This window comes from Amia ocellicauda, chromosome 1, assembly GCF_036373705.1.
Source record: "Amia ocellicauda isolate fAmiCal2 chromosome 1, fAmiCal2.hap1, whole genome shotgun sequence".
In the NCBI taxonomy this organism is placed as follows: domain Eukaryota; kingdom Metazoa; phylum Chordata; class Actinopteri; order Amiiformes; family Amiidae; genus Amia; species Amia ocellicauda.
The window spans coordinates 60,916,676-61,053,242 of NC_089850.1; the positions used below are offsets into that span (position 1 = coordinate 60,916,676).

The 136,567-nt window shown below is 46.3% G+C and overlaps 14 protein-coding genes across 14 annotated transcripts; 5 read left to right on the forward strand and 9 right to left on the reverse strand.

The window, feature by feature from the left end:
- Window positions 1–21,013: 21,013 nt before the first annotated feature.
- On the forward strand, window positions 21,014–21,553 carry LOC136756471 (histone H3). The gene has a single exon (XM_066712324.1). It carries the CDS (start codon window positions 21,054–21,056, stop codon window positions 21,462–21,464), a length of 411 nt encoding a protein of 136 aa, XP_066568421.1. The 5' UTR covers window positions 21,014–21,053; the 3' UTR covers window positions 21,465–21,553.
- A 745-nt stretch (window positions 21,554–22,298) lies between these two features.
- LOC136756616 (histone H2B) lies at window positions 22,299–22,750 on the reverse strand. Its single transcript, XM_066712334.1, has one exon. The coding sequence runs from the start codon at window positions 22,716–22,718 to the stop codon at window positions 22,344–22,346; it is 375 nt and encodes a 124-aa protein (XP_066568431.1). The 5' UTR covers window positions 22,719–22,750; the 3' UTR covers window positions 22,299–22,343.
- Window positions 22,751–23,757: 1,007 nt separating this feature from the next.
- Window positions 23,758–24,151, reverse strand: LOC136756746 (histone H4). The gene has a single exon (XM_066712343.1). The coding sequence runs from the start codon at window positions 24,118–24,120 to the stop codon at window positions 23,809–23,811; it is 312 nt and encodes a 103-aa protein (XP_066568440.1). The 5' UTR covers window positions 24,121–24,151; the 3' UTR covers window positions 23,758–23,808.
- A 7,881-nt stretch (window positions 24,152–32,032) lies between these two features.
- Window positions 32,033–32,426, forward strand: LOC136756762 (histone H4). Its single transcript, XM_066712344.1, has one exon. The coding sequence runs from the start codon at window positions 32,064–32,066 to the stop codon at window positions 32,373–32,375; it is 312 nt and encodes a 103-aa protein (XP_066568441.1). The 5' UTR covers window positions 32,033–32,063; the 3' UTR covers window positions 32,376–32,426.
- Window positions 32,427–33,421: 995 nt separating this feature from the next.
- Window positions 33,422–33,907, forward strand: LOC136756632 (histone H2B). Its single transcript, XM_066712335.1, has one exon. It carries the CDS (start codon window positions 33,478–33,480, stop codon window positions 33,850–33,852), a length of 375 nt encoding a protein of 124 aa, XP_066568432.1. The 5' UTR covers window positions 33,422–33,477; the 3' UTR covers window positions 33,853–33,907.
- Window positions 33,908–34,678: 771 nt separating this feature from the next.
- On the reverse strand, window positions 34,679–35,184 carry LOC136756455 (histone H3). Its single transcript, XM_066712323.1, has one exon. The coding sequence runs from the start codon at window positions 35,148–35,150 to the stop codon at window positions 34,740–34,742; it is 411 nt and encodes a 136-aa protein (XP_066568420.1). The 5' UTR covers window positions 35,151–35,184; the 3' UTR covers window positions 34,679–34,739.
- Window positions 35,185–36,098: 914 nt separating this feature from the next.
- On the reverse strand, window positions 36,099–36,567 carry LOC136756504 (histone H2A-like). Its single transcript, XM_066712326.1, has one exon. The coding sequence runs from the start codon at window positions 36,527–36,529 to the stop codon at window positions 36,146–36,148; it is 384 nt and encodes a 127-aa protein (XP_066568423.1). The 5' UTR covers window positions 36,530–36,567; the 3' UTR covers window positions 36,099–36,145.
- Window positions 36,568–37,572: 1,005 nt separating this feature from the next.
- Window positions 37,573–38,278, reverse strand: LOC136756300 (histone H1-like). Its single transcript, XM_066712312.1, has one exon. The coding sequence runs from the start codon at window positions 38,255–38,257 to the stop codon at window positions 37,628–37,630; it is 630 nt and encodes a 209-aa protein (XP_066568409.1). The 5' UTR covers window positions 38,258–38,278; the 3' UTR covers window positions 37,573–37,627.
- A 13,758-nt stretch (window positions 38,279–52,036) lies between these two features.
- LOC136756698 (histone H4) lies at window positions 52,037–52,426 on the forward strand. Its single transcript, XM_066712340.1, has one exon. The coding sequence runs from the start codon at window positions 52,063–52,065 to the stop codon at window positions 52,372–52,374; it is 312 nt and encodes a 103-aa protein (XP_066568437.1). The 5' UTR covers window positions 52,037–52,062; the 3' UTR covers window positions 52,375–52,426.
- A 922-nt stretch (window positions 52,427–53,348) lies between these two features.
- LOC136756359 (histone H2B) lies at window positions 53,349–53,789 on the forward strand. The gene has a single exon (XM_066712316.1). It carries the CDS (start codon window positions 53,364–53,366, stop codon window positions 53,736–53,738), a length of 375 nt encoding a protein of 124 aa, XP_066568413.1. The 5' UTR covers window positions 53,349–53,363; the 3' UTR covers window positions 53,739–53,789.
- A 721-nt stretch (window positions 53,790–54,510) lies between these two features.
- Window positions 54,511–55,035, reverse strand: LOC136756407 (histone H3). The gene has a single exon (XM_066712320.1). It carries the CDS (start codon window positions 54,979–54,981, stop codon window positions 54,571–54,573), a length of 411 nt encoding a protein of 136 aa, XP_066568417.1. The 5' UTR covers window positions 54,982–55,035; the 3' UTR covers window positions 54,511–54,570.
- Window positions 55,036–55,929: 894 nt separating this feature from the next.
- LOC136756520 (histone H2A-like) lies at window positions 55,930–56,403 on the reverse strand. Its single transcript, XM_066712327.1, has one exon. The coding sequence runs from the start codon at window positions 56,358–56,360 to the stop codon at window positions 55,977–55,979; it is 384 nt and encodes a 127-aa protein (XP_066568424.1). The 5' UTR covers window positions 56,361–56,403; the 3' UTR covers window positions 55,930–55,976.
- A 1,000-nt stretch (window positions 56,404–57,403) lies between these two features.
- Window positions 57,404–58,072, reverse strand: LOC136756317 (histone H1-like). The gene has a single exon (XM_066712313.1). The coding sequence runs from the start codon at window positions 58,047–58,049 to the stop codon at window positions 57,459–57,461; it is 591 nt and encodes a 196-aa protein (XP_066568410.1). The 5' UTR covers window positions 58,050–58,072; the 3' UTR covers window positions 57,404–57,458.
- An 18,416-nt stretch (window positions 58,073–76,488) lies between these two features.
- c1r (complement component 1, r subcomponent) lies at window positions 76,489–110,348 on the reverse strand. Its single transcript, XM_066712290.1, has 13 exons — window positions 109,962–110,348; window positions 107,807–108,020; window positions 106,703–106,886; window positions 106,013–106,150; window positions 105,575–105,768; window positions 104,295–104,442; window positions 97,458–97,576; window positions 91,357–91,435; window positions 91,050–91,184; window positions 86,081–86,155; window positions 84,241–84,461; window positions 83,891–84,105; window positions 76,489–77,071 (listed from the first exon to the last, which is right to left on the reverse strand). Exons 1-13 carry the CDS (start codon window positions 109,985–109,987, stop codon window positions 76,708–76,710), a joined length of 2,112 nt encoding a protein of 703 aa, XP_066568387.1. The 5' UTR covers window positions 109,988–110,348; the 3' UTR covers window positions 76,489–76,707.
- Between the last annotated feature and the right edge of the window lie 26,219 nt (window positions 110,349–136,567).

A 136,567-nucleotide genomic window follows, 5' to 3' on the forward strand; every position in this document is an offset into this window, starting at 1 on the left:
ATCGATAGACTCTTCACCACTCTACCGTAAATCTGCAAGCTTTCCCATTCACACCTTTCAAAACCCTGAGTCGGAGAGCCCGTTTCGCGTTCTCTTGGACCCTCTTGCAAGTCTTCTAGAGTCTTATCCACAAGACCCAGATCTCTCCAGGCCATCACCTTCAACCAGTCCTCATAAGAGTATTCAATTACCGTCTCAAAAGGTTCCAACGTACCCTCCTTCTCTCCCAAAGCAAAAAGCTCCACTCCAACATAGCTGGGGTCCCTTTTAAAGCGGTAACCCCGTTGAGCCCCCCAGAACAGCACCCAGGTGCGTTCAATCTTCAAATTGGTAAGTACAGGAACCCTTGCCCGGGCTTGCTTCTTGCGGGGTTTCATGTTGATGTTGCTGGACATGTTGAAGAAGCTGGATGTTTCAGATGCTGAGAATTAAAGAGGTATTGCCTAAAAGCAGCGCGGGTTCTTAAATAGAGAGGAGAGTTTCGGGGCGGTGCCTTCAGAGGGGTGGGGGTATTTATGGGTGGCCTTGTTGTTCAGGGTTTTATGGGTGTACACTTTCTGACGGATATGACGTAGGAATAATTAAAGAAATAACTCTACCTAAAACCACGCCCCCCAATTATGACGTAGGAATATTAATACGGTTAGGTCATACGTCATAACAAAAAAGGCAGCGCCAATAGGACCCTACTATCTACTGCAGTTTAATTATTGCTGCATAGTCTTTGTGTGCCATATTCAGTTTACTTATTTTAATAGCACAAACAAGTTGTTTCTATACAATTCCCTTTAAGAGACCAATACTGACACATTTCTTTCTTTTTATTATTATCACTTTTAAGCCTTCACTAGTCTCATAAGGAAACACATTTCTCTGTAAATATTTCTGTTATGTGCACATTTTAGTTCTTCAACTTATTGATAATGGCAAAAATTATTAAGGTTTAATTTAAAAAATAGACAGTTCTTTGTCTTTGGTTAAATCCCTCTCACTTTGTAACTTTTACTAGTAAGTCAAATTGAGATTTTAAAAGTTGGTACATGTGAGACAGAGTCAAGAAGGTTTCATTCAGACTGTAGATTGTTTATATACATGGGTATATTACTTTTGCTAGCCTAGTATACTACTGTAGCGTAAGGTACACTTCCTGGAATCTTGTAGAACTCAATTTCTGTAATAATTGGACGCAGACACCAATTCCAAAGATATAAATTGTCAAATTTATTCAAAACAAAGACTAAATGTAGCACTACACTAATTATACAAAAGGGAAAAACTGATTTTTTGATCTAGAGTTGAATTTTAATTAAAGACAAATCACTTCCGTGACCAAATCAAAGACCATGGGATCGCATATGATAACACAAATCGTTAAACAAAAAAGGTTATAAACACATTGACCACAATACCGGTTAGTAAGACGAAGGTGAGTCTCTCATTAGTATTGTTAGTCGGACATTAAATAACTACGCAGGTTAGTATTTAATGTCAGGTAACTTCTCGTTATATATATATCAGTCTCATTTACGTTTAGGTGCCGAGAAAGATCCTATCATTACTTGTTACCACAATTTCCCTTAACTGATTATTATTCAATGATTAAGGATAGGCAGGGCCACCTATAATCTGTTGTCTATTAATTTGTGTCAATTTCAGACTAAACAGTTCAACAGGAATGAGAAGATATTTCTCGGCGTTGACAGATTTTATTTCTAAAATTATCAACAAAACAGTTTAATACAACACACATTTATATTTAAGAAAACTAAATGATATTACACATTCTAGAGTTATGAATCACAGATTAACATTTCTAATTGATTTCTAAGATGGCATGAATCATGAACTCCAAACTGTTAAACTTATCTGAACTTCGTCGCAGAGAGGCCTCAGAGAGGTCCGTGTGGTTTGGAACAAAGGCAGTCCGGTTCGGCTTTGTCCAAGAACTTCCACTCAGTCGATGCACCTGGAAGTTGGGGTTTGTATGTAGAGTGTAGAGTCTTTTCCAAACAGATTTTCCACTGGTTTGAAGGCTCCAAGGTTGTGCACAAAATCTTCTTTGTAAGCAGGGTTCCACCGTAGTTACTTGAAGACAAAGTCTTTGAGGAAAGCAGGGCCCTGTTCATTCCAAGGGTCAAGTTTCTTAAGAGTCAATAGCTATTTAAATGACTGACACTTTCATATTCAGTCGACTTAGTCAATTGTCCAGCTGTAAAACTCCACTGATCAGGTGGGCACAGGCGGGCAGCGCAGTCTGTAAAGTTCTTTATTTAATAAAGTCCTTTAAAAGAATTCTTCGTACGGCTCAATCTCCTTCTCCCAGTTTAACTCTTCTGTTGCCGGCAAAGACTTGGTTGGTTTCTGGTTCCGGTTCTGGCAACAGAGCTACAGGTTGAGCTGTGGCAGTGAGTTTCTGCTTCAGGTGAGAGAGAGAGAAAGAAAGAGACTGTGCGCTGTTCTTTATAGTCTGTCAAATCAATAGGTGATTGGTTCTTGAATTTTTGAGATTGGATTTCGGTTTCAGCCCCCAGTGTCCTATTGGAGGGGGGCTTGATTTATGACTGATGTCAATCCATGCCATCTTTTGGAAATGCCGGTTGGCCCGGGTTCGTAGCTCTATGTCGGGATTTCGGATCTCGTCCACTTCAAAGAGTTTTTATCACCTACAGGCCCCTTTCTCCAGACATTTCACAGCAGGACTCCAAACCATTCGGCCTGAAATCTGGATTAATGGCAAAGCACAGCCCATAAACTGTCAACATAATCAACCCCAGGTAGAAATATAGCTGTCTAATTATTTTGAGCACTAATCTTACATTTCATAAAGAAAAGCATTTAATTCTATGCAATTGTTAGGTGTATACGTTACATATTCCAGTTAGTTCACTGTAATGACAGATATGAGAAGTTCATTTATTTAGCACACTCACAGAAAACCATTTATTTCTAAACAGTTACTAGATATCCAGTTTAGGCCTTCATCTTAGTTATTTGTAATAGCAAGAGTGCTTAAAATTATTAATTCAATGATATATCTTTGTTTCCCCCTTTTGTTTACTGCTCTCATAAAATAACATTTTATTCAAGCAATAACAGGGCAGCCTAAATATACAACATATCTTAAAGTACAAGGCAACTGAAAGCTGTGTACGGTCTCAATGCATTTGATGCTGAGGATTAATTCAACTGAAAATGGTCAAAACTGTTGACTTTTTATTGAATGTTAAATTTGACAGAGTCCTCTCTTAAGGACCTGTTGCCTGGGGGTGTTGCTGCTTTGGGTGTGTCCAGTGCCATTTCAGATAAGAGAGGCTCTGTGGGTCAAGCAGGACAGAGACCAGTCTCACAGTCTCTGCCTGCTCTGCATCTCCATTTCCCATCTTCACCGTATACAGCTGAACTATACTCTGCATCCTACACAAGAGCGCTCAGCTTCTGACACTGATGACAAGACGGGGCATGGCTCTGAGCCTGAAGAAAACCATGAGGTAATTCAAACTTATTTAATTTCTATACTGTGAAACAGACTGAAAGATGTTGCTGTTCTTAATGCTTGTCTTGTTTACTTATTTCATGTATTTGTGTACAATTTTGTGTTGACGAGTTCTACATCAACACGTATGTGAATTTCAATGTGAAGAGCCCGTGTCACGCAATGAGGGGCTGTAGTGTAGAGACCCTCATAAGAGTAGCAGATTTAACACTTTTTTAGTGAACTACTAATTTTTTCTATTTTAATAGAATACAAAACGTAGCAGAAAGTTGTATCAGATCAGACCACTGGACAGGAACACCCACCAAGACTGAGAATTCATGTTTCTGCCCTTGTGTTACAAGTCACCTACAAACTGTTGAAAGAGTGGATGAGGGTCTACAGCAGAGGTTCCCCATCCTGGAGTCGTGACAATGTCAGGGTGAGTTTTATTTAATATGTTTTTAAATTATTTATTTATTTATTTATTATTATTATTATCATTATTATTTGTTATTTTTTATATTATTTTGTAATTAAAAATATGATTGTTTAATATATTTTTGCATTATTATTACTGTTATTATTATTATTATTATTATTATTATTATTATATAGTATGTGTTATGTGTATATATTAATTTGTAATTAAAAATACGATACAATTATGTTTAACACCTTATAGTATAAGTATAAACCACATTAACGTACATAGTAATACAATGTTTATGATACAAAAAAGTGTCTAAAAGTTGCATAAATAGATTAATAGATTAATAATACCCCTATGCTACTGGTAAACCTTTAAGTTTACATCATATTTTTTGTAAGTGTTGGAATATGTTGAAGATGAGCCTATCTGTTTCTGTGTCCGTAAAATAAGCCATTTTACAAAACGTAGAGTTTGTAGTGATTTTTCAGAGTTTCAGGGTTTAGTAGAATGCAGACTTGAGTCATATAAATACAAGGCTGTGCTTATTTCTGTCTGCTTTGTGTGTTCCCTGAAGACTAATTGAATTGTCACTATTTAGTTTGCAGATTACTCCTAGAAGTTATATAAATCATTTTACAAGACTTAAAATTTGCAGTAAAATACCATTTGTGGTTATCATATCCTTGCAATGTGGTCCCTATTTCTGTGTTTTGTATGTGTTTCATGCTTGCAGTTATCACCATGTATTTGTAGGTTTGAAAAATAAGGTATTTCTATAGGAATAGAAACGTAAGTGTTTCTCACTTTATTTACAATAGATACCTGATGTACTTTGTTGCCAGAATCGGGTATAACTTTGAAAAAGAAGCCAACAGTGAAAGACTTAATAGAATATATATGGAATATATTGGAAATGTTATGGAATGACATTACTCCGTACAGGTTAGTGTGTCTCTCTGTCCAATGTTGGTTTTGTGAACCAGAAATTAATCATTACAAGTATCTGTACAACATCTTTTGGAGTCTTTTTCTACTTCTGACTATGTTCCATGTTGTAAAATGCTTGTTTGTCATAATAAAAGTCACCATCATGTGTGTGTTTGTGTGTGTGTGTGCGTGTGTGTGTGTATTTTATTAATTCAATACATTTGAGCATGAACAGATTATATTATATATACATATATTATGTATTATTTTATACATATGAATATTCACAAATACTGCTTCATTTTGTGTCTCTAAGAAAAGTGGTGTACATGTCTTTAGTGTCATAACAAGAAAACATACTGTGGACCAAGTTCCATAATTGGAAGGTTGTGGGTTCAAATCCTGTGTGGGGCAGTGCTGTTGTACCCTTGAGCAAGGTACTTCACTTAGATTGCTCCAGTAAAATACCCAGCTGTATAAATGGGTACAAATGTAAGTCATCCTGGATAAGAGTGTCTGCTAAATGACAAATAATGTAATATATATATACATAAATATATGTGTGTGTTTGCTAGTATATATATATATATATATATATATATTTATTATACATATATATGTAATGAAATGCAATATATTCTTAAATATGATATGTGTTAAGGCTACGTTTGAGCATTCACTAATGTAACAAAAATAATAAGTACGGCGCTGGTCAAAATATACTTATATAATTCTATACATTTTACACTGTTTCTATAAGAAAAGTGGTGTATTTGACTTTAGTTTCTCTTGATAAATATAAACTACAGATTTAGGTATATAGTGAGGGAAAAAAGTATTTGATCCCCTGCTGATTTTGTACGTTTGCCCACTGACAAATAAATGATCAGTGTATAATTTTAATGGTAGGTGTATATTTTAACAGTGACAGACAGAATAACAACAAAAAAATCCAGAAAAATGCATTTCAAAAAAGTTATAAATTGATTTGCATGTTAATGAGGGAAATAAGTATTTGACCCCTTCGACTTAGTACTTGGTGGCAAAACCCTTGTTGGCAATCACAGAGGTCAGACGTTTCTTGTAGTTGGCAAGCAGGTTTGCACACATCTCAGGAGGGATTTTGTCCCACTCCTCTTTGCAGATCCTCTCCAAGTCATTAAGGTTTCGAGGCTGACGTTTGACAACTCAACCTTCAGCTCCCTCCACAGATTTTCTATGGGATTAAGGTCTGGAGACTGGCTAGGCCACTCTAGGACCTTAATGTGCTTCTTCTTGAGCCACTCCTTTGTTGCCTTGGCTGTGTGTTTTGGGTCATTGTCATGCTGGAATACCCATCCACGACCCATTTTCAATGCCCTGGCTGAGGGAAGGAGGTTCTCACCCAAGATTTGATGGTACATGGCCCCATCCATTGTCCCTTTGATGCAGTGCAGTTGTCCTGTCCCCTTAGCAGAAAAACACCCCCAAAGCATAATGTTTCCACCTCCATGTTTGACGGTGGGGATGGTGTTCTTGGGGTCATTCCTCCTCCTCCAAACACGGCGAGTTGAGTTGATGCCAAAGAGCTCGATTTTGGTCTCATCTGACTACAACACTTACACCCAGTTCTCCTCTGAATCATTCAGATGTTCATTGGCAAACTTCAGACGGGCCTGTACATGTGCTTTCTTGAGCAGGGGGACCTTGCGGGCGCTGCAGGATTTCAGTCCTTCACGGCATAGTGTGTTACCAATTGCTTTCTTGGTGACTATGGTCCTAGCTGCCTTGAGATCATTAACAAGATCCTCCCATGTAGTTCTGGGCTGATTTCTCACCGTTCTCATGATCATTGAAAGTCCACGAGGTGAGATCTTGCATGAAGCCCCAGACTGAGGGAGACTGACAGTTATTTTGTGTTTGTTCCATTTGCGAATAATCGCACCACCTTCTCACCAAGCTGCTTGGCGATGGTCTTGTAGCCCATTCCAGCCTTGTGTAGGTCTACAATCTTGTCCCTGACATCCTTGGACAGCTCTTTGGTCTTGGCCATGGTGGAGAGTTTGGAATCTGATTGATTGATTGCTTCTGTGGACAGGTGTCTTTTATACAGGTAACGAGCTGAGATTAGGAGCACTCCCTTTAAGAGAGTGCTCCTAATCTCAGCTCGTTACCTGTATAAAAGACACCTGGGAGCCAGAAATCTTGCTGATTGATAGGGGATCAAATACTTATTTCCCTCATTAACATGCAAATCAATTTATAACTTTTTTGAAATGCGTTTTTTTTTGTTGTTATTCTGTCTCTCACTGTTAAAATACACCTACCATTAAAATTATAGACTGATCATTTCTTTGTCAGTGGGCAAACGTACAAAATCAGCAGGGGATCAAATACTTTTTTCCCTCACTGTATCTGTGGAAGATGAACAGCAGAGAGAGTTGGATGAACCCTCGCCTAGGGTCTCCAGCGAAGTGGATGGAAGGAATGGTGCTTTGTTACAGGATGAAACTGCCAATTCGAGGAGTCCCCAGGATAGCTGAAAGGAGACTGGCCAGAGTCTGGAAGATGTCCCTAGATGCTCACAGAGACACCACGAGCTGCCAAAGAGGCTGCAGTACTCTAAGATGGGTAAATCCCCTTTCCCTGGTTGTACAATCATTGCTTCAAGGGCTCAGTACAGCTTTTGCCGTATCATTGGAGGAGCCTGATTCTCTTGGGGATCCCTCTCTAGCAATGTATAGTGAATATCTTTCTGTGGTGACTTCACAGCCTATAGGATGCAGAGGGACCTGCATATCTTCAAGCCGGGGAGAGTGTAACCCGGGTAACCCAGGCTACCAGTAAAGGAATAAAGATATGAGTTAAAAGTTAGGAAAGTTAAGAGGGAAGGAGGAAAATTATTGTTTTAGAAGGACGGGAGAATCAACCAATAAGTAATAAAAACTCTTTGAAATGGACGAGAGCCGAAAACACAGAGCTACGAACCCGGGCCAACCGGCATTTCCAAAAGATGGCATGGATTGACATCAGTCATAAATCAAGCCCCCTCCAATAGGACACTGGGGGCTGAAACCGAAATCCAATCTCAGAAACTCAAGAACCAATCATCTATTGATCTGACAGGCGTATAAAGGGTAGCGCACAGCATCTCTCTTTCTCTCTCTCACCTGAACCAGTAACTTGCTGCCACAGCTCAACCTGTAGCTCTGTTGCCAGAACCGGAACCAGAAATCAACCAAGTCTTTGCCGGCAACAGAAGAGTTAAACTGGGAGAAGGAGATTGAGCCGTACGAAGAATTCTTTAAAGAACTTGATTCAGTTAAAGAACTTTAGAACCTGCGCATGCCTGCCTGTACCCATCTGATCAGTGGAGTTTTACAGCTGGACAATTGACTGCAATACGAAAGTGTTCAGTCATTTAAATAGCTATTGAGTCTTGAGAAACTTGACCCTTGGAACCAAACAGGGCCCTGCTTTCCTCAAAGACTTTGTCTTCAAGTAACTACGGTGGAAACCCTGCTTGCAAAGAAGATTTTGTGCACACCCTTGGGGCCTTCAAACCAGTGGAAAATCTATTTGGAAAAGACTCTGTTTCGCGAAACCCCAACTTCCAGGTGCATCGACTGAGTGGAAGTTCTTGGACAAAGCCGAACCAGACTGCCTTTGTTCCAAACCACACGGACCTCGTGCCATGTGCTGTTATCTGAGCCCGAAGCCAGAGAGGCCTCTCTGTGTTGAAGTTCAGATAAGTTTAATAGTTTGGAGTTTATCATTCATGACATTTGAGAAATCAATTAGAAATGTTAATCTGTGATTCATAACTCTAGAATGTGTAATATCATTTAGTTTTCTTAAATATAAATGTGTGTTGCATTAAACTGTTTTGTTTGACAATTTTAAAAATAAAACCTGTCAACGCCGAGAAATATCTTCTCATTCCTGTTTAACTGTTTTAGTCTGAAATTGACACACGTTAATAGACATTAGATTATTGGTGGCCCTGCCTATCCTTAATCATTGAATAATAATCAGTTAAGGGAAATTGTGGTAACAAGTAATGATAGGATCTTTCTCGGCACCTAAACGTTAATGAGACTGATATATATATATATATATATATATATATATATATATATATATATATATATATATATATATAACGAGAAGTTACCTGACATAAAAACTAACCTGCGTAGTTATTTGATGTCCGACTAACAATACTAATGAGAGACTCACCTTCGTCTTACTAACCGGTATTGTAGTCAACGTGTTTATAACCTTTTTTGTTTAACGATTTGTGTGTTATCATATGCGATCCCATGGTCTTTGATTTGGTCAGGAAGTGATTTGTCTTTGATTTGTTGATCTAGAGTTGAATTTTAATTAGTTTTTCCCTTTTGTATAATTAGTGTAGTGCTACATTTAGTCTTTGTTTTTAATAAATTTGAGAATGTATATCTTTGGAATTGGTGTCCCCGTCCAATTATTACAGAAATTGAGTTCTACAAGATTCCAGGATTCGTGATAAGGTGATACTATAAATTCACTTCTTTAATTGAAATTTATAAGTGTACCTTACGCTACAGTGATGACATCAGAGTTGATTTAAAAATTCCACTTCAGTAGTTGGACAACATCGATTTGCATGGGGGCAGGGGAATGTGATTTGATCTGATTTGGCTTGTTCTCTTGGCTAAGGGAATGACTGGAGCTGGGTCCAGACTATTAAACCCCCAAAAGTGTAAACGGCTCCCTGTATTGCCTGCGCAGAATTTTAAGAGCAAAGTCTAGCATGAGCTAGTTGGTTGTCCCGGATGTTGGAATGGATGTAGGTTTGTTAAGCTTCAGAAGGTGGAGCTGATCCGGTATTCCTTTGTGTGCAGCAGAAACAGAATTAATGGCCAGAAAATTGTTCAGCGTCAAACCCGATTTGTCAGAACCTGGCGGAGATGAAAGAGGAACCAGTGCTGGGTAATGACATGTCCTTTCTCGTCTATGAATAACGGGTTGGTGAGTGTGGCTCCTTGGGAGTGACAGAGTTGAAGGAAGGAGGTGAGAGGTTCGTAGTGGCTGGTTGCGGAATTTAATCTGAACAAATACATTAATGCACCATCTCCTAGTTGATCCTTTTTGATTCATTTGAGGTGAACAATTAAGGAATCTGTGGAATGAGGAAAAAGGTCTGCGACGCAAGCATGAATGGTTGGGTTGAAATGGGAAGTTTAGGCAATGAATTCTGAGCATCTCAGGAAACCAAAGAATGATATGACAAACATTTCATGGAGTGTCAGGTTAGTGGCAGGTGAGTGATATCTGACCTGACACTAGGCAAGTGCAAGGAAGTGCAGTTTCATTCTTTTGTAATCCTTTGAGAAGGAGGATAGCAGTGTGGAGTAGTGGTTAAGGTTCTGGAGGTAGAGGGTTGTGGGTTCAATCCCCAGGTGGGGGTCACTACTGTTATACACTTGAGCAAGGTACTTCACATAGATACATAAATGCCCAGTAAATGCCCAGCTGTATAAATGGGTACACATGTAAAAATAATGTGATATGTTGTAACAATTGTAAGTCACCCTGGATAAGGGTGTATGCTAAGAAATTGTGTAATAATAATTTGGCGTGAGATGAGCAGAATTGTTTCAACAGTTTCAATATGTGTAGTGATTGTGAACGTCCTTTATTGATGATGTGTACAATTGCTAAGCTGTCTGAATGTACGAGAACTAAGTTATGTCACCAGGATTAACCCCAAAGGAATGCAGCCACGACGAGAGGGTATAATTCACACAACGCAGAGGAGATGACCGAGGGAGGGAGCAGGGAAAGTTTGGGAGGCCAGGGGGCAGCAAACCATTTGCCCTGGTAATAGGCACCAAACCTGATGAAGGTTGAAAGGCTGTAAGTCCTCTGGTGACAGCAGGCAATCCGCATAGAAGAAGGTGAAGCTGTTCCATTGCTGCAGGAACAGCTGCCACAGGCGGAGTTTCATGATGCAATTGGCTGTGAGGGTGACATGATGATGGAGAGAGGGGACAGAAGAAGTGAGGGTGAGCAGAAGGGAAATGAAGACGCGACCCTGGTGAATGATACGGATTGCATAGTTTAAATGGCCAAGGAGGGAGAGCAGCTCTCGTTGGGTGCAGTGGCAAGACCAAGAGTAAGTGGACAGGTATAGAGAGATACGATCGATTTTCTCACAGGGGAGGGAAGCGCTGAAAGTAGATGAATACAGGACAATGCCTAGGAATTCCAGGTGCATGTCTGGTCAAAGGGTCTTTTGAGAGCTGAGGGGCACGCCGAGGGCAGAAAAGACAGACATTATGATGGAGCGAGTGGGGGGGGATCAAGGGGGGTGGATTAGAAGGAAATCATCAAGTAAGTGCAAAACGGAAGGGAGTGCATGATTATTGAGGAGGATCTAGCAGAGTGTCGAAAATCTTTGGGTTGCTGTGGCAACTGAAAGGCAGGCGGACTGAAGCTGATGCTGAAAAGATGCCATGAGTCGGGAGCATGGGGTAAAATTTTAAAGGCATTTGAAATGCCGGCCTTTGTCAGCCAGGCTGATGAGGAACCCCAAAACGAGTTCCTTGGAAAGGAGCGAGTCTACGGAATCGGGATCCAGATTGGCTGATTGCAGAAAGGAGGAAGAGGGAATGTAAACGAGGCTGGGTGAAAAAGGTTTTCAAAGACCAAATTGTACATTTTGTGACAAACAGTAAAGTGAAAGCTATCATTGTAGAGAGGTTCAATAGAACTATAAAATCGAAAATATGGAAATACTTTACATCCATGAACACTTTTAGATATCTTACAGACCTGCTTCATAGTTACAATCACACATTCCACAGAACTGTCAAGGAATGTCCAGTAGATGTCACCCCTGAAGATGCCCTGAGGGTATGGAAGACCATTTATAGGGCATTTTTCAAAAGCAGACCCTCAAAATTTAAGTTTAAAGAAGGTGATAATGTTAGGGTCTCGAAAATAAAGGGGGAATTTGAAAAGGGGTATGAGCAGACATTCACATATTAACTATTCATATTCAAATAATGTGTGCCTGGGGTATGCTGTCTTCTCTAAGACTGTTCCCCTGATACCAACTGTCTCACTGTGCTACTGTGCTGTGCCATAGTGCAACCCTGATACCAAGAGGAACAGAGTCTGATAAGAACCAGTTTTCTCCAGCAATTTGGGCTTGATACATCGTACAAACCCCCCTTATATTAAACATTACATATGCCTTAATTCTCCCTGGTTTGACTATATATGGGTCTTCCAGAGCAGTTGTCAGGCAGAAACCGAACTTGCACTCATCACGGGACAGACATGTGGGCCTGTTATCTGTCTCTCCTGTCTGCTCTGCATAAAAGTGCCTGTAGTTTGTAACTTCTCTAAGACTGTTCTTGAGATCGCCTCTTGAACCTCTTCCATGCACCTGCATGTATTAAAAACCTTTGGTTGGAAACATGTATCTCTCTCCAAGATTTCTTCGACATGTATAATGCTTAAATTGTACTTGCATTATTGCTCTTATGTTTTGTAAATCGCCCTGGAGTCTCCATTTTAAACTTTAACACTCCTCTCCACACTCTCTCTGTTAGTCAATGTTAATGTACTGTAATGTCCAGTCAGTCAGTGTTAATGTACTTTAGTGTGTTGGGAAAGTGTTGGGGGGTATTGCTTTAAGACTGTGCATTATGGGTTTGATTAAAAAAAAAAAAGTACTTCCCGGGGTTAAAAGGTGTTAGAATGAAGGCCATCTTGTAGTGAAACCGGTAGCATAAAAAAGTATTCATTACTTTTACACGTAACTCTGTAATTTGAATAATTGCACATTAAAGTTGACTTCTTCAGGGGAACTGACTGGCAGCGGATAGAACTGTAGTGTCCAGTCAGTCAGTGTTAATGTACTGTAGTGTCCAGTCAATCAGTCAGTGTGTGAGGAGAGAGAGAGAGGAGCATTTGCAACCTATCGTTATCTTTCAAGTTGGAAGCACTGCCGAAGGGGGAGGGGTTACTGTATAACAAAACCGTCGCAAGGGAGGAGGCAGCGAGCTGATAAGGGAGCCTGCCCCAATGTGTACCGCTAGGGGCCTTGGCAACACAACTCCAGACAGTAACCTCAGGGGCCCCTTAGGGCCACACCTGAGCCGCCCAGGAGCGAGGACTGTAGTCACGCTCTTACCGGGAACTGTCTAGAATCAGCACATACAAAGCGGGGCTACAGAGGTTAGCAAGCTCTACTAGTGTATCTAGGAGTCAGGCCGTATCTACTTGCACAATATCCAACGCGGGCAATCAAGCAACTTGTGTGGCCTCCACGCATTATCATGGCAGTGGACCCCTGATGCAATAGGAGCGGGGCCATAGACCCAATGAAAAAACAACAGAATACATAGCCGGCTAGTCAACAAAGTAGTCGAGCTGAACAACAATATATGATATGTATATATCATGTGACAGCAAGACCTTCGTGCTGTCAGCGCGCAGCACAGGGGCATCCAACTCAACTGAATAGTACAGGCCTCTTGCTCCACTAGCACAGCTAAGAGCGAGGCTGAACCAGCTCTATAATGTTATCACAAAAACGAAACTATATACATTGCGGTGCGCAGGAAATTTTTTATGCGCTTCCTGCACAACCACAGAAGTGGTGGCCGCCAGCCCTACTATCATAGCTAGGAGCAAGGTCACACCAGCTCGACTGTGTCATGACAAACGAACTATATACCTCATGGGGAGCAGAAGCCAGCTCATGCACCACACGTGGAACACAGGAGCAGTTGACACCTGCTGAATAGCACAGCTAATACAGGGCAACTACAGCTCCTACCTTGTGAATAAATGAACTATGTACACAGTGGGGCATGAGAGAAGCTCAAGTGCCTTCCGCTGGAGGACAACAGCAGCGGTCCCCTGCTCCATGAAATAACACAGCCAGAGCGGGCCAGACCTGCTGACCAAGGAACTATATACACAGAGAGGCAGCGAAACTCAAGCTCCAACAGCTGGGAACAGCGGCATACAATACAGGGATACACATTCAACTTGTAACCTAATTTATTAAAGTATTAGATACTGTTTTATTGGTAAAAGTATTTTACATTTCAAGGATAAAAACATTCAAACAAATTTTAATACTTGTGATTAAAATTTTTAAAAGTCAATTCTTAAAATCACTTACATTTTTTTAAATCTTAGTGATTTAACGTAAACAAAATACTAAACTTCAAATAAACAAGTGCACAAAACAACAAAACAAACGTGATTAAAGCAAACTGCTACCAACAAAAAAGTCAAATACATTGAAAATAACTGAAAATGCACCGGACAAAATAAAAAAACAATTAAAATGGTAAAAATAAAAAACAAACCAAAACGGTCCAATGCATTTAAAATTAAATCCAAACAGTCAATGTATTTGACAAAAAAAATAGAACAAAACAACTAAATCTTTAAAAACAATTAAAATTCATTTTTAAAAGTCATTTTTTAAAAGACAATCATTCATAAAATAGTTAAAAGATCTTGGACTCGGGCTCCAGCAGGGGGAGATAACCGTCCCCGGAGGTGGGTCCCATCATATTAGATACTATTTTATTGGATTTAGTATTTTCTTTTCATCAATAAAAACAATTCAATTTTTAATACTTGTGATTAAAAACATTGACATATTAATCCTTAAAATCACTTAAAAAATTTTAAAATCTTTGTGATTTTTAACAAAACTAAAACAATAAACTTTAAAATAAACGTGCTCAAATCAAATAAAGAAAACGTGATAAAAGCAAAAACTGCACACCAAAAAAGGAGTCAAATACATTGAAAATAACTGAAAATGCATTAAACAAATTAAAAAAAACAATTAAAAAGTAAAAATAAAAAACAAACAAAAAAGTCTAATGCATTTTAAATTAAACCCAAAACGGTCAATGTATTTGACAAAAAAATATAACAAAACTCTACCAAAAACCCTAAACAGTGTGATTTAAAAACAACTAAATCTTTAAAAACAATTAAGATTCATTATTTAAAATCTTCTTTTAAAAACAATCATTCTTAAAATCTTTAAAAGATCTTTAAAAGATCTTGGACTCGGGCTCCAGCAGGGGGAACTAACCGTCCCCGGAGGTGGGTCCCATCATGGGATCCTGAGCTCCCCCAGATCTTGTATGCGCCAGTTCTTAAAGGCTTCCTCCTTGCCCCTCTGATGGACCTCCAGATTGACGTAGTCTTTTACAAACACCATGCCCCTCCGCGCGATGACGATCGGGTCCAGCTCCTGCTTATTAAACAAACAGATGTTCCGTCCCTCCCACAGTGCCTGCTTCACTGCGCAGACGACACGCCACCAGCACCTCAGGGTTGATGTTGAAATTCCCCTTGCCGGACCGTATAGGATCTGCTGGGCGGTCGCCCGCGCAGGAACGGCGAACCTGTGGAGGAACGGAGAAAACAGGAGCCAGACCCTGTGGGCGGAGGGGCACTCACTAAAGATGTGAGCCTCCGTCTCCTTCCCCAAGCAACCCTTATAGGGGCAGGTGTCATAAGGAGCTATGCCCCTTCTGTGCATGAACACTCGGGTGGGGAGACACCGACTCACAGCCATCCAGGAGACATCTTTCTGCGTGTTCGTGAGGCAAACGTGCGTAGCGTTAGCCCAGATAAACCGGCAGGTTTCGGGAGGGAAATCTTCTATCCGGCTGGTCTCCTGGGCAGATCTCATCTGACTACAGATGGTCTTGTAATCCCAGGAGGCCAGCACGACTTTATGGAGGCCTACTTCGAGCGCAAAGGCTCGGAGCGCCCTGTAGAACGGTGGGGGATCCCACGAGTGCGGCCTGGTGTTATCCATGGCGCAGAGGCCGAATGGTCTCAGGCTGCTGGCAAAATAAAAGCGGTTCATGAAACTCACTTTCTTGCCAGCAGCCTGGATGTTCTTGACCACATAGGCCAGCCCCTGCGCCTTTATCAGCCGCACAACGTCCGGGACCCCCCTGCCTCCATCCAGGGTACCCTTCACCATCTGCACTCTTTTCAGCCTCTCCATTTTGCTCCCCCAGACAAACCGAAATATAATTCGGGTCACTAGTTTTGCGATAACCTTGTCTGGGGGGAAGATCATTCCTACGTAGAGGAGTATCGGGAAGAGGATGGCCTTTACGACCAGCACCTTACCAGCCATCGTCAAGGTCCTTGTGCTCCAGCCGTGGATCTTCCTTTGGACCTTTGCTATGGCCTCCTCCCAGCTCCGGGTGCCCGTGTTGGTCCCGTCGATCGTGATCCCCAGAACCTTGATAAACGGCTTCACAGGGAACACGGTCGGCGGGCCCCGGCCGACAGGCCATGCCCTGGAGAGGTAGACCTCGCTCTTGGCCTTGTTCACAGCGGCCCCCGTCGCCCTGCAGAAGCCGTCCAGCAGTTCCTCGACCCTGGCCACGGACGGAGCGTCCGTGCAGACCACGGCCACGTCGTCCATATAGGCCAGGGCCTTCAGTTGCTCTCCGCCGGAACCCGGGAGATGGAAACCTGTCACCCGGACGTCCCGGCGGATCGCCTGCATGAACGGCTCCAAGCAGAGGACGTACAGCAGGGCCGACAGGGGACAACCCTGCCGGACCCCCGACCTGACCGGAAATGGTTCGGTCAGGTGGCGGTTCACAAGGACCCTGCTGCTTAGGCCGCTGTAGATGATCTTCACCCACTTCCTCAGGCCAAGAGCGAGACCCATCCTCTCCATAACGAGCTGCAGGTATTCGTGGCCCACTCTGTCGAAGGCTTTCTCCTGGTCCAAGCTGATTAGGACCAGGGGAAGCCCTCTCTCGTTCGAGTAGGCCACGACATCCCTGAGCAGCATGGCGTTGTCGGCCGCCGATCTCCCCCGGGCACCACAGACCTGGTCGGGACCCACGACTTGAGGGAGTGGCCGCTGCAGCCGGAGCGTCAGTGCTTTGGCCAGTATCTTGTAGTCGGTGCACAGGAGGCTGACTGGCCGCCAGTTCCTCAGATCTTTTGGGTCTCCCTTCTTGTGAAGAAGGGAGAGGATACTTTTCTTCATCGAAGGGGCCAATCTGCCCTCTCTGTACATCGACCCCAGGACCTGGCCCAGATCTTCCTTAAGCACCTCCCAAAAGATCTTATAGAACTCAGCAGGGATCCCGTCGGGACCCGGTGTCCTTCCAGAGTTAAGACTCTTTATCACCTGGGAGAGTTCAGTGGTGGTGATCTCTGGATCCTCCTCCTCCTCCTCGTCCCCCTCATTGCGGGACACCAACAGGGACAGAAAGTGATGGATCAGATTTTGATCCACCACCTTCTGGTCGTACAACTCCCTGTAGAAATCCCGCACCACTGTCTCAACAGCCTCTCTGCCCTCCACCTCTTGCCCCGAGGAGTCGATCATGGAGGACATTGCAGGCCGCCTCTCCTTCGTTTTCTTGAAGAAGAAGCGGCTGCATTTCTCATCGTCCTCCATGATGCGGACCCTGGAAAGGACCTTGATCTTTTCTTGCTCCTCCCGATAGAGGGCGGAGAGACTCAGTTTGACCCGGGCCACCTCCTCAGCTAGGTCGAAGCCTCTGAGCTGTAAAAGACTCAGGCGCTGGAGGCGGGCGTTTAGATGGGAATATCTCGCCCGCCTCTCGCGAGCTTTCCGTTTCCCCAGCTGAATGAAGTAGCCCTTGGTTCTTTTCTTCATCATCTCCCACCACTCTATGGGAGAATCAAAAAGGTCCTTCAGGGTCCTCCACTCCTCGAGGCGTCTGCTAAAGGTCTTAATCACACGAGGGTCATCGAGCAGAGAGGTGTTGAGCTTCCAGACCCCAGGCCCCGACTCCCGTGTGCTCGGAATGAGCACCTCTGTCGTCAGGAGCCTGTGGTCTGAAAAGAAGACCGCCTCCGAAGACATGGCGGTCCTCTCCAGTGGCTTGCTGAGGAGGACGAGATCTATCCTGGAGAAGGAGGAGCCAGAAGAACTCACCCAGGTGAACAAGGGGACCAGGTCCCGACCTGCGTCGCAGAGTTCAAAGTCCTCCACGAACGCAGCGAGGTCCCTGCTGGATCTATCGTTACGGGGCTTACTCCGGTCTACATCCCTCAGAGCACAGTTGAAATCACCTGAAATGATAACTGGCAAGGTGCCGATCAGGAGCGGGCGTAGCTGAGGGAGAAAGAGGACTCTCTCTCTCTGGCTGGTGGGGGCATAGACATTGACCAGCCTCAATACAGCCCCCTTGTATTTAAAATCGAGGCTGGCCAGTCTGCCCGCCTCTATGACCTTAAATGTTTTAACTGTTAAGAAGGGGTTTTTCAGGAGTACGGCAATCCCGTCCGCTCGGGACACATTGGACCCTGACCAGAAGGATTCTCCTAGGGTCCAAGTGTCCCGGAGATCTTTATATTCTTTTTGGAACGGGATGCCGCACTCCTGCAAACAGATAATATCCGCCTTCATTCCAGCCAGAGAGTTTAAAACATCGGTCCTCTTTTTCACCTCAGCAATGCTCCTCACATTGATTGAAATAATGGTTAATGCCATAATGGCTGTGAGGGCAATTACCCGCTCCGTAACAATCATGTAAAGAAACCTTTCTCTTCCCCACTCCTCTCTTCTCCCTCACCTAGCTTAGCGCTAGCACCCATCATTTCAATCATTTGCCTCACCGCTTGATCCTCTAGGAAGACTATGGGGGGGGCTCGGCTCCCACCACCCGGTAAGGCGGGCAAAACTCCACTGGGCTCAGGGCCCGTGGTGCTGGAGGTTCTCCCTGGTTCCTTTGCGGCCGAGGCCCGACGAACAGATGGCAGGGCAGAGGCTTTATGTACAACTGGGGAGAAAACTGTGTAGACCCCGCTAGTTGTTCTTTTAACTAATGGTGGGGGAGGGGGTGGTCTCTCCCTTCCCGGCTGTCTGCCGCCGCAGGCCTCCTCCCCCAGCGCCAGTGACCTTGCCATCACGTCCCTGATGTCTTTCTGGGAAAGGACACTGGCGCCGACTCTCGTCTCCTGAGGACCTGCGGCTCTCCCACTACTGCCGGGAGGGCATACCTGACCCCTCCCCTGGGAGAGTCTCAGTTGTGGGGCAGGAGGAATGTTATTTCTAGGGGGCCTCTCCTCTACCAGGCTGCCCACTCGGGGCAGTGGAGAAGGCCCACCACTCTCCTCTCCGGAGTCAGAGTGGGGCGTATAAAAATTTGAGGGAGGGGACTCTGGAGCGGGGGAGGAGCCGGCAGGGGGGGGAGAATCTGCAGAATGAATCCTCTTTTTCATCATACCCTCCCTACCCATGCTCCTCTTCTCAGCCCTCCTTCTCTTCCCCGCTACCACTGTCCACTCTCCCTCTGCCTCCACTTCTGACCCAGAGTCAGAGAGGGAGCCTATGAGGCTCCTGAGGATTGTTTCCTCTCTACCCCCATCTTGGGGTATCACCTTTGGAGGAGCCTCCACTTGATTTTCTCTCTCTCCACCACCCCCGAGGGCCCGCGCCCTATTTGCATAGGAGGAGGGACAATTCCTAAAGAGGTGCCCTCCCCCACCGCACAGGTTGCAGGCCCTCTCCTGCTTGCAGGCCCTGGTCTGATGTTCCCCGCCGCAGACCTTGCACTTAACAACGGTACAGGCTGCGGCTAAATGACCCAGGGCCCCGCAGTTCCTACATAATTTGGGCATGCCATGATAAAAGACAAGCCCCCTATTTGCTCCTAAAACCACGGTGCTTGGTAGATGGCGTACTCCGCCGATGGCGGCCACTTCCACCTGCAGGCGCACCTGCCACCGCCGAGCACCGGTCCAGACCCCATCCTCATCATTAACTCTCCTACTTTCAGACAGGATCTCACAGTGTCTCCTCAGCCATACTTCTACGTCGTACTCTGCCACTGCTTCATTGTAAAACTGAATAGTTACAATTTTAATCTCTCTATCTGTCAGGGCGTCGACCACAAAGTCATTCAGGGGCATGCTGTCTTTTTTCTCCCTATACAGGTTCCAAAAACTCTCCAGCACTTGAGGGTTCTTAAAGCTCACCTCGAACACGTCCCTAGGTCCAGGCAGTTTTACCACACAGTTCAGCTCAGAAGGGGCAAAGCCCAGGCCCCTCTGCAGCACGGACCTGCTGAACTCCAGCCGGGTGAGGGCCGCGGTCTCGGCTCCAGCCTCACGGCTGAAGCGCACCGCATTATGGCGCCTCACACCGGCGGTTCGCTGGGCCATGCTGCACTATCCTACCTTGGAGAAGGGTCGGGAGGCTCTCAATCCGGAGGTCGGGGCAAGTCCACCTGGCTGGGGAGCAGCTTCCACCTCCGGGGCTCTTGCAGGGAGCGGGCCTTACGGGGAGAAGTCCGGGCCCTGGCTGCAGGAGGCCTCCCTCAGGGACGTTGCCGATCGGCCTGGTCGGTCCCTGGAATCCGAGGCCTCTCCTGGATCCTGGCTGGTGACGTCAGCGGGGAGCAGTCCTGGTCAGGCCGGGCTCCGGGTAGATGGTCGGCCGGGCTTCTGGATGGGACCCACTCCGTGAGGAGTCCTCCGACCCCTCTGGCTAGGTCCCCTGTCGCTCCCGGTCCGTCCCAATCTCCACTCGCCTCGGCCTCCGGACCGCTCCAAGGACCCAGGACTCTGCAGCTCTGTCAACCGGCACCTCCCCGTCTCGTCTGGTCTGGCCTGATGGATCAGCTCCCTGCAAGGAAAAAAGAAAGACTGTCAAGTACAGCTCAAAAAGCCCCCTGCTGGACAAAGGTTTCTCTCGCTATTGGAGGGAAACCCGAGTCCAAGATATAGAAATAGAACAAAACAACTAAATCTTTAAAAACAATTAAAATTCATTTTTAAAAGTCATTTTTTAAAAGACAATCATTCATAAAATAGTTAAAAGATCTTGGACTCGGGCTCCAGCAGGGGGAGATAACCGTCCCCGGAGGTGGGTCCCATCATATTAGATATGCGATAGTAATAGTCCCCATGCACTGATATCAGGCCGAATTAAACTAGTGTTGAAACGGCGGGAGGGAGAGAGCGAGGGGCAGTGAAACAGCCTGCTCGCTTAGGAGCTGTGGGGGGAGGAGACAGAACGCACTTACTAGCGCCTGAATTCAAAATGCCCAATCACTGCTTAGGATTCAAACTCTAACCAATCATCAGGCAGAATGAGGTTTAGCCAATAGCTCCAGGGTATTCCCTCTTTATAAAGCGTAGCGCCCGCTTTACTGTTTCATTTCTAGGTTGTTGCTTAGATATCGCTAAAGAATGGCCAGAACCAAGCAGACCGCGCGTAAGTCCACCGGCGGGAAGGCGCCGAGGAAGCAGCTGGCGACCAAAGCTGCCCGTAAGAGCGCCCCGGCCACCGGCGGAGTGAAGAAGCCTCACCGCTATAGGCCCGGCACTGTGGCTCTCCGGGAGATCCGCCGCTACCAGAAATCCACCGAGCTGCTGATCCGCAAGCTGCCCTTCCAGCGCCTGGTCCGAGAGATCGCCCAGGACTTCAAGACCGACCTGCGCTTCCAGAGCTCGGCCGTCATGGCTCTGCAGGAAGCCAGCGAGGCCTACCTGGTCGGCCTGTTCGAGGACACCAACCTGTGCGCCATCCACGCCAAGAGAGTCACCATCATGCCCAAGGACATCCAGCTGGCCCGCCGCATCCGCGGAGAGCGAGCCTAGACCCTGACACCCGAGGCAGTCACGCCCGGAGACACAACGGCTCTTTTCAGAGCCACACAAGTATTTCTTTAAAAGTAGATTCGCTTTTCCATTCCTGGTGCTTGGCTGTGTGGGTGCAAGCATAGACCTTTGGGGGGGAGAGTGCTTCCTTCCAACATTGTATTACTTCGGTCATGGTGCTCAATATGTCTATATTGAACGTGTAGATCCTATTTCACTCGAGTCATATTTGTACCCAGTTACTGAGAAACACATAAGCTAGATAGAGTGGGTTGTAATGGCTGTGACAAAAATGTACAAGGCCACTAGCGGCAATGCATATATTAACATTAAGTAGAACTAAATATGCAGATGAAAATAGTACTTTTGAAATTCAATCGTAAATCCTTAATCCTTAAAATGTGCTATATTACAATGGTAACATAAAATGGAAATTTGTGTCGGCTTAAATTGCGGCACACTTATACACACGCACAAATAAAACGATACAAACATAATTCCCAATTAAGTCCCTGTTAAACCAGCAACACACCCGCTCTCCCGTTAAAACACGGCTCAGGTTCTCGACACTTTGACCTCAAGGAGGATTCAACCTGCTGATGGAAAAATAACATGCATCTTTGTAACTACTTTTTAGTGCAAACGTAATTCAAATCGTCAACCAGTGATTGAAGCGATGAATTTAGAAGATGCCCGATTTCTCCTGACTGCGTGTTGATACAGACAAGTTAGAAATACTACGATTATCCTATAGTAATAAATAATACTATGGACTATTCCAGTTTAAAACCGGATAAAACCGAAACAGAACCAGAACCTCTTTCACAGACAGAGTGGGCGGCTCTTAAAAGAGCCTTTGGGTGTGGCGGTGGGTCCGGTCTACTTGGAGCTGGTGTACTTGGTGACGGCCTTGGTGCCCTCAGACACGGCGTGCTTGGCCAGCTCTCCGGGCAGCAGCAGCCGCACGGCGGTCTGGATCTCCCGGGAGGTGATGGTGGAGCGCTTGTTGTAGTGCGCCAGGCGGGAGGCCTCGCCGGCGATGCGCTCGAAGATGTCGTTGACGAACGAGTTCATGATGCCCATGGCCTTGGAAGAGATGCCGGTGTCCGGGTGCACCTGCTTCAGCACCTTGTACACGTAGATGGCGTAGCTCTCCTTCCTGGACTTTCGGCGCTTCTTACCGCCCTTCACCGCCGTCTTGGTCACGGCTTTCTTGGAGCCCTTCTTGGGCGCAGACTTGGCTGGTTCAGGCATGGTTTCAATTCACTGAGACTACAATGACACGAATACTTAAACCCCTATATTTATAGCAACCGTATGCAAATATGGTAGGTTTAAGATTGAAGACCGATTATTGGTTAGCGCCACTGGAATCATCATGATGGCCTCTGATTGGCTACACTTGTGCACCAATAGCAATTCTTGTGCCATTGTTAGCCAGACGGTGAGAGAAACTGGCTGAACAGAACCGGTTCAAACTGGTTCTCTGAAACACTTCTGTCGTAGAACAACAGTACAACACAATTCACGAAATAATTTGATATTTCGTAAGAAATGAACGATTTTAAAAACAATTCAAGCACTCAAGAGTAATCTATTGTGAAGATGTGTACCAACTGTCTCAGTTTTAAACTAATCGTAATATATAAGCAATATTACAAGCTTTGAAGTGGTCTAGCAAAAACATGTCCAATACATATATGCATTACATGTTTTCTTATTCAGGATTGATTGTCAGTCTTATCTCGACTTAATTGTAGGCGTCAAATAATTGTCACGGGGTTGTGAAGCGTAGAAACAGACGGGATTGTAATACATCCAAGTTAAACGTGGAGGAGAGAAGAGCGACACAACCGTCAGGATTAACGAGGAAGCAGAAATGTAGACGGGCTGACTGGCGAGCCACTAATCCCACACATTTATATTACATGCGGGTGGGTAGATGACAACTTAAACATTGTATGGTTGTCTGGTTTAAAACGAATTAACAGTAAGATGTCAATGCTCAATTAGCGTTTACATTTAGAAGCTGCATTATACTTCAAACACAATTTCAATACCCCTGTCCGTCTAGAGACCGACGTCTGTATAGACTTCCGTCTTAATCCTGGTGATCTCTTGGCAAATGTAGTCGCAAATACGCTTGAACATCATAGTGAAATAAAGAGAAAAGCCCTGATAGGAAGATAAGCTTAAAACTTTGAATAGTGCTGTATACAGAGTAGCGCACATGTAAATGTACAGCAGGCATCACAGAAGTCAAAACAGACAAGCTCCTTAGCAGAAAGTGTGGGCGGCCCTTAGAAGGGCCTTTGTGTTTCGAGATGACCGGGCAGATTGTCGCTTAGCCTCCGAAACCGTACAGAGTGCGGCCCTGGCGCTTCAGCGCGTACACCACATCCATAGCGGTCACGGTCTTCCTCTTGGCGTGCTCGGTGTAGGTGACGGCATCACGGATCACATTCTCCAGGAACACCTTCAGCACTCCGCGGGTCTCCTCATAGATCAGCCCAGAGATACGCTTGACTCCGCCACGGCGAGCCAGGCGGCGAATAGCGGGCTTAGTGATTCCCTGGATGTTATCACGCAGCACTTTACGATGACGCTTTGCGCCTCCTTTACCGAGTCCTTTTCCACCCTTTCCTCTTCCAGACATCGTAGCTTCAACCCCTCTATGTTTATACTAGAGAATGAATAGAAATCAGTTGCGTGTGTTGTGTATTTCTACCGTTCATGCGGACCTGATTGAAACAAAGCGAATGTCAAAACGCGGCTGCAGTCCAGAGCCTCGTTCTGAGTTTGAATTTTAACCCCTTTTCTGCCGATTTAAAGCCCACCTCCTTTTCTGAAGCGGTTCATACATTTACATTATGCAATTTATGTTGTGTTTTCCATTTTGGCTCAGTTACGATTATTATTATTATTATTATTATTATTATTATTATTATTATTATTATTATTATTATTATTATTATTATTAACACCACACACTGTCTCTCTCACACAGAGAAGCCCCCTGAGTGCCAACAGCCCACCCAAGAGGGAAGAGCCCAGATGCAGGACTACATAATAATATTGAGATCTTTCTGTTCTTCGTGCTGCCTGGAGGAGAGGCAGTCATTAAGCCTGGGCCTGAAGTCGTGAACCCCCACAGTTTATTGTCCGCAATATTCTGTTTGTGTCTTATGGACAGGGCCCAGCACCTTCTAAGAAGCGCCTCTCACATTAGATTGTGGACACTATTGCCATGGCCTATGAGTCCACTGGGAACCTGGTGCCTGAACACCTGGTGGCCCACTCGACTCGAGGCGTTGCCAAATCCTGGGCCTTTCAGAATAAGTTAACAGTTCTAAGCTGGCTTGGCCGGGACACGTACAAATTGAATGCTGTTGTGAAAAGCACAAAAACTTTTTCATATACTTCAGCGTGTAATCTTTTGTTGTTTTGTATTTGTATATACTGTTTGCTGTGTCGGTATAGGGGAATTGTTTTGGGATACTTATGTACATGCACAAATCTTGTATAACACACTTTGGGTTTACAACTATATATTCTGCAGTCCTTATCCTCCCTATCTTGAAGACTGGCGATCCCTTCGATCTTTTTTGGGAATCGTTACAGCAGACATCTGTGAGGCTGCAGCTTGGGCTTCGCTGCTCACATTTGTCCGAATCTACAGGTTGGATGCTTCAGGCTTTTCCGCATCCTGGATGGAGCTATTTTGAACTGAAGTGCGCAGTTCTCCCCCCCCCCCCCCCACACACACCTTGGGCAGTGTTTCCTTTTTCAGCAACCAATAATTTTTTTAATTGGGCTACTATTAAAGTGACTTTGGGCTATAGCTTGTAGCAGACATCTGGCAACCCTGTGACAGAGATCCAGGCCAGATTAATGCAGAGCAAAGCAAATTCTGCAACAACACTTGAAATCATTCACTCCCTGTTTCACAGATTAATGCTTTGTATTCTGTATTAATACACTGATCCCCTGCCCTCCAACAGCGGCCTCCCGCACTGGTTATAGGAGTCTGACGCTGCAGGGAGCAGTTTGGGCTTTTGTGTCGAGAGGTTTGCTCTTCAGCACAGTCATGTGTGAAATGTGTCAAAGCAACTTAAAATGCAGAGATTCACAGCTTCAAGTCACTGTGAAGCTTCAGGCACAGAGCAGAGAGAAACCAACTCCTGCAGGATGACAAAGGGGAGAACACTGCATGAAATTAATGGATTATAAACGAAGCACATTTGTAAACCTTAAGTTTACACAAGTTTAAGCGGTCATGGTAAAGTATTTGAAAACCTTATATTTACAATATAAGGTTTACATATAACTAACATGAATACTGTGGTAAAGTGTGTGGACTGGTGACACAAGGAAGGTATGTCAGCCGACGCCCGTCCAAAGTCCTATTCCCCTATGAGGCCTGCAGTTCCAGTATAGAGCCCTCTACAGGTACAACACAGGAGCGGTTAATTTGTGCTGTAAAGATGCTAAGGGGAGACCAAAGGAGGAAAGCAGGAGCTAGGACAGTGCTGAGTCGAGAAATCCATAGCTTGTAACCAGCCAACTGTAAATCTATACAATGGAGATATAGGTAAAGAGATATAGGCCAAGAGAAATCTGTTGGCCAAAGGAACAAAAACATCTCGCGTATTCATCTGAAAAGTGCAAATCCAATTGTGTTTTCATTTTTCTTTGTGATTTTCTATTTTTTGGGTGCACGTCCCAATGTTATTGTTGCTCTTGTAATGTGAATAGATTCAAGTAATGAATGAAAACAATATATTTGCTAAAATAAGTTTAACTTAAACTTTTATTTAAAGTAAGAACATGAAATAAACAGGAATTCTTAATTTCCGACTATGTCACTTATGGTATCAGGGCTATCCATGCATGAACTACATACATTTATGCACATATATTAAATGGACTAAAAAAAAGGCACCCTCTAACACCAACATATTTCATTTTTTGTATTTCTTATTTCGATTTTTGGGGATTTCATACTTAATAGACGCGCATGCAAAGGGTCTTGTCTTCACACATTGTGCATCTATTAGGACGAATACAGTATATTATATATAGGCCAAGTGTTTATTATGCATAGGTTTGGATCTGGGTGTGAATGTGAACAGTAAAGCAAGGACTGAACCACAGTACATGTTTTGTTTTTACAATGTTTATGCTATACACCAATCAGCCATAACATTATGACCACTGACAGGTGAAGTGAATAACACTGATAATCTCGTTATCATGGCACCTGTCAGTGGGTGGGATATATTAGGCAGCAAGTGAACATTTTGTCCTCAAAGTTGATGTGTTAGAAGCAGGAAAAATGGGCAAGTGTAAGGATCTGAGCGACTTTGACAAGGGCCAAATTGTGATGGCTAGACGACTGGGTCAGAGCATCTCCAAAACTGCAGCTCTTGTGGGGTGTTCCCGGTCTGCAGTGCTCAGTACCTATCAAAAGTGGTCCCAGGAAGGAAAAGTGGTGAACTGGCGACAGGGTCATGGGCGGCCAAGGCTCATTGATGCACGTGGGGAGCGAAAGGCTGGCCCGTGTGGTCCAATCCAACAGACGAGCTACTGTAGCTCAAATTGCTGAAAAAGTGAATGCTGGTTCTGATAAAGGTGTCAGAACACACAGTGCATCGCAGTTTGTTGCGTATGGGGCTGCGTAGCCACAGACCAGTCAGGGTGCCCATGCTGACCCCTGTCCACTGCCGAAAGTGACTACAATGGACACGTGAGCATCAGAACTGGACCACGGAGCAATGGAAGAAGGTGGCCTGGTCTGATGAATCATGAGTTCAAGGTGTTGACTTGGCCTCCAAATTCCCCAGATCTCAATCCAATCGAGCATCTGTGGGATGTGCTGGACAAACAAGTCCGATCCATGGAGGCCCCACCTCGCAACTTACAGGACTTAAAGGATCTGCTGCTAACGTCTTGGTGCCAGATACCACAGCACACCTTCAGAGGTCTAGTGGAGTCCATGCCTCGACAGGTCAGGGCTGTTTTGATGGCAAAAGGGGGACCTACACAATATTAGGCAGGTGGTCATAATGTTACGGCTGATCTGTGTATATGTAAACTTAAATTACAATACTTTTATTTATTTTCTTGTATTTATTTCTTAGCAGACACCCCTTAAGTCTTACACACTGTTCGCAGATGTATTTAAAATAACTTAAAATGTTTGCATAATAATGAACCTCACGCAAGACGTTATTTACATGGTTTACACTACATATGTAAACTTGTGTACCAACAGTAACATTTTTAAACAATGCTTAATTACATTTTTCTAATTATGAAAACTTTGTTTAAAATGTGTGCAATCATTACACTACCAGGCTATATAAGATTGTAATTTTACATGACTTCGATAACCTACTGTAATGATCTCAGGGATCCAATTGCAGGCTCACTACAATAATAAGATGAAAGACAGGCAAACAATCCGAGAAGGAGAAATCCAGAAGGCAAAAACAGGAACAGTCCAAGGGTCAATCGATTGAGCAAACAGGCTAGACAAAGCGATCCAAGCTAGATAATACAGGTAAGCTACAAAGACAAGCTAAATACTATTTATTTGGTAAAGTATTTTACATTTTCAAAATTAAAACATACAAAGGTTTTAATACTTAAGATTTGAATCTTTTTAAAATACAATTCTAAAATAATTTCTAAAACGTTTAAAATCCTTTAAAACAGGTGAATTCAAAGTGCATTAATAACAAAACAGTGTTAAATATGGCAAACTGCCAAAATAGCTATAATGGAAAACTAAACATCCAATGTTTTGTTTTTTATTTTGTCTAATGCATCTGTTTTAAAACACATTTCTAAAACAAAATGGTCTAATCCATCTTTTCTGTTATTTAAAACGGTCAACACACCAGACAAACCATAAACATAAAAAAGGAACAACTCAAAACCTTGTGCTTTAAAAACAATTAAAACAAAGACAATGATCAGTCTTCATTTTCAAAATTAAAAGCCAATACTTAAATATCAATCAATTCTGCAGAGGAGGCCCTCCCAGTCCTGATAGAGATGTTGTTCCTTTGCTTGCCAGTGCTGGTGCTTCACTCCGGACCGGCCCAGTTTCTGATATCCTGACTCCCTCCTCCGCAGGCCGTGGTCGCGCCTAGGTGCCGGCATCTTGGTTCCTCACAGACCTGCAGAGAGAGAGAGAGAGAGAGCCAGTCCGGGTGCACATGGGAAGCTTCACTCACATCTGTACTACTGAGACCAGCATGCCAGGTAGGGCTCTGCTCCTCAGGAGACAAGGAGCAGCCCTGAGGTAGGCGCCAAAAGACCCCCAGAACAGACATATTGCGGGGGGGGGGGGGCTTTCAGCCCCTCAGCTATCAATCTTCTTAACAAGAGGGAGGGGGGAGTAGGGGTATCTCTCTCTCGGCAGTCCGGTCAACTGCTCCTCCCTGGCCCTCGAACATCTATGCATTTTTCCACGGCTCCCTCCTCCAGGTATGGAACCCCTGGAGGATGAGACCGTGTGCCAGCCACTCCTTTGTCCCCCTTACCTCCACCGCTGGCTGAAGCCGCCGTGACATCTCCGAGGTGGGTAGAGGAGGCACCCTTCAATTGCGCTGGCAGTTTCACGATTCCTCTCCTGTTGGACCCCTGTGCCGATGTTCCTGGCTTTTGCTTTTCTTTCTATACGAGCCAGCACCTGATCTAGTTCACCCTCCAGCTGTAACGGTTGCAGGATTTTCTTCCTCACGACCGGTCCGTTGCAGCAGGAGGGAGGGCTGGCTCTCTCCTGCGAGGCGGTCTCGGCTACACTATCCTTTGGGCAGTTCCTTTGGAGTAGGGGGAGGTTCTGGAGCCAGGGCATATATCTGTTCTTCTACCTCTCCCTCCTCCTCCCGTGCCGGGCCTCCCTCCTGTTCCGACTCAGATTCCGGAATAGAGTTGCTAGTTAGTGAGAAGGGAGACCCGACTATTCGCATATGACTGGGGGCAGTTCTTATAAATGTGGCCTTCACAGCCACAGAGGTTGCAGAGTATCTTTTCTCTGCCGGCATGTGTCAGGTGACCTCCCTTACACTTGCCGCAGACCACCGCTGTGCCCTGGCAACAACGTGGTCTCGGCCCTGACACCGCCTGCAGAGTTTTGGCATCCCATCATAGTAGACCAGCCCTCTAGCTTCTCCGATCTGTATAGTACTGGGGAGGTGGCAGACCTTCTCTGGGTTCTCTGCACTCCGATCAACCGGATCCGGCACTGCCACGCTCCCCCCCACACACCGTCCCCATCTAGCACCTTATCTATTCTAGTGGAGAGCTCACTGAACCTCGAGAGCCAGACCTCCACGTCCTTGCCAGAGACCGTCTCACAGAAAAACTGCAGTCACTATTCTATAGCGTATGTCCGACAGAATTATCATCGAGAAACACGCCAGGTCCTTATACTTCTCTTCTATACACCTTATAGCACTCCTCTAGCAAGTAATGATTAACAAAACTTACCTGGAAGATGTCTCTTTGTGTGGCAGCTTCACCAGACAGTTTAGGTCTTTGGGAGCAAAGCCCATAACCTTATGCAATACTTCCCTATTGAACTGAAATCTCGACATCTGCTGGTCTCCTCCGTCTTCCCAGGTGAACTGCACTGCATTGACACAGAGGCGGCGACGGGTATGGAACTCCATTGCTGCTTAACTGTCTCCAGGGAGGCGGATGAAATACAGACGGAGTAGTTTCAGGACTGGTTGGTCTCCTCTGCTTCGCTCCGCAATTCCTGATCAGGGAGAGGCAAGATAAAGCAGAGAAAACAAATAACACAAAGCAAAGATAAACTAAACAAAAGAACAATAAACTAGAGGCAGGTGGGGATGATCCCAGCCTGATCCAGATGATGGAAGTTCAGTGTTCCCTCATTGAAGGAGGCCCACTCTGCTGGTCGGGGTTGCTAGGCCAGCCCGGCATAGTCCGCACACCGAGGCCCAGTCCTTGCCTGGTCTCCTGCTGGTGGTGGAGGTTCCAGTGGGCTTGTGTCAGTGAGGAGGTCTGACTGGCTTCAGTGCTCCAGTGGGCTACACTCCTCCCTCTGGGTCCTGGTCCAGGTCTCCCGAGGGGGTGCTGCCTTCCTGGTGCTAGGGAATGTGAGAGACAGGGTTTAGAATTAGTATTTAGTAGTAGAGAGACCTCTGGTGGTGAACTGAGGTAGGATCAGGTGAAGCCGTGAAACCTATGGTATATAGTGGCTGACTTAACATGTATGTGAATTTTGTATGTGTTAACATTAACCCCACTTTAAAACAAGGTGCCTAATTCAATATAAATATACTTAAGAGATAACGGAAGCCAGGAAAAAAGAGAATAGAATGGCCGAGTGGCTGAGGAACCTGAAAAGAGATTAACATAAAGTTATTTTTAATTGTGTTAGATGTAAACAAATGCAAATACAGTCTCTTACAGATTGTCTCAAAACACATTAATCACATAACAATCAATAATATCTATGAATAGCCAATTTAAGACTTCTTTATCTAATAAAAGTTAAACACAGAGGAACTGTCGACCCAGTGGATGGTGGGACTCTATAGGCTTTAGATTGTGTAGTGCATGTGGATAATTTAATAGATTGAAGAAGTTGAAAATACAACAATGGGGAAGGATGGATAATAAAATAATTGCAAGATTAGACTTATAAAGTAAAATTAAATAACAAAATGCATATACTGATATATTGTAAATTAAAAAGCAAATGTATATGGGATGCATTTATGCCTTAATTTGATCTTGATTAATTTGAATACTTTCTTATTCTTTAGTGCATCCCAGAAATATCTGAAAAAAGCTTGGTTCAAGACGATGTATATATTTGTGAAGCAGACGTTTACGCCTTCCATTATTCTGTAAACTGAGTGTGAAACAAAGTTTACAGTATGTAAACCTGCTGTACAAATACACATGGAGAGCTAAAAGGTAAGCAGATCGTTGTATACTCTGTGTAAACGTGTTGTTTACAAAGCAGTTTACACACTGTACATTTATTAAACTGTAGATTGCTTGAGTTTACGAAGTCTGTAGATTCCGTAAAGCTTTAAAATCATGCAGTGGAATATTGCGGACAATAAACTGTGGGGGTTCACGACTTCAGGCCCAGGCTTAATGACTGCCTCTCCTCCAGGCAGCACGAAGAACAGAAAGATCTCAATATTATTATGTAGTCCTGCATCTGGGCTCTTCCCTCTTGGGTGGGCTGTTGGCACTCAGGGGGCTTCTCTGTGTGAGAGAGACAGTGTGTGGTGTTAATAATAATAATAATAATAATAATAATAATAATAATAATAATAATAATAATAATAATCGTAACTGAGCCAAAATGGAAAACACAACATAAATTGCATAATGTAAATGTATGAACCGCTTCAGAAAAGGAGGTGGGCTTTAAATCGGCAGAAAAGGGGTTAAAATTCAAACTCAGAACGAGGCTCTGCACTGCAGCCGCGTTTTGACATTCGCTTTGTTTCAATCAGGTCCGCATGAACGGTAGAAATACACAACACACGCAACTGATTTCTATTCATTCTCTAGTATAAACATAGAGGGGTTGAAGCTACGATGTCTGGAAGAGGAAAGGGTGGAAAAGGACTCGGTAAAGGAGGCGCAAAGCGTCATCGTAAAGTGCTGCGTGATAACATCCAGGGAATCACCAAGCCCGCTATTCGCCGCCTGGCTCGCCGTGGCGGAGTCAAGCGTATCTCTGGGCTGATCTATGAGGAGACCCGCGGAGTGCTGAAGGTGTTCCTGGAGAATGTGATCCGTGATGCCGTCACCTACACCGAGCACGCCAAGAGGAAGACCGTGACCGCTATGGATGTGGTGTACGCGCTGAAGCGCCAGGGCCGCACTCTGTACGGTTTCGGAGGCTAAGCGACAATCTGCCCGGTCATCTCGAAACACAAAGGCCCTTCTAAGGGCCGCCCACACTTTCTGCTAAGGAGCTTGTCTGTTTTGACTTCTGTGATGCCTGCTGTACATTTACATGTGCGCTACTCTGTATACAGCACTATTCAAAGTTTTAAGCTTATCTTCCTATCAGGGCTTTTCTCTTTATTTCACTATGATGTTCAAGCGTATTTGCGACTACATTTGCCAAGAGATCACCAGGATTAAGACGGAAGTCTATACAGACGTCGGTCTCTAGACGGACAGGGGTATTGAAATTGTGTTTGAAGTATAATGCAGCTTCCAAATGTAAACGCTAATTGAGCATTGACATCTTACTGTTAATTCGTTTTAAACCAGACAACCATACAATGTTTAAGTTGTCATCTACCCACCCGCATGTAATATAAATGTGTGGGATTAGTGGCTCGCCAGTCAGCCCGTCTACATTTCTGCTTCCTCGTTAATCCTGACGGTTGTGTCGCTCTTCTCTCCTCCACGTTTAACATGGATGTATTACAATCCCGTCTGTTTCTACGCTTCACAACCCCGTGACAATTATTTGACGCCTACAATTAAGTCGAGATAAGACTGACAATCAATCCTGAATAAGAAAACATGTAATGCATATATGTATTGGACATGTTTTTGCTAGACCACTTCAAAGCTTGTAATATTGCTTATATATTACGATTAGTTTAAAACTGAGACAGTTGGTACACATCTTCACAATAGATTACTCTTGAGTGCTTGAATTGTTTTTAAAATCGTTCATTTCTTACGAAATATCAAATTATTTCGTGAATTGTGTTGTACTGTTGTTCTACGACAGAAGTGTTTCAGAGAACCAGTTTGAACCGGTTCTGTTCAGCCAGTTTCTCTCACCGTCTGGCTAACAATGGCACAAGAATTGCTATTGGTGCACAAGTGTAGCCAATCAGAGGCCATCATGATGATTCCAGTGGCGCTAACCAATAATCGGTCTTCAATCTTAAACCTACCATATTTGCATACGGTTGCTATAAATATAGGGGTTGTTGCGCGAGTTTAAGTATTCGTGTCATTGTAGTCTCAGTGAATTGAAACCATGCCTGAACCAGCCAAGTCTGCGCCCAAGAAGGGCTCCAAGAAAGCCGTGACCAAGACGGCGGTGAAGGGCGGTAAGAAGCGCCGAAAGTCCAGGAAGGAGAGCTACGCCATCTACGTGTACAAGGTGCTGAAGCAGGTGCACCCGGACACCGGCATCTCTTCCAAGGCCATGGGCATCATGAACTCGTTCGTCAACGACATCTTCGAGCGCATCGCCGGCGAGGCCTCCCGCCTGGCGCACTACAACAAGCGCTCCACCATCACCTCCCGGGAGATCCAGACCGCCGTGCGGCTGCTGCTGCCCGGAGAGCTGGCCAAGCACGCCGTGTCTGAGGGCACCAAGGCCGTCACCAAGTACACCAGCTCCAAGTAGACCGGACCCGCCGCCACCCCGCCACACCCAAAGGCTCTTTTAAGAGCCGCCCACTCTGTCTGTGAAAGAGGTTCTGGTTCTGTTTCGGTTTTATCCGGTTTTAAACTGGAATAGTCCATAGTATTATTTATTACTATAGGATAATCGTAGTATTTCTAACTTGTCTGTATCAACACGCAGTCAGGAGAAATCGGGCATCTTCTAAATTCATCGCTTCAATCACTGGTTGACGATTTGAATTACGTTTGCACTAAAAAGTAGTTACAAAGATGCATGTTATTTTTCCATCAGCAGGTTGAATCCTCCTTGAGGTCAAAGTGTCGAGAACCTGAGCCGTGTTTTAACGGGAGAGCGGGTGTGTTGCTGGTTTAACAGGGACTTAATTGGGAATTATGTTTGTATCGTTTTATTTGTGCGTGTGTATAAGTGTGCCGCAATTTAAGCCGACACAAATTTCCATTTTATGTTACCATTGTAATATAGCACATTTTAAGGATTAAGGATTTACGATTGAATTTCAAAAGTACTATTTTCATCTGCATATTTAGTTCTACTTAATGTTAATATATGCATTGCCGCTAGTGGCCTTGTACATTTTTGTCACAGCCATTACAACCCACTCTATCTAGCTTATGTGTTTCTCAGTAACTGGGTACAAATATGACTCGAGTGAAATAGGATCTACACGTTCAATATAGACATATTGAGCACCATGACCGAAGTAATACAATGTTGGAAGGAAGCACTCTCCCCCCCAAAGGTCTATGCTTGCACCCACACAGCCAAGCACCAGGAATGGAAAAGCGAATCTACTTTTAAAGAAATACTTGTGTGGCTCTGAAAAGAGCCGTTGTGTCTCCGGGCGTGACTGCCTCGGGTGTCAGGGTCTAGGCTCGCTCTCCGCGGATGCGGCGGGCCAGCTGGATGTCCTTGGGCATGATGGTGACTCTCTTGGCGTGGATGGCGCACAGGTTGGTGTCCTCGAACAGGCCGACCAGGTAGGCCTCGCTGGCCTCCTGCAGAGCCATGACGGCCGAGCTCTGGAAGCGCAGGTCGGTCTTGAAGTCCTGGGCGATCTCTCGGACCAGGCGCTGGAAGGGCAGCTTGCGGATCAGCAGCTCGGTGGATTTCTGGTAGCGGCGGATCTCCCGGAGAGCCACAGTGCCGGGCCTATAGCGGTGAGGCTTCTTCACTCCGCCGGTGGCCGGGGCGCTCTTACGGGCAGCTTTGGTCGCCAGCTGCTTCCTCGGCGCCTTCCCGCCGGTGGACTTACGCGCGGTCTGCTTGGTTCTGGCCATTCTTTAGCGATATCTAAGCAACAACCTAGAAATGAAACAGTAAAGCGGGCGCTACGCTTTATAAAGAGGGAATACCCTGGAGCTATTGGCTAAACCTCATTCTGCCTGATGATTGGTTAGAGTTTGAATCCTAAGCAGTGATTGGGCATTTTGAATTCAGGCGCTAGTAAGTGCGTTCTGTCTCCTCCCCCCACAGCTCCTAAGCGAGCAGGCTGTTTCACTGCCCCTCGCTCTCTCCCTCCCGCCGTTTCAACACTAGTTTAATTCGGCCTGATATCAGTGCATGGGGACTATTACTATCGCATATCTAATACTTTAATAAATGAGGTTACAAGTTGAATGTGTACCCCTGTATTTAAGACATGATCTTATTATAAACTATATTTCATTGTTCCGTTTAAGAAGTCACCTGGATTGTTTATTCCAATCCCTGTAGAAAGGTTATTAAGATTTAACAGCTAAAGATAATTGCTGCTGGCAGCGTGTGACGATGCAATAATGGGGGCTTCGTTGTGGTTGCACTCATTTCAACTGTGTACAGTTCATGAGGGCGATACGTGTGTGATTGCGCATTATGTTAATAAAATAAACGACAGGCTTTGAAATACGGAGTGGAGACGGCTTCAATAAGTGTGTATAGCCTGATCAATATAGGTCGAGCAAGTCGTGTAGTTACAGCACCACTCGCAGAACAGATGCAGTACATTTTAAACTGCTTATTTTGAATTAGTGTAACAATCACCGCATACATTATGTATTTAGTGCAATATATCGTGCTTTTCAAATGAGAAAGTAGCACTTGGCATAAAAGGGATCAGTAATTTAACTACCGAACTTACAACCCACTGTATCGATTTACACTAAATTACTTCACTTAAGTGCTTTCAACAGATGAATCTCGATTTCATAATCACTTCAAATGGAAGGCCGTGCCTCTAGGAAAGTGTGGGTGGCTCTTAAAAGAGCCGTTGGGGTTCGGTCACTCGGTGGGGTCTTTACTTCTTGGCGGGCTTCTCGGTCTTCTTGGGCAGCAGCACGGCCTGGATGTTGGGCAGCACGCCGCCCTGGGCGATGGTCACGCCGCCCAGCAGCTTGTTCAGCTCCTCGTCGTTGCGGACGGCGAGCTGCAGGTGCCGGGGGATGATGCGGGTCTTCTTGTTGTCCCGGGCGGCGTTGCCAGCCAGCTCCAGGATCTCGGCGGTCAGATACTCCAGCACAGCGGCCAGGTAGACCGGGGCTCCAGCACCGACCCGCTGAGCATAGTTTCCCTTCCGCAGCAGCCTGTGGACACGGCCGACTGGGAACTGCAGTCCAGCCCTGGAGGAGCGAGTCTTGGCCTTCGCTCTCTGCTTGCCACCGGTTTTGCCTCTTCCACTCATGATCGCACGGTCAGATACAGCAAGTATGGGATACAGAAGAACTACGCTGCCTGTGTTTTATAGACGCTCCTCTCCTTGGGATTGGTTCTTTCTTCCTCTTCCATCCGTCCACTCACAGAGCTGAATTGAGGCGCGCTCGACAGGAGCTGTAACCAATCCGCTCGCAGGTCTCAGATGTCTGTTTCCAGCGGGAGTAGGGGGCGGGAGCGGGTCTCCTGCGCTTTAGGATGAAGCAGCAGCTTTACTGTAGAGAGCAGGCGGAGCAGAGCCGTCAGCATTTCATTCACAACCAGTCAGTGATTTAGGGTCCCATTTGAACTGTATGCGAAATTGTACATGTCTGTTTGGACAGTAGTATTTCGATATGAATTGGGTATAATAGAATCATGTACCAATACTTGCTAACAATTTATATCTGTATAATCCCCAGCACTATTGTTGGTATGACTAAGGAACCCATCCTGACACATGAAATCAGTGAGGGTCGCAGACCCTTCATAACCGGTGCAGTTCAAACTTGCAGCTGCAGTTGCGCGTCTCTCATTTCAAGACAAACACCTGTCAGAGCAGCTCAACACGGGTAATGACGGTTCACTGAAGATGCGATGTGACGTCACATTTCATCCTGACATGCCGTGGAGTATTTTAGTATTGAATAATAATATAGGTCTGCATGATATTGCAATATTACATCGATCATCAGCATTTGGCTGCACAATTTCGGAGGGGGCACATTATGTTGACACTCATGTAAATAATGCTCTGTACCCTTGGGAAAACGCCGAAGCAGCCCCAGCGCACTGCGCTCGACCCCATGCCAACAGCCCGCCCTGTCAGTCAGCCGGCTGCGCTGTGACTCGCCCCGTCACCGAGAGAGAGACTGCTGCAGGAGCGGAGCAGGACACGCCGCCCCGTTCACACCACCGTGCTTCACAAGCCCTGTACACACGTTCACAACGTGGGGGGCTATGGCAAGGAACCTAATTCGTGGACAATTGAACAGACTGGATACAGAAATGGAAAAACGCTGTTAAGAAGTAGTGGTGGCTCTTAGAAGAGCCGTTGGGGTCGAGGCGGGTAGAGTCGGAGTCAATTCCTTCACTTCTTCTTCGGAGCCGCTTTCTTGGCTTTCGGCTTGACGGTTTTGGGCTTGGCGACCTTGGGCTTGGCCGCCTTGGCTTTCTTGGGGCTCTTGGTGGCCTTCTTGGGCGCCGCCGGCTTCTTAGCGGCTTTCTTGGGGCTCTTGGTCGCCTTCTTAGCCGCCGCGGGCTTCTTGGCTTTCTTGGGAGACTTCTTGGCGGCCGCTGGCTTCTTCGCTGCCGGCTTCTTGGGCTTCTTAGCCGCGGCGGGTTTCTTGGCCGCTGGCTTCTTGGGTGTAGAGGCGGCCTTCTTGGCGGGCTGCTTCTTCTTGGCCTCCGCCTGCTGCTTGTTGAGCTTGAAGGAGCCCGAAGCGCCGGTGCCCTTAACCTGCACCAGAGCGCCCTTGGTCACCAGGCTCTTGACTGCGACCTTGACGCGGGAGTTGTTCTTCTCCACGTCGTAGCCGCCGGCAGCCAGGGCTTTCTTGAGGGCGGCCAGGGAGACGCCAGTTCTCTCCTTGGAAGCGGACACGGCTTTGACGATCAGGTCTCCCACGCTGGGGCCGGCCTTCTTGGGCTTGGCGGCGGACTTCTTCTTGGGCGCCTTGGCCGGCGCGGCGGCGGGAGCTGGAGCCACTTCTTCTGCCATTTGTGTGTCTGTGTCGAGCGAGTCGGACTGTGGAGCCGCAGCGCAGAGGGGCGGAACTTATACAGCACATGAGAACCGTGTAGACTCAACCACAGGCGCGCAGCTTCTCCTGGGCGCACAGCCGCTCGGATTTGTGTTTTCTCCTGGCAGAAAAACGGCGAAAACTGGGCGAGAGAAGACGAGAAACTAGCTACACACGCTGTACTTGCAAAGAGGTCCCCCTGTTAGTCGGTCATAAATTGGGTTTCGATTATAACCATGAGGTGTTTTTCAACCAGAGTCCGAACACTTTCCAAAACTGCCTCCAAACGCAGGCGCCTCGATCGGACTTCCTCGTATTTTCCCCAATTAAAGTCACTAAAACCCTCCTTAAACATTGACAATGCCCCCTCGCTATGAAGCCGAGGCCCTGATGAATCAGCCGAAGCCGGTATAAAATCTGACACGATTACAATAGAGTAATGAAATGGCTGTTTGTGAAGTGCAGATAACACACGGCACAACTCGCCCGGACGGTCACATATACGACTCCTAAGATGAACACCTCTCTGCTACCACTGCGAGATACTGTATCATTTAGCAAACACATATGTAAAGAATGTGATTGAGAGTTGAACTGGTAAAGAATATAAACCAGTAGCGCATTAAACTGTATTTGTAGTACATTTAAACTGTTGCATTTGAACAGGATCGGCTTCTCCCAGACTGGCGTCGGTCTCAGTTCTGCGGTCCAACAGAAACGAGTCACACTATGTTTAAACCCAGCCAGCACGCCCGGGTTTTGTTGTTGTTGTTGTTTGTTTGTTTGTTTGTTTGTTTGTTTGTTTGAAATGCTGAAAATTAAGGTTAAAATCCAGTTGTGATAAATATAATAGAAATGACAAATGAATTGTCAAAACAGCAGAACCACACGCAACCGGGCCCCAAGTGGGTTGTAGCTGGTTAGGCTGGGCTCAGCTGGGGTTTAGATGTTTTTTTTACTGGGTTCTGTGGGTCCCAGTTGGGCTCTGTGTGGGTTCCCTTACTCAAAACTTTTTTTGTTTTCATGTAGATTTTTGATATACACTTTAGATGTTATGGTTAGATTTGTTACTTGTGTTCACCCAGTCATTATTTCGTATTTAGCATATGTAAGGTATATAGTATGTAGACTATAATGTTTAGCCTGATTCGCATTAATATTATTTAATAATGCCTCATATTTTAGTTTTATAGCATCATTTATAATATAGTTGTTTTATAGAACTTTTTCAAATGTGTTCCCATGTAGTCATATTCGATCGGTTTGATGAATTGAATTAGATTAAGTTGTTATTTAGTTAGTTGTTTTTTTAGTTCAGATAAATTATGTTTGATAGATCAATTATTAAAATATTATATGGTATAGATAGTTTTCAGTTAGATCAAAATTGACAGACTCCAGACTCTACATATTTTATAAATGTTTATTGGATTTAATTACCTATACTCATTGTATTAGAAAAATATTGAGATTAAGGTTCTACATTTGAACCTATGATTGACATGTACAACATATCCTTCCACAAATTAAGTGTAAAAATATCTGCATGTATCATAATCAAAACTGTAATAATAAAGTCATGTTCTTGTTATGAAAATAATAGTCTAAGCATAAACATTTTATTTGAAATATACAGTCACTTCTACACAACTAATATAATACTAGTAAAGATTGCAAGTACATCACTTTAGACAGGGGTTGCCTATATCTATAACTCTACAGACCTGTATCGGTCTTAACTCAGTTCGTACGTTTATATATCGAATATTACTTTATATGCCCATATAGCTTATTATACGCTGCCTATATGATATTCTTAATTACACAATTTACCTTAAACATATTGCCAACATTAATATTACTTCATCATCTTCCTTGGAATACTTTCTTATGTTTATTATTATTATTATTATTATTATTATTATTATTATTATTATTGTTATTATTATTATTATTATTATTAAACTGTCACATCGCTTGCACCTGTCGCGTCCAATGTGAATAGACCTTAACGGTTAATTTTTTCCTGGCACCAGGGGCGGACTGGCTGGGTCACAGGCCAGGATGCTAGTATACAAGCATAGGCCACTTTTCTGAAACAATCGCTAGAATATTGGAAATGAAAACCACATAGCTTACAAAAACCACCATAAACAAAACCAACACGAAGGCCTGCAACTCCCAAAGTCTTTTAAAGAAAATGTTTTGCTTCGGACAGTATTACACAAAAAAATATAATAATAATAACAATAATGCATACAGTACTCTCTTCTCTGGCATTAAACTGACTGCTGCAGAGTTGAGGTGCCTGACTGTTGCTGAGTTGAGTTGACTATGACTGCTACTGCTGCCTTTAAGGAGTCAGACTATGCATATTTCAACCATCAGATGAGTGAAGGTGAATATCTAAGTAGAGCAAACATTTCATAAATGAATGAATTTCAGAATTGAGAAATTGCGTTCACAAGAAATATGGGTAAATGACAAACTTAAAAGACATTTCAGTGCACGTTTCAGTTTCAGTGCAGATGGGAGCAGTGCAGTGCTCAACAGTATCTCTTACCTCTGACAGAGCAAAGCATAAAATAGAGGATAATGTCACACTGTCTATATAGATTGCAGCAATAGCATCGTAAATTCCAGCAAAAGCAAGCAAATCATTCCTCAAATCTGGACCACAACATTAGCCATGGTGGCAGTACCTTCAGACTTTCAGGCTGAAATAGAAAACCTGGCTCCACAAGTTCTTGTCATTTCTGGGATGTAACACTGAGGCATCCTTCATTAAGTCTGTGTGTGTCATAAACCTGTTCAACTGTAACAGTAGCCTTCTTGAATAGAACTTCTGGATAGTACAGAGCAGGGTTGGCCAACCCTTTTCCTGGAGAGCCACAATCCTGCAGGATTTCCTGGTCTCTCTAAATTACCAATCAATGGATACCTTGAACACAGGGACATTCAGCCTAATTAAGACCCACAATTGGCTCAATTAAGCAGTTAATCTGGATAGAACAAAACCTGTACACCCTGAGGCTCTCCAGGACCGGGGTTAGCCACCCCTAATTAGAAAGTTGAATAAATATGGAAAATCTCAAAATACATTGTGAACTGAATTATTATTATTTCATTATCAAATATTAAATACAAATCTTAAACATGTTTTGTAACAAAACCAAACCTAACGTTGCCAGAGCTGTGGTATATACAATAATACTAATTCCTGTACAGCCTTCAATACATTCTAATTGATTTAATGATGTTTGTATTAAGACTTCCTGTTTTCATAATGTAAAACATCAATAAGTCTGTACTATGTATTTTTAAAATGCATGTCTTAAACACTGTTACTCTCAATTATGTCATATTGTACTTGTTGCTGACAGGGAGTCAGATTGTTTCCGTTAGTAACGATGCAGTTTTCAGTTATCTTTCAAGTCGGAAGCACTGCCCAAGGGGGAGGGGATTCTGCACACTTCTGTAGGAACCCAATCGAAATGTCAGACTATCAAAGCTGCCATTGGCCCCTGTGCCCGTCACTCAAGACAGGTCCCTTCCTACTTCCTTTTTCAGATAACACTACATTACAGCAAGTCGGGCAAACTAAACTAGTTTATATTTTTCGGGAACAAGCAATCACTTCAGAAATTACACATAGGATCATTTTACAAGTTTTAAACATATCAACTAACATCCTAACTAAGTTTGTAAATGTATATTTTATTGAGCCTTAACTGTTGTTCCAAGTGTTTCCGTAAAAGGGTGAAGAGCTTGCTGCCTTTTCCACTTGTTGTGGTAGTCTGGCAATTATGTATTGTATAGCCTCTATAAAGTTCTTCAACTTTAATTGTTGACCACAGAAAATTATCTTCCATCTTGTACGCGTTCCCCAACTTAGTGAAGGCTGTGTATGCTGCTGATGTTGTGATGGGTTAGGTTTTATCTCGTGCAAAAGCACATAATAGGCTAGCACGGGCATCATTATCCAATCCATATATTTTCTGTTTTATATTGAATGTGTACTTTCATGTCCAAATCAGTATATATTTTTATATTCTAATAAATATTTATTTTACCATGATTCGTTGTTACTGTGTTATGTTGGTATTAATATAATAGAGCACACTTCATATATATATATAATGTATGTGTGTTATTGTAAATAAGGCAAGACAAAAAGACATAAGGCAAAGACAAATACCAGTATAGAAAATATAATTTATAAATAAAATGTATGACTTAATGTAATTGCTGGGCAAATATCTTAAATAAATACAGTAACATCAAAACACTAGATGATCTGTGAAAAATAGCATCCCCATGTATAAGATACGTGACTATGATTTGAGGAAAATGAACTGGGAGGTAGAAAATACGAGACTGATAGGAAAATATTGATGTAATGTTTATTTAATGAATGGCTTTTGTCAATTTACCACAGTTTCATGTGTTCCAGGTGCTTCTCTGGCTCTCCTCTCCTGTCCAACTTCCCATCTGCTATTCAAGCTTCCCAGTGATTTCGTAGATGTTGTCATGTGACTCCTTCTTACGCTCTGATTGGGTACGTGTCCAGGGCGATTTTATGAAAATAGGATTCTGCTCTATTGCTTGAAATCGGATGAATTTGCATTAAATTTGATTTCTTGCGATTTCACTGTGAAATTTCGAGGAAATCTTGGGCTGCATTCGGATTTTATGAAATCGGATTTCATGGAAATTTCATAATGTATCGTGGCCTTAGCATACACAGTGTGGGGCAAGTGGAGCAACTCTCACGCCGCCTGCGCTACATTGTGGCAGTGGACCCCTGATAGCTCCTCGCAGCACAGGAGGAATCTCACTCAACTGAACAGTACAGAGCAGCCAGCTCCACTGTGCTGTCATGATAACAATAAGATATATCGCAAGGTGCAGGAAGCAGATCACACATCCTCCACATAACATGGGAGCAGGTGCCATCTACTAGCACAGCTAAATGCAGGGCAACAGCAGGCTCTACTATTATAAAATGTATATACACAGCGGGATGCAGGATCCAGTTCATACGCCCTCCACACAACATGGGAGTGGCGGCCACTTGCTCCAATAAGTGGCCACACCAGCTCTACAATGTCATAACCAATTAACTATATACATATAGTTAAAATATATATTTTCCTTTCAGTCTCGTATTTCTTACTGCATCGACCGTGGCATACTGAGGGGAGATGCAGACCAAACCTACACTTTTCATGACCTGTCCATCTGGCTGCAGACCAAATCATGTGCCAAATATATTTCTGACCATGCAGCAGTCCTTTACAAAGGTGAGGGCTCAAAGCTGGATAAATGGGAGCAGCACTATACCTCCAAGAAATAGGAGCAACCATCCTTTGTCTATTACAATGCTGAAACAGCTCCAGCTGATTCAAGCTCACGCCCTTCAGCCTGTCAGTCATTGTACACCTAGACTAAAGACAAGCCAAAGTCATACTGCCCATTTTGTAACACCAATGAGCACTACCTCAATGCCTGTGCGGAATTCAAGAAGCTGTCCGCCGGGCAGATAAATAAGTGGATCAAAGAGAAGGAGCATTGCTGGCAATGCGGACGTTCACACTCACCTGAGGCCTGTACCCTGAAGAAGCCATGCAACATATGCAAAGAGCTTCACCTCACCATACTGCATGAGGCTGTCCAGAAAGAGAGCAGGTCAGTCCTAATGACTGTGGTTGAGTCTGACACCATCTACATTGACCAAACAAGCCGCCCACACAAGCTGTTACTGAAGGTGATGAAAGTGGTTCTTCACAACGCAGGCCAAACCTCAGAAACTTATGCCATCCTGGATGATGGGTCTGAGAGGACTGTCATTTTGACTCCAACTAGGTATGCAACTAGGTCAAAGCAGGATCATCAGGTTGTAGAACTACTGGAGGCAAAGACCATAAGAGTAGACATTAATGGAGTACAGCGTTACGCAACCCCATTACTTCGGACCCGAGACTTTCCACTCTTCCAAGGCACCAAGGAGGCAGTACTACCTCACCTAAGATGCATCGAGCGATGACTCATCAGAGATCCTGAACTTGCAGAGGTTCACAGTCTGCAGATACAGAAGTTAGTGGAAGCAGGATATGTCAAGATACTGACTGCAGAGGAAATTGAAACTTCTCAAGAGTCCTGGTATTTACCACACCACATCATGCAACACAATGGAAAGAATCGTCTAGTGTTCAACTGCTCATTCCAACATGACGGCCTGGTGCTCAACCATTATCTACTTCCAGGACCTACCCTTGGTCCATCACTGCTGGGAGTCTTGATCAGATACAGACAACATGTTGTTACAATTTGTGGGAATATCAAGGCAATGTTCCACCAGGTTCATCTCCTGCATGAAGAGAAGCCACTTCTCTGTTTTATATTATATTTATATGCTTATGTCTTTATAAACCTCCCTTTTGGTCTACGGGAGTTGCCTTTTGAGATACTTTTGGATTGGGGCCCCAACTTCTGTGGTGGGGATGCCGAGCTGAGAGAGTATTGAAGCCATGGAGCCTTCCCTCAAACAACTGCTTGCTGACCAGAAAGTGACTGAAAAACCTGAGGTCTTGTCAAATTTAAATACAATAAATGACATGTCAGCTCTGCATAAATATTCAAATGTATATGAATATGTATATATATTTCTTTGAATGGAATATGTAAAATGTTGTTGTATAGTTCTGTCTGTCTGTCTCTCTCCCCCTGCACACCCACTTTTCTCTTTGTCTGGTTTCACATGCAAAACACGTCGAACCACTCTCTCCTCCACAGTCCTTTCCGAATCCCAGAATGCTTTGCGGAGGAAACAGTGACGTCACCCTCGGTGATTGGTAACCCTACACTTCGGGAGATCAAGTCAGTAAAGAATTCTCTGCATGTGGTGCTTGGTGATCGCACAGTTACTGAACCTGTGCTGCGTACTGTTCTAATTGAGGTGGAGGAGATCCTTAACTCAAAACCACAGGGGTGCGTGTCTTCGGATGTTGCTGACCCTGATCCGATAATGCCCAATGTACATTTAAGGTGGTATTCCCCTCACATGACTTGCTTAGCCGACAGTGATGGCGCCATAGCCAGATCCTCGCTGACCTCTTCTGGGCCAAATTCGTGAGATTTTACCTTACAAATCTCCAGCTCCGCCAGAAGTGGCAGGCAGACTGCACGGATTTGACAGTTGGCCAGGTTGTCATGATCGATGATCCTCAGATACCTTGTGCACAGTGGCCAACTGGTAGGTTACAGAAGTCTATGAGGGATCAGATGGTCGTATCCGTGCTGCCAAGATTCAAGTTCAGGGCCGGAGTTATGTTCGTCCTGTGGCCAGACTGATTCGTCTCCCTTCCCACAAGAATGACAGTGAGGACATTGAGAAATAGTTTGTTATAGAAATTTAGGGGCAGCTGTGTCAGAAAGTCTGTTAGCTTGTGATATGTCGCCCTCTAGTGTTCATGTTTTGTTCATGCCGTTTCTGGAAATTTCCTTCGGTAGCCATTTTCTCCTGCAAACTTATAAACAACAAACCTCCTCTCCTTTCCATACCGTTTTTCTACACCATCCGTGCATCAATGCAGAGATGTAAGTTTCCGATTTTGTTCACGATTAATTCAGGATGAATTATATAATACTAAGATCAACATTTAACTGTATTTTTCATGTTCATAGTGAATGTAGCTCTTCAGTTAATGTTATTAATTAAGTTAATGCTGTTCCTCTGTGTATGTAAAGATATTGCTGATGCAGATCTTATTGTAAAAATATATATTTCTGTTTATTTACAGACCACGGTTCATTAACACGGGCAATTAAAATGAGCAATTAACAAAGGCAATTAACAGTAATTTGCAAGGAGAATGAATAAACATTCAGTTGTGGAATATTGTTTCTAGCGTCCAGTCATCTGATCGTGACTGCTGTCCTCAGGAACTTGTTTACTTTACCTTACGCTTACGAACTGGTGTACCTGCACCTACGTGCTAACGAGGTCCTCACCCTCTTTCACATGGGGCACAGGAAACAGTTCATTCACCTTTTGTGCAACATGGGAGTGATGGCCACTTGCAACATCAGCTCTACCAAACAAATAACATCACATTCGGCCTCTGTGCCATGGATAACATCAGTCCTTTGTACTGGTAGTTGGCCTCCACAAAGCCTCGCTGGTACAAGGTACAAGCAGAATACAAGATTTTCCTCACGAAACCTGCAGAAATATCTGGGCTAACGCTACACACGTTTGCCTCACAAATACAGAGAAAGATGTCTCCTGGATGGCTGTGAGTCGGTGTCTCCCCACCCGAGTGTTCATGTATAGAATGGGCTTGGCCCTGTTTGACACCTGCCTGGGAAGGCAGTGCCCCTGGGCTTGCAGGGTCTGGCTCTTGTTCTGTCCATTCCTCCACAGGTTTGCCGTACCTGGGCAGATGACTGCCCAGCAGATCCTGTATGAACCAGCCGTAGGACTGACTTCAGCTACTCTGAGGTGCTGGTGGCGTGTCGTCTGCGCGTTGAAACAGGCCCAGTTGGAGGGACGGAAAATCTGCTTGTTCAATAAGCAGGAGCTGGACCAAAGACGATCGCACAGAGGGCCATGGTCCTAGTACGAGATCATGTCAATCTGGAGATCCACCAGAGGGGCAAGGAGAAAGCCATGAAGAACTGGAAAATTCATCATCTGGGGGAGCTTAGAATCCCATGATGGGACCCCACCTCCGTGGTTGGATACTCCCCCTGCTGGAGCCCGAGTCCAAGAGCTTTATTTCTTTTACTGATTCATGATTGTTTTATAAAAACAATTTAAACTGTTTTTAAAACATTGAATTGTTAATTTGTATCCTGATTTGTTTTTGTTTTTTTGGTGGTTTTGTATTTTTATGATCTGGTGTATTGACCGTCATTCTTTCTTTAAATGCATTGGATTGTTTTGTTTGGTTTCTAGATGTTTCTTTTTTATGTTTTTGTTTATCCAGTGCATTAACCATTACGTTTTGCAATGCACCAGATTGTTTTCATTAACCTTAAGATTTTTTGAATATTCATTTTTTTGGCACTTGATATAATTTAATGTAATGTAATTATGGATTATTCCCCTGTCACTTGGTTTTGTTTTAAGTTCTGTAATGATTTATGTCAGGATTTTCAATGTTTTTTTTAGGATTTAAAAAAATAATAATCATAAGTATTACAGTTTTGAATGTTTTTATTTGTAATACTACATCCAATAAAACAGTATCTTCCATGATGGGATAAAAACTCTGTATACAGCGGGGCACGAGTAGATCGAGTGCCCTCCGCTGAGGACAGCAGCAGCAGTCCACTGCTCTACTAGCTCACAGCTAGAGCAGGGTCACAGACCTGCTGTCCAATAAACTACCCACAGAGCGAGGCAGCGAGATTCAGCCTGAGTGCCGTGCGCTGGGGACAGCGGCAACGTGCCCCCTGTTCCACTAGCACAGCTAGAACGGGGCCACAGACCTGCTGTCAAACTAACGACATACACTGTGGGGTACAAGAGCCAGCTCATGCACCTCCCATGTAACACAGGAGAAGTTGACACCTGCCAATTATAACTAAGGCTAAGGCAGCGCAACAGCAGCTCATACTGTTTTGGGATAAATGAACAATGTACACAGCAAGGCAGCGAGCTGAAAACAGCGGCAGTGGCCTTCCAGTCTACTAGCAGAACTAGGACTGGACCACAGTCCTGCTGTCTACTGTGTGGGGAAAATATAGAAATCCTATTCTGCCTTTGTCCTTGGTGTGCTGTTACTCCTCACTCGGTTATCAGCAGCTCACATTCCTTTCTTGCAACGTATTAACTGCAAAGTACATTCTAATGCAATTGGCAATGTAGAGGTTAATGATTATTATTCATGAGTAATAATCATAATATTGATAAGATGGGAAGGCGTAGTTTAGAATGCCAATGGAATCACTGCTAGTTATTAGAAATGACCATTCAGACACTGTTTGTAAAATGTTAAGGCCCCTTGAGGGTATGTCCCAGAGGGGGTATAAAAGCTTTGTTCTGTCTCAAAACTTTCGGGGAACAGTGTCATGCTGGCCTAAAATCCTTTGAGTTCTGTGTTGCGCTGTTCCTCCCGTGCACGTAATAAATTCTGACTAGAACTCCCGACTCCAAATCTTTCTTCCACCACACTACACATAGTATTTACAAAGCAGGTGAAGAGTCGAAGAAATCCGGAGAGATATATGTTTCCAAGCAAAGGTTTTTATTACATGCAGCTGCAAGGAAGAGGTTCAAGAGGCGATCTCAAGAACAGTCTTAGAGAAGTTACAAACTACAGGCACTTTTATGCAGACCAGACAGGAGAGAAAGATAATGACAGGTTGCGTATGCAACCCCGGTTATCTGAAAAAGGAAGCACTGCCCAAGGGGGTGGGGATTCTGCACACTTCCATAGGAACCTGATCGAAACGTCACTCTATCAAAGCTGCCATTGGCCCCTTTGCCTGTCACTCAGAACAGGTCCCTTCCCACTTCCTGTTCTATAAAACGTGACGTCAGCGCAGGTTCGTCCTGCTTCCTTTTTCAGATAATCGGGGTTGCATACGCAACCTATTGTTATCTTTCAAGTCGGAAGCACTGCCCAAGAGGGAGGGGTTACTGTAGAGCAAAACTGTCGCAAGGGAGGAGGCAGCGAGCTGATAAGGGAACCAGCCCCGAGGTGCACCGCTAGGGGGCCTCAGCAACACAACTCCAGACAGTAGTCTCAGGGGTCCCATAGGGCCGCACCTGAGCTGTCCAGTAGAGAGGACCGTAGTCACGCAATCAGCATATACAAAGCGGGGCTACAGAGGTTAACTCTTACGCCCTCCGCATACAAGAGCAAGGCCGGCTTCTCTACTAGTGCAGCTAGGAGCGAGGCCGTAATCTACTTGCACAATGTCTGGCGCGGGCAATCAAGCACTTGTGCGGCCTTCGTGCAATATCATGGCAGTGGACCCCTGATCCAATAGGAGCGGGGCCACAGACCCAATGAGAAAAATACAATATAATACATAGCTGGCTAGTCAACAGAGTAGCCGAGCTGAACAATATAAAAATATTTACATATCGCGTGACAGCAAGACCTTCATGTGGAACACAGGAGCAGTTCACACCTGTCGAATAGCGCAGCTAACGCAAGGCAACTACAGCTCTTACCGTGTGAATAAATTAACTATGTACACAGCGGGGCACTGGAGAACTCAAGTGCCCTCCACTGGATGACAACAGCAGCGGTTCCCTGCTCTATGGCGTAATACAGCCACAGCGGGCCACAGACCTGCTGACCAATATACAGAGCGGGGTACAGGCCAAATGCATGCACCCAGGTCCGGTTCAAGACATTTGGAGGCCCTAGGCAAAATTTATGTTGGAGGTCCCCCTATTGATTGGTGGACTGATTGGTGTGACTTAGATTTTTAGATTTTTAGAGATAGCAGACAAGCAGGAAGAGATGTGAGAGGGGATGAGAGGGTCAGAAGAGGGAGAAGACATCAGCATAAAAGTGGTAGGAGAAACCATGGGATGCGATGAGGGGGCCCAGGGAGCGAGTGTAGAGAGAGAACAGGAGGGGGCCCAGGACGGAGCCTTGAGGAGAGGCTGGGGGGTGAATGAAGAACCTCGCCATGTCACATGGTAGGTCCGGTCGCTGAGGTAAGAGTGATCGACGGTGTCAAATGCTGCGGAGAGATCAAGGAGGATGAGGACTGAGGAGAGGGAGAGCACAGCTGAGGGAGTCAGTGACTGCCAGGAGAGCCGTCTCAGTGGAGTGAGCTGTGCGGAAGTCGGATTTCAGAGGATCAAGGAGTGAGTGTTGGGACAGAAAGTCAGAGAGCTGACGGTGGACTGCCCGCTCGAGAGTGTTTGAGAGAAAGGGGAGTAGGCAGGACCGGTTCTAGACATTTGGAGACCCTAGGCAAAATTTTTGTTGGAGACCCCCCCTCTTGATAGATGGGCTGGTGTGCCCAATGCGGGTCAGGGCTCCCCACCCAGGATTCAAGACACGAACCACCAGCGCTCCACACCGCAGCGGCACCGACATAGTACAGTGTTAAACCCTCTACACTAACAGGCTGGGCTTCTTACCATGGCGGGATTGACACTATACTACTTTTAGTGAGGGGTTACGTCACTTTGTAACCAACTCATTATGACACGAATGAGCCCCGTAACACTCACGTATAGGGATGTTACGGTTATAGAGGCCCCACCTCCAACCCGAGGCCCTAGGCAATTGCATACAGGTAGTGCCAGCCCTGGGAGTAGGGAGACAGGGCAGTACAGTAGTTCTGAGGAGAGGTGGCATCATGGGTTGGTTTCTTGAGCAGTGGGATGACAGCAGCTTGTTTAAATGCAAGTGGAAACAGCCAGAGAGGAGGGAGCTGTTGAGGAGGGAGGAGATGAAGGAGAGAAGATCAGGAGCGGTTGCTTGGAAGAGGCGAGAAGGGAGAGGGTCCAGGGCACACGTTGTAGGTTTGTGACGTAGGAGGAGAGCAGAAACTTCAGCATCTGAGAGAGGTGAGAATTAAGAAAAGGAAGCTTGATCGGTGGGAGGTTTGGATATGATGGGAGAGGAGGGGGGACTGTTGAAAAGCCTGCGGATGTCTGCAATCTTGGAGGAGAAGAAGGAGGCGAAATCATCAGAAGTGAGAGATGAGGGAGGAGGAGGGGGCAAGGAAGGAGGAGAAGGTGGAGTAGAGTTTGCGGGGGTTGTTGACAGTGGATTTGAAGAGCGATTGGAAGTAAGACTTCTTGGCTGAGGTGAAAGAGGAGGAGAATGTGGACAGTAGAGAGCGGTAGACTTCGAGGGCAGCTGGGAGTTTGGTCCTTTTCCACCTCTGTTCGGAGGAAACGCAGACTAGTTCAGGTTGAATGGAGAACAGCAGAGAGCGAAGGCTGAGGAGGGGAGGGACGGGCAGGACGAGATGTGAGAGGACAGAGAGAGTCAAGGGAGGAGGTGAGTGAAGAGAACGAAGAGGAGGTAGCACAGTTGACAGATAGATGGGAAAAACAGTCAATGTAAGGTAAAAGAGTGAGGGCAGTGGAGGCAAGGGTGGAGGGGGAGACAGAGCGGAGATTACGGTGGAGGGTGACAGAGAGGGTGGGTGGAGCGGGGAGGGAGGGAGGGAAAGGGAGAAGGAGATGAGGCGGTGGTCGGAGATGTCCATGGGTGTCCCAGAGAGTGTCGAAGGGGAGCAGCCTCTAGAGAAGATGAGGTCTAGCTGGTGGCCCATGTGAGTGGGGGGAGACTTACAGGGGAGAATCATCTCTGGGCTCTGGGCCCAGGCCTAATGGCTGCCTCCCCTCTACACAGTGGATCAGAGACCAGCAGCAGGAAGAGCACAAAGATCTCATATTATATAGTCCTGTATCTTGGCTCTTCCCTCATGGAGGGGCTGTGGTCACTCAGGGCTCCTCTGTGTGAGAGAGACAGTGTGCGGTGTTAGCAGTAGTAATAATACTAATACAAACAATAATACTACTAATAATAACTGAGCCCCAATTGGCGACATTTCAAGAACAACTCGCATAATATCATATAACTATAATATAAATGTATTAAGTCTTTGAGAAATAGAGGCTGTCGGGAGTAAATTCGGCAGAAAAAATGCTCAAACGCAGTCTGAGAACGAGGCTGCGGGCTGCTACAGCGTTATGGTTTCAATCAGGTCCGCACAGACTGTAGAAATACACAACGCAAGCCCCTCGTTTGTATTCATTCTCTAGTATAAGCATAGAGGGGTTGAAGCTACGATGTCTGGAAGAGGAAAGGGTGGAAAAGGACTCGGTAAAGGAGGCGCAAAGCGTCATCGCAAAGTGCTGCGTGATAACATCCAGGGAATCACTAAGCCCGCTATTCGCCGCCTGGCTCGCCGTGGCGGAGTCAAGCGTATCTCTGGGCTGATCTATGAGGAGACCCGCGGAGTGCTGAAGGTGTTCCTGGAGAATGTGATCCGTGATGCCGTCACCTACACCGAGCACGCCAAGAGGAAGACCGTGACCGCCATGGATGTGGTGTACGCGCTGAAGCGCCAGGGCCGCACTCTGTACGGTTTCGGAGGCTAAGCGACAATCTGCCCGATCATCTCGAAACACAAAGGCCCTTTTAAGGGCCGCCCACACTTTCTGCTAAGGAGCTTGACTGTTTTCTCTTTAGTTTTCCGTTATATAGTATGTGGAGTGGCACACATTTAAACTCTAAGCTTCAATATCCTCATCTGGATTTGTATTTCACTTGATGCTAAAGTGTATTTGTGACTAAATTTGCGAAGTTATCGCAACGATTAAGACCATGTCTGTAAAGGCTTCTGTGTCGGGGTGGACAGGAATATTAAAATATATTTTCTAAGAACTAATTGAGCATTGATGTCTCACTGTTCATGAGTTTAAAACCAGACAACCATACAATGTTTAAGTTTCCATTTACCCACAAACGCATGTAATATAAGTGTGTGGGAATAGTGGCTCGCCAGTCAGCCCGTCTACATGTCTCCTGCCTCGCTCATCCAGACGGTTATGTCGCTCTTCTCTCCTCCACGTTTAACTTGGATGTATTACAACCCCGTGACAATCGACTAAACAAAGAAGGATACAGATTTAATTATATATATATATATATAGGACTTGTTTTTGATACACCACTTCAAAACGTGTAATTTGCTAATATATGATCTGTTTAAATACTGAGACAGTTTGGAATGTAAAGTTGGAGATGTCTTCACGATACTCCTGAGTGTTTTGGTGATAAAAACATGTCGAAATGTATTCCCTGGTGTTTGGAAGTGACTGGATATTAGAACATGACATTTACGAACGAGAGCAGGCCATTCGAACCATCGTGCTCGTTTGGAGTCAATCAATAGTGTTCGGTTTCCTTCTCAACGTCTGGTTGTCACACGGATTGCTATTGGTACAAGTGTAGCCAATCAGAGGCCATAATGATGATTCCAGTGGCGCTAACCAATCACTGGCCTTCTCTCGTAATACTAGATTATTTGCATACGGTTACTATAAATTCAGCGTTTGTTGGGCGAAGAAAGTATTATATCGCAACCATGCCTGAACCAGCGAAGTCTGCGCCCAAGAAGGGCTCCAAGAAAGCCGTGACCAAGACGGCGGTGAAGGGCGGTAAGAAGCGCCGAAAGTCCAGGAAGGAGAGCTACGCCATCTACGTGTACAAGGTGCTGAAGCAGGTGCACCCGGACACCGGCATCTCTTCCAAGGCCATGGGCATCATGAACTCGTTCGTCAACGACATCTTCGAGCGCATCGCCGGCGAGGCCTCCCGCCTGGCGCACTACAACAAGCGCTCCACCATCACCTCCCGGGAGATCCAGACCGCCGTGCGGCTGCTGCTGCCCGGAGAGCTGGCCAAGCACGCCGTGTCTGAGGGCACCAAGGCCGTCACCAAGTACACCAGCTCCAAGTAGACCGGACCCGCCGCCACCCCGCCAAACCCAAAGGCTCTTTTAAGAGCCGCCCACTCTGTCTGTGAAAGAGGTTCCGTTTAGTGTTTACTTTTACCTTGTATTATTCTTGCGTCTTAGTGTATGATATCTGCCCCGCCCCGGATGTATGTATTAAGTGTTTTCTGGCTGGAAAAGTGACCGTGTAAAGTATACTTTATGTATCTATTTAATGTCCCTGTTAAAAGCATATCTGGATGTCCATGACACCTGAAGAGTTTGCAGTTTCAAGGCAGAAACCTATCTTACTTTCGAATGATAAGACAGGGAGCAGCGTTTGGGAGTGTAATATACTGTAAGTTATGTAACGTATTTTATACATGTGCTTAATTTGATTTATTAACAAACTGGGTTTAAACATAGTCAATACCAACAGCTCGCTGTGCCTAAAGCTGCACGGCCAGAGACTCAATCACAGCCAATAATCTCACTGGCGCAGCTGGTGGCAGAGTCGGGAGTATTCATGTTAGGGCAGGCGGACGCTTCGAACTTCTCTCCGCATCAAACGGAGCTCTAGGTTAAGGCAGCTTCACTAAACCGTAATGCCAAACGACATCACTATTATCCCCCTGAAAAATACAACAACCAATGCGTACGTTATACATTATTTAGAGAAAACATGAGTAGCGGGTGGGTTATTTAACTGCTCGCACATTCTATAGACTGCATTTGTGTAAAATACAAACAAACAGACATAGCCTTAGTATCCAAAATGAAACTGCCCTCTGAAAGACAATTGTGTGGCTCTGAAAAGAGCCGTTGTGTCTCCGGGCGTGCCTGGGTCGGGTGTCAGGGTCTAGGCTCGCTCTCCGCGGATGCGGCGGGCCAGCTGGATGTCCTTGGGCATGATGGTGACTCTCTTGGCGTGGATGGCGCACAGGTTGGTGTCCTCGAACAGGCCGACCAGGTAGGCCTCGCTGGCCTCCTGCAGAGCCATGACGGCCGAGCTCTGGAAGCGCAGGTCGGTCTTGAAGTCCTGGGCGATCTCTCGGACCAGGCGCTGGAAGGGCAGCTTGCGGATCAGCAGCTCGGTGGATTTCTGGTAGCGGCGGATCTCCCGGAGAGCCACAGTGCCGGGCCTGTAGCGGTGAGGCTTCTTCACTCCGCCGGTGGCCGGGGCGCTCTTACGGGCAGCTTTGGTCGCCAGCTGCTTCCTCGGCGCCTTCCCGCCGGTGGACTTACGCGCGGTCTGCTTGGTTCTGGCCATTCTTTACTGATATCTAAGCAACAACCTAGAAATGAAACAGTAAAGCGGGCGCTACGCTTTATAAAGAGGGAATACCCTGGAGCTATTGGCTAAACCTCATTCTGCCTGATGATTGGTTAGAGTTTGAATCCTAAGCAGTGATTGGGCATTTTGAATTCAGGCGCTAGTAAGTGCGTTCTGTCTCCTCCCCCCACAGCTCCTAAGCGAGCAGGCTGTTTCACTGCCCCTCGCTCTCTCCCTCCCGCCGTTTCAACACTAGTTTAATTCGGCCTGATATCAGTGCATGGGGACTATTACTATCGCATATCTAATACTTTAATAAATGAGGTTACAAGTTGAATGTGTACCCCTGTATTTAAGACATGATCTTATTATAAACTATATTTCATTGTTCCGTTTAAGAAGTCACCTGGATTGTTTATTCCAATCCCTGTAGAAAGGTTATTAAGATTTAACAGCTAAAGATAATTGCTGCTGGCAGCGTGTGACGATGCAATAATGGGGGCTTCGTTGTGGTTGCACTCATTTCAACTGTGTACAGTTCATGAGGGCGATACGTGTGTGATTGCGCATTATGTTAATAAAATAAACGACAGGCTTTGAAATACGGAGTGGAGACGGCTTCAATAAGTGTGTATAGCCTGATCAATATAGGTCGAGCAAGTCGTGTAGTTACAGCACCACTCGCAGAACAGATGCAGTACATTTTAAACTGCTTATTTTGAATTAGTGTAACAATCACCGCATACATTATGTATTTAGTGCAATATATCGTGCTTTTCAAATGAGAAAGTAGCACTTGGCATAAAAGGGATCAGTAATTTAACTACCGAGCTTACAACCCACTGTATCGATTTACACTAAATTACTTCACTTAAGTGCTTTCAACAGATGAATCTCGATTTCATAATCACTTCAAATGGAAGGCCGTGCCTCTAGGAAAGTGTGGGTGGCTCTTAAAAGAGCCGTTGGGGTTCGGTCACTCGGTGGGGTCTTTACTTCTTGGCGGGCTTCTCGGTCTTCTTGGGCAGCAGCACGGCCTGGATGTTGGGCAGCACGCCGCCCTGGGCGATGGTCACGCCGCCCAGCAGCTTGTTCAGCTCCTCGTCGTTGCGGACGGCGAGCTGCAGGTGCCGGGGGATGATGCGGGTCTTCTTGTTGTCCCGGGCGGCGTTGCCAGCCAGCTCCAGGATCTCGGCGGTCAGATACTCCAGGACAGCGGCCAGGTAGACCGGGGCTCCAGCACCGACCCGCTGAGCATAGTTTCCCTTCCGCAGCAGCCTGTGGACACGGCCGACTGGGAACTGCAGTCCAGCCCTGGAGGAGCGAGTCTTGGCCTTCGCTCTCTGCTTGCCACCGGTTTTGCCTCTTCCACTCATGATCGCACGGTCAGATACAGCAAGTATGGGATACAGAAGAACTACGCTGCCTGTGTTTTATAGACGCCCCTCTCCTTGGGATTGGTTCTTTCTTCCTCTTCCATCCGTCCACTCACAGAGCTGAATTGAGGCGCGCTCGACAGGAGCTGTAACCAATCCGCTCGCAGGTCTCAGATGTCTGTTTCCAGCGGGAGTAGGGGGCGGGAGCGGGTCTCCTGCGCTTTAGGATGAAGCAGCAGCTTTACTGTAGAGAGCAGGCGGAGCAGAGCCGTCAGCATTTCATTCACAACCAGTCAGTGATTTAGGGTCCCATTTGAACTGTATGCGAAATTGTACATGTCTGTTTGGACAGTAGTATTTCGATATGAATTGGGTATAATAGAATCATGTACCAATACTTGCTAACAATTTATATCTGTATAATCCCCAGCACTATTGTTGGTATGACTAAGGAACCCATCCTGACACATGAAATCAGTGAGGGTCGCAGACCCTTCATAACCGGTGCAGTTCAAACTTGCAGCTGCAGTTGCGCGTCTCTCATTTCAAGACAAACACCTGTCAGAGCAGCTCAACACGGGTAATGACGGTTCACTGAAGATGCGATGTGACGTCACATTTCATCCTGACATGCCGTGGAGTATTTTAGTATTGAAGAATAATATAGGTCTGCATGATATTGCAATATTACATCGATCATCAGCATTTGGCTGCACAATTTCGGAGGGGGCACATTATGTTGACACTCATGTAAATAATGCTCTGTACCCTTGGGAAAACGCTGAAGCAGCCCCAGCGCACTGCGCTCGACCCCATGCCAACAGCCCGCCCTGTCAGTCAGCCGGCTGCGCTGTGACTCGCCCCGTCACCGAGAGAGAGACTGCTGCAGGAGCGGAGCAGGACACGCCGCCCCGTTCACACCACCGTGCTTCACAAGCCCTGTACACACGTTCACAACGTGGGGGGCTATGGCAAGGAACCTAATTCGTGGACAATTGAACAGACTGGATACAGAAATGGAAAAACGCTGTTAAGAAGTAGTGGTGGCTCTTAGAAGAGCCGTTGGGGTCGAGGCGGGTAGAGTCGGAGTCAATTCCTTCACTTCTTCTTCGGAGCCGCTTTCTTGGCTTTCGGCTTGACGGTTTTGGGCTTGGCGACCTTGGGCTTGGCCGCCTTGGCTTTCTTGGGGCTCTTGGTGGCCTTCTTAGCCGCCGCGGGCTTCTTGGCTTTCTTGGGAGACTTCTTGGCGGCCACTGGCTTCTTCGCTGCCGGCTTCTTCGCTGCCGGCTTCTTGGGCTTCTTAGCCGCGGCGGGTTTCTTGGCCGCTGGCTTCTTGGGTGTAGAGGCGGCCTTCTTGGCGGGCTGCTTCTTGGCCTCCGCCTGCTGCTTGTTGAGCTTGAAGGAGCCCGAAGCGCCGGTGCCCTTAACCTGCACCAGAGTGCCCTTGGTCACCAGGCTCTTGACTGCGACCTTGACGCGGGAGTTGTTCTTCTCCACGTCGTAGCCGCCGGCAGCCAGGGCTTTCTTGAGGGCGGCCAGGGAGACGCCAGTTCTCTCCTTGGAAGCGGACACGGCTTTGACGATCAGGTCTCCCACGCTGGGGCCGGCCTTCTTGGGCTTGGCGGCGGACTTCTTCTTGGGCGCCTTGGCCGGCGCGGCGGCGGGAGCTGGAGCCACTTCTTCTGCCATTTGTGTGTTTGTTAGGGATGGGTGGATCGATCCAAAGTATCGATACTTCCGATCCAGACGTTTCATTTTTGAGAATCAATCCTTTCATAAAAATACTGATACCAGGTGGTGACAATGTGAGGGAGAGCTCTCTGACAGAAGCCTTTCAGACAGGCAGGCATTATCCAGGTATCTAAGTGATAATATTAGGTTATTTTAATCATTTGAACAGAAATCAGTTATTTTTTTTTATTTTTTGAGGAGCGTAATATTACAGTAATATACAATTATTCTCCGATACCCCGACTACGGTTAATATCTGGCTATGTAAAAAGTAATGTTAACACCTTTATCTGATATCTTTAATCGGGATCTTAATAACAGTAACACACCAAGATTTCTGCCTAACACTTTGATTAATCTGGGCATGTTAAAAGCTTTGTCAAGGTTCTTTGTGTAATCGCGGTATTGCTGTGCCTGTAAACACTTCAGTCGAATTATTGCCATAACCTGATTTTTTACGATCGGGGTTTTGTTCTGCATGTAAACGCACTCAATAGGCTGCTAGACTGGACACATTTTCAAACAATATCTGAATGCATTATATCAAGTTTGTTGAAAAACTGATATGCATTGCTTAGGATTTCTAAAACATAGATTATATCTTATAAAATGTTACCGTTTTGAAAGTAAAGAGCTCAGGTTGTTAATACCTTCAGGAATGATCTGGTGAATTTAACTATTATGCCAGACAGAACAATTGAACATGTTTTTTATAATTGCTGTTATTAAACAGAAAACAAAAAGAGAAGTCTGATCATTGGTAGTTTAATACTAATGCAAAAGCTTTCAAATATAATTTTTGATGTCTGCATTTACCAATTTTCACTGTAGAAATCACAAACATTTCCCCCTTTTATGTACATCAGAACATATGAGTATTGGTATCGGTATTGGTATTGGGATACTATCCTTGGTATTACTTGGTATCGGGTCGAAAAGAAAATCAGTGGTCACCCATCCCTAGTGTCTGTGTCGAGCAAGTCAGACTGTGGAGCCGCAGTGCAGAGGGGCGGAACTTATACAGCACAGAAGTATTTACAAGTTGCCACAGAGAGAGACTCGACAGTACAGGTGAGAGGCAGCCAGGAGGAGCCAGGTGGGGCCAGTTAGGTGTGAATTGGGGGCAGGCAGACAAAAGCTACTTAAAGCAGCTGTTGAGAAAGAGCTGTGCTGTATCTCATTGACAAAAGTTAAGCAGTTGACTAGGCAACAGGAACCAATAATAATAAAAAATAAAATAAAAAAATAACATTTAGAAGCATGTGGCCACTACAGTGTCACATTTGTCGAATGATTGCCTTCCTGGATGAACTCATCCAAGAAAGTTTCATTTGTGAACGTTGTCAGCATGTTGAAATCCTAGAGATCAAGGTTCACGATCTGCGCTGTATTAGGGATATAGAAGAATTGGTGAATCAGCCCATGAGAGATATGGTGTGCAGCCAAAACCTAGGAGAGATGACACCTCAGAGCAGGACAGCATACAGAACTGCTGGGTTACAGTAGGTCGTAACCGCAGAAAAGGGCGCGCACGACACCAAGAGCTAGAATTGCCCAACAGGTTCCAACTGCTGGACACCAAGTTGGACAGTGACAGCTCAGAGGGTGATGGGAGGGCAGTTGAGCACCAGAGCACCTTGGTGCCCACTCCCCCCCAGAAAAGGGAGGTAATTATAATAGGAGACTCAATTCTTAGAGGCGTAGGTCACATAGTGTGTTCTAGTGATAAGGAGACCCGCATGGTATCTTGCCTGCCTTACAAATTTAAAGAGTTAGCAACAAAACAAAAGAGCAGAACCTCCACGGTAGTTTTCTCTGAAATACTTCCGGTACCAGGAAGCCACAGTGCTGACATGTGATTATGATGTTGTAGGAGTGACAGAAACATGGGTTACAGAAAATGATGGGGATGAATATAAGTTGGAAGGATACATACAGTTTAGGAGAGACAGGTAAAATCGAAGAGGGGGTAGGGTAGCATTATATGTGAAAAATGAGGCAGAAGAACTCATATTAGATCCCAGTAACGGAACAGAATCTTTGTGGGTGAAACTTTTGGACAAGAGATCTGGAGGATTAGTGGTAGGAGTGTTACAGACCACCCAACTCAGATATTCAGCAAGATGCTGCATTGTACAGTGTAATCAGGACTGCATGTAGCAAAAATGTGGCTGTTATAATGCGGGGCTTCAATTTCCCAAACATAGACTGGGAAAGCCCGGTTGGGACTACAGAAGCAGAAATAGAAATGGTTGAGATGGTAAATGACTGCTTTCTAACTCAATTTGACAGGGAACCAAGCAGGGAGAGTGCATGCATTGACTTGATCTTTTCAAATGACCAGGATAGAGTCAGAGGGACACTAGTTAGAGAACCAGTGGCAACTTGTGATCACAATAGGGTTAGCTTTGAGGCATTCTTTCAAAAAACAAGGTCCAAGTCTAAAACAATGGTCTACAGTTTCAGAAAAGCAAACCTTGAAGGTATGAGGCAGCACTTAGAAGAGGTAGACTGGAGCACATTGGATACAGAGTCAGTTGAAAATGGATGGGTATATTTTAAGAATATACTAACTGAGGCTCAGGAGCAATTTGTACCAAAACTTGAGGACCAAAAAACACTGGCCAAAATGGTTTAATAGAGGCATGCAAAAAAATATCAAGAGGAAGAAAATGTTGTATTGTGCATACAAAATGGATAGGAAAAGAAACATAATACGTAGAATATGTTGAGCTGCAAATAGATCTTAAGAAAGGGATCAGGAAAGCAAAGAGGGAAACAGAAAGAAACACAGCTCTTGGAGCTAAAACTAATGCAAAGAGCTTTTTTCAATATTATAACAGCAAGAGGGCAATAAAGGAGGAAGTGAAACAGATAAAGGGCAAAAATGGAAGTATCTTGGAAAATGAACAAGATGTGGCAAATGTTCTAAATGAGTATTTCACAGAGGTTTTTACAAAAGAAAAAACAGATGACATGCCACAGGTTGACAATCAGTCCAGTCAAACCCTAAGACAGATCAGGATAAATGAGGAGGAGGTATTAAAGGGACTAGCAGAATTAAAAACCAACAAATCACTTGGGCCAGATGGGATATTTCCAACAGTACTTTAAAGAAATTAGGGAAATGATTTATAGGCCGCTAACTCGATTATTCCAAATGACACTTAGAACAGGGGATGTGCCAACTGACTGGAAGACAGCAAATGTCATACCAATCCACAAGAAAGGGACAAAACTGAGCCAGGAAATTACAGACCAATCAGTCTCACCTGCATCACTTGTAAAATATTGGAAACAATTATTAGACAGAAAATAGAGGAGCATCTTAATGAAAACCATATTCTTAGAGAAGTCAACATGGGTTTAGACGAGGCAGATCATGTCTTACTAATTTATTAGAATTTATTGAACATGCAACTGCAGCTGTAGATCACGTGAAAGCATATGATATGATATACTTAGATTTCCAAAAAGCTTTTGATAAGGTTCCACACAAAAGACTGATCCTCAAATTGGAAGCTGTAGGCATTCAGGGTAATGTAAGTAGATGGATTATGAACTGGTTGATGTCTAGGAAACAGAGGGTGTCGATTAGAGGAGTCGCTTCTAACTGGAGTGAGGTTGTTAATGGAGTTCCACAGGGATCAGTACTAGGGCCTTTGCTTTTTCTAATCTATATTAATGATCTGGACTCTGGGATAGTTAGCAAACTTGTCAAATTTGCAGATTATACTAAAATAGGTGGCTCAGCAGATACAATCTCGGCAGCACAGGATATTCAAAGGGACTGTGGGCTGACACCTGGCAGATGAAATTCAATGTGGACAAGTGCAAAGTAATACATGCAGGTAACAGAAATGTCCACTATAATTACACTATGGGAGGAATAGAACTAGATGAAGTAACGCATGAGAAAGACCTAGGAGTCTACGTGGACTCCTCACTTTCTCCATCCAAACAATGTGGGGAAGCAATAAAAAAGGCAAACACAATGCTAGGGTATATTGTCAAAAGTGTAGAATTGAGAACAAGGGGCGGTAATGTTCAGACTGTACAATGCACTAGTTAGAGCTCATCTGGATACTGTGGACAGTTCTGGGCTCCACACTTCAAGAAAGATATCGCTGCTCTAGAGGCAGTTCAGAGGAGAGCAACCAGACTTATTCCAGGTCTGAAGGGAATGTCCTACTGAGAGACTGAGGAACTGAACCTTTTCACCCTGGAACAGAGGAGACTACGTGGGGACTTGATCCAAGTCTTCAAAATCATGAAGGGCATCGACCACATCAAACCAGAGGAGCTTTTCCAGATCAGCAGGGACACATGCACCCGGGGACACAAATGGAAATTGGGCTTCAAGGCATTCAAAACGGAAAACCTGAGACACTTCTTTACACAGAGAGGCATCACAATCTGAACAAACTCCCCAGCGATGTGGTAGAAGCTGAAAGTTTGGGAACATTAAAAAACAGACTGGATAGGATCCTTGACTCACTTAGATATTAATGGACACCAAACGAGCACGATGGGTCGAATGGCCTCCTCTCGATTGTATACTTTCTTATGTTCTTATGTTCAGTCATTCAGTGTTTATTTCATGGATTGAGCACAGCAAGTGTAAACTCATTGAATGGGCCAGAACATCATGCACCTATAAATAATTTGATTCCTGATGTCTACCAAGTTGTTTAGCTAATCCCAATGTGAAGATGTGAAGGGACTCATGTATATTTAAGAGGGGAGGATGTAACCTGGTTAAAATTCTTAGATATGGAAACCTATTAAGCTAGGCAATTAGGGAGTTAACAGGAAGTCCCGCCTTGATTGACACTCGCACTCATTGAGAAGACGAGAGGATCCATTTTGAAAAGAAGCTGCATGGAGAGTTCCAGACTTCAGATTGCTCAAATTAATTCGATGTTATATCATTTTCTTGCACTAAAAAAATATTTGCATTTAGTCTCAAAGAAATCTTAAAACCGGAGACAGATTACTTTTAAAAGGCCCTGGTCGTTTTTTTGTTTGTTTTTTTTTCTTTGTTGATGGAGTTAGATTCTCCTTTTCATTTATTTTTCCTTTTCTTTGGGACCTCAAAGGACTTTAAACACACTCCTCCGATTTTCTACAAGTGGTAGACTGCACCACACTACGCACACATTCACAAGGATATTGTTCTCATTTGGACCCTTTATTTTTATTTTAGTTTTTTTGGCACTGCTACTCTTCCAGACAACCAGTACTGGGTATATTGGGTACATGATACATCATTCTGTTGTAATAAATGTATGCTGGTTGTTTGAGGCAAAACCACAGTGATTGTTCCTTTTGTTTTCATTTCTAAATATAAAACCTCTCATACGGACCTAGGATTAGAAGTAGCCAAAGGTGGGTTACAACTGCTTAATTATTAATGCGTGCTTTGATTGTTTTGAGTTAATTAAATTATTACGTGTATGATTTTGTTTTCACTAATCACGTTGTTATTAATGAGTCCTTGTGCTTCACGCCCCGCACCTGCCTCTGATCTAAAGCCTCCACTGCTAGATCATCCTCACTTGTACTCCCAACCCTGACTGAGGGAGCTGACTGTTTTAAAGGAGAAGGAAATCAGAGGAAAGAAGGTAATTAGTCAGTGAGGAGCAAGCTGGAGAAAGATACCTGTTTTCAAACTGGGGGATTGGGGGATTGGACCTTGGGTGTTCAAGAAGGCTACCAGAAGAGCAAGAGGCGAACTGAGACCAGAGTGAATGAGAAGGCACAGGAGCAGTCAGTAAATACACTTTATTACGTTTGTTGATAAAGCTTGGAGGTCCTAGGAAGCAAGCTGAGAATTTAGTGATTTATACTGCAAGCTGTGCTTCATCCATATAGTATTCTGAAGCCACGTTAATTTCCCCAGCATTCTGCAAAAGACAAAGATTGCTTAGTGCGTGACAGTGGAATTAATTTAAATTACTACTTTCTAATAATAATTTAATAATCATGAAACATCATCAGTATTTAGATTTAAAAAAAACATAATGTGAAATGTCCATATCCAGAAATTGTGACAGAGGAAGGTGGAAATGGGCCGATATTTTGAAAGGAAGCGCAAACTATGACAGTGTAAGAGAATTTGATATGCTTGGTTTTTCAGTCAATCTAAATAAATAGTTGAACTGAAAACTCATAGGTCAATTGGTTTCTCTTTTAATATTCTTTTTAGAGGGAAGATGCGGTCAAGTCACAGATGTGCAATAATCATTTATTTTGACAAAAATAGGAAACTAATATCATTCAATTATATTACTGAAAATAAGTAAAATACTGTTTTATTGTTGAAGTATTTTACGTTTTACAAATAAAAACATTTCCAAATTTTAATACTTGTGATTAAATTTTTTTTAAATCAATTACTAAAATCACTTAAAATTTTTAAAATCTTTGTGATTTAACAAAACAAAATACTAAACTTCAAATAAACAAGTGCACAAAACGACAAAACAAACGTGATTAAAGCAAACTGCTAACCAACATAAAAGTCAAATACATTGAAAATAACTGAAAATGCACTGGACAAAATAAAGAAACAATTAAAAAGGCAAAAAATAAAAAACAAACCAAAACGGTCCAATGCATTTAAAATTAAATCCAAAACTGTCAATGTATTTGACAAATAAATAGAACAAAACTAAACCAAAAACAAAAACCCAAACAACTAGTGTTTTAAAAACAACTAAATCTTTAAAAACAATTAAAATTCTTTTTTAAAAGTCATTTTAAAAGATATTCATTCATAAAATAGTTAAAAGATCTTGGACTCGGGCTCCAGCAGGGGGAGATGACCGTCCCCGGAGGTGGGTCCCATCAAGGGATCCTAAGCTCCCCCAGATCTTGTATATGCCAGTTCTTATAGGCTTCCTCCTTGCCCCTCTGATGGACCTCCAGATTGACATACTCACGAATGAGTACCATGCCCCTCCGCGCAGTGACAATTGGGTCCAGCTCCTGCTTATTAAAAAGACAGATGTTCCGTCCCTCCCACAGGGCCTGCTTCACTGCGCAGACGACACACCACCAGCACCTCAGGGAGGGAGATGTTATTCCCTTGGCAGGGCCATAAAGGATCCGCTGGGCGGTCGTCCGCACAGGAACGGCAAACCTGCGGAGGAACGGGAAAAACAGGAGCCAGACCCCGCAGGCGGAGGGGCAATCCCTAAAGATATGAGCCTCCGTCTTCTTCCCCAGGCAACCCTTATAGGGGCAGGTGTCATAAGGAGCTATGCCCCTTCTGTGCATGAACACTCGGGTGGGGAGACACCGACTCACAGCCATCCAGGAGACATCTTTCTGTGTATTCGTGAGGCAAACGTGCGTAGCGTTAGCCCAGATAAACCGGCAGGTTTCGGGAGGGAAATCTTCTATCTGGCTGGTCTCCTGGGTAGATCTCATCTGGCTACAGATGGTCTTATAATCCCAGGAGGCCAGCATGACTTTATGGAGGCCTACATCGAGCGCAAAGGCTCGGAGCGCCCTGGAGAACGGCGGGGGATCCCACGAGTGCGGCCTGGTGTTATCTATGGCGCAGAGGCTGAATGGTCTCAGGCTGCTGGCAAAATAAAAGCGGTTCATAAAACTCACTTTCTTGCCAGCAGCCTGGATGTTCTTGACCACATAGGCCAGCCCCTGCGCCTTTATCAGCTGCACAACGTCCGGGACCCCCCTGCCTCCATCCAGGGTACCCTTCAACATCTGCACTCTTTTCAGCCTCTCCATTTTGCTCCCCCAGACAAACCGAAATATAATTCGGGTCACTAGTTTTGCGATGACCTTGTCTGGGGGGAAGATCATTCCTACGTAGAGGAGTATCGGGAAGAGGATGGCCTTTACGACCAGCACCTTACCAGCCATCGTCAAGGTCCTTGTGCTCCAGCCGTGGATCTTCTTTTGGACCTTAGATATGGCCTCCTCCCAGCTCCGGGTGCCCGTGTTGGTCCCGTCGATCGTGATCCCCAGAACCTTAATAAACGGCTTCACAGGGAACACGGTCGGCGGGCCCCGGCCGACAGGCCATGCCCTGGAGAGGTAGACCTCGCTCTTGGCCTTGTTGACAGCGCCCCCCGTCGCCCTGCAGAAGCCGTCCAGCAGTTCCTCGACCCTGGCCACGGACGGAGCATCCATGCAGACCACGGCCACGTCATCCATGTAGGCCAGGGCCTTCAGTTGCTCTCCGCCGGAACCCGGGAGATGGAAACCTGTCACCCGGACGTCCCAGCGGATCACCTGCATGAACGGCTCCAAACAGAGGACGTACAGCAGGGCCGACAGGGGACAACCCTGCCGGACCCCCGACCTGACCGGAAATGGTTCGGTCAGGTGGCGGTTCACAAGGACCCTGCTGCTTAGACCGCTGTGATCTTAACCCATTTCCTCAGGCCAAGAGCGAGACCCATCCTCTCCATGATGAGATGCAGGTATTCGTGGCCCACTCTGTCAAAGGCTTTCTCCTGGTCCAAGCTGATTAGGACCAGGGGAAGCCCTCTCTCGTTCGAGTAGGCCACGACATCCCTGAGCAGCATGGCGTTGTCGGCCGCCGATCTCCCCCGGGCACCACAGACCTGGTCGGGATCCACGACTTGAGGGAGTGGTCGCTGCAGCCGGAGCGTCAGTGCTTTGGCCAGTATCTTGTAGTCGGTGCACAGGAGGCTGACCGGCCGCCAGTTCCTCAGATCTTTTTGGTCTCCCTTCTTGTGAAGAAGGGAGAGGATACTCTTCTTCATAGAAGGGGCCAATCTACCCTCTCTGTACATCGACCCCAAGACCTGGGCCAGATCTTCTTTAAGCACCTCCCAAAAGATCTTATAGAACTCAGCAGGGATCCCATTGGGACCCGGTGTCCTTCCAGAGTTAAGACTCTTTATCACCTGGGAGAGTTCAGTGGTGGTGATCTCTGGATCCTCCTCCTCCTCCTCGTCCCCCTCATTGTGGGACTCCAACAGGGACAGAAAGTGATGGATCAGATTTTGATCCACCACCCTCTGATCATACAACTCCCTGTAGAAATCCCGCACCACTGTCTCAACAGCCTCTCTGCCCTCCACCTCTTGCCCTGAGGAGTCGATCATGGAGGACATTGCAGGCCGCCTCTCCTTCGTTTTCTTGAAGAAGAAGCGGCTGCATTTCTCATCGTCCTCCATGATGTGGACCCTGGAAAGGACCTTGATCTTCTCTTGCTCCTCCCGATAGAGGGCGGAGAGACTCAGTTTGACCTGAGCCACCTCCTCAGCTAGGTCGAAGCCTCTGAGCTGTAAAAGACTCAGGCGCTGGAGGCGGGCATTTAGATGGGAATATCTCGCCCGCCTCTCACGAGCTTTCCGTTTCCCTAGCTGAATGAAGTAGCCCTTGGTCCTTTTCTTCACCATCTCCCACCACTCTATGGGAGAATCAAAAAGGTCCTTCAGGGTCCTCCACTCCTTGAGGCGTCTGCTAAAGGTCTTAATAACACGAGGGTCATCGAGCAGGGAGGTGTTGAGCTTCCAGACCCCAGGCCCCGACTCCCGTGTGCTCGAGATGAGCACCTCTGTCGTCAGGAGCCTGTGGTCTGAAAAGAAGACCGCCTCCGAAGACATGGCGGTCCTCTCCAGTGGCTTACTGAGGAGGACGAGATCTATCCTGGAGAAGGAGGAGCCAGAAGATCTCACCCAGGTGAACAAGGGGACCAGGTCCCGACCTGCGTCGCAGAGTTCAAAGTCCTCCACGAACGCAGCGAGGTCCCTGCTGGATCTATCATTGCGGGGCTTACTCCGGTCTACATACTGAAAATAAGTAATATTAAGCTTCTGATGGATTACAGAAAGAAACAGATAATACCCATTTTCTTCTTTCTCCTCACAGGACACCTTAGTTCAGTCTGGTCATGTAGGCAGCGGTGTGTCTCTCTCTCCAGCCCTCTTTTGTTTTGTCTCGTTGCAGGATGAAGAAGTTAAGAGAACTAAAATTCTCTTTGTTTTCCCTTTTATAAGGTTTCCTTCCAACCAATAGCGTTTTGCCACCACCATGACTTGGGTGCCTTATGCTAAAGTAATTTAGAAGTGGGGGTCATTTCAAATTTGGCTAGGAGCCAATAAGAGGACAGGTCCCTTTTGGTCTTCTGGACATACAGATAAGGGAGGAAGTCTGTTTCCTCTACCAAACCAGATGGTATAGAATTTCCCATAGAAAAATATATTCTAACAAATAATATCTTACAACAGAGTTGACATATTTAAACGTGAAGCACTATAAGGTGATTTCTCCTCCATTATAGCCAGGAATCACCAAGAAACAGCGCCATGAAAGCAGTGACGGCTGGTGGGTTTATGAACTGGTGAGGCAAGAAAAGACCTATGAACATGTTTAATATAATGTATATTTTCACCACAGTTGATACATTTCCTGAAAAAACACAAAACCAGTTTAAAGGGTAAAGTGGTCGCTGAGTGAAGGCGACGTTGCGGTACGTAGTACTGATCTTCAGTTTTCAAGTCCATAATCATGAGAAAGCATATTTAAACAATAAATTGTGATTTGCCAAAATGTTCTTTGTAAAAGAAATACAAATTATGTTACACTATCGTAAGAAAAAAAAAAAAAACACCCACAATTGTGAATGTGCCGAGGCGCCTTGTGTGTTTATATAAGAATACATTATGGTAGATTTAAAGTACATTCTACTTAATAAAGCTGCAATGCTATAAACAACAATTTTATCATGAGGGGTGGGGGGGCAAAAAAAAAGTTTGACATTATCCTTTAAGAAAAGACATATGGGCATAAATGCATAAACATGCAGAGACAACACAGCAGCGTTTCTTATGCAGTAAAGTGTAATTTTACATTTCCTGAATCTTTGGCAGTAATTATATATTTTTTAATTTGTTTTTAATGTTCCAATATCTTTAATCTTTAATCTTCCTAATACAATAAGGTTTAGGCGACAATAACAACAAGAACAGTTGGTAAAACTTTTCTGTGCAGAGCGCAAACAGACGACATTCTAGGCTGACATTCAATTAAAGACTGTCTAAGCATTCCTTTTTCTTCAAGTATAATGAGGAGAAATGAATAACTTTAAAAATTTCATTCAGAATAATGACGTTTGCTCCATGTAACCGCGTTTTTCAGAGTAACGTTAGCATAGCTACCTACAATTGTCTGATAGATAAGATTTTAAAAAAGACAGCTAGCAGCTACTTTACAAATGAGCTGCTGTTCAACACGAAGGTGAAAAATGCAGTAGTTATAGTAACTAAAGTGTAAACAATCCTAAATCAGAGAAGAATTTTATGTTTACACTTACTTAGCTGGTGAAAACTCAAGAAGCCTCTGCTGTGTCTGTCGCTGCTGTAAACTGATTCATAAAACTGCGAGTTCGCGCACGTACGTGGGACATTGACGGGGATGAATTGACATGCTCCCCACGTGCACATATTTAGAACATCACATCTCATGTCAGGGCTTTTATTTTGACAAAAAAATATATTTTTATTCAATGAAATATCGGGACCACCCAAGTTCCATGTTTTCTCTCTTATGGGGGGTTCCTTACCTCTCATGGGGGGTCCCAGACCCCCACAGCCCCCTCTCAATTCAAACACAGGTGTAGAATGTGAATACATGTGTCAAAAACAAATATGTCCACAATTGTAATACAAACACATGCTACACGAAAGGCAACAGAAAGCCTGTTTTCTGGGATCTGGGAGCAAACAGTTGTGCTGGAGACAGGGCTGCTGGTAATTCTGCTCGCCGCGGATCACATAGGTTTTGCCAAACCTATATTATCTAAACTAGCCTAAACGGTTATGATGACACACCTCTGTTGTGAGACTTTGTTTCCTCCTCCTTTATTTGTTTCTACCCTGTGCACCTGACAGTTTTGATAATCTGTGATTACTTTTTTGAACTGTCTTCCATTGCAGTGCTGGCTGCTCAGTCATCCCTTGATTTATGTCATTCCAAACTTACGTTGTCAACAACTGAGCATGCACACGGGTGGAAGCCCCCCAGAGCTTCATTCTGTAGTTATCTTTCAGGTCGGAAGCACTGCCCAAGGGGCAGGGGGTTCTACACACTTCGGTAGGAACCTGATAGAAAAAGTCACTCTATCATAGCCGCCATTGGCCCCTGCGCACGTCACTCAAAACAGGTCCCTTCCCACTTCCTGTTCTATAAAACGTGATGTCTGCGCAGGTTCATCCTTTTTTGCCATTTCGCTGGACCCGAGAATGTGAGCTCTCTGTTTCTTGTCTGTGCACTAGACCTTATTGTTAATATTCACAGTTTTTCGGTTGGCTGGCTTCATGGCTGTGTTGTTCGCAACCGTCTTACTAGTGTGTATGTCTCTATTTGTTTTTGTATTAGTTATTATTGATAGCCAATCCGATTCTGTTCCGTCCACGCACTGGGAGCTTTCAGTCTCAGTTTCATTTTTTAAAACTATGGCTTTAGGAGATCTCGCTCTCTCAGCTTGCTGGGATTGAGCTCTGCTACGCCTCCTCATCCGTGTGTAGATGCCTCAGTTTTAGGCCCCCGTTTTGGCTGGTGGCCTACTACCTTCGGCCCCCTCAGATCCCAGACCCCACATCACCCCGTGTCCCCAGAAACCCTGGCACACACAGCATGGTTCAGCCTATGGGCCTACACGGCGCTTGTATCCTACACCTGGTGTTTGGATACACAGTGTTCTGTCCGGCAACAGCTAGGTTGCGTCTGGTTGGTGTTGCAGTGCCACTGTGTCCATAAATGTTGCAGAGTGGAGACGCGCTTACAGCAACTGCTGCCATGCCTGGCGATCTCCCACTCCAGCATGTGATGGTAGGGGCTCGGTGGCTCAGGACCTCTGTCTCTCCCTGAGCCCCTCCGTCTCCTCCTCCAGACACGCAGCCTCGGAAATAGCCACGCCTCCCGCGCCCACTTCTCCTCCTGCATCTGCTGCTGCACCTGCTGCCACGACCGCACCTGCCACAGCAGCTGCTCCCCCCGCGGCAACCCCAACCCTCCGCAGTGCGTGCCACTATGGCCGCTCGCACCCCTGCACCAGCACGTGAACGACAGGGAAGAGCAGTGAAGCGAAGCCCATGGGCTCCCTCCCCCTCTTCTGAGTCGTCGTTAGCCCCCTCACTGCCGCGCTGTCATCGACGGAGGTCCTGCTCCATGGACAGAGATTGAGATGAGGCCATCCATGCTTGGAATAACAGGATGCACCAAATCTGCGCTCTGCTGGCCACAGCGGCCCACACCGCGCGATGAGGGCAGCAGACAGGCCACCTGGGAGGAGGACCGCCTGGTTCCTGGGTCTGCATGCATGGAGGAGAAGCTGGTCTCACCCACCCCTCCTCTTCCGCTAAGTGAGGACATCCCTCCTGCTCCTGCAGGACATTACCGGGAGTTCTAGGTGATGATTCAGAGGGCCGTGGAGTGTCTCCAGCCCTGCCACGTTCCAGGTTCGAGGGAGGTCAGCACTCGCAGCAGGTCCCACGGGCCTGCAGGCAGTGCCGTGTAACGGAGACGCTGCACCGAAGGGTGGCTCGCCTCAGAATTACCAAGAGCCTTCTGGGTATTTGGCCCAGCTGGCTGAGCCCTCGAAGCATGACGACGCATTACCAACCCCATCCTACCTCGGAGATATTGGCATCGGCCGACCAGCTGGTGGCAGTGATGCGACAAGGGTTGACTGGGCAATCATGGACGCCCCCATTTCGCCAGGCTTCACCTTCAGCCCCTCTGTGGAGGAGATGCTTACATATCCCTGCGACTGGCCCGGGTTTACCCCATTGCACCGCAGGCCCAGCAGCGCAGGCAGCTTGTCAACAAGGAGGCCCTCCGATCGCAGTTCCCAGGCCACAGCCCAGGCAACAGCCCAGCCCTCCTGCTGACCTCTGCCAGTGTCTCTCTGGCAGGCAGGTGCCCCCCAAGGCTCGCCACCCTGGTCCCCAGCAGCCCACGGCAGCCTGCAGTAGGAGAAGCGAGCAATCTGCAAAGTGCACCCTCCGGAGCAGCAGGAGGGATTCTATTCCCCATACTTCCTAGTGCCCAAGAAAGATGATGGTTTCCGCCCCATCTTGGATCTGAGGTGCCTGAACCACTACCTCAAGGTGTTGCACACCATGTCCCAGGCCATCACTGGTTCACCACAGTGGATCTGAAAGATGCATACTTTCACATCCCCATTGTGCAGGTGCACAGGAAGTTCCTCCACTTCGCCTTCGAGGGCTGAGCGTTCGAGTTTCCTTTTTTCCCCTTCGGCCTCTTCCTAGCCCCATGCACTTTTTCCAACTGCATGGACGTCGTGTTAGCCTTCTTGCATTGCCAGGGGGTCCACATGCTCAATTACCTAGACAACTGGCTGGTTTGTTCTCGAGGGAGCAGGTTCAGAACCATACAAATCTGATTTTAGGCTCTCCAAATTGGGCTCCGGGTCAATCGAGAGAAAAGCCACCTGATACCAACTTAACAGACACAGTTCCTCGGACTGTGCCTCCATTCCGTTGCCATGCTTGCCACGCTAGTGCCAGAGAGAGTTACCTCCATACACACGTCTCTCCCTCTTCTGACTGAGTGCTCTCATCGGGGTGTCCCTTTGCCAGAGGCTGCTGGGCCCCCTTGCGACTGCATCACAGACCCTCCCCCTTGACATGTGGATCTCTTTGCCTCAGCAGAGTCCACCCACTGCTCACTGTGGTTCTCCATCCGAGACCACTCAGGAACAACGCACTAGCATGTGTGTAGCCTCCTTTATGCGTTCCCACCGTTCCCCCTTCTCCCAATGGTCCTGGAGAAGGTGAGGAGAGCCCCACAGTGGCCTCGCAGATTCTGGTTTGCCGGAGAGCCATGGCAACTCCCAGTGACAGCAGACTTGTTGTCCCAGGTACAGGGCACACTTTGGCACCCTGATCCGGGCCTCCTCCAGCTCTGGGCCTGACCCCTGAGCGGGAGCGTTTGATTGCATGGGTTCTGTCAGACGCAGTAGTAGCCACTATTCAGTCAGCGAGAGCTCCCTCTATGAGGTCGCAGTATTCCTACCACTGGCGGACGCAAGGCACATGGTGCCAAAATGGCAGTCAAGACCCAATTAATTGCCCTATTGGGGTCATATTACAGTTTTTACAAGAGCTGTTGGACCAGGGTAAGTCCCCGTCCACGCTCAAAGTGTATTTGGCGGCCATCTCTGCATGTTATGTCCGGGTCTCATTTCCTGGCTGTGCAGTTTCTGAGGCTATGGCCTCCTCGCACCCCTTCACTGCCCACATGTCCTCTTGATGTAGTGCTGGACACACTTTTCCAAGCACCATTTGAGCCACTGTGTCACTTAAGACTGCGTTTTTGCTGGCAATCACCTTTGCAAAATGCGTGAGCAAGTTACACGCCCTGTCTGTACACCCATCGTGTGTCCATTTTGTGGGAGATGGTTCCAGGGTCACACTACAGCCTAACCTTGCAATCCTCCAGAAAGGTACTATCTCCATTTCATGTCAATAGGCCTATTGAGTTGATGGCTTTTCATCCTCCTCCCTTCACTTCAGAGCAGAATAGTCGGCTTCACCTGCTCTGCACTGTGTGGACCCTCAGGTGCTATTTGGAACACACTAAGGACATTCGGCACACTGTTTGTGTCTTATGGAGCACGGACACAGGGCCAGGCACTTTCAAAGCAGCGCCTCTCGCATTGGATTGTGGACACTATTACCATGGCATACCACAGCATGAATGTTCCTGTTGCCACACGATACATATAGTTGGTTTTCAGCTCAGCTACTCTGTTGACTAGCTGGCTGTGTATTATGTTTTTTTTTTCAGTGGCTCTGTGGCCCCGGAGCAGCCGGCCTTGGTAATGTAAGCGGAGGGTGTAAGAGTTAACCTCTGTAGCCCCACTTTGTATATGCTGATTCTAGACAGTTCCCAGTAAGAGCATGACTGTGATCCTCGCTCCTGGGAGACCCATGTGCGGCCCTACGGGGCCCCTGTCTGGAGTTGTGTTGTTGAGGTTCCCTAGTGGTACGCCTCGGGGCAGGCTCCCTGCTTCCTCCTTTGTGACAGTTTTGTTATACAGTAACAGTAAGGTGAGGAAGAGTGGGGGAAAAACAGGAGATCCGATTTGGAGAGGTTGAGCTTGAGGTGGTGTGAGTGCATCCAGGTGGAAATAGCAGACAAGCAGGAAGAGATGCGAGAGGGGATGAGAGGGTCGGAAGAGGGAAAAGACAGGAAGATCTGTGCATCATCAGCATAGAAGTGCTAGGAGAAACCATGGGAAGCGATGAGGGGGAGAGGGAGCGAGTGTAGAGAGAGAACAGGAGCGGGCCCAGGACGGAGTCTTGGGGAACGCCTGTGAGGAGAGGTTGGGGGGTGGATGAGGAGCCTCGCCATGTTACTTGGTAGGACCGATAACTGAGGTAGGAGGAGAACCAGGTGAGAGCAGTCCCAGAGATTCCAAGGTCAGCGAGGCAGGAGAGGAGGATGGAGTGATCAACGGGGTCAAATGCTGCAGGGAGGTCAAGGAGGATGAGGACTGAGGAGAGGGAGGCCGCTTGAGCACAGCTGAGGGAGTCAGTGACAGCCAGGAGAGCCGTCTCAGTGGAGTGAGCTGTGCAGAAGCCGGATTGCAGAGGATCAAGGAGTGAGTGTTGGGACAGAAAGTCAGAGAGCTGATGGTGGACCGCCCACTCAAGAGCCTTTGAGAGGAAGGGGAGATGAGGGTGGAGTTTTGAAGAGCCTGCGGATGTCTGCAATCTTGGAGGAGAAGAAGGAGGCAAAATCATCAGCAGTGAGAGATGAGGGAGGAGGAGGGGGCAAGGAGGGAGGAGAAGGTGGAGTAGAGTTTGCGGGGGTTGTTGACAGTGGATTCGAGATTGGAAGTAAGACTTCTTGGCTGAGGTGAGAGAGGAGGAGAATGTGGACAGTAGAGAGCAGTAGACTTCGAGGGCAGCTGGGAGTTTGGTCCTTTTCTACTTCTGTTCGGCAGCACGCAGACTAGTTCAGGTTGCGCGGAGAACAGCAGAGAGCCAAGGCTGAGGAGGGGAGGGACGGGCAGGATGAGACGCGAGAGGACAGAGAGAGTCAAGGGAGGAGGTGAGGGAGGAGAACAAAGAGGAGGTAGCACAGTTGACAGATAGATGGGAAAAACAGTCAATGGAAGTTAAGAGGGTGAGAGCAGTGGAGGCAAGGGTGGAAGGGGAGACAGAGCGGAAATTACGGCAGAAGGTGACAGAGGGAGTGGGTGGAGTGGGGAGGGAGGGAGGGGAGGGAAAGGGAGAAGGAGATGAAGTGGTGGTCTGAGATGTCCATGGGTGTCACGGAGAGTGTTGAAGGGCAGCAGCCTCTAGAGAAGATGAGGTCTAGCTGGCGGCCAGCCCTGTGAGTGGGGGGAGACGGGGAGAGAGTGCCCTGTTCCTCCTCCCCGCCCAGTAAGACGAGGGGAGTGGGACAGGATGAACAGAGAGGATAAGGCAGCAGGGGTGGTAGAGTTGTCTGGGGAGATCCATGTCTCGGTGATAGCGAGAAAATCCAGAGACTGGTGGGAGGCGATGGCAGAGATGAAGTTGGCCTTGTTGGAAGCTGAGTGGCAGTTCCACAGGCCCCCAGAGAGTGGAGTAGAGGGGAGGGAGGAGGAGGGGAGAGGCAGAGAGATGAGGTTGGAGGGATTAGGGAAACAATGGCGTGCAGGTGCATGCCGAGAGGAAGGAGAGAGCAGGACAGGAATCGGAGAGATCGTCATGGTTGCCTGTTGTTGCTGTGCAGCGTCTCCTCGCTGGATAATACTCCATTTATACGTGTAATTATGGTATGTTTGGTTTCCTAGCATATACACTTGCGCAGTGTTGTTGTGTTTGTTTTGAGGGAGAGAGATGTAAGAATACATTAATTCACCAGAAAACAACTAAACCCAATTAACTCAGTCCAGGCGATTATTCTTCCAAAGCTGTGAATTCATTAATTTAGTACACTTAGCTTGGCTATTTACATATAGCACAACTTCAATAGGTTCAACTTTGCTGGTGGTTTTCTCGGACGAATAGGGTAATGTCTTTCTTGATCCCCTGGTGATGTTGAAAAAGTAACTTGTGTGGGCTCTGGAACTTGTGGATCCTGGTGCAGGGTTTTTAGCTTCCCTTGAGTTTTCTGCCTTCTGAGTGTCCTGCTGGCTGTCAGGTAAGTGAATTAGAGGAGTACTGTCCAGTTCCCTCCTGGAGACCCACATTCTGATGTGTTCCTTGTTCCACTTCTCAAAGACAGCAGATGATCTGCACGCACATACCAAATTTTTTTTGCAAATGCCCCATGCCCTTCTTCTCACTTCTCACCCCACTGGATAGAGATGCAATCCTTCATCATTTGCATTGCACAATTTCAGTCAGTCACAAAAATAATAAACACAGCATAAGAGACAAAAAGATTTATTAATTGTCACATCTTACATCTCTCCCTCTTTCTCTCCAACTCCACCCTTCTCCCTCAGCAAACACACCAGCCCTACTGTTCCCCTAGTAGGTGTCTTGCCCCCCTCCCTCTCCCTGACACTCCCTCTTTCCCTCTTTCTCACTCTCTTGTCTCTTTCTCCCCCTCTCAACCTCTCCCTCCCTTTCCCGCTCTACCACTCCTACCCCTCCCCCATTGTCTCTCTAAGCCAGGCCCTGTAGTTCCCCACTCTAGTGTAAACCCCATAGGAGCCCGTCTCCCCACAGTTAATACCCCAGGACACCACCCCGGCTGCGTAATACCGCTCCCCTGCCCCATCCCGCAGTACAAACGCCCCCCCACTGTCACCCTGGCAGGTGTCTCCACCCCCCTCGGGCAGTCCAGCGCAGAACATGTTGTCCGTGAGCTCAGAGATCCCTTTTCTGTTTCCTCTCTGTTTGTCGATGGAAATACGGCACTTGTCTTGGTCCACCACAGGCAGGGAAATGAAGCGCAGCTTGTTGGTGATCATATATTCCTCGGTGATGCCCCAGCCAGAGGCATAGCTAAAGAAGGAGAGAGGGATAAGGGGAAAGACAGAGAGAGAATGTTAAAAGCATAATTTCTGTATTTATTGTTCCCATTGGATATGTAATTGAGAGTCATTTAATTGAGTTATCTTTCAAGTCGGAAGCACTGCCCAAGGGGGAGGGGTTTTTGCACACTTCCGCGGGAACCCGATTGAAACGTCACTCTATCAAAGCTGCCATTGGCCCCTGCGCTCGTCACTCAGAACAGGTCCCTTCCCACTTCCTGTTGTATAAAACGTGACGTTTGCGCAGGTTCGTCCTCTTTTGCCTCTTCGCTTGACTCAGGAACGTAAGCTCTCTGTGTCTGTGTTTGTAATAAACATTCAAACTGCGTATTTCGGTTGGCTGGCTCACTTCATAGTGTTGTTCACCACCGTTTTCGCTACACATCGTCTCTGTCTTGTGTGTGTTTAGTTATTATTGATAGCTAATCCCGATTCTGTCCCGTCCATGCACTGGAGGTCCGGCTGCGCTTTCGGTTTCAGTTTCGTTCACAAGAAGAGCCTTTTTAAAAATAATAGTCGTGGTTATATAGTGCTATATATATTCCGACTGCTTGCTGTGTTGGTTTTTTGTCCACAGGGCTTTTTCCTCCACAGCAGGAGTGCTAGCAGCGGCAGTAAGTGTGTCGTAAGAGATCTCGCCCGCGTGAGGTGCACCTCCGCCAGCTTGCGCCCGCACTACAGCCCGCGGCTGCGGCTGTAGGAGATCTCGCTCTCTCGGTTCGCCGAGAACGAGCACTGCTAGCCCTCCGGTCCGTGCGTGCGTGCCTCGGTTTTAGATCCCGCTACGGCTGGTGGTCTACTACCCTCGGCCCCATGGACCCCGGACTCCGCGTCACCCGGTGTCCCCGGAAACCCCAACACACACGGTATGGTTAAGCCTACGGGCCTACGCGGCACTTGTATCCAGCACCTGGTGCTTGGTATACACAGTGTTCAGTCCGGCAACAGCAAGGTTGCGTGTGGTTGGTGTCGCAGCGCCCCCGTGTATATAAACGTTGCCGGCTGGAAACCCACTTACAGCGGCAGGCCCGCTAGGTGCTCCACTTGTTGCAGAGGCGTTTCAGTTGTTGTGTGCCCCCGGTGCAAACACTGATCTGCTGCACGTTTCCCTGTGCACGCGCGTGTGCGCTCGGTGCTCGGCGATGAGCTCCTCTCGCCCCCACCACTGTGCCGCTTGCAGCCACTGCACCTTGCCCGCCTGGAGCGGGGAAGTCTTATGCCCCGTCTGTCTGGGCACCGATTTGGCCGCGACTTCCGGGTCCGCTACGGCACGCCCGGAGGTCCGCCATCTTACCAGGCGACTCCCCACTCCGGTGAGTGACGGGGGGGCCTCGAGGGCGCTGGATCTCCGCTTCTCCCCAAGCCCCTCCGTCCCCTCCTCCAGGATGGTAGTGCTGGGGACAGCTACACCCGCTGCTGCGCCAGCTGTAGCTCCCACACCTCCCACGGCAGCTGCCCCCCCCATGACAGCCGCGCCGCCCCTGCCTGATGTGCCCCCGGGCTCCCTCCCCCTCTTCTGAGTCTTCGCTGGCCTCCTCCCCGCCGCGCCGTCGGCAACGGAGGTCAGGCTCAGTGGACAGAGAGTGCAATGAGGCTATCCTTGCTCTCAGCAGCCATCCCACTGCTGCCTGACCTCCTCGAAGAGCTGAGGGCTACCTGGGACCATCCGGCAACAGCCCCCACCCTAGCCAGGAGAGGGGAGGCTTATGCCAGGACCCAGGGTGTGGCAGAAGCGGGCTTGGTGGATTTTCCCTGTATAAATTCCACCATAGCCACGCTCGTCTCCCTACCTCCGCTGTCCGCGGAGCCACGCGACCTGGCCTGCCCCAACAGGCAGTGTCGCATCACGGAGACGCTGCTCCGGAGGGTGTACGAGGCTGGAGCCCAAGCGGCTCGCTTCCAAAATACGGAAAGCCTGCTGGCCTTGTACTTGGCTCAGCTGGCGGAGCCCTCGGAGCAACATGGCACATCACCCCTATCTCAGAGATAGGCAGCGGCGGATCAGCTGGTCACGGTGATGGGCCAGGGGGCAAGGGCGACGGGGCGATCCTTGGCAGCCATTGTGGTGGCCCGCCACCAGCTTTGGCTGTCCCAGGCATGGCAGGTCCCTGAGGTGGACAGGACTCGCCTCATGGACGCCCCTATCTCGCCGGGCTTTACTTTTGTCCCCTCTGTAGAGGAGATGCTCTCGCGCACCTTCCAGGAGAGGGAGCAGTCCCTGCAGCTGGCCCGAGTGTACCCGGTGGCACCTCAGGTTCAGCAACGCAGGCCACAGCCCAGGCCACAGGCCGGACCACAGCCCAGATCACAGCCCCGCCCACCTGCCGATCTCCGCCAGGGTCTCACTGGCAGGCAGGCACCCCCCAAGGCTCGCCGTCTTGGCCCCCAGCGGCCCACGGCAGCTCGTGGTAGGAGGGGACCCGGCCCGACACCGCCTCCTCCACCACCCGAGCCCCGTCCCCGAGGCGTTCCAGCAGCCTCTGGCCCACCTTTAAACCCCCTAGCAACTCTCCAAATGGCAACACTGCACCCAAGACTCTTGGGAGCTCCAAATTATATCAGTTGGCTACTCCCAGCAATTTCAGACACGTCCACCCCACTTCCAGGGCGTGGTGTGGATGCGAGTGAGGAACCCGTTGCAGTGTGCGGCTCTCCTGGAGAAGCAAGCAATCCGCGAAGTGCCCCCGCCGGGGCAGCACCAGGGATTTTATTCCCCATACTTCCTTTTGCCCAAGAAAGATGGCGGTTTTCACCCCATCTTGTATCTGAGGCGCCTGAACCGCCACCTCAAGGTGCTGCACTTCAAGATACTCAACCTGCGCACCATGTCCCAGGCCATCAAGCCCGGCGACTGGTTCACCACGGTGGATCTGAAAGATGCTTACTTTCACATCCCCATTGCGCAGGCGCACAGGAAGTTTCTCCACTTCGCCTTTGAGGGCTGAGCATTCGAGTTTGCTGTTCTCCCCTTCGGCCTGTCGCTACCGCCACGCACTTTTTCCAAGTGCATGGACGTCGTGCTAGCCCCCTTGCATTGCCAGGGGGTCCGCGTCCTCAATTATCTAGACGACTGGCTGGTTTGTTCTCACTTGAGGGAGCAGGTTCGGATTCACACGGACCTGTTTTTAGGCCGCCTCTCAGAATTGGGCCTTCGGGTCAATCGAGAGAAGAGCCCCTGACGCCAACTCAGCAGGCACAGTTCCTCGGACTGCGCCTCGATTCCATTGCCATGCTCGCCGCGCTGGCGCCAGAGAGAGTTGCCTCAATACACACGTGTCTCTCCCTCTTCCGACTGAGAGGCCGTTGAGGCCGTTGCATTGGTGGTTCAGGTCACAGTCACTCCGGCGTGCTAGAAGGCGCTCCGTTGGTGGCGGAGCCCCCACAATTTGACCCTCGGTGTGCCCCTGGGGCCAGTTTACCACCGAGCAGTCATGACGACAGACGCCTCTAAGCAGGGTTGGGGAGCAGTCTGTGACGGACGTGGAGTCCGAGGCAGGTGGACAGAGCCCGCACGGGCCCTCCATATCAACATCTTGGAGTTACAAGCAGTACTCCTTGGACTGTCTCGTTTCCTGCCAGTCCTGCGGGACAGACATGTGCTGGTCCGGAAGGACAACACAGCGGTGGTTGCCTATATCAACAGGCAAGGAGGTCTCCGGTCACGCAGACTGTACTGTCTAGCACGCCGTCTGCTTCTGTGGGCGCAACCACGGTTCCGCTCCATCAGAGCAGTTCACCTCCCAGGCCTGTCCAACACGGCGGCGGACCTCCTCTCTCAGGGAGGCCCCCCGGTCTCGGAATGGCGCCTCCACCCGCTTGTGGTACAACAGCTGTGGAGCCAGTTCGGCTGGGCGGACGTGGATTCTCCGTCCAAGACCGCTCAGGAACCCTAGGGATCAATGCGCTAGCTCACAAGTGGCCTTGGCAGCTCCCAGTGAGAGCGGACTTATTCTCCCAGGTGTAGGGCACGCTTTGGCACCCCAATCCGGGCCTCCTCCAGCTCTGGGCCTGGCCCCTGAGCAGGAGTGATTGATTGTCTGGGGTTTGTCGGATGCGGTAGTTGCCACTATTCAGTCGGCGAGAGCTCCCTCTACGAGATCACAGTATTCCTACCGCTGGCGGACGTTTAGCACCTGATGCCAAGACGGCGGTCAAGACCCAATTAATTGCCCCATCGGGGTCATATTGCAATTTCTACAATTTCTGTTGGACCAGGGCAAGTCCCCATCCACGCTCAAAGTGTATCTGGCGGCCATCTCAACATGTCATGTTCGGATTGATGGTAAGCCTCCTGGATCTCATTTTCTGGCTGTGCAGTTTCTGAAGGGAGCTCGACGGCTACGGCCTCCTCGAACCCTTTCACTGCCCGTATGGCGCCTTGATGTAGTGCTGGACGCACTTTCCCAAGCCCCATTTGAGCCACTGAACTCAGCTGAGCTGAAGCTGGTGTCATTTAAGACTGCGTTTTTGCTGGCAATCACCTCTGCAAAACGCGTGAGCGAGTTACACGCCCTGTCCGTACACCCATCGTGTGTCCGTTTTGCGGGAGATGGCTCCAGGGTCACGCTACGGCCTAACCCTGCGTTCCTCCCGAAAGTGCTGTCTCCATTTCATGTCAAAGGCCTATTGAGTTGGCTTCACCTGCTCTGCCCTGTGCTATTTGGAACACACTAAGGACATTCGGCGCTCAGACCAACTGTTTGTGTCTTATGGAGCGCGGACACAGGGCCAGGCGCTTTCAAAGCAGCGCATCTCGCATTGGATTGTGGACACCATTACCATGGCCTACGAGTCTACCGGGACCCCGGTGCCTGTTCACCTGGTGGCCCACTCGACTTGAGGCGTTGCCACATCGTGGGCCCTTTTTCAAGGTGCCCCCTTGGCAGACATATGTGCGGCTGCAGCTTGGGCCTCGCCGCTTACATTTGCCCGGTTCTACAGGTTGGATGTGACGGGACCGGTCCCTTCCATTGGGAACCCGGTTTTGGCTGTAGTCGAGCCCCAGTAGCCTGCAGGCTCTGGCTCCTGCCTTTCCTCTCCCAGTCTGCCCCTGTAAGTGCATCCTGAGGGAGCTAGTGAACCGTGTCTTTCCCTTCCACCGGACTATGCCTTCCAGTCGAGTACCCACATGAGCTCCTCCTGGATGTACAGACAGCCCTGTCGATGTGTTCCCGGGGCTTGTCGTGCGGCCTACAGGCATGTTGCCTTAAGAGGCCGCCCTGTATATAGTTAATTCATTATAATTGTGTTGTGGTGGTGCATGCGTTTGGCCTGTACCCCACTCTGTGTATTGGTCAGCAGGTCTGTGGCCCGCTCTGGCTGTATTATGCCATAGAGCAGGGGACCGCTGCTGTTGTCCTCCAGTGGAGGGCACTTGAGTTCTCCAGTGCCCCGCTGTGTACATAGTTAATTTATTCGCACGGTAGAGCTGTAGTTGTCCTGCGTTAGCTGCGCTATTCGACAGGTGTCAACTGCTCCTGTGTTCCACGTGTGGCGCATGAGCCAGCTCCTGCACCCCGTGATGTATATATGTGTATATATGTATTATGTGTTAAACAGCAGGACTGTGGCTCCATTCTAAAATTGTAGAATGGAGTTTACTGCCGCTGTTCCCAGCTGACGGCACTTGAGTTCGCTGCCTCACTGTGTATATAGTTCCTTTGTTAACACAGTAGAGCTGTGATGTTGCCTTGCGTTAGCCGGTCTAACCAGCAGGCGTCAACTGCTCCTGTGTTCCATGGGCGGCGCATGACTTCGTTCCTGCGCCCCGTGGTGTATATAGTTCATTGTACGAAATCTAAATTGTCAGCACAATGGAGCTCTTCCACTCTGTTCTGTTTAGTTGAGTTGGATGCTCTTGTGCTGTGCGCTGACAGCATGAAGGTCTTGCTGTCACGCGATATATATGTATTGTGTATTGTTCAGCTTGGCAACTCTGTTGACTAGCCAGCTATGTATTATATTGTATTTTTCTCATTGGATCTGTGGCCCCGCTCCTATTGGATCATGATATTGCGCGGAGGACGCACAAGTGCTTGATTGCCCGCGCCAGACATTGTGCAAGTAGATTACAGCCTCGCTCCTAGCTGCACTAGTAGAGCAGCCGGCCTTGCTCTTGTAAGCGGAGGGCGTAAGAGTTAACCTCTGTAGCCCCGCTTTGTATATGCTGATTGCAGACAGTTCCCGGTAGAGCGTGACTACGGTCCTTGCTCCTGGGCGGCTCAGGTGCGGCCCTACGGGGCCCCTGAAGTTACTGTCTGGAGTTGTGTTGCCGAGGTCCCCTAGCGGTGCACCTCGGGGCAGGCTCCCTTATCAGCTCGACGGTTTTGTTATACAGTAACCCCTCCCCCTTGGGCAGTGCTTTCGACTTGAAAGATAACGATAGGTTGCGTATGCAACCCCGGTTATCTGAAAAAGGAAGCACTGCCCAAGGGTTGCAAGGTCACGCGGGTGTCCAAGCTCCCGGGAAAAGAGGACGAACCTGCGCAGACGTCACGTTTTATAGAACAGGAAGTGGGAAGGGACCTGTTCTGAGTGACGAGCGCAGGGGCCAATGGCAGCTTTGATAGAGTGACATTTCGATCGGGTTCCCGCGGAAGTGCGCAGAAACCCCTCCCCCTTGGGCAGCGCTTCCTTTTTCAGATAACCGGGGTTGTATACGCAACCTATTGTTTTAATTGTATTCTGATAGCTGATAGTTGAGAGAGAGACAGAGAATTGTAACTATTCTGATTGTTGACTGATGGAGAGAGAAGGAATGAGGGAGGAAGAGAGTCAGTGTGTTTCTCACCCTGCTTTGTCCACTGTGTATTCAGCTCCCTCGGGGGGCAGACATAGGGGCATGATGGTGCTGTTGACTGTGACTGGCTGCCTCAGCTTAAGCAGGGCAATGTCATTGTCGAAGGAGACAGAGGATTGGTCGAAGCTGGGATGAGGGATCACATCCTCTAACTCCAGACGCCCCAGAGACAGAATCTTCTCCACACTATTGTCTCCTGCATATACCTGAGAGAGAGAGAGAGCGAGATATAAGACATTCAATTTTTCAATGCCATAAGAAATTGAATCTGTTTTTATTATCCATTGCAATTACACACCGACACACAGGAAGACAGATTCACAAACACACACACATAGTACCTCTATGCTGTCTCTGAGCTTAGACAAGGGCAGTTTGGTTCCTGCTTTCGGGTAGATGTTGTGTGCCGCTGTTAGGACCCAGCGGTCACCCACCAGTGCCCCACCTGCTCGTCCCCAAAGAGTAATCAGGAGCACCTGCCATGGAAACGCCCCCTGCACCGCATCCTGGCCTCCCAGAATCCTCTGCGTCTTGGTGGGGGAGACAGTTGGCTGCCCACACACTGACAGAAGGAGTAGGGTTAGAAGAAGAAAGGGAGGGAGGGAGAGGAGGAAGGAAAGATGGAGTGTGGAGAGGAAGAAGGAAGGAGAGGGATGGAGTAGAGAGAGGGATGGCAGAGGGAGAAAGGGGGACGAAGATGAGAGGGGGAAAAGGTAAGAGCAAAGGAAAGGATGGTAGAGGGGGAAAGAGAATAGAGATGGTATATTGGAGGGGAAAGGAAGAGGGGTATATGAGAATGGGGAAAGACAAAGGTCAGCATATTATTGTTAATGTATTTATGTATGTATTTAATGTATTTATTAATTATCAGGTATCCTTGTCCAGTGTGAAATATTTTAAAGCATTACACAAATGCAGTAATTAAATCAGTACAATATACAAGAAATATACATCCTAGTACAATGAGCTTACAAATCGAGACACATTGGAGTTAAGTAATATATATGCTAAAAGGAGTATGTGTGTGTGTGTGGGGGGGGGGGGGTTCATATAACAGACTGACTGGACACTACAGCACATTAACACTGACTGACTGACAGGACACTACAGCACATTAACACTGACTGACTGACTGGACACTACAGTACATTAACACTGACTGGCTGGACACTACAGTACATTAACACTGACTGACTGACTGACTGACTGGACACTACAGTACATTAACATTGACTGACTGACTGGACACTACAGCACATTAACACTGACTGACTGGACACTACAGTACATTAACACTGACTGACTGGACACTACAGCACATTAACACTGACTGGCTGGACACTACAGTACATTAACATTGACTGACTGACTGACTGGACACTACAGTACATTAACACTGACTGACTGACTGACTGGACACTACAGCACATTAACACTGACTGACTGGACACTACAGTACATTAACACTGACTGATTGGACACTACAGCACATTAACACTGACTGACTGACTGGACACTACAGCACATTAACACTGACTGACTGGACACTACAGTACATTAACACTGACAGACTGACTGGACACTACAGTACATTAACACTGACTGACTGGACACTACAGCACATTAACACTGACTGACTGGACACTACAGTACATTAACACTGACTGACTGGACACTACAGTACATTAACACTGACTGACTGACTGGACACTACAGTACATTAACACTGACTGACTGGACACTACAGCACATTAATACTGACTGACTGGACACTACAGCACATTAACACTGACTGACTGGACACTACAGTACATTAACACTGACAGACTGACTGGACACTACAGTACATTAACACTGACTGACTGGACACTACAGCACATTAACACTGACTGACTGGACACTACAGTACATTAACACTGACTGACTGGACACTACAGTACATTAACACTGACTGACTGACTGGACACTACAGCACATTAACACTGACTGACTGGACACTACAGTACATTAACACTGACAGACTGACTGGACACTACAGTACATTAACACTGACTGACTGGACACTACAGCACATTAACACTGACTGACTGGACACTACAGCACATTAACACTGACTGACTGGACACTACAGCACATTAACACTGACTGACTGGACACTACAGTGGTGGTTTGTTTGGTTACCTGGGAAACAGGTGGGCAGGATGTAGTTATTTTTGTCATCCTTCCACTTCCTTTCAGCTGAACATGAGTACTTCACTGTTAAACAACAGAATGAGAGAGACAAAGAGAGGATGAGGGGGAGAGAGGGAAATCCAGATAGAGAAATAATGACAGAATGAGACAGAGAGAGAGACAGGTAGTGAAGTATTTTCTTTGTAAAAATGTGTTAATTATTTCAATGAAATCATGTTTAATTTATCAATGTTTATTGTAACATTTTGACAGAGCATTTATGGATACTGTTGTATAAACTGAGATGCCAATAAAGTTTGTACTGAATTTGAATTGAGAGAGAACGAGAAAGACTGACACTAACAGGATTGATTGATTGATAAATTGAGACCCAGAAACATAAATACACACACTGTATACATATATAATACACAGCACACACACTATTTATACACACACACACATACTGTATACACACACACACACACCATATACCGTGGCACAGTACAAGGTACAAGGCGTGGTACACGAAGGAAGGTACATTAGTTCCGGACACGGTGTCTCCCCCACCTGAGATACGCTGGAATGGGCACTTGCAACATGGAATACCTGAGGGGCAGATACACACCCCCGGGCAGTGAACATGCATGTGCACCTCTGACAGCCTGAAGGGTGGAGGACACCAGCTGTCAGCACTAGTCCCCGAAGCACTATATAACGGCCACTCCTCAAACATGAGATCACAGAATACCTGAGGGGAAAAGGGTTTGAACAAAACAGAGAGGAGTGCAAACTGTTGATAGATAACCCAGATACTGAGCACTGCCTGACCGAGACAGTTGCAGACTGGCCATTTGGAACCGGGAGATTATTATTTTTATTTTTATTTTTTATTGCTTGAAAAAAAAAAATGGGGCTTTGGGCCCGGAAAATCCTGCATCCCCTGACTGATTGTGCCTGCGCAGTTTAAAACATTGTATTATAACTACTGTGAACAATAATTTAAAACAATTTTTTAAATCATTATCTTCATTATATACGACTGACTTGACATTTGGCTTTATAAAACAGTCTGCAAAGAGAAGTCTATACTTTAAAATAGATTTTATTTAATATCACAATGTACGTAGCATTATTTTCATTTGGCAAAATGTGCATGATGATCTTTAAACTACCTGTAAATTGATGCAAATAAACTACCTTTTGTATGTAATAAAGCATGTATAGTTGACCGAAAAGTAATGAATGTGCCAGTCTCCTTCAACTGCGCATGCGCACTCAGTCAGTAGATGCAGGATTCTACTGGATGCCAAATATGTCATAACACCTGTACCGGTATTACCTCCGAGAGATCATCCGGGTCTTTTAAATGGCTCATACCACGAACACGTCACACTTCCCTGAGTGACACAAAACATGCTGCAACCCGTAGCCCACCGCTTCCCTCAGAGACACACTGATAGTGATGCAGCCTCTACACGTTCATTCCTTTTGTAAAAAATCATGGATAAAACAAAATAATATAAAATGTAAAAAGTGCCTGAAAATGTAAGGGAGAAAAAAGCGAAGTCGCTTGAGACTGAGCATCATGTAGGACAGGGGTGTCAAACTCAAGTTTACCATGGGCCATATCATCATTTCAAGTTTTATTCGAGGGCCGCATAAATATTTGCTCATCCCTATTTATAATTCGGTCGTTTCAACAAAATTCCCAACACTCTAAATTTAAATTAAATAGTTCGAATGATACTTAATCTTTACCACTTACGATTATTCAAAACTGACCTAAGTGCTGCTCTGAGAGGGTTCATTTGTTCAGGAGACCTGACACAGGAAATGGAAAAGGTTAGAGATTTAAATCAGTGCCGATTCCAGGCATCCCTTCCTCTAGACCTGATCAAATGTACAGTTTTTGTTGCCGTGTGCATTACATGACCCATATGCAGCACCTTCCCTCACAACGCTTCCTGGTGTACAACGCAATGATAAATTGTCCCGGGACACTGACAGTTTTCCTCCAGTAGATTGTTTTGCTTCCTAGCAAGCAGACCTGTTGTTCAGCACACAGCGCAGGCTCAGACCCACTACCTCTCCCACGGCAGCTTCATTCGGTTCACGCAACTCAACTTGCTGAAATGTGTCATTTGCTGGTGGTGCCGTGCATTGCTGCAACATCCAAAAGCTCTTCAGTAACATTTAGATCTGAATTTACTCCCCGGATGAAAACAGATAGCGGGGCTGTGTCCGTTATGCCAGCGCTCTCGTCAACAGCAGGCCAGTACGCAGTGACATGACTTGCTTTTTCGGCCAGCTGGTCTTTGACATTAGCAGCTAAATCATCTACTCTCTGGGCAACGGTATTTCGTGAGAGACTGGCATTTGCAAACAAATGCTTTTTGTCTGCACACTATATCGCTGGCTTTAAGCATACGTTCTTTAAAAAAGCACCGTCAGAGAAAAACCTTGACGTTTTGGCAATTTCTTGGGATACCATGTAACTCGATTTAACGGCAGCATCGCTCTGTTTTTGCCCTTTTGAACATGGTTTGCTGTAGTTCAAGACTTTTTTAAAATTCAGCCACTTTGTGCAGCTTTTGCTCTCTCTCCACCCACATTTCTCTTGTGTTTAGTCTCGTAGTGCCGCCGTATATTGAATTATTTCATCACGGCTGAACGCTCCTTACAAACGAGGCATACAGGTTTTAAACTCTGCTCCACAAAAAGATATTCCCACTCCCAGCTTTCCTGAAACACTCAATCTTCCTTGTCGATTTTTCTGTTTTTGGACATTTTAAGTTTATTGCAGATTACAGAAACAACAGGAGCGTGGACAGTAACTCAGCCTGTGATTGGCTGTTAAAACCCTACCTCGCGCCAATTACATTTGCAATGGCTGATGGGAATTGTAGTTTTCAAACGCAATTTCCTCATTCACAAGCTTAATTACACCACCTTTACGGGGGCCGGATTAAAACCATTGGGGGGCCGTATTCGGTCCGCAGGCCTTGAGTTTGACACCCCTGATGTTGGAGGTTAACCGACTTCTTTGGTGGTGCTTCAGTGCCAATGCCGAAGAGGATGCTGTAGTCCTGGGCTAGGTTCAAATGGGAGTAGAATAAGAACCTGACGGCAAAGTCAGTATAGTGGCCGAAAAGGTAAGCAAAGGGGGGCCAGGGCAGGGACAGATCACACAACATCAATATTGTGCTGCTAATAAGGATGTTACTAGTTTACATTTTAAAAGTTAACAAATTGATAATCATTTATCTTCTCTTAATTCTGAAGTCGAATTTGTGTTATCTGCATTATTTATTATTGAAATATTGTCTATTATAATGTATGTAATGCTTTGGAAATATTGTTGTCATGCCAATAAAGCATAATTGAATTGAACTGAGAGACTTTTACATTGCAGTTTATAAATAACATGCTTTGCTATGAACCACAATGTTTTTGGTAGCTATGGATTAAGAACAACTTCAGCTACAAGATGTATGCATGTATAATTTACTTGTAAGGCAGTATTTTAGTGGAAAATGTGTAAGACACTTTTATGAATTAAATTCATGATGATTCAACCTGACTATAAGCTATTGTTTCCACTATGTTGCTATATTTATAATCTGTAGTTAAACAACTATGAATTTCAATAGAATTGATGTGTTAAGCTACTTTTCTCCAGCCCCATTCATGCTATAAAAATAATTGTATTATTATTATTATTATTAGTAGTAGTAGTAGTAGTAGTAGTAGCAGTAGTAGTAGTAGTAGTAGTAGTAGTAATTTGATCCAAAGGGAGGGGCTGCTGCTGTTCTAGCTATTATACCATTTCTATTTTAAACCAGGCTTCAGATAAAGATGGGATGTTGACAATTAAGTATGTGTTGTGTGGAACTCTTACAAAAGTTTGCAGAGTGTGCCAGTACAAGTACAAGAGCCAGTGGAGTATCCGTGGGCCAGTTGTGGTCAGCCAGTCTGGGTCAAAGTCCAGGGACTTTTTTACTCCCAGTCCGACACGGAAAACGGCTTAGGACCTACACATCTCAACTACGACCATGAGAATGCCTAAACCCCTGAACCTGCGCCTGAGCTTTGAGATTTGGAAACTGAATAGTGTCCCAAAAGTAGACAGGGAAAACACTGGTCTTAGCTAGCAAACTAACCCGGGCTAGGAGTTATTTTGTTTACAGAGTGTTTGTGAAGACTGTCATTCGTTACTTCATCCTGATATTGCAACTGATCACCCACATTCCTAAACAGTGCATCCCACACCCAGCACTGTGTCACAATACATACTGTATGCTCACACAATACACACCAAACCCTAGACACACACACTCTATACACACTGTATACACACAAAATGTACACAGACACTCACTATATAAATGTGCAAATACATTGTATTTGCACACACACATACTATACACAATAACACCAAACTGTTTAAACACACGCACACTTAAAAAAAACTGTATGCACACACACATTTTATACAAATGAACATGACACATGCACAAACAAGAAAGCTAGACACATACCACACACACTACATAAACACAGATACTCACACAACCTTTCCACACATACCGTACATACACAACATATAGCATACATATAAACACTATAGTATACACACTATACTCACTGTACACACACTCACAATACACACATATGCCAAATGATTTACATTGCAAGTGTTCTGTAAACGTGTGTGTGTTTGTGTCAGTGTGTGTCACCAAACAATACTACTTGTTGAAATGTTCAGTTTTTATATATATGAAGTGACTGTGTAAATGGAGTTAATAGCTACAATGATTTATAATGATATATGATATACAATGGTTTATCATCTGTACTTCAGTACTTATTACTATTACGTTGCTATTGTTATGAGTCTATAGTGAAGTGCTATAGGGCTCCAACACACATTACTGTCAAATACTGTCAATGCAGCTGGACAGGCTGCCCGACTCACCATCACCCTTTGTTGGCAGCTTGTAGAATGGCTCATTGCAGCGGTACTGGATCAATGACCGGTACTGATTCTGGGACCCGGAGAGGAAAAGGAATTCCCCATTCAACAGGGTAGAGGGGGGGCCGCAGTCTATTACTGGAAATGAGGGGGGGGGGGTTGGTTAATGAGGGGGGTTAATGCAGGGCATACACAGTGACTGAGTGGCTAGTTCATTGAATGATACAGTGACTGGTACATTGACTGTCTGACTTACAGAAAGAAAAAGAGAGAGTGAGAGAAAATGGGAGCAAAGGAGAGAGAAACTCACTGTGACACTCTGGTAAAGGGAGGTGCCACTGTCCATCACTCTGACAAACAGTGAAATAGCTGTCTATCTCCTGCTTTCCCTGAGAGAGGGAGTGGGAATGGGAGAGGGATGGGGACAGAGAAGGAGAAGTGAGTTATTATACACAGTACATTAACACTGACTGACTGACTGAACACTACAGCAAATTAACACTGACTGACTGACTGGACACTACAGTACATTAACACTGACTGACTGGGCACTACAGTAAATTAATACGGACTGATGCCCCATTTCATCTAGGTACGTTTAGCTGCACCTCAGTGGCCTGTCCGGTCCAGGGCGTTTCCACTGGGGCTAAGCTGCACCTCCATCTCTGCCCGGACTAGTCTCAGGCGGCACAGTTTCGATGCAATAGATGCGGTAGAAACTTTTGCAAAGAAGGAATATGTGTGCTTACCTTGGGAAAACGATTAATCTGGAGCAGTTATTAATGTACGGTGGAAAAGTGCCACACAGGATTAATTGCTTGGAGCAGAAAGACATTGAAAAGAAACAAAGTCAGATATTTATTTATTTGTGGAATCAGGTCTTAAAGGCTCAAGAGAAAAAAGCAGCAAACATTTCAGCTTTCATCAGTGCTTAGGAAGCGCAGCTCACAAAGCTCAGTTTTTCTGTCATTAAATAAACTTTGGGGAAATTAAAAACAAGCTGAAACTTCATAAATGCATATCTTAACGAGGCATTCTAAATTAAACTAGTCTGAATCTAACAATCTTTCCTATATTGAGTGTTTTATACACGAGTATCCCACAATGCATGTGGCTACAGGCCTGACCCAGCCACTCTCACAGTGCGCTGGTTCAGTGAGTGACCACTGATGAGCAGGACTGTGTGTTATTTATTATAAATCCAATATGAGTGACCACTGGTGACCAGGACTGTGTGTTGAGAGGAAACAGTCCTCAGGAGTCTCATAGGCTCCCTCTCTGACTCCGGGTCGGAAGTGGAGGCAGAGGGGGAGGAGAAGTGGTCAGTTGTGGTGGGAAAGAGGAGAAGGCCAGAGAGGAGGAGAGTGAGTGAGGGGGGAGTAAGCGGGTCAATTCTGCTAGCTCTCCCCCCCTGTCAGCTCCTCCCCTGCAGCCAAAACCCCTCCCCCTCAGTTTTATACGCCCCTCTCCGAGTCTGGAGGTAGAAAGGCTGTGGGCAGCCTGGTGGAGGACTGGCCCTCTAATAGTAATATCCCTCCTGCCCCACTCCCTAGACTCTCTCAGGGGAGGGGACAGGTCTGCCCTCCGGTGGTAGTGTGAGAGCCACAGGTCCTCAGGAGAGGAGAATCAGCGCCAGTGTCTTCTGCTCTGCCACCTGCTCGTCGGGCCTCGGCTGCAAAGGAACCAGGGAGAACTCCCAGCACCACGGGCTCTGAGCCCAGTGGAGTTTCACCAGCTTTACCGAGTGGCGGGACCCGTGCCCACCTCATGGGCTTCCTAGAGGATTATGCGGTGAGGCAAATGGTTGAAATCATGGGTGCGAGCGCTAAGCTAGGTGAGGGAGAAGAGAGAAGTGGGGAGGAGGAAGGGTTCTTTACATGATTTTTATGGAGTGGGTATTTGCCCTCACTGCCATTACGGCTTTAGTTATTATATCTATAAATGTGAGGAGCATTTCTGAGGTGAAAAAGAGGGACGATGTTTTAAACTCTAGGTGGAATGAAGGCAGATATCATCTGTTTACAGGAGTGCAGCATCCCATTCCAAAAATAATATAAAGATCTCCGGGACAGTTGGACCCTGGGTGAGTCCTTCTGGTCCGGGTCCAATGTGTCCCGAGTGGACGGGATTGCCATACTCCTGAAGAACCCCTTCATAGATGTTAAAAAAATTAGAGTGATAGAGGCAGGCAGGTTGGCCAGCCTCGACTTTAAATAAAAGGGGGGCTGTATTGAGGCTGGTCAACGTCTATGCCCCCACCAGCCAGAGAAAGAGAGTCCTCTTTTTTCTTCAGCTACGCCTGCTCCTGATCGGCACCTTACCAGTTGTAGGGATGTACCAGAGGGATGTACACCAGAGTAAGCCCCGTAACGATAGATCCAGCAGGGATCTCGCTGCGTTCGTGGAGGACCTGGTCCCCTTGTTCACCTGGGTGAGTTCTTCTGGCTCCTCATTCTCCAGGATAGATCTTGTCCTCCTCAGTAAGCCACTGAAGAAGACCGCCATGTCCTCAGAGGCGGTCTTCTTTTCAGACCACAGGCTCCTGACGACAGAGGTGCTCATTCCAAGCACACGGAAGTCGGGGCCTGTGGTCTGGAAGCTCAACACCTCTCTGCTCAATGACCCTCATGTAGTTAAGACCTTTAGCAGATGCCTTGAGGAGTGGAGGACCCTGAGGAACCTTTTTTATTCTCCCATAGAGTGGTGGGAGATGGTGAAGAAAAGAACCAAGGGCTACTTAATTCAGCTAGGGAAACGGAAAGCTTGCAAGAGGCAGGCGAGATATTCCCATCTGAATGCCCGCCTCCAGCGCCTGAGTCTGCTTCAGCTCAGAGGTTTCAACCTTGCTGATGAGGTGGAGTCTCTCCGCCCTCAATAGGGAGGAACAAGAAAAGATCATGGAGGACGATGAGAAATGCAGCCGCTTCTTCTTCAAGAAAACAAAGGAGAGGCGGCCTGCAATGTCCTCCATGATCGACTCCTCGAGGCAGGAAGTGGAGGGCAGAGAGGCTGTCGAGACTTCTACAGGGAGTTGTATGTATTATTCTTTCTCTTCTCCATAAGAAGGGAGATCCTAAGGATCTGAAGGTCAGCCGCCTGTGCACCGACTACAAGATACTGGCCAAAGCATTTACAATCCGGCTACAGTGGCCACTCCCTCAAGTCATGGGTCCCGACCAGGTCTGTGGTGCCTGGGGGAGATCAGCGGCCGTCAATGCCATGCTGCTCAGGGATGTCGTGGCCTACTCGAATGAGAGAAGGCCTCCCCTGGTCCTGATCAGCTTGGACCAGGAGAAAGCCTTCGATAGAGTGGGCCACGAATACCTGCAGCTAGTTATGGAGAGGATGGGTCTCGCTCTTGGCCTGAGGAGATGCGTTAAGATCATTTACAGAAGCCCAAGCAGCAGGGTCCTTGTGAACTGCCACCTGACCGAACCATTTCCGGTCAGGTCGGGGGTTCAATAGGGATGTCCCCCGTTGGCCCTGCTGTACGTCCTCTGTTTGGAGCTGTTCATGCAGGCGATCCGCCGAGACGCCTGGGTGACAGGTTTCCATCTTCCGGGCGCCAGCGGAAAGCAACTGAAAGCCCTGGCATACATGGACGACGTGGCTGTGATCTGCACAGACGCGCCGTCCGTGGCCAGGATGGAGGAACTGCTGGACGGCTTCTGCAGGGCGATGGGGGCTGCTGTCAATAAGGCCAAGAGCAAGGTCTACCTCTCTCAGGCATGGCCTATCGGCCGGGGCCCGCCGACCGTGTTCCCTGTGAAGCCGTTCATCAAGGTTCTTGGGATCACAATCCATGGAACCAACAAGGGCACCGGGAGCTGGGAGGAAGGTCTAAGGTTCAAAGGAAGATCCATGGCTGGAGCACAAGGACCTTGACGATGGCTGGTAAGGTATTGGTCGTAAAGGCCATCCTCTTCCCTATTCTTCTCTATGTCGGCATGATATTTCCCCCAGACAGGCACACTGCAAAATTGGTTAACAGAATTATATTTCAGTTTGTCTGGGGGAGTAAAATGGAGAGGCTGAAAAGAGTGCAGATGGTGAAGGGCGCCCTGGACGGAGGCAGGGGGGTCCCTGACGTTGTGTGGCTTATTAAGGCGCAGGGGCTGGCGTATGTGGTTAAGAACATCCAGGCGGCAATAAAGTGAGTTTCATGAACCGCTTTTATTTTGCCAGCAGCCTGAGACCACTCGGCCTCTGCGCCATGGACAACACCAGGCCGGACTCGTGGGATCCCCCGCTGTTCTACAGGGCGCTCCGAGCCTTTGCACTCGAAGTAGGCCTCCACAAAGCCGCGCTGAATAGAAGATTTTCCTCCCGAAACCTGCCAGAATATCTGGGCTAACGCTACACACGTTTGCCTCATAAATAAACAGAAAGATGTCCTGGATGGCCGTGAGTCGGTGTCTCCCCACCTGAGTGTTCATGTACAGAAAAGGGGCCTGGCCCTGTTTGACACCTGCCCCTACATGGGCTGCCTGGGAAGGGAGACAGAGGCTCATATCTTTAGGGAATGCCCCTCCGCTTTCCGTTCCTCCATAGGTTTGCCATTCCTGAGCGGGCGACTGCCCAGCAGTTCCTCTATGGACCAGCAAAGGGTTTGACATCTACACCCCTGAGGTGCTGGTGGCTTGTCATCTACGCAGTGAAACAGGCCCTGTGGGAGGGACATAACATCTGCCTCTTCAATAAGCAGGAGCTGGACACAGTAGTCATCGTGCGGAGGGGCATGGTACTAGTACGAGACTATGTCAATCTGGAGATCCACCAGAGGGGCAAGGAGGAAGCCTTTACGAATTGGCATATTCAAGATCTGGGGGAGCTTAGGATCCCGTGATGGGATAACACCTCCGGGGACGGCTACTGCCCCTTGCTTTTATTAATTAATGATTATTTAAGAAAAAAATGTTTCTAAACTGGTTTTAATGAAATGTATTGTTTTTAAATGCACTTGTTTTGTTTTGGTTGATTTGTTGGTTTTGTTTTGTTCTTTTGTCAAATGCATTGACCGTTCTGCTTTTCATTTAAATGCATCAGATTGTTTTGATTTTGTTTCTTTGATGTTTTTGTTTGTTTATTGATTTATCTGGTGCATTTCCCGTTTATTTCAATGCATTTGATTGTTTATTGGTTTAGCAGTTTGCCATTTAATCACAAGTTTATTGTTTTGATTGATTTATTGCACATGCATATCTTGAGTTTATTTGGTATTTTGGTTTTCTTTAAATCACGTTAAGATTTTAAAAAGTTTTAAGTGATTTTAGAGTTGGATTATATATTTTTTTAATCAAAAATGTTTTTATTTTGTTATTGTAAAATACTCAAACCAATAAAACAGTATTTTACTGGGAGCCAGTGTCCACTCAGTGGATCAGTTTTACTGAGAGCCAGTGTCCACTCAGTGATCAGTGACCACTAGCTGGTATAACTTATACTATAAGACTGTGTTAGATATCGTAAAATCGTTTCAGCTCAATGTTTATTGCACTTTAATATTAGCGGTATTTCAGCCTCCAGTTTAAAACACTGAATCCCAGAGTGCCGAGTGTCCCAGATGCATTTTGACCTTTCGTGTCTCACAGTCACTTCCTAGTGCAGCTGTACCTCACAACAATAAGTGGAAACACTGCCGGGCATAGTGTAGGTGTACAGTTACGGCACGGCCACGCTGAGGTGCAGCTGAACAGGGCTAGTGGAAACGGGTATGACTGACTGGACACTACAGTACATTAACACTGACTGATTGGACACTACAGCACATTAACACTGACTGACTGACTGGACACTACAGCACATTAACACTGACTGACTGGACAATACAGCACATTAACACTGACTGACTGACTGGACACTACAGCACATTAACACTGACTGACTGGACACTACAGCACATTAACACTGACTGACTGGACACTACAGCACATTAACACTGACTGACTGACTGGACACTACAGCACATTAACACTGACTGACTGGACAATACAGCACATTAACACTGACTGACTGACTGGACACTACAGCACATTAACACTGACTGACTGGACACTACAGCACATTAACACTGACTGACTGGACACTACAGCACATTAACACTGACTGACTGGACACTACAGTAAATTAACACTGACTGACTGACTGGACACTACAGCACATTAACACTGACTGACTGGACACTACAGCACATTAACACTGACTGAATTTCAGACAGGGAGAGAAAGAAACAGACAGAGAGTGAGAGAACAGAAGAGTCAGACAGACAAAGACAGAGTGAGAGACATAAAAAGAGAGAAAGATAGACACAATCAGAGAGACAGACAGACAACAAGAGAAACAGACCAACCGAAAGAGAGAGACAGACTCAGAGACAGAGACAGATAGAGAGATAAAGAGACACTCACTGACCATCATCATCTTGTACCCAGTGTCACAGCGGATAGTGATGTAATCTCGGAAGCGATATTCTGGGAAATCTGGACTGACTCTGCCATTGGTTATTCCACTTGGAGATGGACACTGCACTCCTAATAATAATAATAATAATAATAATAATAATAATAATAATAATAATAATAAAGTCAAAGTTTTTAATTGGTCTAGCTCTTTATTCATTTTCATAATTGAATAATTAAATTTAATATTTCTAGATACATTTCACATTCCTACAAGCTGACTCTGTTTCTCTGTTACTCTTTAGACCTGGTAGAGGATGACAGGCTCTCAAAAGTATAGATTATTTCTATCCTTTTAAATATAGCTCTCTTATCTCTAAGGCCCTGCATTCTGTTGTTTTCCTGCATCTTGTTGTTTAACAAAACTTGATGTGTTAGCATCCCTGATCAAAAGGTTATTAATGCATAAAGCCTATGTAGTAAGTAATTGAAATGTCTCTTGTTAATTAGTTACAATTTGCTTAGTAAGCTTGTTTGCACCAGTCAAGAAGGAAAGAACTGTCTTCTCTGTCTTGAACACAACCCATAGAATACCAAATGTAATTTGTTGAGACTGTCTGAGGAAACTTCTCCTGTTAGGCTCCCCTACAGCTGCCGGAATAAAGAATCAGCATTCTACCACACACCGAGTCTCTTGCTGTTTTTTGCAACTCTTCAATAATAATTATCATAATGGGTCAATTGCAACGAACTCGCAGAGTTTGTACGGAGCTCTGTACTAAGTACTAGCTATTACTGTACTATCTCGGCATCATCCCCAGCTGCGGACTAAAGTTAGTACCCATTGCAACGAAAAAAGAGTTGAGAGATTAGCTGATCCCCAGCTTTAATACCGTACCAAGGATAAGGTTGTTGTTACGCTACCAAACGGGAAGAGAAGTCAGTGAAGGGGCCGGGCCTCGGCTCCACTAGCAAACTAGCAGAGCTAATGCTAATGCTGCTGCACTTTTGCAATGTTAACTGATTTAAAATGCGAAAGCCATATAACTACATGATATAATAATACATTTATTTTAGTAGCATAATCAGACAGGTCCTTTATGTCTGACGGGATGAGCTGCTTAATGTTTTCAGTTGGGGCAGCTCATTCCAACCCATTGTTTTCAGATACCGGGCAGCTCATCCTGATAGGGAAGTGCAGTTTGTCAGAACATGCAAGAGCATGGCTGCTCCACAAGGCTGTGCTGGTCGCATGTTAGGATGAGTTTATGGGGTTTCTCATTCTTTTATTGAGATCTGTATGCTTGTGCTTCAATTATTGTTGTGTCCCTTCCTTGTTGATTTGAATATTCTGAACATATCCTTCCACTGCATATTGCAATCCCTTTTGCCTTGATCTGGAGGATATCGCGGAGGTATTACTCTAAAAAGAGTCATGTGCTGCTTTCCCCTCCATGCTCAGTGTTACAGTAGATCCCACTGACAGAGCAGCGCGGCTTGACGGGCGCAGCAACAGCAACTAAGTGGGCATGGCTTTTTTGAAAGGTCAATAGGGGCTCATTACTATTATTTATTTATAAGCAGACGCCCCTTATCCAAGGCAACTTACACAACATAAGAGCATTATAAGAGTGCAATACAGTATACAATTACAGATCAAAACATAGTACAAATTACAAGTTCAAAATGACATGAGCGCATAAGAACAAATACAGTAAATCCAGGTCCTACATCCTTGTGAGCTAATCATTGCAGACAAGATGTGAAGTCCTAGTTAGAGCTCAGGGGAGGGACACAGGGGCGATCAATAGAAACAACACGATATTGTAATGAACCACTACACCAATACACTTATATAGCCAGGCAACATTATCATAATTATAATACACTCATTACGGGAGACAGCTGTTTATTCAGACAGAGCTAATTCTAGTGGGTCGTATTGCCAGACAAGAATGGATTTTTAAAGACATAAACCCCTGCCCTGGCTAATAAACCTCCCACTATATCTTAAAAATGGCTCTTGTGTGGCTAATGGGTGGAGCTGAGCGGACATGTTACTGATGACCGATCTCACTGTATGCAGAGTCAAACCTCAGTGTAAATGGATGTGAAATCTCACTGTATATGGAAGTATTTCATTGGATGCATTTCAGTATGTAGTGTATGCATCTCAGTATGTAGTGTATGCATCTCAGTATGTAGTGTATGCATTTCATTATGTAGTGTATGCGTCTCAATATGTAGTGTATGCATTTCAGTATGTAGTGTATGAATTTCAGTATATAATGTATGCGTCTCAGTATGTAGTGTATATGTCTCAGTATACAGTGTATGCGCATCTCAGTATGTAGTGTATGCATCTCAGTATGTAGTGTATGCATTTCAGTATGTAGTGTATGCATTTCAGTATGTAGTGTATGCGTCTCAATATGTAGTGTATGCATTTCAGTATGTAGTGTATGAATTTCAGTATATAATGTATGCGTCTCAGTATGTAGTGTATATGTCTCAGTATACAGTGTATGCCCATCTCAGTATGTAGTGTATGCATTTCAGTATGTAGTGTATGCATTTCAGTATGTAGTGTATGCGTCTCAATATGTAGTGTATGCATTTCAGTATGTAGTGTATGAATTTCAGTATATAATGTATGCGTCTCAGTATGTAGTGTATATGTCTCAGTATACAGTGTATGCGCATCTCAGTATGTAGTGTATGCATCTCAGTATGTAGTGTATGCATTTCAGTATGTAGTGTATGCATCTCAGTATGTAGTGTATGCATTTCAGTATGTAGTGTATGCGTCTCAATATGTAGTGTATGTATCTCAGTATGTAGTGTATGCGTCTCAGTATGTAGTGTATACGTCTCAGTATACAGTGTATGCGCATCTCAGTATGTAGTGTATGCATCTCAGTATGTAGTGTATGCATCTCAGTATGTAGTGTTTGCATTTCAGTATGTAGTGTATGCGTCTCAATATGTAGTGTATGCATTTCAGTATGTAGTGTATGAATTTCAGTATATAATGTATGCGTCTCAGTATGTAGTGTATGCGTCTCAATATGTAGTGTATGTATCTCAGTATGTAGTGTATGCGTCTCAGTATGTAGTGTATACGTCTCAGTATACAGTGTATGCGCATCTCAGTATGTAGTGTATGCATCTCAGTATGTAGTGTATAGCATCTTAGTATGTAGTGTATGCGTCTCAGTATGTAGTGTATGCGCTTCTCAGTATATAGTGTATGCATCTCAGTATGTAGTGTATGTGTCTCAGTATGTAGTGTATGTATCTCAGTATCTAGTGTATGCGTCTCAGTATAGTGTATGTACCACGGGGTGAATTATGTCCCTAACGGTGCCTCATACATATGACTACATTGTATTGTTTACTGTATATTTCCTAAACACGTGTGTAAATTGTAAATTACATTATGCTTTGAACTGTACAGTAGTTTTGCAAAGCAAAGCAATTCATTTTCATAAATGTATGACAACAGTCTGAATATTGATCGCATCCTACTATTTAAACACACTGCATGCAGTTATACAGACACTGCTATAGGCTGCTATATTTGTGAATATTATAATCAGCGTTGCGCTGCCGAATGGTGATTGTTTTGCCTATATAAAAATATACAATAACACAGTAGTGTGACGTCTCCTAAATATCCATCTCGGAGTATTTTACTGCTACTGCCATATATTTAAATGGGGAAATTATCGCACTTGTACAGACACGTACAGAGTGCTGGTCCGGGTCTCCTCTCCGGGTCCATGGGCTTCTATAGCGTCTCGGTCACATGACTACAGCTTTCTTGCTCAGTCTCTGGGTCCTTGACGGCAATTTTCCCACTTTCAAACCCAGTGTGAATGGGCGGCAACAGGAAAAAAGCAGGCAAATGTTGCCGGCAATTTTCCTGCAATTTGGCGGCATGTCAGTGTGAATGCGACTTATACACTGCTCAAAAAAATGAAGGGAACACTTAAATCACGATCGCATCTTGATGAACGAAATATATTAAAGATCAAAATCTTTACTGTACATTGTGTAATTCGTTGAGAACAAAATGATGTAACAACGGTCAATGGAAACCAAAATCAACAACCGACTGAGGGCTGGATTCAAACTCACACTGAAAATCAAAGTAAACAATTTAAATCACAGGCTGTTCCAACTTGTGTGAATTTCATCACAGCAACTCATAATGTGACTCAGTAGTGTGTATGGCCCCCACGTGCCTGTATGCACTCCCGACAATGTCTGGGCATGCTCCTGATGAGACGGCAGATGGTGTCCTGGGGGATCTCCTCCCAGACCCGGATCAGGGCATCAGTGAGCTCCTGGACAGTCTGTGGGGCTACTTGGTGGCGTTGGATGCACTGATACATAATGTCCCAAAGGTTCTCAATTGGATTCAGGTCTGGGGAACGTGAGGGCCAGTCAATGGCATCAATGCCTTCATCATCCAGGAACTGCCTACACACTCTGGCCACATGAGGCCGGGCATTGTCCTGCACCAGGAGGAACCCAGGGCCCACTGCACCAGTGTAAGGTCTGACGATGGGTCTGAGGATTTCATCCCAGTACCTAACAGCAGTCAGGGTTGTGCGACTCTCCAAGGATATGCCTCCCTAAACCATCACTGACGAACCGCCAAACCGGTCATGCTGGACGATGTTGCAAGGCAGCATAACATTCACCACAGTGTCTCCAGACTCTTTCAAGTCTGTCACATGTGCTCAGTGTGAACATGCTCTCATCCATGAAGAGAACGAGGTGCCAATGGCGGACCTGCCAATTCTGGTGTTCTCTGGTGAATGCCAGTCAAGCTGCACAGTGCTGGGCTGTGAGCACAGGTCCCACTAGAGGACGTCGTGCCCTCATGCCACCCTCATGAAGTCTGTTTCTGACAGTTGGTCAGAAACATGCACACCAGTAGCCCGCTGGAGTTCATTTTGTAGGGCTCTGGTAGTGCTCCTCCTGTTCCTCCTCGCACAAAAGAGCTGATACCGGTCCTGCTGCTGGGTTGATGCCCTTCTACGGCCCTGTCCAGCTCTCCTTGTGTAACGGCCCGTCTCTTGGTATCTCCTCCATGCTCTTGAGACTGTACTGGGAGACACAGGAAACCTTCTTGCGATGGCATGTATGGATGTGCCATCCTGGAGGAGCTGGACTACCTGTACAACCTGAGGTACCACCTCATGCTACCAGTAGTAAGGACACTAGCAAAATGCAAAACTAGAGAAGAATCAGTCAGGAAGGATAAGGAGAGAGCAATTGTCTGTGGCCACCACCTGCAAAGCCATTCCCTTTTTGGGGGGTTGTCTTGCTGTTAGCTCTCCAGTGCACCTGTTGTCACTTTCATTTGCACCAAAACAGGTGACATTGATTCACAATCGCTTAGGCTTCCTAACTGGACAGATTGATATCCCTGAAGTTTAAATGACTTGGTGTTACACTGTGATGATTACGTGTTCCCTTAATTTTTTTGAGCAGTGTAGTTAGTCCGTAGCTGGAGTAGGACTAAGTTAGTCCCGTATTTAGTCTCCTCTAAAGGGCAGCAGCAGTGTTTTTGGGGTTCATTGCAATGGAGACCTTGTTTAGTCCACAGCTGGGGACGAACTTTCATTGCAATGGGTATTAAACTTGCAGACTAGTTTAGTACGGAGCTGCGCACTAACCACAGGATCATCTCCAGTTAGTTCACAGCTTTCAGTTCATTGCAACTGACCCAAAAACATTAATTATAATAACAATGTGTTGTGACAGTGAATATAGACAATGTTATGAGAATTATTATCAGTGTTTTCATAAAATGACTGTTAGTATACACTACCGGTCAAAAGTTTTAGAACACCCCCATTTTTCAATTTTGTATTGAAATGTAAGCAGTTCAAGTCCAGTGAATAACCTGAAATGGTACAAAGGTAAGCGATAAACTGCCAGAGGTTTAAAAAAAAAAAAAAGAAGCACATATATTTTGTTGCCTTTTAAGGGTACCAGAGGGGTTTGTCAGTTAAATTTTGTTAAACAAAATGATTCCATGATTTCTTTTTTATCTCCAATTGTTTATTTGTTCTATGCTTTAATTTCAGAGTACATTGAGACATTAAACTGCGTACATTTCAATAAAAACTGGACAAATTTAGGTCTTCTAAAACTTTTGACCAGTAGTGTAATTAGATAATAACGTTAATATCATTGTCATATTAGTTGCATTACAGGAACATTATGATTATTTTCAGTGATATTACAATAGTGATATGAATGTTATTATTATTATTATTATTATTATTATTATTATTATTATTATTATTATTATTATTATTATTATTATTATTTATGTATGTATTTATTGGCTGACACCTTTATCCAGGTGAAAAGTCCAATAATACAGTATAAAATTACAGATCAAAACAAAACAAGTTCAAACTTACAAAAGTGCATAGGTTAAATACAAGTCCTACATCCAAGATTGTAATAGCTAATATATTGTTACTATCCATGTTGTTTCGTTATTCATATAATTGTATTTATTATAACTATTATTATCAGTGTTATTATAGTATTATTATTGGTGTAATTGTTATCTGAGTTTTTACAGTATTGTTATCAATGTTATTATTATTTGAGATATTAGAATAGTAATATAAAAATAATTCACTTTATTATTCATTGTGTATTTACAGTTTTAGTGTCAATACTATTACAATATAATATATTATTATTATTATTATTATTATTATTATTATTATTATTATTATTATTATTATTATTATTATCAGTGTAATTACAGAGCTATTATCAGTAGTGTTATTGGTGCTATAGTACCGTCACTCACGCTCAGTGCTGTAGTGCAGTGTCCAGCCGCGGCTCTGGCCCTCCTGGTCAGTGTGGTACTCCAGCTGGACAGAGTAAGAGCCAGTAGACATCATGCCTGGAGCCTCGCTGCCACACAGAGACACATCCTCCTGGCCGGGCACAGACACCTACACATACAAACACACATGACAACAGACACACAGACAGAGAGACAGAGAGACAGATACAGTGACACACAGACACAGACAAATAGACAGACACGCATATACATTAACAGACAGAAGGATGAAAACAGACAGATATACAGACAAACACACATAGACACACACACACACAAACAGAAGTTAATGAATTATACTGAAATGAGTGGAGTTTCACTATAAAACTCTCCTCTCTCGCTCTCTCTAGTTAACTACTTTTGCACACCTAGATTTTATAATATTTTACCATTCTTCTTTAGAAAATTGTTCAAGCTCTGTCAAGTTCCTTGAGTAGCATTGATGGACAGCAATCTCCAAGTCATGCCACATATTTGGGGCTCTGACTGGGCCACTCTTTGTTCCTTAGCAACGCCAGTCTAGTTTTGTCTGTGTGCTTCAGGTCTATGTCATGCTAAAATATGAACAGATTCAGTTTCAGAGGGCAGCAGGTTTCCCAAAGGGACTCTTCTGTACTTTGCTCCATTAATTTTCTATTCTCTCCTGACAAGTGACCCAGTACCTGGCAATGAGAAATATCCCCATAACAGGATGTTGCCCCACCATGCTTCACAGTAGAGATGATGTTCTTTAGGTGATGGCTTGTTTTGGGTTTGAGTGAAACTTTCCATTTAGGCCAACGAGGCCAATTTAGTTTTGTCAGACCGCTTAACTTTTTGCCACATGGCTACAGAATCTCCTGAGTGTTTTTGTATATTTCAAATGGCATTCAAGGTGTACTTTCTTGAGTACCATACATGTCAGAATTGTGGAGTGCTTGGAATATTGTTGTCACATGCACACTTTGACCAGTCTTGGCCATAAAAGCCTGTAGCTCTTGCAATGTTGCCATTGGCCTCTTGGTAGCCTCTCTGATCGTCTCATTATTGCTCAGTCATCCAAGTTGGAGGGATGGAAACACAACCCAGCAAAGGGAACATACAGGAACTGTTGCTATTACAATGGGGTGGATTTATTTTTCTGAATTTTCAACAAATGTCTAAAATATTTGGAAGTTGTGGGGCAGGATCCGAAAAGGATCTATTGTCACTGTATATAATATGTGACTGACAGATACACAGACTGGTATGCTGCGCTGTACCTTAAGCCAGTGGTGTGGGCACAGTGCATGGTGCTGCTCTATATGGAAGAGCCCAGTGAAGTGGAGGCTGATGAGGAAGCCAGGGTCCACTGTGATGTTGTAGTGACAGGAGAGGCCAGGAGGGGAGGGTAGGGGGTATCCCGGCGATGACAGCTGCCCTCCCAGCTCAGTGAAGAGCCCCCCCACACACTGCACTGAAAGAGAGAGAGAGAGAAAGAGAGGTGGAGGTTAAAACATTATAGTACGTTAATGACTAACTGACTGGACATTAGCACTCACTGAAAGCGAGAGAGAGAGAGAGAGAGAGAGAGAAAGGGGAGAGAGAATGGGTTTGAGGCAAGAACAGGTCAGTAAGTTAGTCTATCAGTGTATTATTCAGTCAGTGTGTCTGTCAGTCAGTCAATGTGTCAGCGTGTTAGTGTATCAGTGTGTCAGTACATTTGCAGGTGCTCTTGTCAGGCTGCAGCTCGTATCCATGGTGACAGGAGCAGAGGTATCCACCCAGCGTGTTGTGACAGAGGTGCTGACAGAGAGGCTCCTCCCCCTCGGTAACCTCTAATGAGCACTCATCAATATCTGAGAGAGAAAGACAGAGAGGGATTAACACAAGAACACTGACAGACTGACTGACTGGGCACTACAGCACATTAACACTGACTGACTGACTGGACAATACAGCACATTAACACTGACTGACTGGACACTACAGCACATTAACACTGACTGACTGACTGACTGGACACTACAGCACATTAACACTGACTGACTGACTGGACACTGCAGTACATTAACACGGACTGACTGACTGGACACTACAGCACATTAACACTGACTGACTGACTGGATACTACAGCACATTAACACTGACTGACTGACTGAACACTACAGCACATTAACACTGACTGACTGGACACTACAGCACATTAACACTGACTGACTGACTGGACACTACAGCACATTAACACTGACTGACTGACTGGACACTACAGTACATTAACACTGATTGACTGACTGGACACTACAGTACATTAACACTGACTGACTGACTGGACACTACAGTACATTAACACTGACTGACTGGATACTCCAGCACATTAACACTGTTGACAGACAAACAGACAGACAGACCCAAAGCCCGATAGAATGCTCTGAAGCCTAGGTTCTGGTCTGGCCCCTGGTTCGAGGAATCTGATTGGAAGACGAGGCGCAAGCTGTTGCCAGGTGACAGGATTGGACGGTTGCCAGGGTGATGCCCATCAGCTGAGTTCTCCTGACCGCAGAATTTACCCAGAATCTTACGGCCGTACAGAACCTGCAGAGAGAGGCTATTGAGCCTGACTGCAGAGAAGACTACATGTCTCATAGATGATTGCCATTTACTCTTGTGCAGTGTGGGAAATGTAGCTTAAATGTCTCATCAATGAGCAGAACATGGATATCTTAAACATAGTCAGACCCTAATACAGACCCGACAGACACTCCTGACACAGAGACCCTAATACAGACCCCACAGACACTCCTGACAGACACACAGACCCTAATACAGACCCCACAGACACTCCTGACACACAGACCCTAATACAGACCCCACAGACACTCCTGACACAGAGAGACACAGACCCTAATACAGACCCCACAGACACTCCTGACACACAGACCCTAAGACAGACCCCACAGACACTCCTGACACAGAGACACACAGACCCTAATACAGACCCCACAGACACTCCTGACACACAGACCCTAAGACAGACCCCACAGACACTCCTGATACAGAGAGACACAGACCCTAATACAGACCCCACAGACACTCCTGACACACAGACCCTAATACAGACCCCACAGCCACTCCTGACACACAGACCCTAATACAGACCCCACAGCCACTCCTGACACACAGACCCTAATACAGACCCCACAGACACTCCTGACACACAGACCCTAATACAGACCCCACAGACACTCCTGACACACAGACCCTAATACAGACCCCACAGACACTCCTGACACACAGACCCTAATACAGACCCCACGGACACTCCTGACACACTGACCCTAATACAAACCCCACAGACACTCCTGATACAGAGACACACAGACCCTAATGCAGACACCAGAGGCACTCCTGACACAGAGAGATCCACCCAGACAATAAAATAGATTACAGATGCTCTTCACACAGAGAGATTAACATTCACTCTTTCTCCTCCTCCCTCTCTCCGTCTCTCTCACCATCAGTGAGTCATAGTGACAGTGCTGTGATGGCTCAATGTCCAAGTGTGTGAAGGAGAGCAGGAGGTTGTACCCCTGGGGTACCTCCAGTTCCCACTGCAATTTAACAGAAGCGGGATAGGGGCCGGGGTACCCTGGGGACAGCACCTCCCCGAACAGCACAGGGGCCCGGGGTGGAGTCACGGCCCCCCAGCACTGACTGACACACAGCAGCCTGAGAGAGAGAAAGAGCAGTTTGTTTACTGTGTGTTAAATGTGAATTGGCCTTGTATTTGTAATGTGTAAATAAGAGTGTATTTACGGTGTGTAACATTAGTAAATAATAGTGTATTAAATAGCGGTATATAAGTAAATGTATGCGTATTTACACTGCATCAATAAGATGTTTATTTGAAATTAAAATAATCTAGAGAAACAGGTGAAAAAGATACAGAGGATAGGCAGACATCATGAAGGTTCTGAACCCTGAGAAAAAGAGGCTGAAAAATAACAACAAAAAACATATATGGGATAAATTGAAATAATCAATGAATATTCATTAAATGCTGATTAATGTGTCAGTCTAACAGACTATATTGGCTACTGAAAAATCAATAATATAGATAATGAGTAAATATGATGCCCCTTCATGACATAGCTCTCAAGTTTTCAAAACATCAATGCATGAGATGTATCATATTTAAAAGAATGCAGTGACAGATACCTCTCCCACCGGCAAAAGCAACAGCCTGAGGGGATGTGCACATATTTATTGAGTTGGGGGAGAGGTGTGCGCACCAAATATTTTTGGGCAAATGCATCAGATTTTAGCAAGAGCATCAGGTGGAGCCTCACCTCTTCTGTGACCTTGTTGACGCCTCAGCAACAACAGGCAGATTTGTTATCAATGTTATCAACCTCATCCCCTGAAAGTGTCAATCCATGGAATAAATCTATTTTGTGAACCGTGTGTCTGTGTCACAATGAAAGACACACAAAGACGCACAGGCCCTGCATGCACCAAATTGGAAAGATGAGAATAATTTAAATATGCTGATCTCACAGCGTTGCAAATTTTGAAATCATAGACCAAATCAAAAATTTGACCCACTCGCGAATTACGAATTATGGAGTGGTACCCTATCCTATTAAGATTTTTGTAAATTGAAAATTGAAAATTGTAGAAAGTGTCTCTAACTATAAATTAAACTATTACAGGTTACAGATCCATAGGCAAGGGAGTGCTTTTAAGCAACATGCTCCTATTCCAGAGAGGGCCTGACTGTGTGACTTAATATTGTTCACAGTAATGTGAGGCTAAGTATATTTCTCTAGTGATGTTGTTAGCCTTGTAATACTGTGTATATGTAGTGTTGTGTGCTAACACATATATAGGTTTCTGCAGCAAAATTACAAAATAAGCAGAAGAGGTGCCCTATCTCATGGGAGGCACTTTCTCATGCTTCAACAGTCCTGTAATAATCCATATTTGCAATATAACGTTATGCAATCTTTTCCCTTTAAAAGGACTGTTTATTAGTCGCATGTTCGTAACTGAAAGCATTAACTTCTGTAATATAATTTAAAGGCTTTACATTATTACAAATTGATTGTTGTGTAGTTGTTGAACATGTGCCAAGTGACTAATGTAATAAGATATTTTAAAGCAGTGTTGCATTAGTGCATTTACCACATAACTGTAGCTAGTGTGGTAAGTCTGAGGTTTAGGCCTCCTCATTTATTGGTTTAATTTAGTCTGCTATATCAGGTACATCGAGGTGGGAGTTCATTGCAATTGGTAACATTTGAGTCCACAGCTAGAGACTATTATGAGAGATCAGGCTTGTTGGCATTGGGATTTATTAGCACACTAATTTAGACTAGGCCTGCAGGACTAACTATGAGATAATCCGCAGCCAGGCAGATTATTTTGTTAATTTCAATTGACCCAGAGAGAGAGAGAAATCAAAGAGACAGACAAAGAGAGACAGACAGAGAGAGATGGAGAAACGAGAGAACAAGGACAGATAATAATCATAACAATAATAATAATAATGTTATGACTGTTACTACTACTACATATAATATTATTATTATTATTATTAATAATAATAATAATAATAATAATAATAATAATAATAATAATAATAATAATAATAATTAACATAAAACTCACCAGACAATAGGGGTGAGCAGTCCCATATCTGGGAAGGTTGTGTTGTAGAATATTCAAGATTTGTTGTTGATTATTATTATATTTATTATTATTCTAAATATGATTATTGTTGTTATTGTAGTAGATGTCTATGTAGCTGTGCAGTCCAAAGCTGACTGAAAGGGACAAAAGTGACAGAGTGTGAAAGTCCAGATAGGAGACAAGTGTACGGGAATACAGCACTGTTTAACTTGGCAAACAGAGAGAGGGAGGGAGAGAGACAGAAACAGAGACAGATACAGAAAGAGAGACAGAGAGAGAGAGTTACAGGTAGAGGGAGCAGGAGAGAAAGGGAGGGGGAGTGGGAGAAGCAGTAAGGGGATGGGGTACAGGAAGAGATAAAGACAGAAAGGGAGAGGGACAGAGAAAGAAAGAAAGAAAGAAAGAAAGAAAGAAAGAAAGAAAGAAAGAAAGAAAGAAAGGGAGGGAGAGAGAGAAAGAGAAAGTCTGTGTTTGTTGACCAGTTTGCCTAGCTCTCTTTGTTTGAGTTCAAACTCCACAGGGTGTCCTGGCTGTTAACCAGGGGAGGATTTTTAGCCACAACAGCAACCCTTACCCAAACCACAATCAACCGCCCCCACCAGCCTCCTCCCGCTCCACACACCGCCACCCCTAATTAGACACACAGGGGTAATGTCACTAACACAAACCTGGCAGTATACAATAGAGTTTCTCAACTTTAACTTTTAATTTGACCATTGATAAATAGTCCTTCTCCTTTTTTGACCAGCACTTTTAGAACATGTTTAAAACACATATTACAAATACAACAACTGCAAATACAACTCACCACTATAGGTGGGCCTATGTTGTCTTGCCTCCCTGTTGTGCTGCCTGTCCTGCCTGTTGGTGCCACTCTGTCTGTTTGTGCTTTTCTTGTTCTCTTCTGATGTCTGTCTGACTGTAAGGAATAAAACTGTCTGGGTAAAATCCACCCTGGTAATATTCTGCAGTTTGGGACCAGTTAATTCTCTCTAAATGTTCTTAAGTGCTCTGCTGATTCACAGAGAGTGGACACAGAGCAGACACAGGGTGTCTCTGGTATCAATAGCATAACAAAAGGTTGGTCTGTTTACCAGTCATGTATCAATAGCATATCAAAAGCTATTAATAAAGATATGTAAGGAGACAGCATATCTAGCATGCTGTTGGGAGGGGTGAGACACTACCCTGGAGTGTGGGAGAGGGGGTGAGGGCTCCATTGTCACTGAAGATCTAAATTTAATATTTCTAGAATTAAATTTAATATTTCTAGATACATTTCACATTCCTAGAGTTTTAAAGCTGACTCTGTTTCTCTGTTACTCTTTGGACCTGGTTAAAGCTGACACAGCCTCCCTCAAACAGTATAGATGATTTCTCTCATTTCAGATATATCTATCTTATCTCTAAGGCTCTGTATTCTGTTGTTTCACTACATCTTGTAATTTAACAAAACTTGCTGTGTTGGCATCCTTGACCAAGAGATTATTTATTCATGAAGACTATGTAGTAAGTAATTGAAATGTCTCTTGTTAATTAGTTACAATTTGCTTAGTAAGATTGTTTGCATCAATCAAGAAGGAAAGAACTGTCTTCTCTGCCTTGAACACAACCCATAAAATACCAAATGTAACTTAGAATTGTTGAGACTGTCTTAGGAAACTTCTCCTGTCAGGCTCCCCTGCAGCTGCCGGAATAAAGAATCAGAATTCTACCACACACCAAGTCTCTTGTGCTAAGTGCTGTCAAGATGTAGGGTCACAGTCAGGGGTTATGGGAGAGGGAGCAAGGAGGAAAACAAATCAAGAATGCAAGAAGCATAATAAAACTCTGTGAAGTGCTATCTAACGGGGATAAAAGGACTAATATTACAAGTACTGTTGGAAAAGATGTGTCTTGAGTAAGCGCCGGAATGAGGTCAAGGACTCTGCTGTTTTGACTTCGGTGGGAAGGTCGTTCCACCATTTAGGGGCCAGGGATGAGAAGGAGCGGCTCTGGAGGAAGGAGAGTGGAGAGGAGGCAGAGTTAGTCTTCTGGCACCGGAAGAGCACAGTGGTCTGGAGGGGATGTATGGAGAGACGAGTGTCTGAAGGTAACTTGGTGCAGTGTGGTCGAGACAGCGGTAGGTGAGGGTCAATGTCTTGAACTGAATGCATGCCGGTATCAGGAGCCAGTGGAGGGAGCGGAGCAGTGGAGTAGCGTGTGTGAATCGGGGGCAGAGAGAATACCAGACGAGCCATAGAGTTCTGGATGAGCTGGAGCGGCAGGTAGTAGATGTAGGCAGGCCGGCCAGGAGGGAGTTGCAGTAGTTCAGGCGGGAGAGGACCAGTGACTGGACGAGTAGCTGAGTCGAGTAGTCGGTGATATGTGTTGTTTGTTGTTTGTCATGGGACCCATCTACAGTAAATATTATTAGTTCTATTTGCCTGAAGGTAGGGCAGTACATACAGTTGCCTCTAGGAGGCCAAGGAGAGTGACACGTGGCAGACACGTGGCTGACTGATACAGACACCACAGGCCTAACAATAGTTACCTATGTAACATTAGCTCTTCCCGGTAGTGGCATTTGTTTGCCAAGATGTGCAAAAACAAATTGGCAGCTGGTTCAGCATACTAGTGAGATGCTGTATTGTCAATGGTGGTATTGTCCCGTTGTGGACCTTGGAATAGTACCATGTATCTTACATAAGGACATTAATGACCAAACTTCAATGTGTAATCTTACAAGTAGCATGGGATCAGATGGAATGGTTTATGTCAGAAATATTTATGACAGGACTACAGGTTTGGGGGATTACACTTGCCAATGCACCGTAATTAGCAATAACAAACAGATACACTGTCCACAAATAGTTAACATCAGGTCAGGTTGGACTGAGTTCCATCCCTTGCTGTGGCAGAATGGGTTGGAGGGTCAGTACTGCCAAGTACATTGTCAACACCCGGAATCACATTTAGGATGCACTGATATTCGCTGCTTTAATTTGTCCACTTGTAATTATGAGGCTCCAGCCTCATGCCTAACACTGCACGAGGCACCCCATAGTGGAATCCTTCATATAGGATCCAATACAATTTTAATACATGACCCTGTCATGGTTACACTCCAGGTAGAATATGCCCTGACCGCTGTAAGTACACCACTTTCCACTATATGTGCTTCTCATCCTGCAGCATTAAACTGGTTAAAACAACAGGTAAAAACAGAAGTAAAAGCTTATAACTCTCGTAACGGCCATACCTGGATAAGGGCGTCTGCCAATAAATAAAAATAATAATAATAATACCCACACTAGGCCTCGGACCAAAAGAAGCCTGGTGGGTGATATTGGTGGTCTTTTTGGTAGTGCTAATTCAGCCATCAACTCCATTAATGCAGCAGCGGACAGGGGATATGAACAATGGGTAAAATCACAGACAACTCAAGGCCTAAGTCACTCTTTGAAAGGCCTTAATCATGCACTCACCGCTACTCAAATGACAGGTGATGCATTCCAAAATTACTTAGATCAATTTCCCAATATAATTGACAGTATTCAACAATCCACATCTGATGGATGGCGTGTGAGATGCTTGCTAGAGATTTGTTGAATGTTGAAAGATGACATGTTGGATATTGGTATGGGTACAACTCCTTTCTTTACTACTGCTGACTCTTCTCTTACATTTCTAACTAATGTATGCACTCAGCTCATGGTCTCTGTTCCTTTGCCCTCAAGTGAAGAATATTTAACGCTTTTTACTTGTCAATCCTGCTTCTACACCTTTCCAGATTTTCCCTAACACTTTTCGATTCAAGCATATAGGAACGGTTCACAACAGTCCTGTCTTCCGACTGGACACAGCAGTATACCTGTCCCCTTTTCCACAAGGATTATTGGCAACAACCACCGACAATTGCATTGAAACGGTCTGGCCTTTCAGCTGTCATCACAGTCACGCCTTTGAGGGATGCTATGGAGGCTGTCCAGATTTCCAGCACACAGCGGTGTTTCCTAACTCCTTAACCCCTTTTTAGGTATGGATCTTTAACCTGCCTTACCAAGTCCACTATGTGTCTACAGATATCTGACACTATGGTCCTGGTCCTGGTCTATGGTTCCATTTGTGTCCCCGGGTGCGTGTGTCCCTGCAGATCTGGAAAAGCTCCTCTGCTTTGATGTGGCACCCTCTGTTTCCTATACATCAACCAATTCATAATCCATCTACTTACATTACCCTGAATGCCTGCAGCTTCCAATTTGAGGATCAGTCTTTGGTGTGGAACCTTATCCAAAGATTTCTGGAAATCTAAGTATATCACATCATATGCTTTCACATGATCTACAGCTGCAGTTGCATGTTCAAAAAATTCTAATAAATTAGTAAGACATGATCTGCTTCGTCTAAACCCATGTTGACCATCTCCAATAATATGTTTTTCATTAAGATGCTCCTCTATTTTCTGTCTAATCATTTTTTCCAACATTTTACAAGTAATGCAAGTGAGACTGATTGGTCTGTAATTTCCTCGCTCAGTTTTGTCCCCTTACTGTTGGAAATATACCATCTGGTCCAGGTGATTTGTTTGATTTTAATTCTGCTAGTCCCTTTAGTACCTCCTCCTCATTTATCCTGATACGCTCTCCCAATGCATTAGCCCCCCTTGTGTTTAGATGTAGACCGTTTGGTTTGTACAGGTCCCATCTATCCCAGAAGAAAGACCAATGCTCCATAAATCTTAAACCCTCTTCCCTACACCAAGATTTCAACCACGTGTTGAACTTTCTAATCTCTGTCTGCCTGTGGATTCCCCCCGGCTTAGGCCAGTAGCCCATCTACTAGTTTAGGGAGAGCACCAGGCAGGCAAGACACCATGCGGGTCTCCTTATCACTAGAACATACTGTGTGATCTTCACCTCTAAGTACCTCCCTGTTTTGACTGCCCTCCCATCACCCTCTGAGCTGTCACTGTCCAACTCGGTTTCCAGCAGCTGGAATTGATTGTAATGATCAATCATAATCATAATGATCATAATGGACCAATAGCGAGAGAAACCTTTGTCCAGCAGGGGGCTTTTTGAGCTGTACTTGACAGTCTTTCTTTTTTCCTTGCAGGGAGCTGATCCATCAGGCCAGACCAGACGAGACGGGGAGGTGCCGGTTGACAGAGCTGCAGAGTCCTGGGTCCTTGGAGCGGTCCGGAGGCCGAGGCGAGTGGAGATTGGGACGGACCGGGAGCGACAGGGGACCTAGCCAGAGGGGTCGGAGGACTCCTCACGGAGTGGGTCCCATCCAGAAGCCCGGCCGACCATCTACCCGGAGCCCGGCCTGACCAGGACTGCTCCCCGCTGACGTCACCAGCCAGGATCCAGGAGAGGCCTCGGATTCCAGGGACCGACCAGGCCGATCGGCAACGTCCCTGAGGGAGGCCTCCTGCAGCCAGGGCCCGGACTTCTCCCCGCAAGGCCCGCTCCCTGCAAGAGCCCCGGAGGTGGAAGCTGCTCCCCAGCCAGGTGGACTTGCCCCGACCTCCGGATTGAGAGCCTCCCGACCCTTCTCCAAGGTAGGAAAGTGCAGCATGGCCCAGCGAACCGCCGGTGTGAGGCGCCATAATGCGGTGCGCTTCAGCCGTGAGGCTGGAGCCGAGACCGCGGCCCTCACCCGGCTGGAGTTCAGCAGGTCCGTGCTGCAGAGGGGCCTGGGCTTTGCCCCTTCTGAGCTGAACTGTGTGGTAAAACTGCCTGGACCTAGGGACGTGTTCGAGGTGAGCTTTAAGAACCCTCAAGTGCTGGAGAGTTTTTGGAACCTGTATAGGGAGAAAAAAGACAGCATGCCCCTGAATGACTTTGTGGTCGACGCCCTGACAGATAGAGAGATTAAAATTGTAACTATTCAGTTTTACAACGAAGCAGTGGCAGAGTACGACGTAGAAGTATGGCTGAGGAGACACTGTGAGATCCTGTCTGAAAGCAGGAGAGTTAATGATGAGGATGGGGTCTGGACCGGTGCTCGGCGGTGGCAGGTGCGCCTGCAGGTGGAAGTGGCCGCCATCGGCGGAGTACGCCATCTACCAAGCACCGTGGTTTTAGGAGCAAATAGGGGGCTTGTCTTTTATCATGGCATGCCCAAATTATGTAGGAACTGCGGGGCCCTGGGTCATTTAGCCGCAGCCTGTACCGTTGTTAAGTGCAAGGTCTGCGGCGGGGAACATCAGACCAGGGCCTGCAAGCAGGAGAGGGCCTGCAACCTGTGCGGTGGGGGAGGGCACCTCTTTAGGAATTGTCCCTCCTCCTATGCAAATAGGGCGCGGGCCCTCGGGGGTGGTGGAGAGAGAGAAAATCAAGCGGAGGCTCCTCCAAAGGTGATACCCCAAGATGGGGGTAGAGAGGAAACAATCCTCAGGAGCCTCATAGGCTCCCTCTCTGACTCTGGGTCAGAAGTGGAGGCAGAGGGAGAGTGGACAGTGGTAGCAGGGAAGAGAAGGAGGGCTGAGAAGAGGAGTATGGGTAGGGGGGGTATGATGAAAAAAAGGATTCATTCTGCAGATTCTCCCCCCCCTGCCGGCTCCTCCCCCGCTCCAGAGTCCCCTCCCTCAAACTTTTATACGCCCCACTCTGACTCCGGAGAGGAGAGTGGTGGGCCTTCTCCACTGCCCCGAGTGGGCAGCCTGGTAGATGAGAGGCCCCCTAGAAATAACATTCCTCCTGCCCCACAACTGAGACTCTCCCAGGGGAGGGGTCAGGTATGCCCTCCCGGCAGTAGTGGGAGAGCCGCAGGTCCTCAGGAGACGAGAGTCGGCGCCAGTGTCCTTTCCCAGGAAGACATCAGGGACGTGATGGCAAGGTCACTGGCGCTGGGGGAGGAGGCCTGCGGCGGCAGACAGCCGGGAAGGGAGAGACCACCCCCTCCCCCACCATTAGTTAAAAGAACAACTAGCGGGGTCTACACAGTTTTCTCCCCAGTTGTACATAAAGCCTCTGCCCTGCAATCTGTTCGTCGGGCCTCGGCCTCAAAGGAACCAGGGAGAACCTCCAGCACCACGGGCCCTGAGCCCAGTGGAGTTTTGCCCGCCTTACCGGGTGGCGGGAGCCGAGCCCCCCCCATAGTCTTCCTAGAGGATCAAGCGGTGAGGCAAATGATTGAAATGAAAAAGGTGAAAAAGAGGACCGATGTTTTAAACTCTCTGGCTGGAATGAAGGCGGATATTATCTGTTTGCAGGAGTGCGGCATCCCGTTCCAAAAAGAATACAAAGATCTCCGGGACACTTGGACCCTAGGAGAATCCTTCTGGTCGGGGTCCAATGTGTCCCGAGCGGACGGGATTGCCGTACTCCTGAAAAACCCCTTCTTAACAGTTAAAACATTTAAGGTTATAGAGGCGGGCAGACTGGCCAGCCTCGATTTTAAATACAAGGGGGCTGTATTGAGGCTGGTCAATGTCTATGCCCCCACCAGCCAGAGAGAGAGAGTCCTCTTTCTCCCTCAGCTACGCCCGCTCCTGATCGGCACCTTGCCAGTTATCATTTCAGGTGATTTCAACTGTGCTCTGAGGGATGTAGACCGGAGTAAGCCCCGCAACGATAGATCCAGCAGGGACCTCGCTGCGTTCGTGGAGGACTTTGAACTCTGCGACGCAGGTCGGGACCTGGTCCCCTTGTTCACCTGGGTGAGTTCTTCTGGCTCCTCCTTCTCCAGGATAGATCTCGTCCTCCTCAGTAAGCCACTGGAGAGGACCGCCATGTCTTCGGAGGCGGTCTTCTTTTCAGACCACAGGCTCCTGACGACAGAGGTGCTCATTCCGAGCACACGGGAGTCGGGGCCTGGGGTCTGGAAGCTCAACACCTCTCTGCTCGATGACCCTCGTGTGATTAAGACCTTTAGCAGACGCCTCGAGGAGTGGAGGACCCTGAAGGACCTTTTTGATTCTCCCATAGAGTGGTGGGAGATGATGAAGAAAAGAACCAAGGGCTACTTCATTCAGCTGGGGAAACGGAAAGCTCGCGAGAGGCGGGCGAGATATTCCCATCTAAACGCCCGCCTCCAGCGCCTGAGTCTTTTACAGCTCAGAGGCTTCGACCTAGCTGAGGAGGTGGCCCGGGTCAAACTGAGTCTCTCCGCCCTCTATCGGGAGGAGCAAGAAAAGATCAAGGTCCTTTCCAGGGTCCGCATCATGGAGGACGATGAGAAATGCAGCCGCTTCTTCTTCAAGAAAACGAAGGAGAGGCGGCCTGCAATGTCCTCCATGATCGACTCCTCGGGGCAAGAGGTGGAGGGCAGAGAGGCTGTTGAGACAGTGGTGCGGGATTTCTACAGGGAGTTGTACGACCAGAAGGTGGTGGATCAAAATCTGATCCATCACTTTCTGTCCCTGTTGGAGTCCCGCAATGAGGGGGACGAGGAGGAGGAGGAGGATCCAGAGATCACCACCACTGAACTCTCCCAGGTGATAAAGAGTCTTAACTCTGGAAGGACACCGGGTCCCGATGGGATCCCTGCTGAGTTCTATAAGATCTTTTGGGAGGTGCTTAAGGAAGATCTGGGCCAGGTCCTGGGGTCGATGTACAGAGAGGGCAGATTGGCCCCTTCGATGAAGAAAAGTATCCTCTCCCTTCTTCACAAGAAGGGAGACCCAAAAGATCTGAGGAACTGGCGGCCAGTCAGCCTCCTGTGCACCGACTACAAGATACTGGCCAAAGCACTGACGCTCCGGCTGCAGCGGCCACTCCCTCAAGTCGTGGGTCCCGACCAGGTCTGTGGTGCCCGGGGGAGATCGGCGGCCGACAACGCCATGCTGCTCAGGGATGTCGTGGCCTACTCGAACGAGAGAGGGCTTCCCCTGGTCCTAATCAGCTTGGACCAGGAGAAAGCCTTCGACAGAGTGGGCCACGAATACCTGCAGCTCGTTATGGAGAGGATGGGTCTCGCTCTTGGCCTGAGGAAGTGGGTTAAGATCATCTACAGCGGCCTAAGCAGCAGGGTCCTTGTGAACCGCCACCGAACCATTTCCGGTCAGGTCGGGGGTCCGGCAGGGTTGTCCCCTGTCGGCCCTGCTGTACGTCCTCTGCTTGGAGCCGTTCATGCAGGCGATCCGCCGGGACGTCCGGGTGACAGGTTTCCATCTCCCGGGTTCCGGCGGAGAGCAACTGAAGGCCCTGGCCTATATGGACGACGTGGCCGTGGTCTGCACGGACGCTCCGTCCGTGGCCAGGGTCGAGGAACTGCTGGACGGCTTCTGCAGGGCGACGGGGGCCGCTGTGAACAAGGCCAAGAGCGAGGTCTACCTCTCCAGGGCATGGCCTGTCGGCCGGGCCCCGCCGACCGTGTTCCCTGTGAAGCCGTTTATCAAGGTTCTGGGGATCACGATCGACGGGACCAACACGGGCACCCGGAGCTGGGAGGAGGCCATAGCAAAGGTCCAAAGGAAGATCCACGGCTGGAGCACAAGGACCTTGACGATGGCTGGTAAGGTGCTGGTCGTAAAGGCCATCCTCTTCCCGATACTCCTCTACGTAGGAATGATCTTCCCCCCAGACAAGGTTATCGCAAAACTAGTGACCCGAATTATATTTCGGTTTGTCTGGGGGAGCAAAATGGAGAGGCTGAAAAGAGTGCAGATGGTGAAGGGTACCCTGGATGGAGGCAGGGGGGTCCCGGACGTTGTGCGGCTGATAAAGGCGCAGGGGCTGGCCTATGTGGTCAAGAACATCCAGGCTGCTGGCAAGAAGGTGAGTTTTATGAACCGCTTCTATTTTGCCAGCAGCCTGAGACCATTCGGCCTCTGCGCCATGGATAACACCAGGCCGCACTCGTGGGATCCCCCGCCGTTCTACAGGGCGCTCCGAGCCTTTGCGCTCGAAGTAGGCCTCCATAAAGTCGTGCTGGCCTCCTGGGATTATAAGACCATCTGTAGTCAGATGAGATCTACCCAGGAGACCAGCCGGATAGAAGATTTCCCTCCCGAAACCTGCCGGTTTATCTGGGCTAACGCTACGCACGTTTGCCTCACGAACACGCAGAAAGATGTCTCCTGGATGGCTGTGAGTCGGTGTCTCCCCACCCGAGTGTTCATGCACAGAAGGGGCATAGCTCCTTATGACACCTGCCCCTATAAGGGTTGCTTGGGGAAGGAGACGGAGGCTCACATCTTTAGTGAGTGCCCCTCCGCCCACAGGGTCTGGCTCCTGTTTTCTCCGTTCCTCTACAGATTCGCCGTTCCTGCGCGGGCGACCGCCCAGCAGATCCTATACGGTCCAGCCAAGGGAATCTCTACATCTACCTTGAGGTGCTGGTGGCGTGTCGTCTGCGCAGTGAAGCAGGCACTGTGGGAGGGACGGAACATCTGTTTGTTCAATAAGCAGGAGCTGGACCCGATCGTCATCGCGCGGAGGGGCATGGTGTTTGTAAAAGACTACGTCAATCTGGAGGTCCATCAGAGGGGCAAGGAGGAAGCCTTTAAGAACTGGCGCATACAAGATCTGGGGGAGCTCAGGATCCCATGATGGGACCCACCTCCGGGGACGGTTAGTTCCCCCTGCTGGAGCCCGAGTCCAAGATCTTTTAAAGATCTTTTAAAGATTTTATGAATGATTGTTTTTAAAAGAAGATTTTAAATAACGAATCTTAATTGTTTTTAAAGATTTAGTTGTTTTTAAATCACATTGTTTAGGGCTTTTTAGGTATAGTTTTGTTATATTTTGTTGTCAAATACATTGACCGTTTTGGGTTTAATTTAAAATGCATTAGACTTTTTTTGTTTGTTTTTTATTTTTTCCTTTTTAATTGTTTCTTTATTTTGTCTAATGCATTTTCAGTTATTTTCAATGTATTTGACTTTTTTGTTGGTGTGCAGTTTTTGCTTTTATCACGTTTTGTTTATTTGATTTGAGCACGTTTATTTTAAAGTTAATTGTTTTAGTTTTGTTAAAAATCACAAGATTTTAAAACATTTTAAGTGATTTTAAGAACTGATATTTTAAACGATTTTAATCACAAGTATTAAAATTGGAATTGTTTTTAATTTTGTAAAATGTGAAATACTTTAACCAAATAAACAGTATTATTGTTATTGTTAAAATCATGTGACGAGCCCAGCTCTCTCGATAGGACATCCCGTTTTGGCTTCGGTCGAGTCTCAATAGCCTGTTGGCTTTGCTCCAGGTCTCCTGTCCAGTGTCAGTGGTTGAACCCTGCTCCCATGCTAGTTTCTGTCCGTCTATGAAAAATTCGTCATGCACGTTCTCATAGGCCGTGGCCTCGGATGTGCCATTATAACTTCTTCACAGTAGGGTTCGGCCCCTGACCTCTCCCATACTTTGGCTGTTCTACTGATGAAGTTGGGGCCTTGCCCCATCTGGCTATTTATTGTTTAAAGTGTAAGCACCCTGGATAAGGGTATCTGATAATAAATAAATTATAATTATAATTATAACAATAATAATAATAGCTTCAGCAGCAGCAGTAGAGTCAGTCAATTTTACCTTCACCCTCCAGGGAGTAGTGTCTGGATGTGCACTCATAGCGCACTGTATCTAGGCAATCCACAGCTGGAACAGAAGAAAACTTCTGTGTGAAGTCTGAGGTCACAAAGTGTGTGTGTGTGTCTGTGTGAGGTCGGAGGTCACAGAGTGTGTGTGTGTACCTTTGTCTTTGTATATGTGTGTGTGTGGGTGTTTCTGTTTGTGTGACTTTGTGCTTGTGAGTGTGTGTAGTGTCTGTGTGTATGTATGTATGTATGTATGTATGTATGTGTGTATGTGTGTGTGTGTGTGTTGGGGGGGTGGGTGCATGACTGTATTTGTGGTACTGATTACCAATAATCAATTACTGATTGTTGATTATGGGTTATGGATTACTGATTATAATTTATTGATTGATCATTATGGATTATGGATGGTTTATCATTTTTCACCAATGAATGATTACTCATTGATTATGAGTTTTTGGTTACGTACGTTGGCACTGGTAAATGGGGCTCCAGACTCCAGTTCTTTGGCAGGAGGATGTGTAGGATGTCTTCATCTCAACTTGCTACAGAGAGAGAGAGATAGGGAGAGGGGGGAGAGAGAAAGGCAGTACAAGAGGGAAAGAGAGGGTGAAAGAAAGTGCAGGAGAGAGAAAGAGGAGGGTTTGAGAGGGAGTCGAGATTGGGGAGAGACATATCGAAGTGGGGAAGATATAGAAAGGAAGGAGATGTTTAAATATCACACCATGACTGTTTAATTTCTATTGTTAATAATTCAACATATATTAATTTTGTCTATGTGTATCAGTGATTGTATCAGGGTGTGTATCTGTGTGTATATCAGTATCTTATCTCTTTACAGTGTCTCTGTGTCTATCCCCTTGTCTGTCTCCTGTCTCTGTCTCTTTACAGTGGTCCAGTGTCTGCCTCCTACGCACCATGCTGATCTCAAAGCCCAGCTCGCAGCGCACAGTCACTGTATCTCCGTACACATACACAGCCTTGGGGGCCTCCAGACATTATCCACCAAACCAATAAAAATCATCATTAACATTAAAATTCACCTTTCCTTACCTCTTCATGTTAAAATGTCTTTCCATTGCATCACACTCTATGTATTGTATTTCTCTTACACATCTCAGAGATATACTGTGCTGAACTGTACGGGAAACCATATGACGGACAAATGGAATTTACTGACAAATTCTGCTTCATACGCAATACATTCATTGTAACATACAAAGCCAACAATGTCTGGCTCCATTCATATAATTACACTGACTGACTGGAGTGCAGTGGTGGTTCAGGTCTTTACAGATGCGCTGAGGCACAGTCACTCCGGCGTGCTGGAAGGCACTCCATTGATGGCGGAGCCCTTACAATTTGACCCTCGTGTGCCAGTAGTGACCCTCGAATGGTGATGATGACAGACGCCTCCAAACAAGGTTGGGGAGCAATCTGCGACAGACGTGGTGTCCAAGGCAGGTGGAAGGAGCCCACACGGGCCCTCCATATCAACGTCCTGGAGTTACAAGCAGTGCTCCTCAGACTGTCATTTTCTGCCAGTCTTACGGGACAGACATGTGCTGGTTCGGACGGACAACACAGCAGTGGTTGCCAATATCAACAGGCGGGGAGGTCTCTGGTCGCTCAGACTGTACTGTCTAGCATGCCGTCTGCTTCTGTGGGCGCAGTTGCGGACCTCGTCTCTTGGGGAGGCCCCACGGTTTTGGAATGGTGCCTCCACACACTTGTGATACAACAACTGTGGAGCTGATTCGGAGCCGAAGTGGATCTCTTTGCCTCGGCTGAGTCCACCCACTGCCCACTTTAGTTCTCCATCCAAGACCACTCTGGAACCCTAGGCATCGACTCACTAGCCCAAGCATGGCTGTCTCGAGTTGGTTCCTGCGTCCCGTGGTGTAGTTCGTTTGTATGACATTGCAGAACTGGTGTGGCCTCGCTGCTAGCTGGGCTAGTGCAGCAAGCAGCTAATGCTCCCATGTTATGCGGAGAGTGCATGAACTGTTTTCCTGCACACCGCAAAGTTTATGGTTTTATTGTCATATTAGAGCTTGGTGTCGTCCTGCATTAGCTGAGCTAACAGGTGACAACTGCTCCCTTGTTATGCAGTGGGTGAATGATCTGCCTCCTGCACCCCACGATGTGTATAGTTGTTATGACAGCACAGTGGAGCTTGCCGCTCTGTACCTTTCAGTGAACGTGATTTCTCCTGTGCTGCGCGGAGGCACCATGAATGTTCCTTGCCACGCTGTATATATATTGTTTTGTCCAGCTGTGGTTACTGAGAAGACTAGCCAGCTGTGTGTAATTCAGCGGGTCTTTGGCCCCGCTCCTGCAGGATCAGGGGTTCACTGCCACATTAATGAGTGGAGGGCGCACAAGTTGATAGAGTAGATATGTGGCCTCGCTTCTAGATGCACTAGTAGAGCAGCCGGCCTTGCTATTGTAAGCCATGGGAGTAAGAGTTGACCTCTGTACCCCAGCTTTGTATATGTTGATGGCAAACAGTTCCCGGTAGAGCGTAACTGTGGTCCTCGCTCCTGGGCAGCCCACATATGGCCCCGAGGGGCCTCTGTGGCTCCTGTCTGGAGTTGTATTGCCAAGGATCCCCCGCCTCGGGGCAGGCTCCCTTATCAGCTCACTGCCTCCTCCCTTGTGACAGTTTGTTATACAGTAACCCCTCCCCCTTGGGCAGTGCTTCCAACTTGAAAAATAACAATAGGTTGCGAAAGGAAGCACTGCCCAAGGGTTGCAAGGTCACGCGGGAGTCCTAGCTCCCGGCAAAAGAGGACGAACCTGTGCTGACATAATGTTTTATAGAACAGGAAGTGGGAAGGGACATGTTTTGAGTGACGTGCACAGGGGCCAATGGCAGCTTTGATAGAGAGATGTTTTCGATCAGGTTCCTACGGAAGTGCGCAGAAACCCCTCTTTCTTGGGCAGTGCTTCCTTTTTCAGATAACCAGGGTTGCAACCTCTCATTACAGTGAAGTTACTTTGTAGTAGTTACAGTGTAGTTATTAAAGTAGTAAAGGGTAATTATTGTGCTGGAAAAGGATGAGGAGAGTAGTTTAACTGTATTAATAATCTAATACAGTTTAGTCAAAGTGCAGTCACAGTATAGTAATAATGTAGGAAGTGTGTAGTAACAGTGACGGTAAAGCTTAATAACCATGTAAGTTTAGAATGGGGACAGAGTTATTTCAGTGTAGTTACAACTTAGTCTGTCCATTTGTCAGTGTGATTGTCTATCTGTTTCTTTGTCTGTACAGGTCTGCAGCCGGTATCAACGGTGACAGGAGCAGACAACATCATCCAGGATGGTGTTGATGAAATACTGACACCTCTGAGTCTCATTATCTAATGAGCTCTCACCATCTGAGAGAGAGAGAGATGGAGGGAGGGATAGAAAGAGGGAGAGATATGGGGTGGACACAGAGTTTTATTTGTACCAGAGCACCAAATTAGAGTCTGTCTGCACTCCAGAACCTCTAAGCACAGCTTACAATTTCAAAATAATTGTGACGATGGTAACAGTGAAGACAATAACTCAACTCGGTAGCACCCTCCTCCCCCTCCCTTCAATGACAACTCAGCAGCAGCCCCCCAGCAGCCCCCCATCACCCCCCATCGCACTTGTCACATTTAGGGCTCTGGTTCCCCCGCTACCCCTCATACATCGGATGTCTCACATTTATATTTAGCTCCTGCACCTCGTCATTTACAAATTCAAATTCAAAAGCTTTATTGTTCTTTTTTCAGACTAGAACAACTGAAATTCATCTTCATTGTCTTACAACACACATCACACAAAATACAACAGTAATTAAACAATACATACAAATCTATGCATTGTAAAGGACAAAAAGTGCAGAATTACCCTAAGTGTCCCTCCCTACTGTTTGATGAGTTCAAAATAGCTATTGCGCTAGAGAACAAATATTTATTATAGCAGCTTTTCCTCGCCAACTAAACCTTAAACCTGTGGTCTGAAGGTAGGAGTTCAAATGAGCTGTGGAGTGGGGGACTGATCATCCAAAAGCTTGGCAGAGGTCCTATTGACTGCTTTGAGGTAGTGGTTTGTGGGTTCTGTTTACTGCTCTCCTGTAATCTTACTCACTGGCCAGTTTGGTCTTATTTTTGAGTGTCAGATGATTAAACCAGGAAACCAGGTTAAATGTTTAAATACTCTTAATTAGTGATTTATAGACACATGAGATTATTTCTTTATGCACATTGAAGCCTCTAAGTGTCCTTAAAATACAAATACACATGTCCAGATACTTAAAACTTAAAACCTGCTCTACCCCCTTTCCCATCAGTATGAGTGGTTTGTAGATAGATTTGTTCTGTTGCCTCCCAGACACAGCTTTTTGGTATTATTGACATTGTGAGCCTAAGGAAGCTGGCATTGAACCAGGAGGCCAGGGTGTTAACATAGCTGACATACCTGTTTAAAAAAAGTTTGTCAGACAGGCAGGTCACTAAAGCCAGGTCATCTGCATATTTAATCAAGGTGAAACCATCATTGTTACTCATTACTCAAATTTAGCACTGGGTGGATAGAGAAAGAGAAGGAGAGATACTGAGCAGGGAGGAGAGAAGAGAGAGAATAGGAACAGAGGAAGGGAAGCAGGGTGGCACAGAAATATGGAGAGGGGGAAGCAGAGAGAGGGAGAGTTGATGAGAAAGAGCAGGGATCAATATACACATTACTCAAGACTAGAGTGTAGATACAAAGAAACAAAGAGGGACAAGGACACTCACATACAGACACACACACCCAGGCACGGGCACATACACACAGAGACAATCACACACACATAAGCACACACACCTATAACTTCATAGAGCACTCTGAACAATAGAGGTGCTTGTGGCACTTTAGACTCCTTAAGTGATTGGAAGAGGATGCGGAAACTTTTGCTAGGTGACACCATGTTGAAGTTGCTATGAGTTTCCATGACCACAGAACTTCCCCAGAACTGTACTCTTATACATCACCTAGAGAGAGACAGAGGGAGGGGGAGGGAAAGATACAAGGGATAGACCTGTCACTGTGTGGAAGTTACTCCACTTGGATGTAAAACTAGTATGCAAGCACGACTATGCCACCTTGCGATTATCCACAGGCGCTAGGACCCACTGAGAGGTGGTCGATTCCCCAAATATGTCCGGTCTACACAAACTACCTCTTAACTCTCCCTTTGATTTGGGTTCTTTAAATTGGGGGTTCACAAGCCAGGAACACACCACAGATCACACAGGACAGTACCATTAATCAAATGTATTACAAAGATATGTGTCAAAATCAGGCTGACTTCTTTAAACTAAAACACAAATAAAAGATTAAAAACCCAAAAAAAAAAATGTAAGTTCTTGCAGGGACTGTTGTCTCTTCAGGCAGCACCAGGAGCTGGAATGCAATAGTCCATGTGTCCTAACAAAGTAAAAAGAGGGGCGGGGACAAACAAATCCAGCTTCTGCTCTGGTCCTGGGTTCATGATCCAAAGAAACCAGTGTCCATGTACAGTCTCAATAATAAAATGGCCAAATTAAAAGAAAATAAAAACTCTCATTAAAAACTAAAAACCCAATGCCTTGTACTTTAAATAGTCCATTTGTGGCTAAAAAAAATACTAATAAGTCCACAAAACAGATTCACAGAGGTAAAAATAAAATTATTAAAAAAATAAAAGATCTTTAAAAAATACTAAAAACAAGGGATGCAAGCGGAAACATAAAAATGTAAAAGTAGCAATGTCCACAGGTTCGTATTCGGTAAAACACTGCTGTCGTTCAAAAAAAAGAAACCTGCATGCAGTCCTTTCCCTGGATACTCTCGTCAGCGTTACAGCGGTCGTCTCAGCTCTCCTCTGGGTCTCTCAGCCCTTTCTTTCATTCTGCAATCCCACCCTGGAACCCACTCTGCAGTCGTCTCTAGATCTCTCCCTCTCAATTTCGCTCTGCAATCTCTACTCCTCAGCTCCAAACCTGGGAGCTTTTTACCTCTCGCCTTTCTTGGGTTCCTCATTGTCAATTAATGACACTCGTATAACCTGGCGAGTGGCGGGTGCTCTCGTCCATGTGCGTATTTAAATCCAATCAATCATGAATTAATCTCGTGCATATCAGTGACATGAAGGGGGAAAAAGCAAAGTAAACAAACGTGACTTAATAATAATAATAAGACTTTATAATAAGAAAGATTTATAGTGAATAAGTGAGAAAAAAATACAAAGCAAAAAAATTAAAATAGGCTAACACGCATTATTCAATGTCCCGCTGCTGACAGACCCAATTGGAGAATACATTTTCCATACACGCCTGTACCCCAGAGACACTCCTGACACACAGGGAATTGACACAGACCCTCATATAGACATTCCTGACACTTTCCTGTCCCCCCTCCTCCCCCGCTATGATTTTCTCTGACCCCTGTCTCTACCCTTCTCCCTCTCTCCCTCTCCCTTCCCACCTCCTTCTCCTTCTCCTTCTCTCCCTCTGCACCCTCAAATCTCCTTCTACACCTCCCTATTTTCCTCTCCTTCACCCCTCTCCTCATTTCCCTCCCTCACCATCACAGACTGATTCTGGCAGTCGGGAGAAGAAGGGATAGAGAGGGAATGAAAGATGACTCTGAGTCTCCGCCCCTCCTCCACCTCCAGCTTCTGCTCACTTTTGAGGAAGGGGGCCCTGGGTCATTTAACCGCAGCCTGCACTGTTATTAAGTGCAAGGTCTGCGGCAGGGAACATCAGACCAGGGCCTGTAAGCAGGAGAGGCCTGCAACCTGTGCGGTGGGGGAGGGCACCTTTTTAGGAATTGTCCCTCCTCCTATGCAAATAGGGTGCGGGCCCTCGGGGGGAGTGGAGAGGAAGAAAACCAAATTGAGGATCCTTTAAAGGAGATACCCCAAGATATGGGTAGAGAGGAAACAGTCCTCAGGAGTCTCATAGGCTCCCTCTCCGATTCTGGGTCGGAAGTGGAGGCGGAGGGGGAGAAATGGACATTTGTGGCTGGAAAGAGGAAACGGGCAGAGAGGAGGAGAGTGAGTGGGGGGGTGTGATGAGTAAACGAGTCAATTCTGCTAGCGGGGTCTATCCGGTTGTCTCCTCGGCCACACACAAGGCCTCTGCTCTGCCACTTGCTTGTCGGGCCTAGGCTGCAAAGGAACAAGGGAGAACCTCCAGCACCACGGGCTCTGAGCCCAGTGGAGTTTCACCAGCCTTACCGAGTGGCAGGACCCGAGCCCCCCCATGGACTTCCTAGAGGATCAAGCGGTGAGGCAAATGGTTGGAATGATTGGTGTGAGCGCTAAGCTAGGTGAGGGAGAAGAGAAAAGTGGGGAAGAGGAAGGGTTCTTTACATTATTGTTAGGGAGCGGGTAATTGCCCTCACCGCCATTATGGCTTTAGTTATAATATCTATAAATGTGAGGAGCATTGCAGAGGTGAAAAAGACTCTCTGGCTGGAATGAAGGTGGACATTATCTGTTTACAGGAGTGTGGGAGGAACAAGAGAAGATCAAGGTCCTTTCCAGGGTTTGCATCATGGAGGACGACGAGAAATGCAGCCGCTTCTTCTTCAAGAAAACGAAGCAGAGGAGGCCTGCAATGTCCTCCATGATCGACTCCTCGGGGCAGGAGGTGGAGGGCAGAGAGGCTGTTGAGACAGTGGTGCGGGACTTCTACAGGGAGTTCTACGATCAGAAGGTGGTGGATCAAAATCTGATCCATCACTTTCTGTCCCTGTTGGAGTCCCGCAAGGAGGGGGGTGAGGAGGCGGAGGAGAATCCAGAGATCACCACCACTGAACTCTCCCAGGTGATAGGGTCTCAACTCTGGAAGGACACCGGGTCCCGATGGGATCCCTGCTGAATTCTATAAGATCTTTTGGGAGGTGCTTCAAGAAGATCTGGCACAGGTCTTGGGGTTGGTGTACAGTGAGGGTAGACTGGCCCCGTCTATGGAGAAGAGTATTCTTTCTCTTCTCCATAAGAAGGGAGATCCTAAGGATCTGAAGAACTGGCGGCCGGTCAGTCTCCTGTGCACCGACTACAAGATACTGGCCAAAGCACTTACGCTCCGGCTGCAGCGGCCACTCCCTCAAGTCGTGGGTCCCGACCAGGTCTGTGGTGCCCGGGGGAGATCGGCGGACGACAATGCCATGCTGCTCAGGGATGTTGTGGCCTACTCAAATGAGAGAAGGCCTCCCCTGGTCCTGATCAGCTTGGACCAGGAGAAAGCCTTCGATAGAGTGGGCCACGAATACCTGCAGCTTGTTATGGAGAGGATGGGTCTCGCTCTTGGCCTGAGGAGATGGGTTAAGATAATTTACAGAAGCCCAAGCAGCAGGGTCCATTTCCGGTCAGGTCGGGGGTTCGACAAGGTTGTCTCGTCGGCCCTGCTGTACGTCCTCTGTTTGGAGCCGTTCATGCAGGCGATCCGCCGGGACGCCCGGGAGATGGAAACCTGTGACCGGAGAGCAACTGAAAGCCCTGGCCTACATGGACGATGTGGCTGTGGTCTGCACGGATGCGCCGTCCGTGGCCAGGGTGGAGGAACTGCTTCTGCAGGGTGATGGGGGCTGCTGTCAATAGGGTCAAGAGCGAGGTCTACCTCTCTCAGGCATGGCCTGCCGGCCGGGGCCCGCCAACCATGTTCCCTGTAAAGCCATTAATCAAGGTTCTGAGGATCACGATCGACGGGACCAACACGGGCACCCGGAGCTGGGAGGAAGCCTTAACTAATGTTCAAAGGAAGATCCACGGCTGGAGCTTTTATTTTGGCAGCAGCCTGAGACCACTCGGCCTCTGCGCCATGGATAACACCAGGCCGCACTCATGGGATCCCCCGCTGTTCTACAGGGCGCTCCGAGCCTTTGCACTCGAAGTAGTCCTCCACAAAGCCGCGCTGGTCTCCTGGGACTACAAGACCATCTATAGCAAGATGAGATCTACCCAGGAGAACAGCAGAATAGAAGATATTCCTCCCGAAACCTGCCAGAATATTTGGGCTAAGGCTACACAAGTTTGCCTCACGAATACACAGAAAGATGTCTCCTGGATGGCTGTGAGTCGGTGTCTCCCCACCCAAGTGTTCATGTACAGAAGGGACCTGGCCCCGTTTGACACCTGGCCCTATGAGTGCTGCCTAGGAAGGGAGACAGAGACTCACATCTTTAGGGACTGCCCCTCCGCTTGCAGGTCTGGCTCTTGTTTTTCCCGTTCCTTCGCAGGTTTGCTGTTCTTGTGCGGGCGACTGCCCAGCAGATCCTTTATGGACCAGCGAGGGGAATAACATCTTCAACCCTGAGGTGCTGGTGGCATGTCGTCTGCGCAGTGAAACAGGCCCTGTGGGAGGGACGGAACATCTGTCTCTTCAATAAGCAGGAGCTGGACCAAGTTGTCATCGCGCGGAGGGGCATGGTACTAGTACAAGACTATGTCAATCTGGAGATCCACCAGAGGGGCAAGGAGGAAGCCTTCAAGAACTGGCATCATCAAGATCTGGGGAAGCTTAGGATCCCGTGATGGGACCCCACCTCCTGGGACGGATACAACCCCCTGCTGGAGCCCGAGTCTAAGATTTTTTATTGCTTTTATTGATGACTGATTTGTTTTTTTAAAATGTTTCTTAATTGGTTTTAATGAAATGTATTGATTTTAAATCCACTTGTTTTGTTTGGTTGTTTTTATTTTCTTTGTCAAATGCATTAACCGTTATGTTTATCATTCAAATGCATCAGATTTTTTTGTTTTTGTTTCTTTGACATTTTTGTTATTTTATTGATTTATCTGATGCATTTCCCGTTTATTTTAATGCATTTGACTGTTTTGTTGGTTTGGTAGTTTGTCATCTAAACACAGTTTATTTGTTTCGATTAGTTTATTGCACGTTTATCTTGAGTTTCTTTTGTTATTTTGATTCTTTAAATCACTTTTGATTTTAATAGTTTTAAGTGATTTTAGAGATGGATTTTATTTTATTTTAATCATAAGTATTACAATTTTGAATGTTTTTATTTTCGCAAATGTAAAATACTTAAACAATAAAAACAGTATTTTGAGGAAGGGGGCACTCTCGATCAGCCAGAAGGTCAATGCAGCCCCCTGTAGGAAGTTGGCCGTGCCTCCCATCCCCCTTCAGCAATGGCCCCTCCCACCTGCCACCCATACAAGGAGCAGAGAGAGAGAGAAAGAAAGCAAGCAGGAAAGAGAGAGAATGAAAGAAAGAGTTTAATTAAACTGTAGTAACATTTTAATAAGAGTGTCTAAAAATAATATCTATTGCATGCTTTTAATTACTGTAATAACATTGTAATAATGCAACAGACTTGTTACAAAAAAGCTTCTGTCCTCTGCAAGAAAGATTAAACTGGAACGGAAGTTTACATTTCAGCATGACAACGACCTGAAGCAGGAACAAAAAGGTAAATGTCCATCATCCTATACATGTACAGACGGGTGACAAATTAAAGGAAAAATCTGAATAAATGAGTGGAGAAACATAACGAATGCAGATGCCTCCAAACAGATGTACTGCATGACACAATTAAGCAATTAACATCCTGTCATGCTCTGTGGCATGTATATAAATGCTGAGCAGGCCCAGTCAACCTTGATTTTGGAGCAAGATGGTAAGAGGAAAGGATCTAAGTGACTTTGAAAGAGGGGTCATTAAGGCAGGAGCTTCAGTCACAAAGACTGCTCAACTGGCAGGGATGGCAGGGTTACTTTTAAAAAGTATTCCGTTACAGAATACTCATTACCTTTGCTTTGAAAATAATCTGTAACCTAATCCAATACATTATTCCAAGTCAGTAATGTAATCAGATTGGGGGGGGTGGGGGGGTGGGGGGGGATGCGGTCAGTGTTCGAATTGCTGGCGAAGTGCACAATATTCCAACTGAGGTGGCTTTGCCCCTTTCTGCCCCCGCAGGTCCTGATCTTGATACCCTTTTTTTTTACAAACCGACATAAATCAGACATATCAATAATGTATTAATGTCAAAGAAGGTGAATGATGTTCAGTCATTTTAATGCAGGAGTTGGTTTCAATTTTCTGCTAATCACTGATATTGTGAAACACATTTTCTTAAAAACTTAAATAGGTATGTTGTCTGTAAATTGTAAGTACGTTTAATGCTTTTAAACTACAGTTTATTTTGTTCTGTGAACATACACGGATCAAGCAAAGGAGCTTTAAACGACATGTATTGCTATCCATATTATTGTTATCGCTGGTTTCAATTCACCAGCACCGAAAACAGTCTGAAATCAATGCAATTAGTTCCTTCTTTTTAAGTATCAACAAGTGAGGAATGCTATGCATCTTGTTTATGCAATTAACACATTATTGTGAAAACAATGTTGCAAAAATACTACACACAGGCCCCTTCAGATTCCCTTACACTTGTACACTTTGATGTAAATTATGTATAAGTAATCAGTAATCTCTTACTGTTTTTACAAACGTATCGGTAATCAGAATACTTGTCTGACAGGAGCAACGTAACGGAAATACAAGTATCAAAATTATGGTATCTGACTACTTAACACCACTACTTGTATTCCTTTACTTCCCAACCCTGTCAACTGGCTCGTGTTCTGGACAAGTGGGCGAGTGCATGTGTGGCGATACCAAGAGAACAGTACAGGCCTGACTGCTTGACCCCTACAGTGAGGGGGTCCAGAGGCTCTGTTATGCTGTGGGGGGTAGAGGTCTTCACAGGTCCAAAAATGTGTGCCCGAACCCGAAGAGACCCGGAAATGTGCTATCCGGAACCGACCCGGACCCGACTAATATTTGAAAGTTTGGACCCGGACCCGTGCAGAACCGACAAATGACGAAAATGTGCTACCCGGACCCGACTCGGACCCAACTATTATTTGAAATCTGGACCCGGACCCAGCCGGGACACACAGACCCGATTGAACCCAATCGGCACAGATCCCACAGCTAATCGCTATTAACAAGTTAATTTACAAGCTGTGAAAATAAAACTTTGTCTTACTTAACGTAACGCTAGTAGCTTCTCTCCTGTACCAGACCGGGATGCACACAGTCCATCCTCCTTGCCAGGAAAGCTGGTAAAATAACATCCATGTTGCTCCTCTTGCTGATTGAAAGTGCATGTATAATCCACTCATTATTTCAGTTCAAAAGTCCACTCGCTGTGGAGACAAACGCGACTTTGCAGCTTTGCAGATTTTTTTTTGTATATCGCATAATACAATAACTTGTATTTTCTGTAAATAAACACCTGTCATTTTTAATAAATATATTGTAGCGACCTGACCAAAGCAGGGGATCTGTTTTTGTGTTCCATGTATTGTAAGGCAGGCTTATGCCTGGGGGGGTGGGGGCGGGAGATTGTATATAGTTGCCAATTACTTCTCCTTTTAACCGGGGCTAGGTTGCGCTCGGTCAGGCTGGGTTCTGACGGGGAATTGAGAGGAGGGAATTGCAACTGAGGAGAGGCAGTTGGCACAAAGCAGCGAGAGTGAGCGGATGCTGTGTGCGAGTGAGCAGCGTCAGAGACCGCATGCATTCAATGAGTTAGAGAGAGGTTTGTTGTTGTTATTTTGGCGTGGGCCCCAGCCATAGGGGTCCCTAGTTCTGTTTAAAAAGGGCAATAAACTCCCAACGTTGCTCTGAACAGTTGTCTGCTGTCCGTCATTTAGAAACAAATAAAAGAGACCCCCGTCCGCTACAATGGTGTCAGAGACGTGGGATGCAGCCTACGCGGCCGGTCTCAAGATGGAGCAGACAACGGAGCGCTTCGGAGCGGCACCCAGACACGATGGGGAAGGAGAGAGTGTGAGAGCAGTGCTGGAGGAGCTGAGACACCACGGGAGAAAAGTTAATGTGGCCATTGTGGGGAAAAACGAGACGGGGCGTAAGATGGCAGCCATGTTCAACAACAGCATAGAGGGTGCTGGGCAGGAGAGTGTAAAACAAGACAAATGTAAATAACTGGAGCAGCGCTATGAGACTGATACAGTTAACGAGGCACTTAAATAAAGAGGAGTTCGGGGCAATTGAGCAAGCTTTGGGGGAGCAAACTCTGGTGTACGACACTGCAATAGCGTGCCTAGATGAACTGTACTTAGATAGGGCCCGACATGGCCGCTGCTCCGCCAGCAGCAGGGAGACTGCATACATAGGAGACCCAGGACGGGTTGCAGAACAGAGGGGGCTGACAGACCACCACATGTAGGTGAAGGTCAGGCAATATGACGGACGGGAAGACTGGGAAGCCTACTGGGCTAAGTTTCAGATGGTGGCCCAGGCAAATGGCTGGAACCCGAGGGAGAGAGCGGTGCAGTTGACAGCAGCCCTGGAGGGGGAAGCACTATAGGCCCTGCAGGACCTGAATGAGACTGAACTTGCTGATAGCCAGGCTATAGTTGCAGCGCTTGAACGCCGTTTTGGGGACGCGGTCAATCTGCGCCAGCGCCTGGCTTCCTGTAGCCACCAACCCGGGGAGAAGCTGGGCATGTTTGACGCGGAGGTGTGCTACCTCACCCAGAAGGGCTACCCCACCTTCACAGCTGAAGCCCAGGAGGACTTGGCGACAGAAGCGTTCCTCCGTGGCCTGACCCCCAAGCCCCTGCGTCACCATATGCGTCTGAGTGCACCTGCTTCTCTGGAGCAGGCTTTAAAGCAGGCGAAGGTTGTGGAGAAGGTGCTGGAAGAAGGAGCGGTGACCAGGACACTGGACAGGAGTCCCAGGGCTCGTCCATGGCCTACACGACAGCTGGAAACTGCCGAAATGGCAGCTGGGGATGCCATCCAGCGCTTTGACCACCAACCCCCCAGATGCTGGCGCTGTGGACAAGCGGGACACATCCAGCGGTTCTGCTCTGCTGGAACTCCAAGCCCTAGCCTACAGGGAAACGGGAGGGGGGCCAATGTAGAAGGGACATCACCGGCTCCTGTTCCAGTCCCGGAGATGCAAGCCACAGGCCTGGACCCTCGCCCCTCCTCCGACACACCTTTCCCCATCAACCTCGTGGCAATTTCGTGGTGCATAAGAAGGATGGCCAGAGGTGGTTCTGCGTGGACTACCGACGCTTGAACGAAGGTGACCCTGAAAGACTCCCATCCCCTTCCCCACATCAATGAGTGCCTTGACCTGGTGGCAGGATCGAAGTGGTTCTCCTCACTGGATATGCGGAACGGCTACTGGCAGGTGGCTCTGACCCCAGGGGCAAGACACAAGATTGCTTTCTCCATGGGGGCCTGGCTTGTGACAGCTCACAGCCATGCCATTCGGCCTCTGCAATGTCCCGGCAACGTTCGAGTGGCTGATGGAGAGGGTCCTCGCTGAAGTGCCCCCCACACGCTGCCTGGTTTACGTGGACGACCTGCTGGTTCATGGGAGCAGCTTTGCGGAAGCCAAAACTGCACTGAGGGAGGTCCTGGAGAAGGTGACCAAGGCCAGGCTGAAGCTACATCCGGAGAAGTGCCACCTGCTGCAGAGAGATGTGTCCTTCTCAGCCACCGGGTGAGTGGGGACGGGATCACGACTGAGGTGGACAAGATTGAGGCCGCCCGGGGCTGCCCCTAACCCACCAGCTTGAGACAGCTAAAAGCGATTTTGGGACTCTCCTCCTATTATCGTGGGAATGCAGACAGCATGTCCAGGAGGCCCTGTGCGGATGATGGTTGCAGATAATGTGCCCGTTGTGACCAGAGGGAAGCCGAACTTCGGGTGTCGGGTGAGCTGGGGATTTGAGCAAGGTACTTCACTTAGATTGCTGTAGTGAAATTTCCAGCTGTATAAATGGGTACAAATGTAAGTCACCCTGGATAAGAGCATCTGCTAAATGACAAGTAATGTAGTGCAGACGGGATGTGGAAGACTTCTGTGATGCCTGCACCACCAGGAAGTCCCCTGCAACAGTACTTGGTTGGTGTGGGTTGCGCTGGATATCCTGGGTCCGTTTCCCTGCTCTGCTAGAAGAAACAGGTTTGTCTTGGTGACAGTAGATTATTGTTTTACAAAATTGATTAAGCACAAATATTTTGAAGCAAACTCCATCTTTTTCATAACAATAAAACAAAATCAAATTGACGAATTAAACAGCATTTATTAACAGCTTATACACCA

Bases quoted from the DNA above. Each gene is read 5' to 3' on its own strand.
- LOC136756471 (XM_066712324.1), top strand. From the start codon at position 21,054: ATGGCCAGAACCAAGCAGACCGCGCGTAAGTCCACCGGCGGGAAGGCG.
- LOC136756616 (XM_066712334.1), bottom strand. From the start codon at position 22,718: ATGCCTGAACCAGCCAAGTCTGCGCCCAAGAAGGGCTCCAAGAAAGCC.
- LOC136756746 (XM_066712343.1), bottom strand. From the start codon at position 24,120: ATGTCTGGAAGAGGAAAGGGTGGAAAAGGACTCGGTAAAGGAGGCGCA.
- LOC136756762 (XM_066712344.1), top strand. From the start codon at position 32,064: ATGTCTGGAAGAGGAAAGGGTGGAAAAGGACTCGGTAAAGGAGGCGCA.
- LOC136756632 (XM_066712335.1), top strand. From the start codon at position 33,478: ATGCCTGAACCAGCCAAGTCTGCGCCCAAGAAGGGCTCCAAGAAAGCC.
- LOC136756455 (XM_066712323.1), bottom strand. From the start codon at position 35,150: ATGGCCAGAACCAAGCAGACCGCGCGTAAGTCCACCGGCGGGAAGGCG.
- LOC136756504 (XM_066712326.1), bottom strand. From the start codon at position 36,529: ATGAGTGGAAGAGGCAAAACCGGTGGCAAGCAGAGAGCGAAGGCCAAG.
- LOC136756300 (XM_066712312.1), bottom strand. From the start codon at position 38,257: ATGGCAGAAGAAGTGGCTCCAGCTCCCGCCGCCGCGCCGGCCAAGGCG.
- LOC136756698 (XM_066712340.1), top strand. From the start codon at position 52,063: ATGTCTGGAAGAGGAAAGGGTGGAAAAGGACTCGGTAAAGGAGGCGCA.
- LOC136756359 (XM_066712316.1), top strand. From the start codon at position 53,364: ATGCCTGAACCAGCGAAGTCTGCGCCCAAGAAGGGCTCCAAGAAAGCC.
- LOC136756407 (XM_066712320.1), bottom strand. From the start codon at position 54,981: ATGGCCAGAACCAAGCAGACCGCGCGTAAGTCCACCGGCGGGAAGGCG.
- LOC136756520 (XM_066712327.1), bottom strand. From the start codon at position 56,360: ATGAGTGGAAGAGGCAAAACCGGTGGCAAGCAGAGAGCGAAGGCCAAG.
- LOC136756317 (XM_066712313.1), bottom strand. From the start codon at position 58,049: ATGGCAGAAGAAGTGGCTCCAGCTCCCGCCGCCGCGCCGGCCAAGGCG.
- c1r (XM_066712290.1), bottom strand. From the start codon at position 109,987: ATGGGACTGCTCACCCCTATTGTCTG. The intron at 86,156-91,049 runs GTGAGTCGGGCA...GTTGTTTAACAG, and splicing joins GCTGCCAACAAAGGGTGATG to TGAAGTACTCATGTTCAGCT. The intron at 84,462-86,080 runs GTAACCAAACAA...TCCTTCTGTCAG, and splicing joins CCTGCCCACCTGTTTCCCAG to TGTGTGGGCAGCCAACTGTC.